Source organism: Carassius carassius, chromosome 41 (assembly GCF_963082965.1).
Source record: "Carassius carassius chromosome 41, fCarCar2.1, whole genome shotgun sequence".
Lineage (NCBI taxonomy): Eukaryota > Metazoa > Chordata > Actinopteri > Cypriniformes > Cyprinidae > Carassius > Carassius carassius.
In genome coordinates this window covers 4,769,221-4,880,262 of record NC_081795.1, presented here as the reverse complement: position 1 = coordinate 4,880,262, position 111,042 = coordinate 4,769,221, and the positions used below count along the sequence as shown (strand labels likewise).

Below are 111,042 nucleotides of genomic sequence, written 5' to 3'. Positions count from 1 at the left end.
GAAACCTTGATTCTTGAATCAGGGCCCGGTGCTGGGAGCTCCTTGTCACCGTGTAACACTAGCGACAGACTCATTCCTCACCGGCTGGGGTGCTGTCAAGAGTGGCCACCCTGCCCGCGATCTGTGGTCTAGTGATGCTAGCTGTGTATCGAACATTCACATATTTCCTCCCAGTCCTGAGAGGTCACCATGTGTTGGTGCGCACTGACAACATATCGTTGGTCTCTTATATCAATATATAAGAGATATATGGTCTCTTATATCCCAGGGAGGTCTGCGTTCATGCCCCTTGTACAAGCTGGCATACCAGATCCTTCTGTGGTCCCAGGACAAACTCCTCTTGCTCAGAGCAGTGTATATTCCTGGAAGGTTGAATGTAGAAGCAGACATACTGTTGAGACAGGGGCCGAAGCCCAGGAAATGGAGGCTTCACCACTAGGTGGTGAAACAGATATGGAGACTTTTTGGACCTCTTTGCAACTCAAGAGACATTGCAATGTTCCCTCTGGTTCCCTCTAGTTCATCCAGCTCTGATCTCTGTAAATGAAGATGGGGGCCGGTGCGCAAGGTGTGTTTGGAGCTCTGATAGCAGTATCAGTCTATACTGTGTTTTTAAGCAGTTTTGGTTACAGTTTTAAAAATTCAAAACAGGGCTTCGAATATGATGCCTTTATGCACCTAAAAATCGAGCGTTTAGACAAAGATTGTCATCTGTCAGTAAATGCTGACAATCTTTGTGGATACGACAGTGTTGCCTTGATCACCTGGCAGGCAAAAGCCGCTTTTAAAGCAAGTTCCAGAGGAACCCAGCGACCCGATGCCTTCGGCAAAACATTATCAATTTGCCTACTGCTTTCGGGAGATATCCATCAGTGTCCGGGCCCTTTTAACTTTGAAAATGCGGATTACAGGCAAAATAAGTTTTCCATCAATTGCTGCCCTAACTGCGGAAAGGTGGTAAGAGCAAACGCCAAAGCAGTTGCCTGTGACTTGTGTGACATTTTTGTTCATATAAAATGCGGGAATATTTCTCCACAATTGTATGACCGGGCAGTAAGAACTAAGTTGGATATCCCGTTGGTTTGTAACCGGTGTTGTGTGCGGGAAATGTGCGGCGTAAATGTCTTTGATGACACAAAGGAATTGCGAACTTATGATGACGACAGTATGGATGACAGACACTATGATTCACTCTGTCCTTTAAATCAGAAAGGGACACATTTTATCCATGTTAATGCAAGGAGTCTGTTACCCAAACTGGATGAAATCGGCCACCTTGCGTTTATATCTAAGGCTGCTGTGATCGCTGTATCGGAGACCTGGCTAGACTGTTCTATTCAAGATTGTGAAGTTGGGCTTACAGGTTATTCTATCTACCGACGCGATCGAAACAGACATGGAGGAGGAGTGTGCCTTTTTATAAGGTCTGATATAACTTTCAATCCCCGCCACGATCTGCAGGTGGATGGCTTGGAGGCAGCTTGGGTGGAGTTAATTCTTCCTAAAACCAAGCCCATCATTGTTGGTGTATGTTACCGTCCTCCTAAGCAAACTGACTTTTATGAACTCCTTGAATCTGTCTGTTGTAAAAGCAATGTATGCCTAGAGAAAGAATGCATCATTATGGGTGATTTTAATACAAATCTATTATTGCCACGGAGTAGCTTGAAAAAATATCTCTCATGTCTTTGTAGGGTGTCTGGTTTACAGCAATTAATTACAGAGCCTACTAGGTTGTCTATAAATAGCCAGTCCCTTCTTGATTTAATTTTGGTATCTGACCATGAAATGATAAGTCGATCAGGTATGTGGGATGTGGCTTTCAGTGATCATAATGCAGTTTTTTGCACCCGCAAAAAAATGAAATCTCAACCAATAAATGAGCACTGTTCTATCAAATACAGATGTACCAAACAGTACTCTGCTGATGTGTTCAATCAAAGGCTGTCGGAGAGAGGCTGGTCTGATGTGTTTGAATGTAATGATGTTGATAAGGCTTGGAATTTGTTTAAACAGCGTTTTATTGCAGCTCTTGATCAAGTCGCTCCTATGAGGGAAACTAGAATTAAGCATAGAAGTGCATGTTGAATGACATCTGAAATTATTGACATGATCAGACAACATAATAGATGTTTCAGAAAGTTTAAGAAGTCTAAACTCCCAGCGGACTATAATTCTTATGCTTATCTTAGAAATCAAGTTAATTGCAAGGTACAACGAGCTAAGTCTAAATATTATACTAATTCCATTGCTGCAAATGTAAAACAGCCTGAAAAACTGTGGAAAATTCTCAATGATATGGGATCAACAGCAAAGGCAAAATCTAAGTCTGGAAAAGCGGGGCTTATTATTAAGAAGGAGATGTGTTTTGATAAAAGGCTGATTGCCTGCCATTTTAACCACTATTTTACAACCATTGCTGCCAGTTTGGTCAGTAAATTGCCTGGTGTTTCTGACAAATTTGGCATAAATTTTGTTAACTCTTTTTATAAAAGTAAAAATATCTATGTGGGTGCATTTGCAATTAGCCCGGTCACAGAGGATAAAGTAAGAGCGATCCTCTCCACCCTGTCAGTGAATAAGGCCTCTGGCTTGGATCTTATCCCCTCCAGGTTTCATAGGGATAGTGCAGGGGTTATATATATAGTATTCTTACCCATATTATAAATTTGTCCTTAAGTCAGGGTGTTTTTTTCCAAGCGATATGAAAAATGCCAGAGTGGTTCCTTTCTCTTTTTAAGAAAAGTAGCAGAGCTGATGTTGAAAATTATAGGCCAGTATCAATCCTGTCAGCTGTTTCAAAGATTTTTGAGCGTCTTGTGTATGAACAGGTGGAGGAGTATTTCATCAGGCATGATTTATTATATGAGCTCCAGTCTGGCTTTAGAGCTGCATATTCTACCGACACCTGTCTCATTCACCTTTTTGATTATGTGCGACAGAATTTTGATCGAGGGAATTATGTTGGCATGCTATTACTTGACCTGCAAAAAGCATTTGACACTGTGAACCATAAGATTTTGATTTCTAAATTACAGTGCATGGGTTTTAGTGACTCTGCACTCATATGGTTCACTTCTTTCTTAACAGACAGGACCCAGGTCTGTGATGTTGAGGGGACCCTCTCTGACACACAGAGCATAACATGCGGGGTGCCGCAAGGTTCGATCCTGGGGCCCCTGTTATTTTTAGTATATATAAATGACTTATCAGCTGCGGTACGGTGCAAGTTGCTATTATATGCTGATGATTCGGTTTTACTTGTCCCAGGGTGTAATGTTAAAGACATTGAAAATACTCTTGGCATAGAGCTTGAGTCTGTCAGCCAGTGGCTGGTAGACAATAAGCTTTCTATGCATCTGGGCAAGACTGAATCAATTTTGTTTGGAACAAAAAGGAAACTAGCAAAATCAAATACTTTAAAGGTGATGTGTAATGGGTTTGAAATTGTATCCAAATCAAGTGTTACATATTTGGGTCTAACATTGGATCAATCACTTAAAGGTGAAGCCATTGCAGCAAAGGTTTTAGCCAAATGTGCCTGTAAGTTAAAGTTTTTATATCGCAAGAAAAGGCTTTTTGATTCCTCTGTAAAGAAATTATTGACATCAACACTGATTCAATGCCATGTAGATTTTGCTTGCTCTGCATGGTTTTCTGAGTTAACTGCGAAATTTAAAAACAAATTCCAAGTCCTACAAAACAATGTTATTCGGTACCTATTAAAAGTACCCTCCCGTACTCATATAGGTAGGGAGGAGTTTACAAGAGCTGGTCTACTACCTGTACATCTAAGAGTAGAACAACTTAAGTTAAATCATATGTTCAACATTGTTAAATGTCATGCCCCAAAATATTTATGCTCTAATGTAAACATGGTCTATACGCAGCATGGCTATAATACTAGGGCCAGCATCCGCTCTTGCATAGTTCCTAGAGCTACAAATGCAATTAAAAATTATTTTTTTTATACTGGTATCATGGCATGGAATAGTTTGCCTACTGTTACAAAACCCCTATCATCAAGAGGAATTTTTAAATCACAGGTCAAAAAACATTTATGGGACAGGGTAAATTAGTTATTGATAATTTGCAGAGTCTTCACAGTGTTTTTATTTTGTTTTAGTTAGTTTTTATGTGATATTTTTTACCCTCTTCCTCATATTGTATGGGTTTGTTTTTGTTTGTTTTTTTATTTCTTGTCTATTGTGTTTTCTGTCTATTGTTTAGCTGTGTGTAACACCAAGGACCATGCTGGAAATAAGTATTTTTACTTTTGCATGTTATCCTTTTGGATTACTGTTTCTTTCTTTTTGTACCGGTTTGATCCATAAATAAAATCAATCAATCAATCAATCAGCTCCTCTCAGATTGGACGTTATGGTACAGATTTGGCCGAGGCTTTGTCTATATGTTTTTCGCCAATAGCTCTGCTCCCGGGAGTTCTCCCCCCTACTAACACGTTTCCTCCATGGTGCGCTGAGGCTGAGGCCTCCAGTATGGTCCCGTGCCCCCCCCCCCCCAGGACTTGTTTGTGGTGTTTGAGGCTCTGTAAATCTCCATTCGAGCCGATCCAAGATATATCAGATAGACATCTGATCCGTTGGTTATTACCTCTCTGAGGAGAGATGGAGATCTTCAGGCCCTCTCAGTGACCCCTACTCATTTCACTTTGCGACCGGCATGGCCAAAGCACTTCTATACCCTCGAGTGGGTTGTGTTCCTAAAGTTCCCTCTGTCACACCACAACCAATAGTACTGCAGGCCTTATGCCCTCCTCCCTTCCATAAATCCGACCAGAAGAAGCTAATTGTATGTATCAAGCTCGAGAGCTGGACACATACGTCCACAGTGTCACGTCTGGTGATACAAGAAACACGGAGAGATCCAAGTGCAGGTATGTGACTTTATTAAAGGGCAAATCCAAAGGGTAAACAGTCCAGGCATGAGTCGAAACCAAAAACATCCATCCAAACATAAACCAAACAAGAAGACAAGGCAAGGGCAAGAACTGACGGACATTAATTAACATTAACATTAAACAAGGACTCCGTAACACAGACTCAGACAGACCGGGTATAAATACACAGAAGGATAAAGGGGAAACAGGAGACAGGTGGGGCGCAATCAATTAACTAAACAAGGAGGAAGGTGACCAAATAAGGGAACAGGAAGTGATAAGGTGACAGACACCGTGAGAAAGGAGGACATCTAGTGGAAACCCAGGGACACAACCCAGACACTGTGACAGAACCCCCCCTCTACGGAGCTGCTCCCAGACGCTCCACGACAGACACAAAACAGACCAGGAGGGAGGCGGACAGGTGGAGGCTCAGGGGGAGGGACGGAGGGCCAGAAAAGAAAAACATGGGGAACAGGCACCAGAATGTAACACAACACAGAAAGACCAGGAGGGAGGAGGACCGGAGGAGGTTCAGGGGGAGGGACGGAGGGCCAGACTTTGTGGTCAAGGCCAGAGTCCTCCAGGGCGGAGGGGAAGACCACCACAACCGTGTAGTCAGGGCAAGCGCCCCCCAGGGCGGAGCAGAAGTCCACCACGTCCGTGTGGTCAGAGCGGAAAGCCCCCAGGGCGGAGCAGAGGACCACCACGTCCGCGTGGTCAGAGCGGAAGCCCCCCAGGGCGGAGCAGAGGACCACCACATCCTCGTGGTCGACATCGGAGTCCCCCAGGGCGGAGCAGATGACCACCACGCCCCTGTGGTCGATGCCGGAGTCCAACAGGGTGGAGCAGAAGGCCACCTAGTGACTTGACCTGACTCTGAAAGGTCCACAATGACTAGCCTTGTCTCTGGAAAGTCCATGGTACGTAGCCCTGGCTCTGGAAGGTCATCAGTGACTGGCCCTGACTCTGGATGGTCATTGGTGACTAGTCCTGACTCTGGAAGGTCATCGGTGACTAGCCCTAACTCTGGAAGGTCAACGGTGACTAACCCTGAATCTGGAGGGTCCACAAGCACCTGACTAGCCTCTGGAAGGTCAACCGGAACCTCACTCAACTCTGAAAATTCAACAGTCACCTGACTCGACTCTGGAAGGTCAACAGGAACTTGACTCGACTCTGGAGAGTCAATGGGCACCTGACTTTGCTTAGGACTGCCTGTGGAGACGTGAGACGCCTCGGCTTCAAGCACCACCTCTGGAACGGCCTCGGGCAACGCCTCGGTAACGGCCTCGGGAGCGGTCTTGGGCACCGCATCGGGAGCGGCCTCGGGCACCGCATCGGGAACAGCCTCGGGCACCGCCTCGGCCTCCGGAACGGCAACGGACACTGCCTCGGCATCGGACACCACCTTGGCCTCCGGAACAGCATCGGGCACCGCCTCGGCCTCCGGAACAGCATCGGGCACCGCCTCGGCATCGGGCACCACCTCAGCCTCCGGAACGGCCTCGGGCACCGCCTCTGCCTCGGGATCAGCATCGGGCACCGCCTCAAATCCGTTCCTCTCCCGCTCTGTGGCTGGGGAGGAGACATACGCAGACATACCGCTGGATCTTCGCTTTGACGGAGTCCTTCTGTCACGTCTGGTGATACAAGAAACACGGAGAGATCCAAGTGCAGGTATGTGACTTTATTAAAGGGCAAATCCAAAGGGTAAACAGTCCAGGCATAAGTCGAAACCAAAAACATCCATCCAAACATAAACCAAACAAGAAGACAAGGCAAGGGCAAGAACTGACGGACATGAATTAACATTAACATTAAACAAGGACTCCGTAACACAGACTCAGACAGACCGGGTATAAATACACAGAAGGATAAAGGGGAAACAGGAGACAGGTGGGGAACAATCAATTAACTAAACAAGGAGGAAGGTGACCAAATAAGGGAACAGGAAGTGATTAGGTGACAGACACAGTGAGAAAGGAGGACATCTAGTGGAAACCCAGGGACACAACCCAGACACTGTGACACACAGAGCTGCTCTGTGGAGAAAGATGGACCAACTGCTGGTGTGCTATGGTCCCCCCAATTGGGATTTTTCCTGCAATGAAGCAGAAACTTAGTCGTTGGATAGTTGAGGCTATCAATGTTACATATGCATCTCTGGTCTCCCCTCGCTGATGGGAGTCAAGGCTCACCCCACACGGGGTATGGTGGCCTCTGAGGGCTTCTTAGCAGGTTCGTCCATGCTGGACATCTGCAATGCAGCGGTTTGGTCATCGACCTTTACATTTGCAAGCTTTTATGGCCTAGATTTGCAAGTTAATCCAAGCGCTTCAGTTCTCTCGACCTAAGCTGTGCTCTTCGGATACACACTAGGCAGGGATTTGGTAGTCTGTCATAGTGTTTCTCAACGCAGCCTGAGGTCCTGAAGAGGAACATCTCTAGGTTACGCATGTAACCTTAGTGAATGAGATGCTGTGTCTCAATGCCATACCCCAGGCACCCCTGCCGGTCCTTGCTGGTACTCGAGGCTGACGCCAGCTGTGCGGCACATCCTTTACATGTTCTCACAGTGACACAATGCACAGCATGTATTCAGCTCCTGCGGGAGCTAAACACGCTCCGCCCACTTGCTAGATTATCACAGATATCAAGCGTGAGCAAAAACTGCTGCCACATATGCATTGCTATTCCAGCGAGAGGCGAATGCACTCATGCAAATGTTGCTACAAACTCTGGTAAATAGTGAAATACTGACATCCCCTCTGAGTCTCACGAATGCATCACAATGAGTGCAGCATAGTGCGTCCAACTCCCTCGAGAGCTGAACGCTTGTACTTGCTCTTCACCACACACACACCACAGTATGTGAGGCGTGTGAACTGCAAATATCAGAGCAAACCCTATTGCGAGAAACATGCACTCCAATATGCTGTAACAAAACAGTCAATGAAGACGAAGAAGAGGATGATGTGTTCTCCCGGTGTCTATTTATAGTCGCACCGATAGTGAGGTCCTGGGCTGTCGCAGGCCAACTTGTTGGTGTTTTTTAAATGTATGCTTTAGACATGGGTAACGACGGGGCGTTCCCCCCATAGCGACCCCTAGAGGATGCAGTTCAAAGTTCCCTTGAAAGGGAACTTCACGATCAATATATTCATTGACAAACAGAAGGCAGACTGCGTATGTTAAATTGGGCATCTCTACAATGATTTCCAATTAACTGCATTTTAGTTAATTATGTCTCTTCCTTGTTTCTTTCCAGTTCAGAGAAGCAGAACTGGTAACATTACATTCTCGCCCAGTCTGAGACAATGACAAGCTACTGACCAGACAAACTAGTGAACTCAAGAACAGGGACTGTCCAGGAGCTTTTTAGAGACTAATTTGAACATCACTGTTGTGAATTATCACTGAACATCCTGCAGTATTTTAGATGAAAATTATACCAGGCTTTAGTAATATAAACTTAGCCATAAAGACATCATGCACAATTAAACTGTGTACAGTATTTTAATTACTATAATTATGCTTTTGAAAAAAATAATGCCATAAATGCATGCAACATTGCTGAGGAGAGCAGTTCAAGTAAAATAGCTAAATAAATATGTTGAGAGAAAATGGTTGACTATATGCCATCTCTTTTCAGTGGCTATGATAACATGTCCTATAAGAACTATTTTGCTTGTTTTATCTAAACTGCTATTATGAACTAATATTAGAACTTTTATTTTCACTTCAGTGAAGTTCTCATAAGTGACGATTTCAGTCTCTTCCTGTTCAGCAACACTGACTTAGTGACTTAAACATCACATCAGACAACAACAAAACTGTTTCCCAACAAATCATTTCATAACATACAATTACAGAAGTATGATGCTTCTCAAGGAAATAGAAAAGCTACGAACACCTTCTCAAGGTAAAAGAATTCACCCTCTTCACACGAAAGAGATCATCTATGGGCAATGAAGATGTAGATCATCACCAGCGATAACAGATCTAAACATTCCTCAGCTATGAGCTCATTGGAGCTGATGGGATGGACCTCCTTCTTGGCCCTGGCAGGTCTCTCTTCAGGTAACTCATCTGTTTTTCAAAGAAACATTTTTCTGCTTTGCTTTTTTTTTGTCTGTCTTTTAAACATTGACTTATTTTTTATCCTTTTAGGGTTGGCTATCACCGCGTCATTCTTGGAGAACATGATCGTGGCTCAAGTGTTGAACCCATTCAGGTCAAATTAGTTTCCAAGGTAACAATGTTTATTGATCTCAGTGGATCAGAGACGAAATCAAAATGAGTGATCAACCAATGCTTTATGACTCCTACTATATTGACTGTTTATATTGTTTTAAAAGCAAACATTTTTCTTACCCAAAATCCTTGAAATACCCAAATCATTCTAAAATTTAAACAAAATGTATTATTATTATTATTATTATTATTATTATTGTCAATAATAATAATAATAATAATAATAATAATAATAATTTCTTGTCATTTATACAAAGGAGTGATCTAAATGCAAAATTTATTCAATATATTTGACTAACTGTTACACAATGGCTTATGTATTGATAGTTATATAGTTGTGTTTTTTATTTGCTTACCTGATTTTAAAGCACTGAAAAATAAAAAAGTGAGAATCACAAAAAAGTTATGAATATTTTATTATAATTTTCAAAATAGATGCTCTGAGGTCATTTACACTCTAGTAAGCTCCTAAAAGTCGCCAAAATTAACTTTTAGCACGCACTTAAAATTCTCAGTACATACAGTATGTATTTGAAAAAAGGTTAAAAACAGAAGGGTTAAAATAACAGAAAGAAAGTCATCTTATATCTTAGTCCACCATTCATAAAAGCAGCTTTCAGCATTGATCCCCCTTTTCTGTATGTTCAGGTCATCACCCATCCGCTCTACAGCAGGACGACTATCAACAATGACATTGCTCTGCTGAAACTGTCGTCTCCAGTCACACTGACTCCCCGTATCTCTCCTGTATGTCTGGCTCCATCAAGCCTCAGCATCCTGCCTGGAACCCGCTGCTTCACCACTGGCTGGGGTAGAACTGCCACCACAAGTAAGTCATCTGTAAAACAAAAATATACTGAGAGAATAACAACACATCTGTTAACTGTGCAAGACAATTTGTCACGTTTTCTTCTCTTTTTAGCGAGCCCACTGATCCTACAGCAGACAGGTGTACCCATCATAAGTCCTGCTGTGTGCAAACAGATCTGGGGTCAGAACACTATCACTGATGCTATGATCTGTGCTGGAGCCTCTGGTTCCTCATCTTGCCAGGTATATGAAGACAGATCAAGAAACACATTACCATCTCAGTGTTGCTGCTGTTCAAATCAAATGTGTGTTTTTTCTCAGGGTGATTCTGGTGGTCCTCTGGTGTGTGAGTGTTCAGGGGTCTGGTCTCTGGTGGGCTCGGTCTCCTGGGGAACAAGCACTTGTGACACCCGTTTCCCTGTAGTCTACGCCCGCATCTCCCAACTGCGCTCCTGGATCGACAGGACTATCGCTTCTAACTAAAGCACCATTCTGAGAATTTATGAAGAAAATGAAGTCTTAAGTCATTAATATGTAATAAGCTGATCTCTGTTGGTTGTGTTTTTTGTCTTTCTGTGGTTCCAGTGATCTGGCTGTTACTTCATGTTAGTGTTTTCTTGTTCCAGCTGTACAAATATTTCAATAAAAGTTAAATAAAAAAATTAAGTGTACCGAAGAGTCAAAGTAATGATCTGAATATTTAAAAATGTACTGTAAATGTAATCATAAATTGCCATTATCAGCATAGTAATGTAGCTAAATGATATATACATTACATTTTCTTCAAAACTTTAAAGATATATATTACTTTAATTTGCATTTTAAAAATGTTCCACATTCAAAGTAACAGATGACAGACAAACGTGATGCAAGTGCAGAGAAAGCTACAAGATACTAACTTTCAAGCAAATCAAATGATGAGACCCCTACAGTGGTGGCTCAAGACCAAGGGATTTTCCCAGAGAGGGGACCCACTTCAAAATATCAAGGTCACCCGGCGGTGCCTCTGTGCCTTAGACACATGGAAGAAACCTTGATTCTTGAATCAGGGCCCGGTGCTGGGAGCTCCTTGTCACCGTGTAACACTAGCGACAGACTCATTCCTCACCGGCTGGGGTGCTGTCAAGAGTGGCCACCCTGCCCGCGATCTGTGGTCTAGTGATGCTAGCTGTGTATCGAACATTAAAATATTTCCTCCCAGTCCTGAGAGGTCACCATGTGTTGGTGCGCACTGACAACATATCGTTGGTCTCTTATATCAATATATAAGAGATATATGGTCTCTTATATACCCCAGGGAGGTCTGCGTTCATGCCCCTTGTACAAGCTGGCATACCAGATCCTTCTGTGGTCCCAGGACAAACTCCTCTTGCTCAGAGCAGTGTATATTCCTGGAAGGTTGAATGTAGAAGCAGACATACTGTTGAGACAGGGGCCGAAGCCCAGGAAATGGAGGCTTCACCACTAGGTGGTGAAACAGATATGGAGACTTTTTGGACCTCTTTGCAACTCAAGAGACATTGCAATGTTCCCTCTGGTTCTCTCTAGTTCATCCAGCTCTGATCTCTGTAAATGAAGATGGGGGCCGGTGCGCAAGGTGTGTTTGGAGCTCTGATAGCAGTATCAGTCTATACTGTGTTTTTAAGCAGTTTTGGTTACAGTTTTAAAAATTCAAAACAGGGCTTCGAATATGATGCCTTTATGCACCTAAAAATCGAGCGTTTAGACAAAGATTGTCATCTGTCAGTAAATGCTGACAATCTTTGTGGATACGACAGTGTTGCCTTGATCACCTGGCAGGCAAAAGCCGCTTTTAAAGCAAGTTCCAAAGGAACCCAGCGACCCGATGCCTTCGGCAAAACATTATCAATTTGCCTACTGCTTTCGGGAGATATCCATCAGTGTCCGGGCCCTTTTAACTTTGAAAATGCGGATTACAGGCAAAATAAGTTTTCCATCAATTGCTGCCCTAACTGCGGAAAGGTGGTAAGAGCAAACGCCAAAGCAGTTGCCTGTGACTTGTGTGACATTTTTGTTCATATAAAATGCGGGAATATTTCTCCACAATTGTATGACCGGGCAGTAAGAACTAAGTTGGATATCCCGTTGGTTTGTAACCGGTGTTGTGTGCGGGAAATGTGCGGCGTAAATGTCTTTGATGACACAAAGGAATTGCGAACTTATGATGACGACAGTATGGATGACAGACACTATGATTCACTCTGTCCTTTAAATCAGAAAGGGACACATTTTATCCATGTTAATGCAAGGAGTCTGTTACCCAAACTGGATGAAATCGGCCACCTTGCGTTTATATCTCAGGCTGCTGTGATCGCTGTATCGGAGACCTGGCTAGACTGTTCTATTCAAGATTGTGAAGTTGGGCTTACAGGTTATTCTATCTACCGATGCGATCGAAACAGACATGGAGGAGGAGTGTGCCTTTTTATAAGGTCTGAAATAACTTTCAATCCCCGCCACGATCTGCAGGTGGATGGCTTGGAGGCAGCTTGGGTGGAGTTAATTCTTCCTAAAACCAAGCCCATCATTGTTGGTGTATGTTACCGTCCTCCTAAGCAAACTGACTTTTATGAACTCATTGAATCTGTCTGTTGTAAAAGCAATGTATGCCTAGAGAAAGAATGCATCATTATGGGTGATTTTAATACAAATCTATTATTGCCACGGAGTAGCTTGAAAAAATCTCTCTCATGTCTTTGTAGGGTGTCTGGTTTACAGCAATTAATTACAGAGCCTACTAGGTTGTCTATAAATAGCCAGTCCCTTCTTGATTTAATTTTGGTATCTGACCATGAAATGATAAGTTAATCAGGTGTGTGGGATGTGGCTTTCAGTGATCATAATGCAGTTTTTTGCACCCGCAAAAAAATGAAATCTCAACCAATAAATGAGCACTGTTCTATCAAATACAGATGTACCAAACAGTACTCTGCTGAGGTGTTCAATCAAAGGCTGTTGGAGAGAGGCTGGTCTGATGTGTTTGAATGTAATGATGTTGATAAGGCTTGAAATTTGTTTAAACAGCGTTTTATTGCAGCTCTTGATCAAGTCGCTCCTATGAGGGAAACTAGAATTAAGCATAGAAGTGCATGTTGGATGACATCTGAAATTATTGACATGATCAGACAACATAATAGATGTTTCAGAAAGTTTAAGAAGTCTAAACTCCCAGCGGACTATAATTCTTATGCTTATCTTAGAAATCAAGTTAATTGCAAGGTACAACGAGCTAAGTCTAAATTTTATACTAATTCCATTGCTGCAAATGTAAAACAGCCTAAAAAACTGTGGAAAATTCTCAATGATATGGGATCAACAGCAAAGGCAAAATCTAAGTCTGGAAAAGCGGGGCTTATTATTAAGAAGGAGATGTGTTTTGATAAGCGGCTGATTGCCTGCCATTTTAACCACTATTTTACAACCATTGCTGCCAGTTTGGTCAGTAAATTGCCTGGTGTTTCTGACAAATTTGGCATAAATTTTGTTAACTCTTTTTATAAAAGTAAAAATATCTATGTGGGTGCATTTGCAATTAGCCCGGTCACAGAGGATAAAGTAAGAGCGATCCTCTCCACCCTGTCAGTGAATAAGGCCTCTGGCTTGGATCTTATCCCCTCCAGGTTTCATAGGGATAGTGCAGGGGTTATATATATAGTATTCTTACCCATATTATAAATTTGTCCTTAAGTCAGGGTGTTTTTTTCCAAGCGATATGAAAAATGCCAGAGTGGTTCCTTTCTCTTTTTAAGAAAAGTAGCAGAGCTTATGTTGGAAATTATAGGCCAGTATCAATCCTGTCAGCTGTTTCAAAGATTTTTGAGCGTCTTGTGTATGAACAGGTGGAGGAGTATTTCATCAGGCATGATTTATTATATGAGCTCCAGTCTGGCTTTAGAGCTGCATATTCTACCGACACCTGTCTCATTCACCTTTTTGATTATGTGCGACAGAATTTTGATCGAGGGAATTATGTTGGCATGCTATTACTTGACCTGCAAAAAGCATTTGACACTGTGAACCATAAGATTTTGATTTCTAAATTACAGTGCATGGGTTTTAGTGACTCTGCACTCATATGGTTCACTTCTTTCTTAACAGACAGGACCCAGGTCTGTGATGTTGAGGGGACCCTCTCTGACACACAGAGCATAACATGCGGGGTGCCGCAAGGTTCGATCCTGGGGCCCCTGTTATTTTTAGTATATATAAATGACTTATCAGCTGCGGTACGGTGCAAGTTGCTATTATATGCTGATGATTCGGTTTTACTTGTCCCAGGGTGTAATGTTAAAGACATTGAAAATACTCTTGGCATAGAGCTTGAGTCTGTCAGCCAGTGGCTGGTAGACAATAAGCTTTCTATGCATCTGGGCTATGCAAGACTGAATCAATTTTGTTTGGAACAAAAAGGAAACTTGTCACAGTGTCTGGGTTGTGTTCCCTGGGTTTCCACTAGGTGTCCTCAGTTCCCACTGTGTTTATCATTTATCACTTCCTGTCTCCTTATTTGGTCACCTTCCTCCTTGTTTAGTTAATTGATTGTTCCCCACCTGTCTCCTGTTTCCCCATCATCCTTTTGTGTATTTATACCTGGTCTGTCTGAGTCTTAGTCACGGAGTCCTTGTTTAATGTTGATGTTAATTCATGTCCGTCATCTTGCCTTGCCTTGCCTTGTCTTCGTGTTTTGTTTATGTTTGGATGTGTTGGATATCGACCCCTGCCTGGACTGTTTATTCTTTGGATTGCCCCTTTAATAAATACATACCCGCAATTGGTTCTCTCTCCTGTGTGTTCTGTAACACCGATCGTGACAGAAGGACTCCGTCACTGCAAGAGCCAGCGGTATGTCAGCTTATGTCTCCTCCCCAGCCACAGTGCGGGAGAGGAGTGGATTTGAAGGAACTCGCCTGGTGGTTTTCCGGGGAACCAGAGGAGGTCGCCGAGGAGGGAGTGGTCGAGAGGATAATCAGCACCGCTCTCAACCAGGGCCGCCCTTCGACCCGGGGCTCGTGTGGGATGGATTAGAGCCACCGTCTCACCATGGCGGACGGAGAGGAGAGAGGAAACGCACGTCCGCCACAGTGGCGTCACTGCCCATGATGGCCGCTAGTCCAGCGCCACGAGGCAGGATGGACGCCAACACAGCACCACAACCCAAGGCGATCACGAGTCCAGCGCCACGGTCCAAGATGGCCGCCAACTCAGCGCCAACGCCCAAGAGGGCCGCTGACTCATTCTTGGACTATTTCGCTACGCTGTCCAAGATCCTAGAGATTCCCAAGACGGTTGACGTCATGGCTGCTGAGCCAGTGCCACAGCACAAGATGGCCGCCAGCCCAGGGCCACAGCACAAGATGGCCGCCAGCCCAGAGCCACAGCACAAGATGGCCGCCAGCCCAGAGCCACAGCACAAGATGGCCGCCAGCCCAGCGCCACAGCACAAGATGGCCGCCAGCCCAGCGCCACAGCACAAGATGGCCGCCAGCCCAGCACCACAGCACAAGATGGCCGCCAGCCCAGCGCCACAGCACAAGATGGCCGCCAGCCCAGCGCCACAGCACAAGATGGCCGCCAGCTTGCAACCACAGCACAATATGGCCGACTCAACGCCTGAGTCTCCAGACAAGGTGTCACCGACTCGCCAAAATAGAGGGCGGAGGAGGAGGAGACAGGCGTCTACCGTTCCTCAAAGCCCAGAGGACGTTCCCGAGGCGGTGCCCGATGCTGTTCCGGAGACCGAGGCGGTGCCCGATGCGGTTCCGGAGGCCGAGGCGGTGCCCGATGCGGTTCCGGAGGCCGAGGCGGTGCCCGATGCTGTTCCGGAGGCCGAGGCGGTGCACGATGCTGTTCCGGAGGCCGAGGCGGTGCCCGATGCTGTTCCGGATGCCGAGGCGGTGCCCGATGCGGTTCCGGATGCCGAGGCGGTGCCCGATGCTGTTCCGGAGGCCGAGGCGGTGCCCGATGCGGTGGCCGAGGCGGTGCCCAATGCCGAGGCGGTGCCCGATGCTGTTCCGGAGGCCGAGGCGGTGCCCGATGCCGAGGTAGAGGCCATTCCCGATGCGGTGTCCGAGGCCGCTCCCGATGCGGTGCCCGAGGCCGTGACCGAGGCAGTGCCCGAGTCCGTTCCAGAGGCGGTGCCCGAAGCCGAGGCGTCTCAAGTCTCCACAGGCAGTCCAGAGTCGAGTCAGGTTCCAGTTGACCCTCCAGAGGCGAGTCAGGGGCCAGTGAACTCTCCAGAGTCGAGTCAGGTGCCAGTGACCTCTCCAGAGTCAGGGCCAGTCACCGTTGAACTCTCAGAGTTAAGTCAAGTCACTGGGTGGTCTGCTGCTCCGCCCTGTGGGACTCCGGCATCGACCACAGGGGCGTGGTGGTCATCTGCTCCACCCTGGAGGACTCTGGCCTTGACCACAAGGGTGTGGTGGTCTTCCGCTCCGCCCTGGGGGCCTTCCGCTCTGACCACACGGACGTGGTGGTCTTCCGTTCCGCCCTGGGGGGCGTTTGCCCTGACTACACGGTTGTGGTGGTCTTCCGCTCCGCCCTGGAGGACTCTGGCCTTGACCACAAGAGTGTGGTGGTCTTCTGCTCCGCCCTGGGGGGCTTCATGTTGTTGTTTTTTTTTTTGTTTTTTTTCTCCTTTTGTTTTTGTGTTAATGTCGGTCCCTGTTCCTTTCTGTTAGTCTGGCCCTCCGTCCCTCCCCCTGAGCCTCCACCTGTCCGCCTCCCTCCTGGTCTCTGTTTTGTGTCTGTCTTGGAGCGTCTGGGAGCCGCTCCTTAGTAAGGGGGTACTGTCACAGTGTCTGGGTTGTGTTCCCTGGGTTTCCACTAGGTGTCCTCAGTTCCCACTGTGTTTATCATTTATCACTTCCTGTCTCCTTATTTGGTCACCTTCCTCCTTGTTTAGTTAATTGATTGTTCCCCACCTGTCTCCTGTTTCCCCATCATCCTTTTGTGTATTTATACCTGGTCTGTCTGAGTCTTAGTCACGGAGTCCTTGTTTAATGTTGATGTTAATTCATGTCCGTCATCTTGCCTTGCCTTGCCTTGTCTTCGTGTTTTGTTTATGTTTGGATGTGTTGGATATCGACCCCTGCCTGGACTGTTTATTCTTTGGATTGCCCCTTTAATAAATACATACCCGCAATTGGTTCTCTCTCCTGTGTGTTCTGTAACACCGATCGTGACAAAACTAGCAAAATCAAATACTTTAAAGGTGATGTGTAATGGGTTTGAAATTGTATCCAAATCAAGTGTTACATATTTGGGTCTAACATTGGATCAATCACTTAAAGGTGAAGCCATTGCAGCAAAGGTTTTAGCCAAATGTGCCTGTAAGTTAAAGTTTTTATATCGCAAGAAAAGGCTTTTTGATTCCTCTGTGAAGAAATTATTGACATCAACACTGATTCAATGCCATGTAGATTTTGCTTGCTCTGCATGGTTGTCTGAGTTAACTGCGAAATTTAAAAACAAATTCCAAGTCCTACAAAACAATGTTATTCGGTACCTATTAAAAGTACCCTCCCGTACTCATATAGGTAGGGAGGAGTTTACAAGAGCTGGTCTACTACCTGTACATCTAAGAGTAGAACAACTTAAGTTAAATCATATGTTCAACATTGTTAAATGTCATGCCCCAAAATATTTATGCTCTAATGTAAACATGGTCTATACGCAGCATGGCTATAATACTAGGGCCAGCATCCGCTCTTGCATAGTTCCTAGAGCTACAAATGCAATTAAAAATTATTTTTTTATACTGGTATCATGGCATGGAATAGTTTGCCTACTGTTACAAAACCCCTATCATCAAGAGGAATTTTTAAATCACAGGTCAAAAAACATTTATGGGACAGGGTAAATTAGTTATTGATAATTTGCAGAGTCTTTATAGTGTTTTTATTTTGTTTTAGTTTAGTTATTTTGTTTCCTCATATTGTATGGGTTTGTTTTTGTTTGTTTTTTCTATTTCTTGTCTATTGTGTTTTCTGTCTATTGTTTAGCTGTGTGTAACACCAAGGACCATGCTGGAAATAAGTATTTTTACTTTTGCATGTTGTCCTTTTGGATTACTGTTTCTTTCTTTTTGTACCGGTTTGATCCATAAATAAAATCAATCAATCAATCAATCAGCTCCTCTCAGATTGGACGTTATGGTATAGATTTGGCCGAGGCTTTGTCTATATGTTTTTCGCCAATAGATCTGCTCCCGGGAGTTCTCCCCCCTACTAACACGTTTCCTCCATGGTGCGCTGAGGCTGAGGCCTCCAGTACGGTCCCGTGTCCCCCCCACCTAGGACTTGTTTGTGGTGTTTGAGGCTCTGTAAATCTCCATTCGAGCCGATCCAAGATATATCAGATAGACATCTGATCCGTTGGTTATTACCTCTCTGAGGAGAGATGGAGATCTTCAGGCCCTCTCAGTGACCCCTACTCATTTCACTTTGCGACCGGCATGGCCAAAGCACTTCTATACCCTCGAGTGGGTTGTGTTCCTAAAGTTCCCTCTGTCACACCACAACCAATAGTACTGCAGGCCTTATGCCCTCCTCCCTTCCATAAGTCCGACCAGAAGAAGCTAATTGTATGTATCAAGCTCGAGAGCTGGACACATATGTCCACAGTGTCACGTCTGGTGATACAAGAAACACGGAGAGATCCAAGTGCAGGTATGTGACTTTATTAAAGGGCAAATCCAAAGGGTAAACAGTCCAGGCATGAGTCGAAACCAAAAACATCCATCCAAACATAAACCAAACAAGAAGACAAGGCAAGGCAAGGCAAGGGCAAGAACTGACGGACATGAATTAACATTAACATTAAACAAGGCCTCCATAACACAGACTCAGACAGACCGGGTATAAATACACAGAAGGATAAAGGGGAAACAGGAGACAGGTGGGGAACAATCAATTAACTAAACAAGGAGGAAGGTGACCAAGTAAGGGAACAGGAAGTGATAAGGTGACAGACACCGTGAGACAGGAGGACATCTAGTGGAAACCCAGGGACACAACCCAGACACTGTGACAGAACCCCCCCTCTACGGAGCTGCTCCCAGACGCTCCACGACAGACACAAAACAGACCAGGAGGGAGGCGGACAGGTGGAGGCTCAGGGGGAGGGACGGAGGGCCAGATATGAAAAACATGGGGAACAGGCACCAGAATGTAACACAACACAGAAAGACCAGGAGGGAGGAGGACCGGAGGAGGTTCAGGGGGAGGGACGGAGGGCCAGACTTTGTGGTCAAGGCCAGAGTCCTCCAGGGAGGAGCGGAAGACCACCACAACCGTGTAGTCAGGGCAAGCGCCCCCCAGGGCGGAGCAGAAGTCCACCACGTCCGTGTGGTCAGAGCGGAAACCCCCCAGGGCGGAGCAGAGGACCACCACATCCGCGTGGTCAGAGCAGAAGCCCCCCAGGGCGGAGCAGAGGACCACCACGTCCTCGTGGTCGACGCCAGAGTCCCCCAGGGCGGAGCGGAAGACCACCACAACCGTGTAGTCAGGGCCAGCGCCCCCCAGGGCGGAGCAGAAGACCACCATGTCCGTGTGGTCAGAGCGGAAGCCCCCCAGGGCAGAGTAGATGACCACCACGTCCTCGTGGTTGACATCGGAGTCCCCCAGGGCGGAGCAGATGACCACCACGCCCCTGTGGTCGATGCCGGAGTCCAACAGGGCGGAGCAGAAGGCCACCCAGTGACTTGACCTGACTCTGAAAGGTCCACAATGACTAGCCTTGTCTCTGGAAAGTCCATGGTACGTAGCCCTGGCTCTGGAAGGTCATCAGTGACTGGCCCTGACTCTGGATGGTCATCGGTGACTAGTCCTGACTCTGGAAGGTCAACGGTGACTAACCCTGAATCTGGAGGGTCCACAAGCACCTGACTAGCCTCTGGAAGGTCAACCGGAACCTCACTCAACTCTGAAAATTCAACAGTCACCTGACTCGACTCTGGAAGGTCAACAGGAACTTGACTCAACTCTGGAGAGTCAATGGGCACCTGACTTGGCTTAGGACTGCCTGTGGAGACGTGAGACGCCTCGGCCTCAGGCACCGCCTCTGGAACGGCCTCGGGCACTGCCTCGGTAACGGCCTCGGGAGCGGTCTTGGGCACCACATCGGAAGCGGCCTCAGGCACCGCATCGGGAACAGCCTCGGGCACCGCCTCAGCCTCCGGAACGGCAACGGACACTGCCTCGGCATCGGACACCACCTCGGCCTCCGGAACAGCATCGGGCACCGCCTCGGCCTCCGGAACAGCATCGGGCACCGCCTCAGCATCGGGCACCACCTCGGCCTCCAGAACGGCCTCGGGCACCGCCTCGGCCTCGGGATCAGCATCGGGCACCGCCTCGGCCTCCGGAACAGCATCGGGCACCGCATCGGCCTCCGGAACAGCATCGGGCACCGCCTCGGCCTCCGGAACAGCATCGGGCACCGCATCGGCCTCCGGAACAGCATCGGGCACCGCATCGGCCTCCGGAACGGCATCGGGCACCGCCTCTGCCTCCGGAACAGCATCGGGCACCGCCTCGGCCTCCGGAACAGCATCGGGCACCGCCTTGACATCGATAACCACCACAGCCTCCGGAACAGCATCGGGCACCGCCTCGGCCTCCGGAAAAGCATCGGGCACCACCTCGGGAACGTCCTCCAAGCTTTGAGGAATGGAAGACACCTGTCTCCTCCTCCTCCGCCCTCTATGATGGCGAGTCGGTGACACCTTGTCTGGAGACTCAGGCGTTGAGTCGGCCATCTTGTGCTGTGGCTCCAAGCTGGCGGCCATCTTGTGCTGTGGAGCTGGGCTGGCGGCCATCTTGTGCTGTGGCTCTGGGCTGGCAGCCATCTTGTGCTGTGGCGCTGGGCTGGAAGCCATCTTGTGCGGTGGCGCTGGACTGGCGGCCATCTTGTGCTGAGGCGATGGCTCAGCAGCCATGACGTTAACCGTCTTGGGAATCTCTATGATCTTGGACAGCGTAGTGAAATAATCCAAGAATGAGTCAGCGGCCTTCTTGGGCGTTGGCGCTGAGCTGGCGGCCATTTTGCACCGTGGAGCTGGACTCGCGGCAATCATGGGCAGTGGCGCCACCGTGGCGGACGTGCGCTTCCTCTCCCCTCTCCGTCCACCATGGTGAGACGGTGGCTCTGATCCATCCCACACGAGCCCCGGGTCGAAGGGAGGCCATGGTTGAGAGCGGTGCTGAATCTCCTCTCGACCACTCCCTCCTCGGCGACCTCCCCTGGTCCCCCGGAAAACCACCAGGCGAGTTCCCTCAAATCCGTTCCTCTCCCGCTCTGTGGCTGGGGAGGAGACATAAGCAGACATACCGCTGGATCTTCGCTTTGACGGAGTCCTTCTGTCACGTCTGGTGATACAAGAAACACGGAGAGATCCAAGTGCAGGTATGTGACTTTATTAAAGGGCAAATCCAAAGGGTAAACAGTCCAGGCATGAGTCGAAACCAAAAACATCCATCCAAACATAAACCAAACAAGAAGACAAGGCAAGGGCAAGAACTGACGGACATGAATTAACATTAACATTAAACAAGGACTCCGTAACACAGACTCAGACAGACCGGGTATAAATACACAGAAGGATAAAGGGGAAACAGGAGACAGGTGGGGAACAATCAATTAACTAAACAAGGAGGAAGGTGACCAAATAAGGGAACAGGAAGTGATAAGGTGACAGACACAGTAAGAAAGGAGGACATCTAGTGGAAACCCAGGGACACAACCCAGACACTGTGACACACAGAGCTGCTCTGTGGAGAAAGATGGACCAACTGCTGGTGTGCTATGGTCCCCCCAATTGGGATTTTTCCTGCAATGAAGCAGAAACTTAGTCGTTGGATAGTTGAGGCTATCAATGTTACATATGCATCTCTGGTCTCCCCTCGCTGATGGGAGTCAAGGCTCACCCCACACGGGGTATGGTGGCCTCTGAGGGCTTCTAAGCAGGTTCGTCCATGCTGGACATCTGCAATGCAGCGGTGTGGTCATCGACCTTTACATTTGCAAGCTTTTATGGCCTAGATATGCAAGTTAATCCAGGCGCTTTAGTTCTCTCGTCCTAAGCTGTGCTCTTCGGATACACACTAGGCAGGGATTTGGTAGTCTGTCATAGTGTTTCTCAACGCAGCTTGAGGTCCTGAAGAGGAACATCTCTAGGTTACGCATGTAACCATGGTTCCTCTTAGTGAATGAGATGCTGTGTCTCAATGCCATACCCCAGGCACCCCTGCCGGTGCTTGCTGGTACTCGAGGCTGACGCCAGCTGTGCGGCACATCCTTTACATGTTCTCACAGTGACACAATGCACAGCATGTATTCAGCTCCTGCGGGAGCTAAACACGCTCCGCCCACTTGCTAGATTATCACAGATATCAAGCGCGAGCAAAAACTGCTGCCACGTATGCATTGCTACTCCAGCGAGAGGCGAATGCACTCATGCAAATGTTGCTACAAACTCTGGTAAATAGTGAAATACTGACATCCCCTCTGAGTCTCACGAATGCATCACAATGAGTGCAGCATAGTGCGTCCAACTCCCTCGAGAGCTGAACGCTTGTACTTGCTCTTCACCACACACACACCACAGTATGTGAGGCGTGTGAACTGCAAATATCAGAGCAAACCCTATTGCGAGAAACATGCACTCCAATATGCTGTAACAAAACAGTCAATGAAGACGAAGAAGAGGATGATGTGTTCTCCCCGTGTCTATTTATAGTCGCACCGATAGTGACGTCCTGGGCTGTCGCCTGCCAACTTGTTGGTGTTTTTTAAATGTATGCTTTAGACATGGGTAACGACGGGGTGTTCCCCCCATAGCGACCCCTAGAGGATGCAGTTCAAAGTTCCCTTGAAAGGGAACTTCACGATCAATATATTCATTGACAAACAGAAGGCAGACTGCGTATGTTAAATTGGGCATCTCTACAATGATTTCCAATGAACTGCATTTTAGTTAATTATGTCTCTTCCTTGTTTCTTTCCAGTCCAGAGAAGCAGAACTGGTAACATTACATTCTCGCCCAGTCTGAGACAATGGCAAGCTACTGACCAGACAAACTAGTGAACTCAAGAACAGGGACTATCCAGGAGCTTATTAGAGACTAATTTGAACATCACTATTGTGAATTATCACTAAACATCCTGCAGTATTTTAGATGAAAATTATACCAGGCATTAGTAATATAAACTTAGCCATAAAGACATCATGCACAATTAAACTGTGTACAGTATTTTAATTACTATAATTATGCTTTTGAAAAAAAATAATGCCATAAATGCATGCAACATTGCTGAGGAGAGCAGTTCAAGTAAAATAGCTAAATAAATATGTTGAGAGAAAATGGTTGACTAGATGCCATCTCTTTTCAGTGGCTATGATAACATGTCCATAATAACTATTTTGCTTGTTTTATCTAAACTGCTATTATAAACTAATATTAGAACTTTTATTTTCACTTCAGTGAAGTTCTCATAAGTGACGATTTCAGTCTCTTCCTGTTCAGCAACACTGATTTAGTGACTTAAACATCACATCAGACAACAACAAAACTGTTTCCCAACGAAATCATTTCATAACATACAATTACAGAAGTATGATGCTTCTCAAGGAAATAGAAAAGCTACGAACACCTCAAGGTAAAAGAACTCACCCTCTTGACACGAAAGAGATCATCTATGGGCAATGAAGATGTAGATCATCACCAGCGATAACAGATCTAAACATTCCTCAGCTATTAGCTCATTGGAGCTGATGGGATGGACCTCCATCACGTCTCAGATTTATCAGCTGCTGTAAATGATATAAAATCAAGAGAGACAACCTACATGTAGCAGAATGGCCACGGTCAGGTGGCAAAATTACCAAATTAGAGAAATGAGTGATCAACCAATGCTTTATGACTCCTACTATACTGACTGTTTATGTTGTTTTAAAAGCAAAAGGTTTTTTTACATAATAATACCAAAATTATCCTTTAACTTAAAATATATTAATAATAATAATAATAATAAAAATTATTATTATTATTATTATTATTATTTCTTGTCATTTATACAAATGAGTGATCTAAATTATTACAAATGTATTTTCATTTTTTATTTTTTTTTACTTTGAGTTACTGTTACACATTTCACCATATGGATAAAAAAAAAAAAAAATCCCCTCTGATTACACGATCATTTCGAAAACCTTAATTGGCATCCATTTTTGTATGCTGTCTCACTGTGACCTGATGTAATGTGGTCAGAGTAAGGTAACAAAAACACATATCAATTTGATGACAATATAAAAAAGAATTGCAGAGATACAGCCTTGGATTGAATTTAGTATCATGCTCTCAAATTGGTTGACGCGGTATACAAAAACAGTTTTGTCTATCGACACAAAATCCATAACATTTTGCCAGCATGGTCTGTAGATTATTTGGGTCAAATTAGGTAGAAACTGGACCAATAGTCCATGAGGAGTTTGAAAATGTAGGTGTTCAACATAGTAAATCAAAATGGCACACAGCAAGTTCAGCTGATTATTGTACAATTGGTTATGATGTTCTTAATCCAAGCAAAATCCAAGCAATCAATCAAGACCAACAACATGAAAAGAGGCAAAAAAGTATAAGCTATTAGCATTTTATTTTGAATTCAATTATTAAAGGTTAATGGTTTCATATTAATGGTTTATAGTGGTTTGACCAATAGGTGGTGCTGTTACCAAAATGATGAGGTGTGGTCGGTGAAGTGACAATGAAACACTTTAAGTTTGGTGCCAATATGACAAAGCTTTGCAGGGATACAGCCTTGGATACAGTTTGGCATCATTCAAGCTAATTTGTTGATGTTTTAAATAATGACCATTTCATATATCGACACAAAATCAATAATGTTTTTGTCAGCATGGTCTGAAGATGATCTGAGTCAAATTTGGTGAAAAACAGACAAACGGTCTAGGGTGAGTTTGAAAAAGTACATTTATTCAACATAAATCAAAATCGTGGTCAGGAAGTTTGGCCTTCTGTGGAGGATCGCTGATCAACCAGAACTGGGTTCTCACTGCTGGCCACTGTGTGTTGTGTAAGAGTCTTAAATCTGACAAACATTCAGTAGTGGTTAATAGATGCTTTTTCAGCTTTCTGTCTGTCTTTAACCATTCTTTTTTTATTGCACTGGTAAAAAAAAAAAAAAAAGTTTAAGTGTTCAGTTAAAAAATTGTCAAACTGATTATCATTCTCAAAATTGAAGCACTGAGGTCATCTATATCCCCTAGTGTACTTTTAGTACGCATTTAAATCCCCCAGAAAAAGGGTTAAAACTGAAATAAAGAAAGCTTATGTCTAAGTTCACCATTTATAATGGCAGCTTTCAGCATTGACATAAGCAGATCATTAATTTTTACTGCAGCCGATCCCTATTTTTGTCTATTCATTGAGTTTTGGTCTGTGGACAGTCTGTGGTTCCTGTGTTCTTCATGTTACTGTTTTGATTTTAGTTCATGTTAGAATTTTTACAATGGAAACTAAGATTTTAAAGTAACAAGCAACAACCATGGTTTGGTTAATTATTATTGTACATCTGAACTACAAAATGTTAATTTAATTAAATTCACGTTTATTTGTATAGCGCTTTTCACAATGCAAATCGTTGCAAAACAGCTTTACAGAAAATTAAAGTTTATACATAATATTCAGTAATAGCTTATCAGTGGTGACTATCTCAAGTTGATGTCCATATGGCAGTAATGCATGGGAAAATGACATGTACAGTATTGAGATCTAATCAAACAGATGGTGAACACTCTTAAGAGCAATGATTATATGTTAAGATTATGATTAAATGTATAGCAAAATTTGGTAGGTTTGTCTTGTGTGAGGCTTGGCATCATCTGAGGTCTTCTGAGGGGTTGGCATAATCTCTTGGACAAGTGCATGTCCAATAATTATAATGAAGTGTGTAATCAAAATCAAAATTAAGACACTGAAATTTAATAATAGCCTACTTCTTTGAAAGTTTACTGAACTAGGGCAAGTTGCATAAACACAGCCTCTATGTTAAAATCAGTGGTGGACAGTAACGAAGTAGCTTTACTTCGTTACTGTACTTAAGTAAATTTTTCAAGTATCTGTACTTTACTGTAGTTTTATTTTGAGTAACTTTTACTTTTACTTCACTACATTCCAAAGCATAAAATTGTACTTTTAACTTCACTACATTTCATAAAACATATCATTACTCTCTATAATATATCACGTGCTCCGACACGCAGAAGTGGTGTTTGTATAGAGTGAGAATCATGCCAAAACCTCACACACACACACAAAACTTGTTTTATTCACACCCAACGATTCACAAACAAACTCAGTGTGGTTTGCAAATACAAAACATCACTCACAAACTAATGCATTTTGTTCTGCAAATAAAAAACCTAGCTATCAAACAAATACAGTACGTTTTACATATACAAAGAAACGTATTCTTCAATGACAAAAATATCCTCCAAGTACAAACTAAAATCTTTCAAGTACAAAAAAAAATCGTTCAATTAAAAAAAAAATCCTTCAAGTACAAAACAAAATTCTACAAGTACGAAAAACTGTCACGTGACTTTTGGCACTAATTTTTCGCCTTGCTGATCCACACGCAAATGCCTTCAGATCCACACACATGCTAGTAAACTGTCATGTAATTCGCACTCCACAACAGCAGGTGGCACACGCAAATGCCTTCAGATCCACACACATGCTAGTAAACTGTCATGTAATTCGCATTCCACAACAGCAGGTGGCGCTGTTAGCGACTTGCTTGGTGCCGCCACCGACATGGAAACAGAAGACAAGAAGAAACGCTAGCGTGAGGGACGTTTTGAACACGATGAGCGGCCAACAGGTGAGTTTGCAGTCATTGCTGGTGAAAAATCAGCCTGAAGGGTGTAGTGTTTATTGATCAAACACTCTGAACAAATAAATTGTTTGAACTGGCGTGTAGCCTCTTTATTATCAGAACATACAATTCTAACCTGAGCTTAGCTCTCTGTCACTTCTTTTGTGACCCTTTTAGGTAATTGTTCACTCTATTAGGTATTACTGCCATCTAGAGGACGATCATAGGAAACACACCTAATCACCACATCCCCTTTTCTTTAGAAGAAAAATATAAACTAAAATACATGAAACAATAGAAATAATATAACACAATTATCCATTTGACACTAAACAGAAATTTCAAAACAACACATTTGTTTATCACATTTCAAAGGTCACTGAGCAGAGTTATTTACAAATTAAGTCGATCAGGTTTCTTTATTATGCGTGATGATCTTCTTATTATAGGAGGGTCATTTGTTTTTGCAGAATGACCATTTTCCAGGGGAATGGAAGAAGATGAAGAAGACTGCATGCTGGGTGGTGTTACATCTTCAGGTGAGACCAGAACTTCTTCTCCTTTAATGTCAGTCAGTGTCTGGCTCGTTTCTTGCGTCTTAAGAAGACTTCTGCGATTTCTCCGAAGGACCTGCCCATTCTCTGTTCTGACAACATATGATCTCGGATTCACCTCTTCCAAAACAACAGCTTTCTTGTCCCAGCAGTTGGTATCTTCCACTCTCACAATGTCATTCTTTGATAACACTTTCAGCATTTTGGTTTGCTTGTCATAGTTTGTTTTTTGTCTCTTTTGAAGAGCCTTCTGTTTCTGCTTTATTGCTGCACTGTTCATCATGTCTTGTTTTGTGTCAATCCGGCAGGGAAGTGTCGTTCTTATCTTGCGATTCATTAAGAGCTCTGCAGGAGATGCACCATGTTCCAGAGGGGTTGCTCGATAGCTCAGAAGAGCTAGATATGGATCTGACCTTCCTTCAGATGCTTTCTTCAACAATTGCTTTACTATATGCACTCCTTTTTCTGCCTTCCCATTAGACTGAGCATGATGGGGACTTGAGGTCACGTGTCTGAAATCATAGTGAGCAGCAAAGTCCTGAAATTCCTTTGAGTTGTAACATGGGCCGTTGTCACTCACTACAACCAGAGGAATGCCATGCCTGGCAAAAATCGACTTCATCTGCTGTATCACACATGCACTTGAGGAGCTAGACAGCAGGGCTATTTCTGGAAAATTTGAAAAATAATCCACTACCAGCAAATACTCTTTACCATGGAAATGAAACAGATCAGTACCTACTTTCTGCCAAGGATGCTGAGGTAGGTCTGTTGTGATCATTGGTTCTCTTGCTTGCTTGTTTTGATGCTTCAGACAAACTTCACAAGTACTGACCATTTTTTCAATGTCAGAATTTATTCCAGGCCAATAAACTGAATCCCTGGATCTCCTCTTGCACTTTTCCATCCCAAGATGTCCCTCGTGTATCCTGGAAAGCATCTCTTTTCTCAGCGCTAGTGGAACAACTATTCTGTCCCGTCTCAGAAGAATGCCATCTGCCACACTGAGCTCATCTCTAACATTGTAGAATTGCGAGCAGGAACTTTTGACCCAGACATTGTTCAGATTTTCAATTACAGCCTGGAGAACTGGATCTTTTGCTGTCTCCTCAGCTATTTGCTTGAGCTTCTGATCAGACACGGGAAGAGATTCAACAACAAGATTCACATGTGTGTTCACATCATCTTCTGTGGAACTCGCATCTGAGGATGTGCATGTTAATGGTGCACGGGACAGCGCATCAGCTAGGACTATGTATTTCCCTGGTGTGTAGACTAATTCGAAATCATAACGTTGCAGTCTCATCATTAGACGCTGAATACGTGGAGACATCTGATTCAGATTCTTTCTGATGATTGCAATTAAAGGCTTGTGGTCCGTCTCTGCTGTGAATGACGATAAGCCATAGACGTATTCGTGAAATTTCTCAAATCCAAAAACAAGTCCAAGACATTCCTTTTCGATCTGAGCATATCTGCACTCAGATTGTGTCATTGTTCTAGAGGCATAGGCTATCGGTTTCCAGCCATCAACATCTGCTTGGAGCAAGACTGCACCTAGACCATCTTTTGATGCGTCCGTGGATATTTTGATACACTTAGAGGAATCAAAGTAGGTTAGCACTGGTGCATTTGTCAAGGTTGACTTGAGCATTTTCCATTCTTGCTCATGCTTACTTGTCCACTTGAACTCAGCTTTATGATTCAACAGTTCCCTGAGGTTCGCAGTTTTTGCGGAGAGGTTTGGTATGAATTTGCCAATGAAATTTACCATTCCCATTATCCTCAGCACACCTTTTTTGTCCACAGGACTCGGCATGTCCAGAATCGCCTGAATTTTGCTTTTGTCAGGTTCAACACCACATCCAGACAACTTGTCACCTAGAAAGGTCATTTCAGTGACACCGAACAGACATTTAGCTCTGTTTAACTTGAGGCCATATTTCCGAACTCTCTGAAGTAGCTGGAAAAGTCTCTGATTGTGTTCCTGCAAAGAGGATCCCCAAACGACTATGTCGTCGACATATGCACGAACTCCCTCCAGTCCTTCTATGATATGCTCCATGGCACGATGAAAGATTTCTGAGGCTGAAATTATGCCAAAGGGTAGACGAAGAAATGAATACCGTCCAAATGGAGTATTGAACGTACAGTACTTGGTACTGTCTTCATGAAGCTTCAATTGCCAGAATCCCTGTGAAGCGTCCAACTTGCTGAAATACTGTGCACCAGTCATTTCACTCGTGATCTCCTCACGTTTGGGAATCTGGTAGTGCTCCCTTTTTATGCTCGCATTCAAGTCTTGAGGATCCATGCATACTCTCAGATCACCATTTTTCTTTTTCACACAGACCATCGAGTTCACCCAGTCTGTGGGTTCCTCCACTTTCTTAATTACTCCTAGAGCTGTCATCTTATCCAGCTCCTTTTTTAGTTTCTCTTTCAGTGGCGCAGAAACCCTTCTCGGAGCGTGAACTACAGGGTGAGCATCTTCTTTGAGATGAATTTTGTAAATGAATGGTAGAGCTCCCAGTCCCTTGAAAACATCATCAAATCTGCGAACAATGTCATCTGTAGTTTCCTGCTGTGTTGCTGTTACACCATGACTATTGATACAGTACACTCTTTTTACCAGTCCTAATTCCTCACAGGCTTTGTCACCAAGGAGAGACTGATGATTATCTGGAACTACAACAAAGAGCAGGTGATGAATTTTGTTCTTGACACATACTCGGAGTCTGCACACACCTTGAGTCTTTATTTCCTGTCCATTGTAGGTTTTGAGCGACACGGTGTTTCTTTTTATCTGAGGCTTGATTTTCATTTCCTTTATGTCACTTATGCTTATGAGATTGGCCTTTGCTCCTGTATCAAGTTTAAGAGGCACAATGGTTCCATTGACTTGTAGTGACACAATCCATTTGTCATCAGATACACAGTTCACATCGGAGTCATTTTTTTTATTTTCTTCTTGTTTTTGCTGAATATTTTCTGTGTCTCCACTGACCATGCCCACAAAGAAAGTGTCAGACAACTCTGTCTCATCCACAACATGAACAAATGACGATTGCTTTGTTTTATTCTTCGAAAAACACTGCTTAGCGAAGTGGTTCATGCCTTTGCATTTTGCACATTGCTTTCCATATGCTGGGCATTGTTTAGGCTGATGCTTTGAGCCACATCTTTTACAGCAAAATGAATCTGTGCCAGCCTTAGGTACTGCTTTTTGACTCTGCCTTTTCATTTTGTGGGTAACAGCACCAACTACTGGACAGTCAGCACCTGTAATGCCTTCTTTACCGGTGAAAGTCCTAGAATGCAACAGAGCGAGCTCACTCGCATGACAAATCTTAATAGCACTTTCTAATGTCAGCTCTGTTTCTCTGAGCAGTCTTTCTCTTATTTTCTTGTCATCGATTCCGAAAACAATTTGATCTCTGATCATTGATTCAGCTAAGACTCCAAAGTTGCATGTTTTTGCCTTTAGCTTCAAGTCCGTCAAGAATGAGTCAAAACTTTCTCCCTGAGATTGAATGCGTGAACGAAACACATACCTTTCGTATGTTTCATTTTTCTTGGGTGAGCAGTGCTCGTCAAATTTCTTTATGACCTCATCATATTTTTCTCCGTCCGCAGCGTCCGCGAACGTAAAAGTATTGTATACTTCAATCGCCTGAGGTCCAGCAACAGTCAAGAGCAACGCTATTTTCCGTGAATCCGCCTTACCATCCAGACCAACAGCCTGCATATATAGCGTGAATTGCTGCTTGAATGTCCGCCAGCTGCTATCAACACTCCCGGTGAGTTTCAGCGATTGCGGGGGTTTGACAGCATCCATCTCTGTTGTATCACAGGACACCCCACTCCTGGTACCATGTAGTGTTTATTGATCAAACACTCTGAACAAATAAATTGTTTGAACTGGCGTGTAGCCTCTTTATTATCAGAACATACAATTCTAACCTGAGCTTAGCTCTCTGTCACTTCTTTTGTGACCCTTTTAGGTAATTGTTCACTCTATTAGGTATTACTGCCATCTAGAGGACGATCATAGGAAACACACCTAATCACCACAAAGGGGTTGTTATTCGCTATAACAACCGCCTCGCTATACATGATCTAGTGATGGCAAAAGTCGAGGCCTCGTGAACCAATGAAACAGTTGAACCAAATGTGCCATATTGTTTCGAGGCTTCGAATCAATCCGACACCCGTCTCAACGGTGACACCTAGTGGTCACTTGCAGGTGTTGATCTGAAACAACCTTGACGAGCCATTAAAAAAATGTGTTGTTTTTTTATTATTATAATGTTCTAATATGTGAAGCTTGTAACCTATAGGCTCCTCACTGTGCATAATGTTATTTTGGTCATGAAAAATGAATATTAATAAAAGAAATCAAGCCACAATGTCTCACTTTTTTAGAGATTTTTATTCAAAAATATTAATTTATCTGCTGTGGAAGGACTTAGCCTACTTCTTTTTTTTACAGATAATTTCTCCAGCCTTTGAAAAAATCCTCTCACAAGGGACACTTGTTGCTGGCATACAAAGATATTTTTTTGCAAGGACATACAAATGAGGAAAGATTACTGCTCTCTCTTTCCAGTAAGTTAGTGGATCATGAGTTCTGGGCAAATACGCATCGTTGATGTATTTTTTCACTTCCACTGTGGCATCAGCTGTAGCATTGTGTATCATCTTGGTTTGATGGATGCGAGTATCAAAAAGTTCCCATAAACTGTCCTGTGTTTCTACTGGTGTTGATGTTGATGGTGATGATGATGATGATGGGTGTGATGTTGACATTTCTGGGTCTGAATAAAAATGAAAACAGCAATTAGTAACAAATCCTAAACTGACGGCATATATGAAGGATATATTATATTACATGATTCAGATTACATAACATAACACAGACTGAAACTGCTCACCAGGATTTGTGTTTGAACGCATCAGTGAAGCACACTCCAGTGTGATATGCTTTTCAGCTTCCTGGGCTTTGGCAGCATTTCCAAATGCCACATTTTTGAACCTTGGGTCCAGCAGTGTAGCCAGTGCCAAGGCTCTAAAACTCTCATAACCTCCACATCTGGAGTGCAGATCTTCTTGCAGATGTGAGCCTATGAGCCAAAACAGGAGAAACACATATTTATAATAATGACAATAATATGACAGTTATGGCCAATCACATGGGTAGTATGGTCATTGTGGCCTACCTAATTGAACAGTTGATTCCTGCGTTGCATTTCCTTTTTTCTGTGCAAGCTTGTGCTGCAACATCCTGTACAGTGGTATAAGCTTTGAAGCAGACACTCTCTTTTCCTCTGACATCTCTGTTGTTGCGAGTTTGAATGGTTGCAGTATTGACAATGATTGTTCAATAATGTCATAATCAATACTTGTCAGGGGAGCAGTATCATTGTTTAAGTTGGAAAGTGCAGCAGCCACTGGTTCACGTTGGTCATACAAGCGCTGTAGCATGTCAAATGTGCTGTTCCATCTCGTGTCAACCTCCTGTATCAGTTTCAGAGTTGGTCTTCCCATCAAGCTCTGCATCTCCACAAGCTTGTCCTTTGCTTTGCAGCTGGATCTGAACAACCCCACTATCTTTCTGGCCTTCTGTCGTATTTCATTGATGACTGGGGTTTGATCTAGTGCCTTTTTCACAATCAAATTTAAAGTATGAGCAAAACATGGGACATGGCGAAGGTGGAGTAGCTGGGCACTTAGGATCATGTTAGATGCATTGTCAGTCACCATGCACTGAACTTTGGAGGTTATTCCCCACTCAGCCATTAGCAAGGCTTTAGCCTCCATGAGATGCTGGGCTGTGTGGGTTTGGTAAAACCTCCTTACACCCAGTACAACAGTTGCCATTTTTGCCTCTGGTGTTATGTAATGGCAAGTCACACCAAGATATCCATCCATATTAATGGAGGACCACATGTCAGCTGTAAGGCTAACAAATTCGGCCTTTTGTAGGTCCTCCATTGTCTTCTCCTTGGCTTTGTTGTACTTTTCGCTGACCATTATTTTAAGCACCTTCCGGGATGGGAGGACATAGCTTGGATCAAGCTTGTTCACAAATGCCCTGAATCCCTCATCGTCCACGATGGTGAAGGGCTGCAGATCCTTCACCACCATGTTTATAAGAGCCTCATCCAATTCCCTCTGTCTGACTTTTAAAAGAGAAGACAAAACATACTTTCAGACAAATACATTGGAAAAATACAGCTTCAATTAGTGCACATCTATTAAAAGTATAGCCTACTGGTTCATTATTTGGAAACCTTCCAGTGTTTATAATCAGTGCTTTATATAACTTATAAACTTTATAAACAGTGTCCCAAAAGGTTGTAATTATATTTCAATTATAATTATATCCCAAACAATGCATACCTTGCTTAGATGGCCCAGCAGTGTCAGTAGCAGGCCTAGGTACAGGGGGAATGCCATCCTCTGCACCCTGCAAAATGGCAGGATGAGTGCTCCTCAAATGGCGCATCATGGATGATGTATTGTTGCAGTAGGCTAGCTGCCGATCACAATACACACATCTCACTTTATTTGGGGTTTCTAAATGGAAATGCTCCCACACCACAGATGTACGGCATCTCTTCTGGGGAGCTTCCATTTTATCTATCTATCCAAATCTATCTATCTATATATGAATCGATCTATGTATCTAGATATGTATCTATAATCTATGTATCTATATATGTATCTATCTATAATATATGTATTTATATATGTATCTATAATCTATCTATATATGTATCTATCTATAATATATGTATTTATATATGTATCTGTAATCTATCTATATATGTATCTATCTATTAATCTAGCTGTCTATATATATTTATATCTATGTATCTATTAATGTGTCACTATATGTATACTGTCTGTCTCTAGCCTCTCAGTCAATGTGTTGTGTAAATTTAAATGTAAGTCTAAATTGCCTGTAACTAATCAAATCGCTATATCACTATATCACCAAAAATCCGCTATCTCAAAGTCAAACTCCTCTCACAAAAACCCACGAGGTCAAAATGCGTTTATTTCACTTTTATACAGATGTGCGATTGTGTGGTCTGTTCCCGACCGTTCCAATCAAACGCTGATTCGGCGGACCACACCTGATGAAACAATTAGTGAAACACTTCGAGGCTTCGTTTGGTCATAGTCACGTGACATGGGTGTTTCGACACATCTGCGCTTCGGGATCTCGCAAAGCTTCGGAACGACTGTTTCGCTTCAGCCATCCTTAACATGATCCCGCTTATTACATTGCACAAAATATTGATTTAAAAATGAGTTTATTGATTTTAAAAACGATTGTATTGCTTCCGCTAAAGAAAATAGTCCGTTCCGCGTCCATAGCAAAGGTCTGTTTTTCATGGCAAGGGTGTGTTTGGACCTCCAAATCGACCCTGGTCTACTCCTGCTAGTGTCTAATAGAATATATGGGCTTCATTCCATGTCAAATCAGTCGGAATCCAGGAAAGTGGTTGCAGCAACATCTCAGATGAAGAGTTTTTCTATATTATATTTAGGTCCCAAAACCAAGGCCCGTAAAAATATTCATATTTTTGTCAGTCCTTGAGATTGTCATTCTTATAGCATCAAAACACTATCAGAGAACCATGTTTGGGCATTGATATCTTAAAGTGTTATTCATAGCCTCACCAAACTTTCCAGGATGTAAGACAAACATGTTCTTAGTATAACTGGACCAAAGTTTGTACTGCATGCCTATTGGGATTCTACAAGGCCCTAGATTTGTGTAAATGACTAAACCCCTGATACTGAGGGTATTATAAACTCATTTTCTGCATCCATATCACAGCAGCAGGCTGTCACTATACATGGGTGTTGCATTTTTTAAAGCTGAAAATTAGGACATAACCTGCTTGTTTTACCCTTGCTAAAAAGAACTATACGCATGAAGTATGTCCAAAGATTTTATTTGAATTAAAGTATATTCAATCAGTTTTAAGAATAAACTTGGCAATGGGTTTGGCAGTGGTCCTTGAGGGAGGTTCAAGGGGGGGTATATATAAATACACACACACACAACTTTTTAATTCTGACTTTTTCTAGAAATTGGCTATTTTTCCACAAATGTCTTTATAAATTTCACCAAAAATGCATCCCATTGACATTAATTTGCACATACATTGACAAAGAAAGTAATGTTATTCATTCTCAGAATGAATATTGTGTATTTCTGGAGTCTGTTACAAAATGTTATCAAATGTGGTCTGGGTCCTTGATGTAAACATGTTTGAGAACAACTGCCCTACATAAACACTTTGCATGTCTTTTCAGGGATTGTACCTACCACATTTGGAGTGGGAGGACAGTGGCCTGCCTGATGAGCCACACCATTGGTGTCACTGTTCCTGAGATGGGCGATGTACTGAGTGATGAACAAATGGCAGCACTAAGGGCAGCCATAAATCCCCTGGGACACTCACAATCACATGGCTCAGACATGTACCTACTTACTGTGCAGTATGTCCATCACTTACTAGGCTTACAGTAAAATGTACTCAGCAAAGGACCTGATTCAATGCGATTGTAGCACAAATACAAAAAGAACACTTATTTACAGAACAGTGCCCCTGCTAATAACTGGTTTGTAAGATTTTACAGTTACACAAATATTTCTGAATCAGTGAGGTGGTCTAATGTTTGATTTTTCTCTGTTTAATCAAATCAGACCAGCAGACATACCCCGTGTTAGGACTGCAAAGCATTGCTTTCCTCAAGCAGTGCTAGCAGCGGACTTTAAGACTTTCAGCTCTCTTAATGTCGTAATGAATGTTCAAACCAAACACATGTAGATTGTATTATTTTTTTATTGTAGTGTGAATAAAATCTTAAAACATCTGGGGGGCTGGAACAACCAAAAAAATACAACATCTTTCTCTTTTTTTTTTTTACTATGGGGACCTGGTTTTCTCTTTCTTAACCAACTTGTGCAGCTCTGTGAGTGCATCTAAAATGCCTTTTGGGATGAGAACCTGGTTAGAGGCAGCACTAAAAAGAACAGCCTCCTGAAAACACACAAATTCAAGGTAATCCAGATCAAGGGGTTGCTGACTGACAATATGCTGGAGCTTTGTGTGGATTCTCTCTAACATTGTTTGTGCAAGCAGTTCCTAGAGAGAGGGGAAAAGAGGAAAAATGTATGAGGTCAAAAATACTGGTGTAACTGAACAGGACCAGTAAAATGACCAAAAACTACACTTTTGCTTTATTCTTAATATCTTCATGACCATTAGTGATAGAGACCTCAAATATTGACACACGATTAAAACAAGATTGTGCTTAAAGAAAATGTAATGATTGATATCATACGGATGCAGAAAATGAGTTTATAATCCCATAAGTATCAGGGGTTTAGCCATTTTCCCAAATCTAGGGCCTTGTAGAATCTCAATAGGCAGTACAAACTTTGGTTCAGTTATACTAAGAACATGTTTGTCTTACATCCTGGAAAGTTTGGTGAGGCTATGAATAAGATATTAATGCCCAAACATGGTTCTCTGATAGTGTTTTGATGCTATAAGAATGACAATCTCAAGGACTGACAAAAATATGAATATTTTTACAGGCCTTAGTTTTGGGACCCAAACATAATATAGAAAAACTCTTCATCTGAGATGTTGCTGCAACCACTTTTCTTGATTCTGACTGATTTGACATGAAATGAAGCCCCTATATTCTATTAGATACTAGCAGGAGAAGACCAGGGTTGATTTGGAGGTCCAAACACACCCTTGCCATGAAAAACAGACCGTTGCTATGGACGCGGAACGGACTACTTTCTTTAGCGGAAGCAATACAATCGTTTTTAAAATCAATAAACTAATTTTTAAATCAATATTTTGTGTCAAATTATTTATTTTGTAGGTAGCAATGTAATAAGTGGGATTATGTATAGCAGTGGTTCCCAACCTTTTTCAGCTGGCGGCCCACACAACCACAGACATATGTTTGCGCGGCCCACTTCAAAAAAATTAACTGACTCCGCTATTGTTGGGTTAACTAAATACTCAGAAGCTAGATTGTTAACTGTATTTATTGAATGAACTAGGGCTATGGGGAAAAAAACCTATCGCTATTTCTTTGATCAATTTTGCGATTGTGACACACAGCGATATGCTTTTACAGTCATAAATGCATTCAGGATTAATTTGAAACATATTTCCAAAAGAAAACCAATTAGAGCTTTATCAAAAAGTTGTAACGTCTCTAGAACAGACAAAGGCAGAGCTCGGCAGCGGGTAGATAGTCACTAGAGCAAGCAGTCAGGAGAAAACACAACAGCCATTTATTCATGTTTGAATTTGTTGTTCTGTTGCATATGCAGCAAAAATATCTAAGATAAATTGATGGTTTATTCTTAAACCAATCAGGGAGCTCGAATAGTGGAAGCATAGTAAGAGTTTAATATTTCTTTTTTGTTATTTAATTATATATATGAAATGATGTTATGTTATGACTTAGACACTTTTACATATATTAACAATATCATTTCTTTTAATAGTAATTGGCGGCCCACCTGCAATACCACCGCGACCCACTAGGGGGCCGCGGACCACAGGTTGAAAACCACTGATGTATAGCGAGGAAGCTGATTTTTCACCAGAAATGACTGCAAACTCACCTGTTGGCTGCTCATCATGTTCAAAACCATAGTTCAAAACAACGTCCCTCACGCTAGCGTTTCTTCTTCTCTTCTGTTTCCATGTCGGTGGCGGCGCCAAGCAAGTCGCTAACAGCGCCACCTGCAGTTGTGGAGTGCGAATTAGTTTACTAGCATGTGTGTGGATCATTTAGAAGGCCACGTCCTCCGGAGGTCGCATTCTCGAGGTCGGACATCCGGGACTTTTACTCCCATAATGCACTGCGCGCGCATAGCAACCGCGGCAAAGGGTAAAACAAACAAGCGCTGGCCATTAAGCAACACGAAGCGGAAGAAGAACGAGCGCAGAGCTGTCGAGAAAACTGCCGAGAATCATGCCTAAAAACTGTTGTGTTGTTAGTTGCACAAACAACAGCGTAAAGAGGAGTTACCTCTCATTTTATATGATGCCTAGCAACACTGTACAAGCTGAGCCACTGACAGACTGAGCTCATTACAGCCATTGTGTAACACAGTGCTTTTGAATAAACATCTTTTTTTTCTTTTCTAAATGAACATAGTTAATGTAATCGATGCTTGATGGGTATTTAAACATGACTGCAAGTGTAGTACACATGGTGTTCATACCAGGGGATTTGATGAGGTAATTGTATATGTCTGGATACTCGAGCCTGGGCCATGCCTTTGGGTTGTTCTCCCAGGACTCAGCTGGATGTCGATAGGGACAAGATTGTAACGTTAAACCTACAAGCGACAGCTTTCTGTGGTACCTGGTCAATGCAGGCGCAAGTAGACTTTCTATATATTGATAGGACATTCTGTAATAGAAGACAGAAGATCTGTATTTGTATAGCTGCTAGCGCCTTTCACATACATGTAACGTTAGCTAACGTTAGTCACAAAGCGCTTTACATGAGTGTTTTATTACATTCACTTCACTTCTCACCACCGACATACATTCGCATACACAGATATCATTCATCATTAATACAAAGTAGTCCGTTAGTATCCATAACTGACATAAGGCCTAAAAAAAAAATTTGTTTGGTTCCGGTTTCCGACCGACCCTGTCAATTTATGTGCGACCCAAATTTATTTTATGAGACTGGGGAAGAACGGTCTTTCACACATCGTTAATTAAGTTACAGTTTCCTTTAAATGCTGTTTTACACTTAAGTAATCCGTTAAAAACCATTAAGTATTGCATCAAAACCCTTTAACTGTCAATTCCTAAAGTGAGCTATAACTTAAGGTTTGGAAATCGTAACATTAAGAGAAACACGGGGGGGGGGGGGGGGGAGTCAACAATATATCGAGGAACAGAGAGGGCACTGACAACATGCTGACAGACAGGACATTAACATTACCAGCTTACTTTTAATATGAAACAAAGTCTCTTTTGGTTATTTCACCTTTCAAATGTGGTCATTTTTTAAAGAAATGTAAACAATAAATACCGTTTTGTGGCTCTTGAATGTGTCGAACAGATCGCTGTAAGTTAGATCATCAGTTAAAACTAACTGATCGTCTCTTGCTTCTAGTTAATTTATAGCATCAAAATCAAATAAACCACATAAATGAACATAACAAAGAATGTTGTTTGACTACAAAAAGATGTCTGTACACTCCGTTTTTCAAGTTCAAATCCTCCATGTTAATCTACCATGAGATCGCCTGTCAAACTCCCGCGAAGGCTTTTTGTGTGTGTGTGTGTGTGTGTGTGCGTTTTGCGTGTCTATGGCAACAACAGACTTTAAACGGGAATACAGAATCACTGTCGTAAAAGTACCGGTACACACATTTAAAATCAGCGCGCGTGTGTGTGTGCGTGTGTGTGTAAAACTGCCACTGGAGAAAAAAAAAAAAAAAATTAAAAAAAAATTAAATCCCTACCGACCAATGACCTCAACTGACAACCAACCGGAACCAAACTTTTTTTTTTTTTAGGCCTAATCCACAACAAAACTTCTGTGAATAGATACCTTTTTGATTTTCCTCGGGCTTTGCCTTGATTGCCTTCGGTTTGTTTTACCCTTCAAACACGGCGGCGGCTTGTTGCTATGCAGGTCACATGATTTGTGACGTAACGCCAACCAAGAGAATCCTCTCTAGGATGCGTATACGGAGTGTCCTTAACCCTGGGATTAAACGAGACGGCTTTCGTAGGATAGAAGGAAAAGGATACAGGAAGTATCACGTTGCTATGCCAACACATAGCGTCTAGTTGCGCTCTCACATTTGTTAAAGAAAAAAATATTAGGAATATAATTTCTAAATTTGGAAAGTAATTAGAAAAAAAAAGTTTTTACTTGTTTTATTTTATTCAATGTTTGAGGAGCTAAACACTTGTAATCATGTCGACCACACTTGTAATTCAATTTTTAAAAAATGAAGAACTTTAAAATACTTACATTTAAACACCACATCTCCGCTTGTGTGTAGATCTGCCGCCGCCATTTTTTCAAATAAACAACGGTTATTTATGGCGACGCAAAGAATTGTGGGTTATCTGTAGCAGCGAAGGATACACCTCATGTATCCTTCGAATTCCTGTGAAAAAAGGTTGCATTCGAAGGTCTCATTCGGAGTGTGCTACTTGCTTTTCTGAAATGAGACAACCTCGATGACGTATGCAGCCTTCGAATGCAACCATCGGAGGGCGATTATAATCTCACCGATATAAAGGAAAAGGATAAATCTTTCCTCATGGATGCCCCTGTGTCTAAGGACGGTTTATTTGGAGAGGCGGTCACTTCAGTGGTGGAGAAGTTCAGAGCAGCGAAACAGCAATCAGCCGCTTTCCGCCAGCTGATTCCCCGCAGACCCAGAGAGGTTGAACGCCGTCAGGCGCCCGCGCGTTCTCGCTCAACCTCCTCTCACCGCCAGCGAGTGCCCTCTCGGGAAGAGCCTTCACCTATGGCGCCCCCTCGCAAGGACTGGGGCCCTAGGGTTGTTCCACCGGCTCAACAACGCCAGCGAAAAAGGTTGAACCTGAGTTCGACGGCCAATGCCTCTCGTTCTCGGGCACCTAACAGCAGCTCCTGATTTTTTCGCTGCCTGCCAGGGACTGTGCCCTCCGCTAGAGAGCGCTGTTGGACCGCTTTCGCGCATCCAACACTCTCATTGCAGTCCCCACGCTCAAACCCTGACTGTTTCGCCGCAAACAGCGCCTCGAACAGCATTGGAGCGAACTGTAACACCAATCGCTTCCTCAGACACTATGCACGATCCAGTTTTCAGAGCTCGAGGAGCGCTTCAAAGGGTCGTCATCGAACGGCCCGTCATGACGGCTCGCACAGCCGCCGCTGTTTCGCTAGCGGCAGAACCCGATGCTAAATCAGTTGGCCTAATTCCTGCCGTGGACACGTTTCAGGATTACGTACAACGAGATGCAACGCCTGCTATGCATATACTTCCCCTGTGCACGAACACTGTGAGTCTTTCGTGCCCGGACATTTCTATGTGTGCAACAGCGTTGCAGGAAACGAACATGTTGAAACCGCTAATATTGTTTAGGGCCGCGTGGGAACGCTTGCCCGGCATTTCTCAATGGGTGTTACGCACAATTTGTCACGGATACACCATTCAGTTTCGGAAAGGCCCGCCCCCTTTCCGCGGAATTCTCTCCACGGTGATGAAACCGATGGACATGGCGGTGCTGAGACAGGAAATGTTAGCTCTACTGAGCAAAGGGGCTATAGAAGAAGTACACCCCTCTCAGATGGAGTCAGGGTTTTACAGCCGTTATTTTGTGGTACCAAAAAAGGACGGCGGATTACGACCCATTCTGGATTTACGCCATCTAAATCTTGCACTCAGGTCAAGCAAATTCAAGATGTTGACGGTAAAATCTATTTGGTCTCAGATTCAACCAAACGACTGGTTTGTCACGATCGATCTGAAGGATGCTTATTTTCATATTCAGATCATCGAGAGACACCGGAAGTTCCTCAGATTCGCTTTGGAGGGCAAAGCGTATCAGTACCGCGTTCTTCCCTTTGGCTTAGCGCTAGCTCCCCGTACATTCTCAAAATGCATGGACGCAGCTCTGGCCCCGTTGCGGCTCCGGGGCGTCCGTGTTTTAAACTATCTGGACGACTGGCTGGTGTTAGCGCAATCTCAGACTCAAGCACACTCTCATCGAGATATTGTGCTAAATCATTTACACAGCCTGGGTTTACGCACAAACTTCCAGAAAAGTGTATTAATCCCCTCTCAACGGATTACCTTTCTGGGAATAGAATTGGACTCTCGCGCGATGACAGCAAAGCTTTCTGTCCCGCGCGCTCAGTCGATTACGTCATGCGTTCAGCACTTCAGGGCGGGTCACACAGTGACAGTGAGACTGTGCCTCAGGCTACTAGGTCTAATGGCGGCGGCGCTTCCCGTGATTCATCTGGGTTTGCTTTACATGCGCCCGTTTCAGTGGTGGACGAAACGACAGAATATTTCACCCCGTTGTTCTCCGCATCGAACGATCTCGGTGACGCGGAGGTGTGTGATGTCGTTAAAACAATGGACATCAGCCGAATTTCTCCTCACCGGGGTTCGGCTGGGAATTTGTGCTTCCCGAGAGACTGTCACGACAGATGCGTCTTTGACCGGGTGGGGAGCTGTTTGTCAGGGGCGCCCAGCCCACGGAGTGTGGACAGCGGCACAACGCAGCTGGCACATAAACAAATTGGAATTACTGGCGGTTTTTCTGGCTCTCCAGTATTTTTCGAGTCTACTAACCGGCCGTCATGTGCTTCTCAGAACGGACAACACTGCGGTCGTGGCTTATCTGAACCATCAGGGAGGATTACGTTCTCGCCCTCTGTGCAGACTGGCGAGGCGTATTCTTCTTTGGTCTCACGACAGATTTCTGTCGATCCGGGCTGTTCACATCCCCGGACGACTGAACTTCGGAGCGGATTTACTATCCATGCAGGCTCTGGAACAAGGGGAATGGAGATTACACCCCCAAACAGTGAATCACCTATGGCATATTTTCGGGGAAGCGAAAGTGGATTTATTCGCGTCGAGCACGACTACGCATTGCCCGCTATGGTTCTCCCTATGCCCTCCATCACCCCTGGGTCTGGATGCGCTAGCTCACAGCTGGCCCAGGACCAGTTTGTATGCGTTTCCTCAGATTCGGCTGGTCCCAGCGGTATTATGCAGAATACGGCGGGACAGAGTGGGACAGCTGTTGCTGGTGGCTCCGCGATGGCACACACAGCCGTGGTTTGCGGATCTCATCAATCTGTTAGCGGGCTCTCCGGTGGAGATTCCCCTCAGACGGGATTTATTATCGCAAGCACAGGGACGGATCTGGCATCCGAGGCCAGATCTGTGGAACCTGTGGGCGTGGCCTCTGAGCGGAGTGAGTTGATATGTCCCGGTCTTTCTGCTGAAACTACCGAGACTATACTGAACTCTAGAGCAGTTTCTACGAGACGCTTATATGCTTTCAAGTGGAAACTGTTTATGACATGGTGTGAAACTCATGATGTGGATCCAGTTTACTGCCCTGTGGCTTCAGTACTGGAGTTTCTTCAAGACCGTTTTTCGGAGGGATTGACACCAGCCACCCTGAAGGTTTATGTGGCAGCTATCTCAGCTCACCATGAGCATATAGGTGGTGTTTCAGTGGGTCGTCATCCACTGGTTTCTCGCTTTATACAGGTTGCGCGACGGTTGAGACCTTTCCGCCCTGTGCGAGTTCCTTCATGGGATTTATCCATTGTGTTACTGGGTTTGTCAGGGCATCCGTTTGAGCCCCTGGAAACTGTATCGGATAAGCTCCTGACTCTGAAGACACTTCTTCTCATGGCTTTATCCTCCCTCAAGAGAGTTGGGGATTTACAGGCTCTCTCTGTCTCACCCTCGTGCATGGAGTTTGCACCAGGCTCTGTGAAAGTGTTGTTGCGACCTAGGCCTAATTATGTTCCTAAGGTCGCGTCTAATCCTTTTCATTTTCAGCAGGTGGTCCTGGAGGCTTTTTCTCCTGCTGCGACAGAGTCTGGAGATCTAAGTCTTTGCCCTGTGAGGGTGTTGAAGACTTATGTTGATCGCACTGCCCCATGGCGTGAGTCTGACCAGCTGTTTGTCTGTTTTGGACATAAGAATAAGGGCCATGCAGTTACGAAACAGCGCATGTCCCATTGGCTGGTGGAGGCTATTTCCTTGGCCTATGAGGCGCGCGGGCTCGCTTCGCCCTTAGGAGTAAAAGGTCATTCCACAAGAGCAGTGGCTTCTTCTCAAGCCTTTCTCAGTGGATCTTCTTTGAATGATATCTGTGCTGCGGCAGGCTGGTCCTCACCGAGCACTTTTATCAGATCTTACAGTCTGGATGTGAGGATGGCTCCTGGCTCCCGGGTTCTCTCCGCTTGAGCAGATGCTTCCTTGGATCCAAGCTATCAGGTACGTCAGGCGTGATGGTATAGCGTTCCCATACGTGGTGACGTCACCGCAGCATCGAAGTGACCTATGAAAGGGAACATCTCGGTTACGTATGTAACCTTGGTTCCCTGAATAGGGAACGAGATGCTGCGGTTCTGGCCGTGCCATACCTTGATAGCTTTCTTCTCTTCTTCGTCATGAAATCTGAGGTAAATGGCGCGCGGCACCAGGTATATATATGCCTACGCATGCTGGGCGGTGCCACGCGCTATTTGGCCAATAGGATTGGCGGGATGGTATAGGGCTTCAGACATTCGTCACACCGAAGGTGTTCCCATACGTGGTGACGTCACCGCAGCATCTCGTTCCCTATTCAGGGAACCAAGGTTACATACGTAACCGAGATGTTTTACAATTAATAGGGTGTTCGTTACTAACTTTACTCAGCTACAATCCTAGCCTAATCTGTTAGTTATCTGATAACATCCCTTAAATCTACTCATTTAATGAGTAATAATCTACTAGAAGGTTTTAACTTACAGTTTATTGTTATTAAGATGTACTAATAATTTACAATCGTATTATTTAAACGTCTTAACTTTTAAAAGTGCGCCGCAAACGGTTTGTTCTGCTGCATCTACGGCGCGGCATCGGTTTGCTGCTACTTCCGGGAACTATTTAGAGGCTCCACGAGCCGCCATCGCTGTAAAAAAAGCGTTCCATTGGAGTCAACGGAGTTGTCGCAACTCTCTCTTCTTCTTCTTCTTCTTCTTCTTCTTCCTTGGGTTTTTAAGGCAGTTGGTATCCAATATGTTACATTACTGCCATCTGTTGTCTATTACCATGTCACTTTTTTATTATATTCTTTTTTCCAGTCCAGTCCTCTTTAAAAAATAAAACAAATATTTCTTTCCTTGCTCACTCTTTCCACATCCTAATATACTTTTTAAATTGTACTGTCCTATACCAATTTCTTGTAAGCTATATTTCAACTCTTGTCTTTCTTTTATAAATTTCCTGCACGACATAAAAATGTGACTAACTGTTTCTTCCTCTTGGCATTCATCGCATTGGCCTGTGGGATGTTTTCCTAACATATGAAGAGTTCCACTTAACTTACAATGCCCAATCCTAAGTCTTGTTATTACCACTTGTTCTGTCCTTCTATTTGACATCTCTCTTATACTGCCTACTTTATTTTGAATCATGTATAGTTGTCTTCCTTTACTTTCATGATCCCATTGATGTTGCCATATTTCCATTATCTTTTTCCACACTAGACTCTTCCCTTCTGATTTTGACAATTTAATTTCCATGTCAACATGTTCTTTTTTTGTTGCCTTTTTTGCCAATTTATCAACTTTCTCATTTCCCTGTATGCCCACATGTGCTGGTATCCACATATATGTTATATTTTTCCCTTGTCTACATACCCTTGAATTTAAAAACAAGATTTCATATAATATTTCTTGATGACTACTAGCTTTTCCAGTCTTCATACTCATAAGAGCTGATACTGAGTCACTGCATACTAGAATGTTAATATCCCTGCATTGTTCAATCCATTCTAATGCAACAAGTATAGCACATAATTCAACTGCATAAACATTTATGCTGTCAGATGTTCTTTTGCTAATTCCTATCTCATATTTAGGGATGTATACCGCAGACCCTGTCGCATCTGTTTGTAGGTCCTTTGACCCATCTGTATAAATCTCCGTATTGTCCTTATACTTGTTCTTATATTTAAAATATTCATTGATTATATCTATATTTCTGTTACAACCTTTAATTACTAAAAGCTCTAGATCAACCTTCGGAATTTCCAATGTCCAAAATGGCTTAACAGGCCATAACACAGTATTAGCAAATCTTTTATTATACACTTCCATTTCTTTTGCAATTAAATCAGCTGTCCAGCCGAAACTTTCTTTCTTTCTTCTCTCCTTTTCCCAACACTTTTGTAATACCTTTTTTGTTGGATGACTATCCTCATGCCCTCGAAGATTTATCCAATAGTTTGCAGTCAGTTGTTTCCGTCGAAGCCACAATGGCATTTCACCTCCCTCCACCTGAAGTGCACATACTGGAGAAGTTTTAATTGCCCCTAAACATATTCTTAAGGCACACGCTTGCACAATATCCAATTCAGCTAATGTTGTCTTTGCTGCTGACCCATACGCAATACTCCCATAGTCTAATTTAGATCTTATTAAAGCAATGTATATATATTTTAAAGCTGAAACACTTGCACCCCACTCCAACCCAGCAAGACATCTCATCACATTTAGCACTTTCTTACATTTATTAACTGTATACTTTATATGTTCTCTCCACGTTAGTTTTGTGTCAAAGTATATTCCCAAGAAACGAAAACATTCTACTTTCTCTAACATACTTCCATACATTTTCAGCTTAATTTCCTTATTCTTCTTTTTATTTGTAAAAACCATTACTTTTGATTTTTCCACTGAAAACTTAAATCCCCATTTTAATCCCCAATTTTCAACTTGATCAATTCCTTCCTGCATCTTCTTTAAAATATACTCAACATTTCTACCTTTCTTCCATATAGCACCATCATCTGCGAATAAAGACCTCCCTATATCCCCTGGAAGATTTAAATAAATATCATTAATCATAATGGAGAATAAAGTTGGACTAACCACACTTCCCTGTGGTGTTCCATTTTCTACAACATATTGCTTTGATAAATCTACCCCAATTTTCACCTGTATATTCCTTCTATTTAAGAAATCCATAATCCAATTAAACATTTTCCCTCCAACTCCCATTAAATGTAATTTGATTAAAAGACCCTCTTTCCACAGCATATCGTATGCTTTCTCCACATCAAAGAATACTGCTACTACAGTTTCTTTATTCACTTGTGCCTTCCTTATTTCCTCCTCCAAAATGATCACAGGATCCATTGTATTTCTTCCTTTTCTAAAACCACTTTGACATCTAGCCATTTTATTTCTACTCTCTAAAAGATATATTAGTCTTTCATTTATCATACGTTCCATTATCTTACATATATGCGATGTTAATGCAATTGGTCTGTAACTACCAGGATTACTTGGATCCTTTCCAGGCTTCCTTATTGGAATAATTATTGCCTCTTTCCAGCTTTGTGGAAGTCTCCCTTCCTCCCACACCTTGTTGTATAAATTTAATAATTTCCCCAAACCCTCTATACTTAAATGTTTTAACATACTGTAGCACACTTCATCTTTCCCTGGAGCCGTTTTCCCTGACCTATCCAGCGCTCTCTGCAACTCTCCCATGCTAAAAGGAGCATCTTGCTCCTCATCCCCATTATCTTTCCTGCATATCACATCCTTATACTGCGCTTTTGTTCTTTCTATTGCTACTCTTCCTTCCTCTGACAAGTTATTAGAACTGTTTATACTAACAAAACGTTTTGCCATCATCTCTACCTTTTCTTTATTTGTTATCGCCTTCTCATTTCCTTCAGTCAGAACTGGATAATTCCATTCTCTTTTATCCCCCCCCATCTTTTTAATCATTCCCCATATTTCACCTATTTGAGTTGTATTTCCTATTGTGTCACAATAAGATTTCCAGAATGTTCTTTTTGTCTGTCTGATTATCCTCCTAACTATTGCCTGTGCTTGTTTATACTGAATCAAATGATCATAATTATGTGTTCTTTTAACTAATCTAAATGCTTTGTTTCTATTTTTCACTGCTTCTTTACATTTTCCATCCCACCATGGCACTACTTTCTTTTTACATCTTCCTTTACTCTTGGGAATGGATTCTGCTGCTGCTGATATTATACCTTGCTTAATTTGATTATCTAATATTTCAACACTAACTTCATCTTTAGTTTGCCTAAACAACCTATCACTTTCCTCCTGGAATTTTCCCCAATCAGCTTTCTCAAAAATCCATTTTCCACTTGCTTCCCCAATACTACCTCTATATTTATTTTACACCACACCGGATAATGATCACTGCCTATTGTGCCATCCTTATGCACTGTCCAATCACATCTTGCTGCAATTTTATTTGAAACTAATGTGAGATCTAATACTGATTCTTTTCCAGTGTTAACATCAATTCTTGTACCTACACCATTATTTAAGCACACTAAATTCTTCTCATCTATCATTTCTTCTATTATTTGACCATTGTAATCACTTTTTTTTACTCCCCCACAAAGTATTATGTCCATTAAAATCCCCACACCATATAATATTATTACAATTTTGTCCCTCTATCTTTTCTAGCTTAGTTTTCTCTAGTCTTTTACAAGGATTATAATAATTACAAATCACCAACTCTCTCTTTCCTGCCCATACTTTCACTACTACATATTCTTGTTCATTTCCCACTCCTAAGATTTTATACGGTATTCCTTGCTTTATAAATGTAACACACCCTCCTCCTCCCCCCTCCCTTCTATCATACCTTACCGCCACATAATCATATAAAACAAAATCCAATTGAGGTCTTAACCAAGTTTCTTGAATGCACACTATCTCTGGTTTTTCTACCCTACTACCAACAAATTGCTTAAAATCCTGCCCATTAGCTAAGAGACTTCTCGCATTCCATTGTAAAATCAGCATTATTAGGATTAAAAACCTAATCATGATGCCTCCTGACTTGCTTGCATCCTGAGTTCATCATTTATTTCCTCCCACTTCAGCCCTATCATGTCCAAATGGTGTTCTGCCGCTTTCACAATTACTTGAATTCTTTCTGTTTTTGACTTAATCTCATGTGTTGCATTAATTACTCCTGCAATGAATGTGACCAGTTTCTTTTTTTCTATCCATGCTTTCCTCATCCCTTGCTGATCATCCATTTCCTCTTGTCCTTTATTCACTCTTCCCTCTATATTCTGATTCCTCTGTCCATTCATCTTAACTGCTTCAGCATATGACACCTTCTCTTTTAGTCTTATCTTCTGTACCTCCACCTCTTTTTTAAGTGCTTCACATCCCCAGTATGCTACACTATGATTTCCTCCGCAGTTACAACACTTAGGTTTTGTTCCCTCACCACACATCCCATATTCATGTTCACCTCCACATCTAGCACACCTTCTTTTCCCCTTACACATTTTAGCAGTGTGCCCAAACTCCTGACAGTTGTAGCATCTCATTGGTTTCTGTACATATTCTCTCACATTATATCTTACATATCCAAAGTATACCTCTTTAGGTAACTCTTTCTCCTCAAATTCAATCAGTATTGACTCAGTGTCCTTTTTCTCTATTCCTTTGGTCAATCTTTTGACACTTTTCACTGTGAATTTATTCACTCTCATGTTTTCCAGTATTTCTTTATTATTGATATTAATGGGAATCCCATAAATCACTCCTTTACCTCCGTTATCTCTCTTTTCTCCAACTTTTACAACCCTCTGAACCTTAACTTTACCAATATATGTCATCCTTTTAGCTTTGTCTAACTGGGTCCCATTTTCACATCCAATTAGCAAATTCCCATCTCCTAAAATCCTTGCATATTTCACTTCCCCAATCTGATTCTTGATGATTTTTGTTAATTTAATCGGGTCAATTTTCTTAACTCCGCCTTCTTCTTCAAATCTGACAACAACATTCAATATTCCTTCCTTTACTGTTTTTTCCCCTTTTCCACTTTCATCACTTTCTGATTCTCCAATGCTAGATGCATGCTTTTTCTTTCTTTTCCGACTCTCTCCCTTCTTTCCCTTACCAGCACTTTCCCATTCATTTAGCTTCCTCTCATCTTCCTCACTACAAGCCATGTTATTACTCTCACTGTCAGAGTCATTTCCTACCATCTCCTACGGATTGCAAGGAACTCCGTGAGACCACCGTTCCGGACCTATACAGGCCGTCGGTCGATAATCCCACTGCAAATTCCTCACACAACCCTTTTCCCTTCTTTTTATTTATTTATTTAAACTGTATTTATATTACCTTTACTTCTCAGTCCTAGTCTTTCCTCCTAGTTATTTGTCACAATGTTTGCCTCCGTGTCAGTCAAAATACTTCCGCTACCCGAATCTCAATCACGTATCGCGAGACGCGTGCCGTTCTGTCGTCAGCACAGCAGAACAGAACTCCGCATGCAACTCTCTCTCTCTATGGCTCTGGACTGTATAAGGTGTGGATCTGAAGGCATTTGCGTGTGGATCAGCAAGGCGAAAAATTAGTGCCAAAAGTCACGTGACAGTTTTTCGTACTTGTAGAATTTTGTTTTGTACTTGAAGGATTTTGTTTTGTACTTGAAGGATTTTTTTTTAATTGAAGGATTTTTTTTTGTACTTGAAAGATTTTAGTTTGTACTTAAGAAAAGTACAAGTACTAAGAAATACGTTTCTTTATATATGTAAAACGTACTGTATTTGTTTGATAGCTACGTTTTTTATTTGCAGAACAAAATGCATTAGTTTGTTAGTGATGTTTTGTATTTGCAAACCACACTGAGTTTGTTTGTGAATCGTTGGGTGTGAATAAAACAAGTTTTGTGTGTGTGTGTGAGGTTTTGGCATGATTCTCAGGATTCTCAATCTATATGTTTGATTCATCATGAACGAACTGAGTCTTTTTAAAATAAACTTAAATCGGATCGCAAATCGCACCAAACGATTCGTTTACGAATTAGAATGATCCGATTGCAGAGTACTGTCTATGGATTGCAGCTGTTCTGGAGTCGACCACTCACTGATTCAAATGAACCGTTTAGTGCGAGTCTACAGAAGTAAGAACCGGGAGATCTTGTGAGCGCGCGTGCGTCTGATGTTGCTAAAAGTAAGTTACTAATGTCGAAATTTTGGATTAATTATTGTAACTGAAAATCATATTTAGGTCAAAATTGTCAGTTGTTTGGGAACTAAATCCGCTGTAAAGAGTGATCTATTAAAGCCCACTGAAATGCTCGAGTGCAGACGATGCAGACACATCAATTTTAGGAAGAAAAAACAACAACAAAATAAATATAAAAACAAACATTAAAATTACACAGATTAAATACAATAACTCATCCACGTTCAAATTCCCCGCTGCCGTAAAGTTAACAGTTTTATTAAAATGCTACCATCCCTATGTGACGTCTGTTTTTATATTGTTTATCAACAGTAACGTTTGGATTAACTAGACGAGTAGACAGACATGAATGTTTATTCATAACCGTACTGCAAATAAGTAAATATTGTTAGCTGATGCTAACTGTCTAGCTAACAAGCTTGCTGGTGCTAAGTTGAGGTAATTTTTATAAATAATGTCCAAATATTTTTATTCAACCACCTCTATATATATATATATATATATATATATATATATATATATATATATATATATATATATATATATAGATTACATCTGGGGAGAAAAGAAAGGATGTGCTGTTCAGAACATGGTAACTACAGTAGTTATCAAAGTGGGAAGAGATGCACCCTGTTTGGCCAGGGGTGTTTTTACACCACAGACAAGGTTTGAGAAGGAAAAAATCCAGGGGCGTAGCCATCTTTTCAGAAGTGAGGGGGACAGAAATTATATATATATATATATATATATATATATATATATATATATATATATATATATATATATATATATATATATATATATATATATATATATATATATATATATATGTATAGGCTATATATGTAGGCTATATAACATTTCTTTAACTTATATAGCTTACCAATCAACAGTTTTTGAACAGTAATATTTTTTATGTTTTTAAAGAAGTATCTTCTGCTCACCAAGCCTGCATTTATTTGATCCAAAGTACAGCAAAAAACAGTAATATTGTGAAATATTTTTATATTTAAAATAACTTTTTTCCCTATTTGAATGTAATTTAAATTGTAATTTATTCCTGTGATCAAAGCTGTATTTTCAGCATCATTACTTCAGTCTTTAGTGTCACATCCTTCAGAAATCATTCTAATATGCTGATTTGCTGATTATCAATATTTAAAACATGAGTATTTTTTTTCAGTATTCTTTGATGAATATAAGGATCCAAAAATTAGCATTTATGTGAAATAAAAAGCTTTTGCAACATTGTACACTATATATCATTCAAAAGCTTACAGTCAATATAATTTTTGTTTTTTGGAAAATAAATTATAGAAATGAGCACTTCTACTTAGCAAGGACTCTTTTGTGGGTTCGAGTCTCAGGCCAGCAACACCATGACTAAGGTTCTCTTGAGCAAGACACCGAACCCCCAACTGCTCCCCAGGCGCCGCAGCATAAATGATGCCCACTGCTCCGGGTGTGTGTTCACTGCTGTGTGTGTGCACTTTGGATGGGTTAAATACAGAGCACGAATTCTGAGTATGAGTCACCATACTTGGTTGTATGTCACGTCACGTCACTTCACTTTAAATTGATCAAAAGTGATGATAAAGACATAATTTTCTATTTCAAAATAAATGCTGTTCTTCTGAACTTTCTATTCATCAAAGAAACCTTATTTTTTTTAATTATTTCTGAAGGATTGTCTGACTGGAGTTTTGATGCTTAAAATTCAGCTTTGAAATTTCAACAAATTACTTTTTGAAATATATCCAAATAAAAAACAGTTAATATAAATAGGTTAGTAAAAATATTTCACAATTTTTCTGTTTTGCTGTACTTTGGATCAAATAAATGCAGACTTGGTGAACAGAAGAGACTTCTTTAAAAAATACTGTTCAAAAACTGTTGACTGGTAGTGGATACAAAAGGCAACTTAAATTTTTCTCAAATTTCTAACTTTTAATTGGCTTATAAATCTATAACTGCTGGACAATAACAAATAATAATGATTTGTTTATATACTACAAAATGTTTTTGTCAATTAGCACTGCATTGTTCATACTTTATTTATCACCTGCTGAAGATGACTTGAAAAACCATATATTGTTGCAATCGTATGTTTAATGTCTTCGTGTTTCCAAAAGTTTCTGGCCTTTTTTTTCTGTGTAAAAACTGCTTTCATACAGCGATAGCTGGGCGCTTTTGCCCATATTAGGAATTTCCTGATATGACTTTCTGCAGGAGAAAATATGAAAATATAATTATATTTTCCTTTAAAATGTTCTTCCTAACTTCAGGCCTTATTATCATGTCATATATAGTCCTAACTGTGATGTTCTGTAAAACAACAAACTTTAAAATACTTTGTTCTTACTGGTGAAAATCAGATGGTCATCTCTGTTTTCTCTCAGGTAGATCACAGTGTAAGCTTCACAGTGAACATTACTCTCATCAGGGTAGTACATATCAACAACAAAAAAATATCTTGACTCCATATAGTGGTTATTTTGGATAAAAATCCCAGGTATTTTGAGCAGTAGGATTATTAAAAATATGTGCGAATATAAAATTTAATTAAGTAGCTTATATATAAAATTTCAGTACTTTTTTACTTAAGTACATAAAAAATCGAGTACTTTTGTACTTTCACTTGAGTAAAATTGAAAAAGGAGTACTTTTACTCTTACTGGAGTAATATTTTATTATATGTATCAGTATGTACTTGATTTGTGTACTTCTTCCACCACTGGTTAAAATTGTGCACTACACTGACCCCATACGTCATCCACCACAAGCTACATTAAAGTGATTATTACGTTTTTAATATTTATTTATTTTTTTTACAAAATGCATCTATTTGCTACAGGAGGACTTTGTTCAACCTCCGTAGCCGTGTCAGGCATATTTTTTTTTTTTTTTTTTTTTTTTTTATGGATGGGCGCTTTTTATTTAATCTCTTTTGGACTGATGCATGCAACACCTGCTTAGTGGCATTGAACAGCTTGAAAGATCAAATTAAATTTGTATTATCTCCGAATGGATTTCTTTTGAAAGAAGAAAGTCCTATACACCAAGTGACTTGAGGGTGTGTCATTTATGGCCTATTTTTCATTTTTGGGTGAACTAACACTTCAAGAGCTTCGAGAATATTCGTTTGACCTCTGATTTGCTTGGAAGTGGGACTGAATCAAACAATGAAAGTGGGGTTTTTCCACAGTTCTATTTAGTGGTAATGTGAATTAATTAATATTGTATTGTCTTGTTGTCAGAGGAAGTCTGAGGAAAAAAAAAAACCTTTCTGAATTGCGAAAAATGTAACCCATTGCTTTATATTGTAGACATACTGTAACAAACGTGTGTGGTAGCGGGAAGAAGAAGGCTAACATTTAAATAAAAACTTAAACACAAAAGAGAAACAGAAAATAAAATAAAATCCAGGCCTGGTCCTCTCTCGTCTTTCACTGTCGTCACTCCACATTTTATCCTTCCGGAGATCTTCCGTAGGACTGGCGCGGTGAATGGTGCAGGTGTCACGCATTAACATTTACTCCACCGGCCTCGCTCCATTCCCACGACTCTCGGCCCTACTCCTCCTGTAAAACATACCCTGTAACATGATTAAAAAACACTGAACAAAATTATAAACACTTGTTTTTGCCCCCATTTTTCATGAGTGAACTCAAAGATCTAAGACTTTTTCTATGTACACAAAAGGCCTATTTCTCTCAAATATTGTTCACAAATCTGACTAAATCTGTGTCAGTGAGCACTTCTCCTTTGTAGAGATAATCTATCCACCTCACAGGTGTGGCAAATCAAGATGCTGATTAGACAGCATGATTGTTGCACAAGTGTGCCTTAGGCTGGCCACAATAAAAGGCCACTCTAAAATGTCCAGTTTTACTGTATTGGGGGGTCCAAAAACCAGTGATTATCTGGTGTGTCCACCATTTGCCTTACGCAGTGCAACACATGTCCTTCGCATAGAGTTGATCAGGTTGTTGATTGTGGCCTGTGGAATGGTGGTCCACTCCTCTTCAATGGCTGTGTGAAGTTGTTGGATATTGGCAGGAACTGGAACACTCTGTCGTATACGCCGATCCAGAGCATTCCAAACATGCTCAATGGGTGATATGTCCGGTGAGTATGTGCCACTGCTGGTAAAACCATCGTCTCTGTTGATCACTATGTGAGTGGAGTTTTGTGTGTCTCCCATCTGCACTGATCATTTCATGTGGGAATCTCTGTTAATTATTCATCAGCCACAGCTGCCAATCATTATTGCATTGTCAAAACTGCATTGTTTTGAACTCTCTCACAACAGACACGGAAGAGAAGACAATGATGAATAAAGTCGTAGTATTTGCTATTTTTGGACCAAAATGTATTTTCGATGCTTCAAAATATTCTAACGGACCCTCTGATGTCACATGGACTACTTTGATGATGTTTTTCTTACCTTTCTGGACATGGACAGTATACCTTACACACAGTTTCAATGGAGGGACAGAGAGCTCTCGGACTAAATCTAAAATATCTTAAACAGTGTTCCAAAGATAAACGGAGGTCTCACAGGTTTGGAATGACATGAGGGTGAGTTATTAATAACATAATTTTGATTTTTCAATGAACTAACCCTTTAGGTAACGTCACAGAATAGCACACCATTGCGTAACTCACTCTTGTTGCTGAGATGTCTTTAAAGAACTTGTTTGGCCAGTTTATTGTCCTTAATTTTGTTAACTAAAGTGGTGTTAAAAAAACTGATAGTATTAAGTTTTACTTTAGCCCATATCTCAACTGAAATTATAGCAATAATTTATAGACATAATCCCACATATTTATAGACATAATCCCACAAATGTATTCCCTTCCTCTTCAGTATCATTGTCTTGAACAGCTTGCCAAGGTTAAACACTGGATAAGTTAACGTCACAGTCTTATTGGGAAAGCAGCTCTTTTACTGCAAGTATAGTGGACACACTTAAGGAAGCACTTTACATGATTTATTGAATTCAATTTCGACACAACAGCAACAAAAACAACTTCTAATCCAAAACACTTTATAACATTCATTGAGAGAAGTGACTCATGATAATTCTCAAGGAAATAAACAGAAGTCTTAAACCCCTTCATGAGGTCAAACAATGGAGAATTCATCCTCTTTGCACGCAAGACATAAGCTATGGACAATGAAGATGCAGAATTTCTCCAGCATAACAGATCTAAACATTCCTCAGCTATGAGCTCATTGGGGCTGATGGGATGGACCTCCATAACATCTCAAATATTTCAGCTGCTGTAAATGATATAAAAAGCAAGAGTGGCGACCTACGAATATATCAGTGATATACAGTCCATCACACACTCATCTACATCATGACCTTCACCATCTTCTCCATCACCTGCTTTGCTCTGGTGGCTTCTGCTCTGGGTAAGTGTCTCCTTTAGTTTGCAAGAATAAGGATGGGCAAATATGGAAAATGGAAAACCAAAATTAAGAGCTTCCTGTCTCAATTTGTCTCATGAACAATGTGTTATGTTTTGTAATAACAGGTTGTGGAGTGCCTGCGATTAAGCCACAGACGATCGGCAGCAGGATTGTGAACGGACAGAATGCCATCTCTGGTTCTTGGCCCTGGCAGGTCTCTCTTCAGGTAACTCATTTGTTTTTCAAACACACATTTGTCTGCTTTGCTTAAAGAGTAAGTTTTACATTTTCAGTGCTTTTACCTTTGAAACAGCTGCCCAGTGGTGTCCACTTCTGTGGAGGATCCCTGATCAACCAGAACTGGGTTCTCACTGCTGCCCACTGCGCTGTCGTGTAAGAGTCTTCAATCTGACAAACATCACATTCAGTAGTGGTTAAAATATGCTCTTTCAGCTCTCTATCTGTCGTTTTACAATTAGTTTTGTCTTTATCTTTCACTTTTTAGGGTCAGCTTTCACCGTGTCATTCTTGGAGAACATGATCGTGGCTCCAATGTTGAACCCATCCAGGTCAAATTAGTTTCCAAGGTAATAATGTTTTATGATCTCAGTGGATTAGAAACATTGAAATAGAAAATTGAAAAAAGAGACCAATTGACATTGCTTTTAGTCAATTACAATACAGAATATAGATAGAAGTAATTTTTAATTATTGTCTTATTACTGTTTTTTTTTAAAACACATTAATAACCAAGTCATCATTACAACTACAAAAACATAACATATATTATAAATATGTTTGTAGTAGTATTAGTATTTCCTGTAATTTCTGCAAAGGTGTGATCTAAAAGGATGCAAATTTATTTTTGGACTTTGTTTTTATTGAACTCACATATTTCTCATCGTGATTGAATGGCCATCATTTAAAAGGTATAACTGGTGTTTTTAGATTGGTGACCACAATATTCCGGAATTACAAAAGTCGAAAAGTGTGCACAGTGGTAAAACAAAATCAGTGAACGTGTCGCTTTCTAATCAAAGTTTTGAGTTCTATAATGTAGACTACTGTATTCCTAAAACCCACCAAAATAAACATACACATTTTTTACAAATACAAAATTAAGTACAGGGAAGAAAACATCCAAACCACATTCTAAATACACAGGGTATTAGAAAATGCTTTGTTTTGTTTAATCTTTGTTTACCTTCTAGTAAGTCAGCTATCACTACTAACTGTTCATCCCTCTTTTCTGTATGTTCAGGTCATCACCCATCCACTCTACAGCAGGGCGACCTTCAACAATGACATTGCTCTGCTGAAACTGTCGTCTCCAGTCACACTGACTCCCCGTATCTCTCCTGTATGTCTGGCTCCATCAACCCTCAGCATCCTGCCTGGAACCCGCTGCTTCACCACTGGCTGGGGTAGAACTGCTACCACAAGTAAGTCATCTGTAAAACAAAAATATACTGAGAGAATAACAACACATCTGTTAACTGTGCAAGACAATATGTCATATTTTCTTCTTTTTTAGCGAGCCCACTGATCCTACAGCAGACAGGTGTACCCATCATAAGTCCTGCTGTGTGCAAGCAGATCTGGGGTCAAAGCAGAATCACTGATACCATGATCTGTGCTGGAGCCTCTGGTTCCTCATCTTGCCAGGTATATGAAGACAGATCAAGAAGAAACACATTAACATCTCAGTGTTGCTGCTGCTCAAATCAAATGTGTGTTTTTTCTCAGGGTGATTCTGGTGGTCCTCTGGTGTGTGAGCGTTCAGGGGTCTGGTCTCTGGTGGGCGTTGTGTCCTGGGGAAGAACAACTTGTGACACCTTTTTACCTGCAGTCTACGCCCGCATCTCCCAACTGCGCTCCTGGATCAACACGACTATTGCTTCCAACTAAAGCACCAGTCTGACAATGTATTTGCCTAATTTAATTCCCTGTTGGTGGTCATTTTGTTTAAGGTTTTGGAATTTGGGTCAGTCAGTGACTTCATGCTGAAGTCTGTGACTTCAAACTGTTTTCCTGTTTCACCTGTACACTAAAGATAATGACAATGTTTCAATAAATGATATGAGCACAAAAAAAGCAAAGAAGAATGTTCTAGAGTGTAATTAATCACAATAATTTGAAATGTAATAGGGATATGTTGCCATAATCCACATAAAATAATGCAGAAAAATGACAAAATGATGTATCAGAAAGATCCAAGATAACATGAATATTTACATCGATCCTCTATCCATGGTGCTGAAACCTGTGGCATGTACGTGCAGTTTTGTACTTGTACATAACCTTTACAAACTGATACTGCTTATAAAGCAATTTAATGATACATAAAGTCACATCATGTTGAAAACATTCCCAAGAATCTAGTAAAGATTGTTGCTCAATCTGCGTAGTCATTACATTTTTGCAGTAAAATAACCCAGCTACATATTCGCAGAGTATGCAGTTTGAGTAGGGCAACATCCTCGCAGCCGCTCGCACCTCATGTTTCCGACTGAATGCAAATTATAATTGATGGACAACTATGCCCATGAAAAGACATCAGCAATCCTGTGCCAAGAGAAGAAAAAAAAAGTGAAAACGCAGTCCGTGCATGTCCATAGCCAGCTTTTAGGTAAATTGTTCTCTGACCGACTAATTTGCTGTTAAACTCCTGATATGAATGTCTGCAAGACATGTATAATTCAGTTTAGACAGTTTGCAAGAATGTTTAGCGTCCGGGGTATAAAAAGTTTCGCTGCGAGAGGCTGGCGGAGTGAACGAGGGAGAGAGCTGTGAGGGTGCGGGCGCAGATCCAGCTATTTTAAGCCTTTTTGGACTTTTAGAGAGTTAATAAAGTGGAAAGTTTAGGGTCAGGGATATCTTTATGTTATCTTTTTTGCTAAATAATGTAGGCCTACTTTTTTTTAAGTTTTTTTCTTTTTGTTTTGTTTATTTGTTTTTTGTTTATTTTAATAGAAATATCTGGCAATACTTCATCGCAAACACTTAAACTGACAGTATGAAAAAGTCCCATAGATACAAAATTCGGTTAGGGAAACTAAATAAATAAAAATTAATAACAATAATAAATAAATAAATATTACAGTACATGTTATAAACGTTATCAACACTGTCAAAAACAGTAGCATTTAAACCATATTAAAAATAAAAAAATATAAAATTTAAATGAACCGAGTTAGCTATTTAGTATGATAGCAAAAAAAAAAAATTTAGAAACATATATATATATATATGAAAAAATATATATATGAAATAAAAAAACATGCAAATACTAAAACAAACTTGATAAATGTAAATTTAAAACAAAGGCTTTTTCAAAATATTAAAAATATACCAATAAAAATAAATGAACACTGTTGCACGTAAACGTGCACTAAAAATAAGACACTTATATATATATATATATATATTGTATTTTCCAGCAGCAATATATATTTTGTTATATCAAGAAAGAGGCAACTAAGTAATAATACGTTCCATTGTCTGTAAAAGTCCACACACTGAATCTGATAATAGAAAACTTCCTTCTGCCCCAAAACAATAGCATTAACAAGAAGGAAATGTCAACCATAAAATGCACTCAGCCTGTGAAAAATGACCTGTTGCCTGTTCTTGGTATTCAGGATTATGATTTACTTACATTGCAACAGTCTGGCAGATCCAGTTCTAGGCAAGTTGTGTAGACCTTTGTCCATTTTTGGTAATGCATGTTTTGGTGATTCATGACCTTGCTGTGAAATCTGCAAAAGAATGACTAAAATATAAAAGTCTACAAAAATAATGTTTTGAGTGTACACTGACGTGAACTGAAATAAATCTTCTTCACACTCTGCTCCTGACCAACCACTAGAGGTCGGAAAATAATCTGAACCTTGAATCTGGCAGGTGTGAAGCCAGAATTTTCTACAAAGTATATATACTGCCAAATTAAACAGAATAATTACTTAAATACTAAATACAGTTCAACATTAATATTTACACAAACACACTTTTGACACATGACACAAAAATGAAAAACTACCATATTCACATAGCTAAAAATATGAGATAATGTTCTTGTTAATGTTTACTAATGAACTTACTAAACTACCTAATGATTAACATACCATTATTTAATGTAATTTGAAATGCTTAAAAAAATGTCAGTAAACTTTTAGTTCAAATGATCTTCATTTGTTGGTCTTTGTTTGTTTGCAGTACCCAATCTAAAGTAGAAACTCCCCATCATTTGTAAATGTTAATAAACGTTTACTATTAACAACTTTATTAGCAGTCATCTTGATGTCAAAAAGTGTCCCCGAAAGACATGAATTTATCCTATTCACTCATCTTAACTAATCATTTATTAATCATTTGTTCATGATTTTGCAGTGCTCAATCTAAAATTTAAAGTATTCATCATTTGTAAATATTTATAAATGATTAATGAACGTTTAGTATCTGTATTGGACTTTTAGCTAATGGAACAAGGTTTGTGTAAAGGGTGGCTGGTTAAGTTTAGCTAAACGCTTGCTAAAGATAAACATATTGTAATTTTGGTGCAAAGAAAATGTATTTCCTCAACACTCAAATTAGTATACTCTTCAGTACATCATTAAACAGGATATTCCTTAAATTATAAACAAACAGGGGAAACAAATCTTTTTTTATCTTTTTTTTTTAAGAAAACACTCGTTTATAAACAGATCATGGAGTCATTTTATTCATCCACAATCAAACAATTCTATATCTCACACCCCTGATAATCTAATTAAAATGACCACAGATGATCATAGTTGAAAGTCAAATGGATGTGTGTGTCATTGAGAATGTTCAGACAAACCAATACATCATTGGATTATGTCATCAATTTGCAATTACTTTTTACATGAAACACCTTGCCTATTCCTCCCCTTTTTTAAATGAAAGATACTTACTTTTCAAATATGATTTGACTACAAGTTATAAAGGTCTTTAACCCCTTTGTTTGTTTATTTGTCTTGTTTATGGTATTTTAATATTTACATGTTTACGTAAGTTAAACAAATACAAATGTATAGTTTATAACCAAGACAAAACCACACCTCAGACAAAATAACTTAATTAGAGCAACTCCTGCACAATAGAACTGATAGACATGCCACATTATAAGATTGTGTTAGCAGAGTTGTGTGTGGGCTAAACGGGGGTTTCACCTGACACCTCACCCTCACCCAGGTTCACTTACAGTTAGTTGATCTTCATACTCCCAGACCTTACATTACCATCACATACTCAAAGGGTGTTATCACTTTTTATATCTAAAGTGATACATAAAATATGTATAACATAAAATGTGACTGTCTAATGCAGTTGTATCCTGTACATCTTAGTACCCTGTTACATAATGATATGCAGAATAGTCCAAAAAGGTTGATAATTTTCTATATATGCATATAGATTTGTTAGAGTAGACCTAAGGTATGTAAACCTAGTCGTCTATGTGCATATGTCTAAAATAACTGTGGTAAATGTTGTGATTTTGTGTTTACATAATGTACATTTTGGGTGAACACACAGGGAAATACCGGTAGTCAAACCACAACTCTGGGAGCCACTGTTGTACCTCCAGTGAGCGCATCTTCTGAAGCCGGTTAGGTTTTGTGATGCTGGCGTTTCTGAGGAACAAGAAACTTAACACTAAAGCCATGGAGTAGGTGTAATGGGGGTGTTTCATGCCAAAAAAAAGAGTCTGAGTCTCTGAAGAGCTGAGATGAAAGGTGAGAATGAGGATGTTTTTCTGGAGAAAACAGATCTTAATATATATATATATATATATATATATATATATATATATATATATATATATATATATATATATATATATATATATATATTAAGATCATTCTCACCTTTCATCTCAGCTCTTCAGAGCTGTATAGACAGCTGTATTGTTTCACATAATTTAGTGTCAGACCTCAAAGATGGGCAGTAAATGTCATGACACAATGGAACTGTTTTTGAGACGTTGTGCTTTTCACCTCACTAAAAGTTATATGTAGATATGATGTGTGTGGTCAGTGACAAAATATGTCAGTGGACAGCATTACTCACCCAATGGGCTACTCATCCCACTTGTGTACATCGGGGCAGCCCCCCTAAAACCATACAGACAAAGACAGCCTACTATTGGATTATGGTAGAGTATTGTTTAAGACAATATTAAGGAAGGTTTAGTCATGGGCCAAATGACCTGAACATTTGACTCTAAAGAGATGATAATTATCATGCTGCGTCCGATAACCTATATATATATATATATATATATATATATATATATATATATATATATATATATATATATATATATATATATAAACCAATCTCTTATTGATTTATCATTAATTATTTATTTAATCTAATTAAATAAAAACACAGAGAAATAATAATAACATAAACAGTTTTAAATGGTAAGTGGCAATGCAATGCATTTTTAAACACTTCAATAATTCGTGTTTTTAAAGATATTTTAAAGTGTTTCTTTATTTTTATTTTTATTAATCTTGCCAATAGTTAATGGAGACATTTGATTCTGGTTACTGTTGATGTAATAAAAGCTATAGGGCAACAACCGCAAATAGTGATTGAAATAAAAAATAACAACTGGATTTTTCAAAAATCAACCTTCAGGCTTCATGTGCTAGTCCAAAAATCTTTTTTGCAAGCATGAAACATCCACTTTTTTATGTTCCAGTCAACTCTTAATGAATAAAATCAAGTTATACCCTACATTTGTCTCATTGAATATCATGTTTCTCTCAAAATAAGTCATATTTCAGAAATAAAATATATTGCTAAGGCTGTTTCATGCTGATATTAGCCTACAGTCATCCCATTGAAGCAATACGTTTTTTTTTATGTGTGGGGTTTATAAAGGCTGTTTCAATAATGACTTAACTTTTCTTCTATGTTTTTTTTTTTTTTTTTTTTTTTACTTTCCATGATACAAACTGTCATGTGTTTGTGCTGAATATAAAGCGCACACCTCTGGAAAGTCCAAAAAAGTATTTTAATAATAACATAAAAATCCACAGGGAACAAACAAAAGAGATCGTAGGGGTAGATGTGGCACAAGCATAACCGGTTAAACCGTAACATAACGAAGCAACGAGAATACTTTTTGTTTTCTTTCAAATTCAAAGTGTTAATACACGTAGAAAACATATTCGTCGGGGCGCATGGTCTAAACAGGTTGTCCCTATTATTTTAATGAGTAATGGGTGTTTTTTTGGGCATAAAGCGCAATAAACCAATCAGAGTCTCAGCTTCCATTCCCTTTAAGAACCAGCTGCGCTCGTACCATGACGGATTTGCTATTTACATATATATAATTATATATAAATATATATTTAATTAGCCTACACAAATTCTTATGCATTGCAATCCTTTAATTTTTTTTATTTGGCATGTTTGTGGGCTGCTGTGCGTCCCTGTGTTTAACAAGCAGTGTGTTTTAGACCAGCACGCCCATGGACGCTGGTTTGCTAATTAAACGAAGTGATTCTGGACGGGAAAATGCTAACGGCGCCGGACTGAAACTAGCAAACACACTTGCGCTGCGCCTTGCATCGCATTGCGTCGGGTGTATTATAGGGCCCATTATTTTTGTTTTCTTTGCATACAAAAAGCTACGCTTCATAATGTTACGGTTGAACCAATGATGTGAGATGGACTATTCTGACGATAGCTATCTTTCATACTTTTCTGGACCTTGTCAGTGTAATTTACTTGGTAGTCTATGGGACAGTCAGAAGCCTCTAGGGTGACCAGATGAGATTGGTTGTAATTCGGGACGGGGGGGGGGGGGTAATAAAGATAATGAATTTCAAACGAAAGTGACTGAACCAATCATGTTTTTATTAATATAAGTACATACATATAATTTGATATAATATAGAAGTAACGTTAGGCTATTTTTATACTTCAAACTGAAGTTAATGAACCAATCATATTTTTATTAACAAGTACATATGCATATAAATTGATAGCCTAATACGTAGCAGGCTATAGAAGTATTATTTTGAACACGGTGCCTCGCCCTCGACCGGTCTGACTTCTTCACGCGACTTCTGCCTGCACTTTCCTAACGGCTGCTGCAACTTGCGCTCTCTTCATCTACTCTATAAAGCAAAAAGGGGACAAAATGGTCGTATTGTCTTTGTGCATATAGCCTAGATGAATTAGATAAATTAATAGAAACAATATAACTTTAATTCACACTTGAGCTATATAGCCTACCGAGGTTGTGGAGGCTCGACATCAGCATATTTTGCAGAGCTTTTCACTGCTGCCAGCACTCCCGTCTTTCCCAGGATGTATTTATGGAACTCTGCACAAGTCATCATTAAATTCATTTTTACTTTGATTTCGCTGCGGACCAGGTTAAATGAGCACCTGTTTCTCACATCGGTCCAGGCACCTTTCATTATTGAAAACACTCGTTCCGAGTAAGCATTGCTCACGGGGATGCTCAAAATGAAAGACAGTAGCTTGGCATACTGTGGGAACGCAGACGTGCTCCTGAGTGCTTGGGCCCAAAGCGCACCTACAGGGTGACTGTGTATTTCCAGATGAGGCAATATCTCTTTCAGAACACAGCTCTCGTTGTAGAGCTCATCCAGGTCGAGTTCATCATCCATCTGAAGGGCCGATACAGCGGCCGTTAATTCCCTATAGCTGATTTCTTGCTTTTCCTTAAGATTGAAACACTGGATGTTGAACAGGTGCCCAGATTCTGAGAAGTTGAACCATTTCTCAAGGTATTGCTCCGCGATATCATAAAAATTTGTGAATTCTCTCTTGAGCCTGTCAACCCTAAGATTAACGGAGGAGAGGAGGACGCGGTCAACTTTTGCTCCGAAAAAAGCATCTTTTTTGCGCTGCTGGAGTTTGGTTCGGAGGCCGTTCATAAGTGTATATACTTCAACTGAGGTGAGACTGTCACTCTCAAGACTCAGCACAGCACCAGTGAAAAGCTTTAAAGTGTTTTGCAAGAAGAAGAGTGTGACCTCCAGCTCGCTGCATTCATCTTCCTCTCCATGCTCGTTACCCTGGAGCGCATCCCAGAGGACACGGGGGCACTCCTCCTGTCCCAGTGACAAGAAGTAGCTGCGCACCGCTGGCCAGGTGTTGACAAGTCTGTCAATTGCAGGGTGCAGGCTCAACCAGCGTGTCGGGACGTGACGCAACAGTGTTTGGTACTCCATGTCAGCAAATTCAAACATTTCTTTGAGGGTGGAAACTCTCTTCGCAGAACAGCTGAAATGGTTGAATGATTTTATGACGATAGTCTCCACATCTATTTGCAGTGCATTGCTGGCACGTTTTACTGCATTGTGTATTATGTGAGCTGGGCAGTTTGCGGGAAGGATCTTGCTGTTGATTTTTTTTAGATTTTGGTAAATGGAGTGTTTTCTGCCGAAATTCACTGCCGCATTGTCAGCCGAGTAAGCCGAGATATTATTGATGCTGAGTTTGTGTTCCTTTAATTTATTCAGTAAAGTGTCAGTGACGGCATCTGCGGTCTCGGCTGCTTGTTCAAAGAAATCAAGAACTCTGTTCTGGATGCCCTGCTCAGGAGTCCAGAATCTCACAGAGATCGGGAATGTTTTCACATTGCCTTTATTAGAGGCATCGGTTGAAATGGAAAAGAACATATCTTTTGACTCGAGGCATTGGGAGAAGTCAGATGCGAGGGGTGCCAGGACGTTTGTGACCAGTGCTTCAGCTTTTGTGCGACCGCAGCTAACGAGTTTAGCTATGCCCGAATCCGAGTACAGTTTTGGTGTTAACTTCATCGCACAATCAAGCGATCTGTATGATTGTTGGTGGGCCACACAGTGGAACACGGAGGTCAGCTCAGCAGCAGCTATTTTATTATACATGGAATCATCCTGCTTCTTAAAGAAGGACGAGACCAACGTGTTGGTCTGTACTGTCGCGGTGTTGGTACAGTGTAATTTGCTGCTAGCATGCAGCCTAACATCTGCCTCCCCCCCGTGAGAGACACCAAACTCTTTCCTACACACTTTGCAGAACGCTTTACTTTCATCATGTAGGGCTTTTGCAATCCATGGATACCTGCCCACCCACTCCTCCCGGTACCTGCAGAGACGTTTTAGCTTTTTTACAGCGTGTTGGGGTTCCGGTACACCAGCCATGTCAATTTCATGAATGAAAATTAGCTTATCAGTGCTTATCTTAATGCGCGCCTACGGTATATCTAAAAAAAAAAAAAAAAACAAGATGCTGCAGCCAATGAGCAGCCGGCGGGGGCTGGTTGCCAGGCTGCAGGATGACTCAACCTCGCTCCACGGACAGTTTTTTATGTTTTATCAGACAATAACTATTTAAGATTTTGCTTCAGTATAATTTTCGGTGGGATTTGGGATTAAGATTTTGCTTCAGTATAATTTTCGGGACAATTAGAGCGGGATTCGGGATTCGGGACAGCAGCTTAGATTTCGGGACTGTCCCGAATTTTTCGGGACGTCTGGTCACCCTAGAAGCCTCCCAAGTTTTCATCCAAAATATCTTAAATTGTGTTCCAAAGACGAACAAAGCTTTTACAGGTTTGGAACAGCATGGGGGTAAGTGATTAACGGCAAAGTTTTCATTTAGGGGTGGAGTATCCCTTTAAACTCGGCAGGAACTGCATGTACTGCTCATCACACGCTTTGAACTGAAGATGAGGCCACACCACATAAAACCTCCAAATACAGTGTGTATAAAGAAAGATTCAATTCAGTGTAATATGGAAAATCGCATTTTAGTCGTCACAGTTCCCGTACACTGGTATCACTGACAAGCAACCAAGCAGGCCTCCATTGGCTTCTTCATCTCGTTGCGGCAAACCCACAAGTTACAGCGAATTTCATGATAAACCACGACTGGAGAGTTCCCCCGTTCAAGATTCATTCATAACACATTCAATGCTCACTATCTGTTTCTTGTTTTCTCCTTCTCTCTCTCTCACTCTACGTTTCTCTAAACCACAACTCTTGACATTCGTTGCTCTTCTGACTAGCCTGTGTTTATGGAGATCAATCTGGTGTCAGGTTGTGGTAACTGGGAACTACTTGTCATTCATGCCTTTTGTGTAAATCCTAGTCATTTTGATAGTTACTCTTGTTCAAAGTAAGCCATTATAGACTTTAATTCAGTTTTACCCCAGTGATACTAACCTGCCTAATTAAGACTACATTTGTATATATTGTGCAAATAAAACAACACATACTCTGACCATGCTTGAAATTCAAATAAAAATAAATAAGGCCAAGAATAATTTTAAGGTCATTCACTGCTGCATTTGTAAGCAGCATTTCTTTACATATTTGCGCAGGAAACATATCACACTAAAAGGGGGTGTATGTAATGGTTTCTGAGAACTGATGACCCACGGAAGACTTGCTCTAGTTAGGTTTCACTAGGACCCCTGCAAGGGTGGTCTTCATTTTAAACACATGTATGTGTTGGAAATGACTCAAACTTAGAAGATGACAATTTGATTGGTTCCTTTAAGTATTCCTTATATGGTTCTTACAAACTGCAATGTTTTAAAGTTTTGATACTGTTGAGTCAAAATGGACCCTTAACTGTTTACACCCTGCAGCTTCCGAGCATTTTAAACAGTGTCCCACTTAGTTTAACTTTTGAGGTAGAGATGTCCTGCTAATGTGGTCTCCCCTTAAGGTCTTACAGCTAACTGCAAAAACCAAATTGCTAAATGTATGAGGTTTGCACTGGTTTGTTAATTTCTTGCACAATTAAACTTTGTACTGTATATATAAACTTTCAAAAACAATATTCTGATATTTGGGTGTGGGGGAGAGAGGTTCTCATTAGCAAGGGCATAGGTTTGCTACTGACATTGGTGGGGACATAAACCCCATAACCCTAAATTGCTAAATTAGGCACGGTCACTTTAAGAGACAATGCATCCAATACAATGTTACACATCTGATTTCTTTCTTCCCTGTTTACTTTCATTTAAGACATAACCTACAATTTTTTGGAACACACTTTCCAAGAAGGGGATTTTGACAGTTTTATATGTATTTGTTGGTACAAGAGCAAGAAGAGGCTAATTTGTTGTTCAAGCGCTTCGAGACTCACCTCACTGTGTGTGCCCATTTAAACAACAGAGCACCACTTGCATGGGTGTTGAATTGGGATTTTTCAAATCCTTTCAGTTTGTTTAGACTGTGATTTGTATTTGTTCATTCAGGTCCAGGAGGACGCGAAGGAGTGCTGGGCTCAGTGTTGCTGTCCGTGAGATGCGGCTCTCTACGTGCGCACCGAACACAGCATGTGAGTAGGCCTACTGAGTTGAGATTTTCTGTGTCTTGTATTTGAATGTTTTAAAGCCATTTGAATGTTTAAATTGGCAAGGCTTAAAAACGTGCAAATGATAAGCTTTCGTGACGAGACGCAGCAGTGTACTGTCCTGTAATTTAGCTTGAATGTAATTGTAGTTACTGCAGGGGGGAAAACATGAGTGGTTATTGTCCATGAAAAACTCACTTTTAGAGAGTAGTGTATTGTTGCCAGTGTGCTTCTATGTATTTGCTTATAAGGTGTTCTGAGTTTCTGATTTTAGATCCTAGAGATTTTGTTGCCGAAATAGTCAAAGTAGTGCGATATTATTCTCCTTAGGTATGACTGAAATTCATCTTTTCTTCTGTATTGTGACATACATTCAAATGTTTGCAATCAGAAATCAATGTTTGCTTGCAGTCAATAGCAAATTAAAGTTTTGGGGTCCAGCATACATCACCAGAGAAAGTCTGTCATTTTACTGAAAGATCAAGCATTTTGATTATGAGTTATTATGATAAAAATTATGAGTTCAAAGGAATAAAATGTAAAACATACATGGATGTATCATTTACAGTAAAATCTATAACACACACGTAAAAATAGATGGGGTGAGTTTTAATTTCAAGTCAAAGGATAGAGGATACAATAATTGCTGCAGCTCTGAGCTTTTTTCTGTGAATCTTAGTATAGGCATATTTCTTTTGTTTTGTTTTCTTTTTCTTCCTTAAAAACTATCTTTCTTTAATGTATGGGAACATGGATGTGACTTTGCAATGGGAGAATCATTCGGCTGCGGCTCCATTGTTTACACACGGGAACAGCTGTTAGCACTGAGGCACACTAGGATATCTTCTACTGAAAGACAGGAGATCCCTGAGGATTTATTTAAAAGAAGAAGAAGGGGATGCAGAGATGGAGTTAAACGTCGAGAAAGGAAAAGACGGTACAAACCATGCATCCCATCTGTTATTATGGGGAATGTGAGATCTCTCCCCAATAAGATGGAAGAGCAAACGGCCCTAACCCGGCTGCAGAGGGAATACAGGGAGTGCAGTGTCATGTGCTTCACGGAGACGTGGCTGAATGAACTCTTTACGGACTCACTGGTTACACTGGATGGCTTTCAACTTGTGAGAGCGGACAGGAGAGCAAAGGAGAGCAGTAAGAGGAGGGGTGGGGGAATTGCGATGTTTGTGAACAATAGATGGTGTAACCCTGGGCACATCTGTGTTAAGGAACAGCTCTGCACTAAAGACATTGAGTTGCTAGCGGTTAGCATGCGGCCATATTACATTCCGAGGGAGTTTTCACACATTATTGCGATAACTGTCTACATCCCACCCTCGGCTGATGCTTCAGCTGCATGTGAGCTACTTCACTTACTTGTGTCGCAACTGCAGACATCAAACCCACAGTCCTTCTTCCTCATCTCCGGAGACTTTAATCATGCTCTCTTGTCTTCAACACTTCCTACCTTTACCCAGTATGTTAAATGCCACACAAGGGAAAATAAAACTTTGGATCTGCTGTATGCCAATATTAAAGAGGCATATAACTCTTTACCCCTCCCCCCGCTGGGCCGCTCAGATCATAACCTGGTCCATCTTCTGTCTAATTACATACCTTTGGTGAGTAAACAACCTCCCACCACTAAGTATGTGAGGAAATGGTCTGAGGAGGCCAGTGAAGCACTGAGAGACTGCTTTGAGACCACAGACTGGGAAATGTTCTGTGATTCTCATGGGGAGGACATTGACACTCTTACTCATTGTGTTACTGACTACTTAAATTTCTGTGTGGAGAACACCATACCTAAGAAGAAGGTTCGGTGTTTCTCCAACAACAAACCTTGGGTGACTTCAGAACTCAAAGCCCTGCTGAATGAAAAGAAAAGACTTTTTAAATCTGGGGGAAAAGAAGAGTTGAAGACGGTCCAAAAACAACTAAGATGGGAGATTAGGAAAGGAAAAGACAGTTACAGGAAGAAGTTGGAGTCATGCCTCCAACAAAACAACATAAGGGAGGTTTGGAGGGGTCTGAAAACCATCTCTGGTCAGAACAAAGTCAGTGGCAGAGGCTTTGTTTCTGGTGACTGTGACAGGGCAAATGAATTAAATCTTTTTTTCAATAGATTTGATTCTAGCCCCTCTCCTCCCACCTCCAACCGGACTTCAGACTTGTCGGGAGCTTCTATACCTCCGTCTAGCAGCCTCTCTCTGACAGTCAATCAGGTGAGGATGGAGCTAAAAAAGATCAAGGCAAGAAAGGCACCGGGCCCGGATGGAATCTGCCCCAGAATGCTTAAAGATTGTGCAGATCAGCTCAGCGAAGTCATCCTGCACATCTTCAACTTGAGCCTGAGTCTGGAGCGAGTTCCAGTTCTTTGGAAGACTTCGTGTGTTGTTCCAGTTCCAAAAACTGCACATCCCAGGGAGCCCAATCACTTCAGACCAGTTGCCTTAACTTCACACCTGATGAAGACCTTGGAGAGGATTGTACTACGACATCTGAGAACCGTGGTGAGTTCAGAACTGGATCCCCTACAGTTCGCTTACCAACCAGGCATAGGGGTGGAGGATGCCATCATCTATCTTTCACACAGAGCACTGTCACATCTGGAGAGCACTGGGAGCACTGTGAGGGTCATGTTTTTTGATTTTTCCAGTGCTTTCAATACAATTCAACCATCACTGCTCTAGGAGAAGCTATTGGGGGCTGGTGTTGACCAACACCTGTCTGCATGGACCATCAGTTACCTCACGGACAGACCACAGTATGTGAGGCTCCAGGACTGTGTGTCTGATGTGGTGATGAGCAGCACAGGAGCACCACAGGGGACAGTGCTTGCTCCTTTTCTCTACACCCTGTATACAGCAGACTTCAGGTATAACACAAGCAGCTGTCACATGCAGAAGTTCTCAGATGATACTGCCATTGTTGGGAGGGTTGCAGAGGAGAATGACCAGGAGTACCGGGAGGTCATCGGGGACTTTGTCAACTGGTGTGAGTTAAACCACCTTCACATCAACGCCAGTAAGACTAAGGAGATGGTAGTTGACTTTCGCCGGAGGCCACCTGGTGCTACACCGGTGAACATCCAGGGTGTTGACATTGAGATGGTGGAGACATACAAATACCTGGGTGTTCACCTTAACAAGAAACTAGACTGGTCCACAAACACAGATGTCCTGTACAAGAAGGGCCAAAGCCGTCTCCATCTGCTGAGGAGGCTGAGTTCTTTCGGTGTGTGCAGGTCTCTGTTAAAAACTTTTTATGACTCTGTGGTGGCATCTGCATTATTTTATGCAGTAGTATGCTGGGGAGCTGGGAGTACAGAAAGGGACAGGAAAAAGCTTAATAAACTGGTGAAGAAGGCTAGCTCTGTTCTGGTCTGCCCTCTGGACACCATAGAGGAGGTGGGGGAGAGGAGGATGTTAGCCAGGTTGACATCTATTATAGGCAACACTTCTCACCCCCTGCATGAGACTGTGAGCTCCTTGAGCAGCTCCTTCAGTAGCAGACTGCTGCACCCTCAGTGTAAGAAGGAGCGCTTCCGCAGGTCCTTCATTCCAGCAGCAGTCAGACTTTTTAATGCAACATCATAATGCAGCACTACAAGCTGCTTCTGAACTTTAAGTAGCACCGGACAATTATTCTGCATTATGTGTATTTCTTTATCTTTTTATTACGTGTGTCTCCTACAATTGTGCAATATGTAACCTTCGTTTATTTACATTATACTTATTTGTATAATTGTATATTTGTATTTATATACTGTCTGTTTACATAAGGTTGGTTATTGTGTGAATACAGTTGTTCTCTAATTATCATTATTACTGTTATTGTAACCACTCTTATTCTATTCTATTATATTATATTTTTTATTTTTGAGCTGCTGTAACACAGAAATTTCCCCAATGTGGGATTAATAAAGTCTATCAATCAATCAATCAATCAACATTAAGTCTAAAGGAAAATTAATACTAGCCAAGCACCAAATGCAAGTAAAATAAAACTATTTGCCACTTTGCCTACTTGTTCTCTCAAATTACATACACACTTTTCACATATGCACATTCAAAGATGATGCAGGCTATTTCCAAGTGACTCATCATGCGGGGTCGAGGTCAAAATCGCAAGTGTGTAGGTATCAATATGTACGTGTTGATGTCCTTGTGTGGTATCCAAACTGTGGCTTTTGATATTAATGTCATGCTCACTTTACAGGTGGTCTCTGCTTTCTGACTGTAGTCATAATGACATTTAAACACATTATTCACTCATAAACATTTGCTCAATGCATCTATGCATCCCTGTTCCTATATAGGAAACACATCAGCACAGCAAAACTGTGCTTGTGAATCCAGAGTTCTTTTATAACCGCTAGTGATGGATGACAGATCTTCAACCATTTCACCTTGAACTGTCCATTGTAAATGAAGCCAAAGAGACATAGGTAGACCCCAAGTGCAAACACATCTAATGTTTAACCTTAGTGGTGGGGATACCCTTATTTAAAAAAAAAAAAACACACATCAGAGGAGGATAGGAGCAGAGGGTGATTTGGGTTCCCTGAGGGGTTTCAGTCGTTGTAGTACAGTTTCACTGTGCATCACCATGTTCATGTGGCTGTGGGAACCGTTGAGTACAGTATGCAAAACTTGACATTTCTTTCAAAAGGTGGGGGGGGGGGCTGTCTGGAAATTACTGGAGCATTAAAGCTGTAACTGTTAAACGGTCTAACAGCAAAGCCCCCCCGACAAATACTAACCAAACGGTTGGCAGTGTGCACTTAAAAATGAAATTTGTAGATTTAACTTACAAAACCTAGCCTAAACACATTCACAAAGTATATAATGTTTGTGAAAAGTTCTACGCCTGTTGTTGGCTTAAATGCTGCTTCTCTCAGATGTGGTTTTGTCAAGTAAGTGTTTCCAGAACCTGAGAGAAACTAGAGGTAAACTGAAAGTGGAGGTCTATTTCAGTGTTAATTCATTAATAATTGTGTTACTTGTCAAAATTAACGTTTACAACTTTCCAAATAACTCAAAATACAGTTAACCCAAAAAGCTATCCAATACAAGTGCTTAAAAACCTCAATTCAATGGTGAACAACCAGTATTCGGGTGTTCTCACTTGTGTAGAAGGAGTGGGTGGAGACTAAAGAGAAATTCACACCAAGAACTACAACTACGATAACTATATTATTACATATATTAGTGTTCAAGAGAAAGAACACTAATGTTAATGTTATAATAAGTGTGAGATTAAGTTATGTTGCCTGCCACTTTATAAACTCAACCCGGGTGGATTCAGATTGGCTGTTTTTTTGTTTTGTTTTTGTTTTTTTGGTGGGGGGGGGCATTTTGGAAGGGATTTTAACAATGTTGTTCTTCTGTGTCGTTATAGATGTGATGTAAACTTCCCTATTCTCACATAAGATCCATTGTTACAACTTTATCACAATAGTTATTGTTGTTGGTGTGAGAGAAAAGAAAGAAAGAAAAAAAAAACAGTCAAAGCTGGTCGGCTGGTCTTAGCTGTTTTAAAATGAAAGCAGCTGGTTTTAGCTCGTCTCCTGATTAGCTAAAGAAGTGGTCAAACCCCACTAAAACCAGTCTCCAAACCAGCAAACCAGGCTGGAAGACCATAATCTGATGCTCTGTTTATATTTACAAATAAGTCCTTAAGAAAGAAATGTAACTATTTCATTTCCACTAATGAAAACAATTTAACACAAAAGCTGCTGTAAATTAAATAAATCAAGTACATTGAGCATAAGAGCATATTTGTGGTTACTCTCAATGTTAATTCGCGGTACCGGTGATTCAAATATGGCGCGCACGGAAGCCTCGCGAAAAGGTTCTCGTGTCATGTGATCGGTCGCGACGTGGTGCGCTTAAAAATGCAATTTATTATTTTTGTGAGAGCAAAAGCACATACAAAGATTATCAGTCAATATCAACAAAAAATTTAGCAATTATTTTTTATATATACTGTATATATATTGGCCTTTTCAGGTTCTGCAGATATCATTATTCTGACTGTGTCCCCATAACACCATTGGAAAAACGGAGAAGCTCAACGATTACGAGAGAACAGGTCTTTAATTATGTTGATTTAAAGGAAGTGCTACGTTCCATGATACTTTCCATGACAGTTTCCATGACAGTTTGAAGTATCACACATAATAATTTGATAAAGATCTCCAGCCTCCACTGCAGTGAGTGATAAGGTGATTTTAAATAACAATTTGCACACCTTCGCTTTCATTTTCTTCATGGAATTTTTGTTATCTGGTGGGTCGAGTTGCTTATGAACCAGTCCTTTCAATTTACAAAATTTGATTATATCATCAGTATGGGTACAGAGAAATGCATGTGGGAATGGATGTTTGTTCAGAGAGATGAGGAGATGACTCTACAATGTTTTATTTATTTTTGGAGAGGGAGTTTCATTTGAGGCCAGAGTGACAGTTTTACTGGCTGTTTTCCATAACATGATATTTTTGTGAATTTTTATTCTTTTTTATGCAAGTGTGGGCAGTTGCATAAAAAAATGGCACAAAAAAACCATTTGTGCCTTTTAAGGCAAAGGTAGTCTATTAGCAAATAGGAGGAAAGAGTGTTTCCACTATACTGTTCTAGATAAGTTTCGGAGAAGCTTGTTTATCTTGTACTTTTCAATAACACCAATACGTATAAGTGGTTGCTTACTTCACTCCCATGACAAATCTATGTATCTTTACCACTTTAAAGAATTAGATGGGCAACCGAACTTTACACTGAAAAAAAAAAGGTTTGTAGGTTAGGTCTCAGACATTGCTTGAAAATTGTACTTGTAGTTTAATATTACTTGCAGTACATCTTCATTTCCCTGTCATAAATGTCTTAGTATATCAAATCAAATATTAAATGCACAATTTAGGATAATTCAAATTATATTTATTTTGTTTTATCACGGTTTCACTTATGAGTGAACATGTACTGTCATTTTTGTCATGTTCTCAGGTGCTATTTCTAACGTGAGAAACGTATATTATATTCAAGGTTCTCTTATCAAAATGTTTCAAACAAAATTAGTTTTCTTGGAAATCTCTTAATTAATCAACTTTCTGAGCTTTACCAGGTCATGGTTCTGCATCTAGGTATGAGGTTTCAAAGCACAAATAAGTCAACAGCACAGATGCACTTGACTTCTAGAAAAAAATTGTGAAAGAAAGACATCAAAAAAGCAAAAGAAGACCAATCACAGATGTCTGTGGTGCAAAGGGGAGTGGCTGGTTTAAGTTTTGAGGTGGCCTTGCTAGATCTCACCCACATGTAGGCTTCCACTGGTCGATGACACCTCTGGTTGAGGTCGCGATGCATGTTAATGTGTCTCTGTTGAGTCGTTCGCGGCAGGACACAGCCTACACCTTGATCGCATAGGTACGTCTTTGAAGGTTTCTGTCAGTCAGGCTTCTTTTCCATCTTCTAGTGTCATCTTGCTATTTCCTATCTTGTCTGCTGTCTGCCTGCATCTTCTCCTCCCCCATCACCAATTGCAGTGCTTTCTATATCTGGAAAATCATCCTTTGATTACAAAAGCATCGGTGCAAGTGTCTGATTGTGTGTGTTGAGGTCTTTTCTGATTGCAGGCCCGGAGAGGATGTGTCACTGAAGACAGGTTTTCCCCTGTTACTCATGGGCCTCTTTCTCTCGCCGTGTTTCTTTATGTGGGCCTGACCGTTACACTTTTGCAGTTTTCTGAAGTTATCACCTGCATTTGAGTATCTGTTATACAGTCTATAGGTGCCTTCTTCTCTAGTGGATGAGATTTATGTTAATAGCGCTTTTTAGATTGTTGTGAGCAGGGCTAATGGAGGGCTTTTGTTGGGCAGTAGTTTTTACATCTGATGTGCTTTAGTTTTGTACAATGAAGGAAAGGATTCAGTTTGGTTATGGGACAGAGTATAACCTGCGTTTCATATATAGACATTCACAGACCTGCATGGCAGGTAAGTCAATAGCTCATTGCACTATTGCCGAATCTACAGTCATTTTAGTCAAAACTGCATCGCAATTACAACACTTCTTCCTCAGTTTCATTCTTCTTATAGTCATGCTCAAATGAGACTTCAACTGCACCAGGACTTTAAAAGAAGAAGAAGAAAAAAAAGTTATGACTTGGTGAGATATCGTTTGCTGTAATGCTCTTCGTTTGGCGTACTTTAAAACTTTTTCATTTGCATTTAATTTAGCATTGTTAATTGCACTGTTGTCATATGATATTTCTCAATATGATATTAAGGTTTGCATGTATCGCATGTTTTGCAAGGACTAATAATAGCGTATTATTTTCTAAGCATCATTTTCAGTGTAGGCTAGAAGTACAGTAATATGACTCACTTTTATTTATGCCACAATAGACTATTAATATTATAGTATAACACATGACTCATCTAGCTTTTTCAGAAAAAAAAAGGTACACACACACAAGCTAATGCTACAAACAAATGTGCAAAGGAGAAGTAATTTGTTCTGTTGGCAGCCGAGTATATTCAGTTTTAAAGGGACCGTACACCTAAAAATTTATAAATAAAAAAATATATATATGTAGTCATATACTTACACACTCATGTCATTCCAAACAAAATGTCTTATACATTGCACACTCGCACAATGAAAACCAATGTAGTTCAGTATGTTTGGACACCACACACCTGTTTTGTTAAATGCCATTCAATATTAACATTTGAGTTGTTTCAGTTGTTTTGTTCATGCTTTGCGGGGTGTGTGTGTGTGCGATGCGTGTGTGTGTCTCACTTTTAAGCAGTTCAGCATCAATTCTAGTAATTAGAACATTGAGCATCGTCATCTCAGTAAAGTGTGTTCCGTCACCATTGCGTCCACGCTGAGGGGGAGTGATCGTGTCAGCATAGTGTTTTGCAGGCATTCGATGATCTTCGACTTTCTTGTTCACGCATTTGTCAGATCGACAATATAGCGTTGAGTGAGATATGTGCGTCTCAAATCTTTTACATCTCATTACTGTCCAAAGACGGCCATCTCTTATTCCAGGATGGTCATGTTTCTTATATAAAGTGTCATTATGTGCATGCATTACAAGATCGAGTATCAAAACCATCCCCCGTTGCCCCAGTCCGCACCCCACACACTGTCTGCATCGCTTTCTGCGCAATTGTGAGGAATTAGAATGCAGCTGACATGTACTGTAATCAAATGCTTCACCAGACACCACATCACACTGCTACTACAGTAGATGCGTATCTAAACCGACCTACTGTATGTCTTTGATACTATTGTTGTTGATCAAACAAACTTGAACTCTTACGAGTCTCAGCATACCGGCATTAGTCAGAGTTTCACATTCTGAAGAGGTCTGTGGCTTCATCACAAAAGCTTAACAACTAAATTTCAAAGGTGATGCAAAATGTGAAAGGTCCTTTGACAATGCCAGACATGTCCGCCTCCGTGTTGTGCCATACATAAAAAATGCAATTCCAGTTCATGGTTGAATGTTTTGTGAGATAGAAATGATTAAACATTGCTTAGAGTTTCATTTTGTGAATTAGATTGTCTGTCTGATGTATGAAAGTAGGTTAGAGGTGTTGTGACGCTGATGATTTCAGGAAAAAACCCTATTTGGTTCTTCTGAATATGTCTTTCGCAATCTCTGAAATTAAGTCAAATGGCCTATATTGCTAAGTGTATTTACGTCTTCAGGCTTATCTATGTTTCACTCTTTTTTTCAGTATTTCCGTCTGAAAGCCATTATGCTCTTTTTAAAACAGCTGAATGATGAAATGTTCGATCAGTCCTCAGATGCAAGTATAAAAAATAGAAGTCTGCTTTAGATTGATCATCTTATTCATGACTGTTGGATACCTCAACATATGTGCCATCTAATGAGCGGACAAGAATAGTTTGAGTTTGGGAACTTTATTTGGACTATTAATGATCTTTTTTTTTTTTTTAGATACCCAAACAATATCCAGATACATACAGAAATTGAAGAATTAATAAACAAGTGCCAATTAACCTGTCAATAAATAAGTAAATAAAAAATCATTCATTAATCAGAGAGGGGTATTATAGTTAAAAAAAAAAAAATAACATTAATTTGGCAGTATATATTAGTGTTTTTTCAGTATATATTGAGTATATAATATATAATATTCAATAGTATAACATTACCGTTGGGCGGGGGTGTATGTGATACATGTGTGATATATATTAGTGTTTTGATTTTTTTTATAACAAAGCATATTACACAAAAATGTGTCATTTACATAATCCAGTTATTTTCATATTTTATAATTTCCTGGGAGATTACTTTAAGATTCTTAGATCAGAGTAGTTTATATCTCTCTCCATTTTCTTTCAGATCAACTATTATTCCTCACTGTCCAATGACAAACTTACCCTCTGTTTTTTTCCCCGTCTAAAGGCTGACATGAGATTTCTCATCTCGACATCAAACCCGATCATCTCACTTCAGCTGCACCTTTCGCTCTTTGAAGATGATCCGCATTCATAACCCTCACCACGTGCCATTTCTGCATCAGACGGAGCAGCTCCGTCAGGCAGGAACCCTCTGTGACACACTTGTCATTGTGGAGAGCCTTACATTTAAAGCCCATGCTCTGATACTAGTGTTGGCAAGCAAATGGCTGAAGCGTCAGTTAACAAACCAGCACGGCTCAGGTCAAAAGTACTGCTGCATCATAGACAGAGTCTCTTCTCACACCTTCAAGCAAATCCTGGACTATGTGTACAGCGAATCGCTGGAGGTGCCCGAAGATGATCTCGAGGAGCTGCTGAGGGGTGCCAGGTACCTTGAGGTGGAGTCTTTGGTAGAACAATGTCAAGCACATCTTAGAGATCCAGATTCAACTAGGACATACACAAAAGTAGCAAATACACTCCGAGATGACGAAGCACAGAAGGACACCGAGCTGTCTAAAAGAAGCCACAATTCGGATGAAGACCACCTTGATTGTTCTTCAGAAGAAGAACGTTCTTCCACCAAGAGGTCGGTGCACGATGCACATAAGAAGAGCTGTTCTCCCGTGTCTCCTCTGCCTCCCATGTTCTCCAGAGAGACCATCATCTCCTCCAGAGCTCAGTCTCCCACCCCTCGCCTCTGCTGGCCGCCGGTCAGCTCGTCTAGAGGCATGATGTTAAACTGTAGAGAAATAATGGCCTTTCACTCCCTTCGAGGGTATCCCTACCCCACACCCATGTACCCCATCCTCCACCACTCGCTCCAGCCACAGGTCTCCTCCTCACTTATGGGTTACACAGGGTTGCTTCAGCCCTATCACCCTCTCATACACCCTCCTCCGTTGACTCCAGACAATCCCTTCATTCCTGGTCTGAAAGGAAAGACCACCTCTATCAGCACAGCTTTAACAGGGTCCATGTCAGATGATCAAGAGAGGTAAGAAATGACACACAGATGACACTTTCAATGTATGAATGTTATTGGATTAGATCATTTATCAAACAATGTGGAGTTGCTTACAAAGACAGACAGCACAAGCAGAATTTATAAGGATTTTTCTAAATGTTTTTTGGAATTTAAATTATAAAATGTTCAAAGCACCTCACATCTAATGTAATGATATTCATACTTATCATTACTATCATACTTATCATCTTATAAAGAGATAGTTCACCCAAAAATAAAAATGATCTTATTTTTGTTTTAAACTTGCATTTATGTTTATTTATTTTTAATAATTATATATATTTTTTGGTGGAACATTTTGAGAAATGTCTCCTTGTATCTTTTTTTTTTTTTGTATGTTCATAAAATAGAAATAAGTTGTAACCAAAACTGTTTAGTGAATATCCTTCAAAATATCTTCTGCAGAAGAAAGAAAGTAATTCAGGTTTGTAACAACATGAAGGTGAATAAATAATAATTTTAAAAAAGAAAGTTAAAGCCATTTAAGTGTTCAAATACTTGTTCAGCCCTCGGAATTAACTTTAAACAATGAATGTTCAATAACGAAATTATATATTTTTTAAACATAGAGCTTCAGAAGCCACCTGAGTGTTGCCAGCATGATGAAAGATTTTTTATTTTTTTTTATATTTTCAACAGGAAACCACATTATAGTCAGCTAATTTCAGTGGAACACCATTAGCCTGTTACACTTGTTTTTCACCAATCCAACAACACATTTACAGTCTTAACCTAGAGCAAACACCGCAAAATCTGACCTTACTTTCATTTTTTTCTGCCTTTGCATCAGTTAACATCACCTCTCATTAAATATTAACATATTTAATATTTTAAATATTTCAATATTTAAAATAGCCAAAAAAGGAATAGCTACTACTAAAGAAGTGAGTAAGTTTTTGTTTTATTTATTAGATTTAAAAAAAACTTTTTCCAACTTTTGGTGTTGTCTGTACAGACCAATATAGTGTGGCTTGATTTATTTTAATTATTTGTGACGCTGCACCACAAAGCCAGTCATAAGGGTCAATTTTTCGACATTTTTCTATATTTGAATATCTGGAATCTGAAGGTTCAAAAAAAGAAAAATCTAAATAATGAGAAAATTGCCTTTAAAGATGTCCAAATGAAGTTCTTAGCCATGTATATTACTAATCAAAAATTAAGTTTTGATATATTTACAGAATGAAATATACTAAATATCTGGTAGCACTTTATTTTACAGTCCTGTTCCTCATGTGTAGGCCTATACTACTCATACTCATGTGCGTACTTATTATAGTTATTACAATAATGTATTATGTAATAAGTTACTAACCCCAAACCTACTCCCAAACCTAACCCTACATGTACAGTAATTACCTTGTATTACCAGAGCTTTCTTAGATAAATACACTGTAAGTACACTATAAGTACATGTAAGTACACGTACTGAAAATAATAAAGTGCAACCAAATATCTTCATGAAACATGATCTTTACTTAATATCCTAATGATTTTTGGCATTAAAATAAAAATCTTTAATTTTGCCCAATACAATGTATATTTCGCTATTGCTACAAATATAGCCCAGCAACTTAAGACAAAAAAAAAAAACCTTGCGATTGCTTGAAATTGACTTTTATCCGGATTTTAATTAAAAAATATATATATATTTTCCCTAAAAATATTTGACTCCAATAAACTATTTTTTGTGTTTACACTGTAGTGCCAAGCAAGTACGCAAGATACTCATTCTTAATTTTTTTTTATTTCACCATTATTTTACTTTCCATTATTTAAATAGTAGTAAATTCTCAAAAGCTTTTTAAACAGTATTGAAGTTCACATGTGCACTGAAAAATCAGACAATTTTTCCTTCACTATCCGCTCCAACTCATCCAAAGTAATTAAACAAAGTAAATTAAATACACAAGCATTATATTTATCTACAACACTATTTTATAACATGTTGTTTTTAAGTTGAGAAGCAAATTCAGTCAAGTGTGTCAAACTTTTGATGGGTAGCATATATGCTTGCATATGTATTCATAAGTGTGTGTGTGTGTGTCTATGAATGTAAATTAGCTAATACCCTTCTTATTCTGTACTTTCCAACAGACACATTTTCCCCAACCAGCCCCCTTTTCCACCTACAACAGTTATCTTTCTACAGGCTCCATTAAAACCAGGGAAACTAATAACAGCCTGTGGTTCCATTGCAGTGGAATAACAGTATTTACGCAATGAAGACGAATATGTTAGAGTTGCAATGGGTTAAGAATAATAAATATTTTAATTTAAGTGTAATTTTAAATGTATCATTTATATAGATGTGCTTTGGCTCACAAAGAACCGTAAGTTACTCATTTAAGTCATTCGAGTGTTTGTTTTTTGGTGCTTTAATTTTAAGTGTTTGAGCCAGTCTAAAGGCACAGAAGCACCATGTTAAATATATACTGGATATGTTGGTGGAGTGTTTTGGAACATAACACTTACTATCAAGCCTGAAACTGAGGGGAGCTCCCCATTTGTCCCCAACTTTACAAACAGTAAATATGAAAGTCAGTCATCTCCACCCTCGGAGCAGGATGTTCTATTTCGGTCTCATTTTTAGCCAAAGTCTGTTCCACTCCCTAATTTGCCACACACACAAACAGGTGCCCCATTCAGACAGAGATCTTGATGCTCCTTTTGCTCAATGTATGGTGAAATGAAACATCTGAGAGCAGATGCAGTATTTCTGAAGCTAAGCACGCATAGGGAAACAGTACAAGCCACACACACACCATTTTAGACTCAAATATATCATACTTTGTGGTTAAACATCCCAAATAATGTAAAATGTATAAAAGCCCATCAGAGTAATGTAATACATTTGGGAGAACATATTATTTCTATTTTGATTCTAAATACTTGAATCGCATAAAATCGGATGAGCTTTCCTGCACACTGTAGATGCGCTGCAGGTTGCTTGACTCCGGCAGAGGAAACCATTGTCTGCTTGCTTTGTTTCCTGCTACCTGAGAACAAAACCTTTGTTCCTACTGTTTTTAGTCATAAAACGAAGTGATGGAAGTCTAATTTTTATTTTTTTTATGATTTGCTAAAATAGATTTGACCAGTTCGAATGGCAGTTTGTCGCCTCATGTCTACATGCGTTGGGCTACGGAGCGTGTGCGCTGTATGTCGATGTTTGTCCGTATATTTTTTCTTCACACACCTAACACCTACTTATTTCTCAGTATTTTTTCATTCTGAAACATCAGGTACATCCTGGGATCCTTTTTAAAGCTTTTAAGAAGTTCATACAGACATCTGTAGAATGCTTTTCCTTCACAACAGTCCAAAAATAGATTAAAAAGATAATTTTGTGTAGAAAGTCATATCTAGGGATGTGTGCATTCATCTACATACATCTGATCTACTAGTTTAAATAATGTAAGCTGAAGCGTGTGTGTGTGTGTGTGTGTGTGTGTGTGTGTGTGTGTATATATATATACAAGTGTCAAGTGTCAAGTGTCTTTTACAAAACTTAAATGATAGCGTCCTTTCTTCTAAATAAAGCCGCAAATATGATAACACATTGGTGGTAATCAGCAGTAAGACCTGAAAGCATCAGGTTTCTCACTTCACATTGACCTTTACCTGCTTTTCTGAATTAGCTGTGGTCTAGCAAACACACTAGAGTGTGGAAATGCAGCTCTTGAAGTGCAACTGAACCTGCAGGTGTTAACTGACCAGATCAACAAGTGGTTTAAAAAAAACAGTAGCGGAAAAGGCAGTGACTAAGTTTGAAGATATTTGTCGATGATGAATAAAGTCCTAAAAGCAATCGTCTATGCTAGATACACATTGGAAAATATGGACATCTTTGAATGAGCATTAATGTGACGACATTTTCCACAGGAAGCCAAAGGTTCAAGAGGAGAGGGAGATATGCTGCAGACACTGCGGTAAACCAGCTCTGGAAAACCCCTGGAGGCCAACGCCTGGGTCATCAACCTCAGGTAATATGTTGTACAAATACACAAAAATGAGTCTAGACACTCTTTATCTGCCCAGAATGAAGAAGGCATATAGTCATACAGAAGCTTGCAGAAACAAACGAAATCCACGGCAGTAAGCTGCAGATTTTGTCCGGGATGCATCTACTTTTTACGTAGATCAGAGGAATGGATGCACACAACAGGATGTAAATGCTGTGTATCTCTCAAAGAGCTGAAAGATGGTGGCTGTGGCCTCTCTTCCGCTTGCAGTAGTAAAAGAAAGGATAGTAGACAGTGAAAAGTAGCTAGATTTATTCATGCATCTGTAAAATTGAAGTATCATATGAGTTTGATTCTTTTGAAATCTTTCCGAAACAATACCAAGCCAGAATTTCCCATTAAAATGTTTTTTGTACATTTATTTTTACACAGTACACTTATATATTTAGCAGATGCCTTTATCTAAAATGACTTACAATAGAGTAAAAAAAGCAATTGTTTCCAAAGCTAATGATATTAATTTACAACTCCATGTTTACCAGGAAACTAGCCTAGGCCAGACTGACTAAATTCTTTAAATTAATTCATTTAAATTATTTTTAAATCACTTTCTTGATTTTTATTTTTAAGTTTTATTCTTATTTAAATTTTTTAATGCAATTCTTTTTTTTTATCCACATTTTGACTCCCATGGAATGCATGACTTTTTAAAATATATACTTTCAGTGCAGTTTAAAGTTGCTTTTAAATAATTCATAAATAAATGCTAGCACCTTAATGACTAAAATGTGAATGTCATTGCCACTTCTGATAATGTTTTTAATTCAAATGCACTGATTTGCATGGCACTACAGGCTCACTTTTCAAACTGATGTAGTTTTCAGCATTAAACATATTCAGATCTTCCTGATTGTCAAACATTAATGCAATGAACTATATAACTGTGGATATTCTTCTAGCGCATCCGTGTGAACCTGAAGGAAATGACTTCATACTTCAGATTAAAAAAAACACACACTGACACCCGTTAACGAAAGTAAAGTTAGTTCTGAGAAATGCTCCTGCAGCACAGATGCCGACTAACAAAAACATTTGCGTACTGTAAGTTCCTTGACTGTCCAAAAACACTTTAGGGGTTACTGTGTAGTTCAAATGGTGGTTGTGCTTTGTCCTGGTTTGCATATAGTTCTCAGGACACAAAGGCAGAAGCAATTGACCCCTTACCTTCTAAACTGGGGTGTAAAGCTGTGTGCAAGAGAGTGCTGTGTGGCTTTTGAATCGTGGTGCATCAGCACAGTCCTGCGGTCGATCAGCTCTGTGCTTCATGGTGGTTTGTATACAGTACCAAAAGAGAAGTGTTGGCTTGTTCCTCTTTCATCCAAATTGGAGCACTTTTTATGTGTGCTCGAGCTTATACACTCCTGAACATACTGGGGTGAGAATGATAGTAACACATTTTTATGAGATGTTTATCTTTAAGAGACTATGTAACTTACACTATATGTGGTATATTACATGTGTGGGTAGTTTTAGTTTAAAATAAATATAAATGTATCTTTTTGCAATTAGAGGAATACATCACGCAAAGATTGGCTTTGCGTGAAAATTGGGTGAAAATACTGAAAGTACTCACCCTCAGGCCATCCCAGATGCAGATGAGTTTGTTTCTTCATCGGAACAGCCTGAGAAATTTTGCATTACTTCACTTGCTCACCAACAGATCCTCTGCAGTGAATGGGTGCCGTCAGAATGAAAGTCCAAACAGCTGAGAAAAACATCACAATCCACAAGTAATCCACGTCTCCAGTCCATCAATAAATGTCTTGTGACGCCAAAAGCTGTTCATTTGTATGAAACAAATCCATCAAGCATTTTTAACTTTAAAGCCATTGCTAAAATACAAATTCTTTATCATAATAAATATCATAATATAAACGTCAGAATCAGGAGAGAGATATGCACAGATCAAGCACCGTTAATAAGTGAAAACAGTCCAAAACAGTTTTAAACAAACATTTAATTTTTTTGCTTTGATGTGAAAGGATAACAGGGAATGGGCTGTTTGGACTTTCATTCTGACGGCACCCTTTTTTTTTTTTTTAAGTATGCATATTTCATTTAGTCTCCAGTGTCGTATGATGTAGTTTTAGAAGTATAGCATGCCAACAATATTAGATTAAATTAAGATTCAATTCTGAAAAATAAGATGTATATTTTCTTCGTCTTTAATGAAAATGTTTGTCACAATCTAAAAATGTGGCGGCATATGACTCATTCAACCTGACAACATTAGGTTGCACCAACTAAAGTCACTTTTTGCAGGTTAACATGAACAGTTTTCACTTTTTACAGATAGTCCAGATAGATTTTGGATTTATAAAAATGCATCTAACAACATGAACCCTCAGTTTTAAGAATGCTCAATGTCATCTTTTCGAACAGCAATGTTGTGCTGTAAAGGTGCAGGTTTCTGCAGCAGTTTTATGTTACTGTGCTGCATCCTGAGTTAGTGTGAGTGAGAGCGAGAGCGAGAGAGAGAGAGAGAGAGAGAGAGAGAGAGAGCGAGCGAGAGCGAGAGAGAGAGTGAGAGCGAGAGCGAGAGAGAGAGAGAGAGAGAGAGATTGTGTGTGTGGGTGGTATATGGGAGTTTATATATGTGTGAATACACACTTGGGCACATATGTTTGCTTTGGTTTCACATGACTTTCACATTTGCTTTTGTTTCAGCGAGCTCTGAAGTATAAGCTTACACAACCGTGCAAGTGTCCATATGATTATCACAAGATCTGTCTTCACGAATATATAGGCAGAAAGTGCTAACCATGCTTTTTCTTCACATTTAAGCTGTACAGGAGAGGATGTGGTGTGTATGTATGAGTGTGTGTGTGTGTGTGGACAGGGAGAGCTATAAACTAGGCTGCACACCAAGAGAGAGTTGCCACAGGATGTGTTTATCTAAAATTGGGCCCCTCGGTTGCGCACTACCAAAGCTCAGATGTCACTTTATTTTGGACCATAAATCACTTTTAATCCCCCTTTACAGATGACTGAAAAATAAACATTTGATTGCTTTATTTTAACAGAACTGGATATTTACCAGCAAACAACAATGGTTTTATGATGTGAATGAAAAACAAAAATTCATGAAATGTACAAAAGCCCTAAAAGTCCATATATATATATATATATATATATATATATATATATATTAGGGCTGAAACGATTCCTCGAGTAGCTCGATTACAAAAAATGATCGAGGCAATTTCCTCTGCCTTGAAACCTCTTTTAATTTATTTAAAATCTCACGTCAGGTTCTTTCGCAATGATTTCTTTTAATGTGACTACGTGTTTACGTCACCCACAAAGCGGAAGAAGACACAAGCGCTGCGTCCGACATCGAGGAGTCAGCAGTGTTTTCATCTGAGGGTGCGGGCAAGCGTAAAGAGAACGTCGTGGCATGTGTCCTTGCAAGATAGAGCTGGCATACCACAACTAGGGCCCTATGATTTCCGCGATGCAGAAAACGCGGAGGGAATCGCGGAATCCAGTCATAAAAACAGAATTTACAGTTTAACGCGGAATAGCACGGAATTTGCCAAATTTTGAATGAATTAATCAAAAATAGGTCATTGCACTTACATCAAATCACGATATGGACTAATATCTGTAAATATTAAGCCGGAACAGTCTATTTAAATATAAATCCTGCATGTTCTGCGTGTCTCTGTTAATGAATGGAGCAGAAGCGCGTCTTCCTTTCTCACACACTGAAGCATGCGTGACGCTCCGGTGATTTCAGCGTCTGCTGTCTCACTAAATAAGGACATAAACACAAGAACAACATCTCCAGAACTGCTCTGAGAGTCACTTCATGAGCATTTGACCATTTGATTTGAGTAAAACTAGCGTCACATCACATACATAGAACTAAAATAAAATCAAAATAAAAGTCCGGTTAAAGACTATTGTTCAGCAGAATGTATAGAGCCTACTACTACTAAAATCAAAAATTATTTTTTTTAAGGTTTAATCACACAACATTTCTTCCATGTTTTATTTTTAATATTAAATCCCCTTTGTTTACCAAAAAGTTAAGTTAATTTTCAATAATTAAAAGATAAATTAAATTAATGTTTTATGTGTTTTGTTTAATGTGCTTCTCAGAAAATGCTTTATTTAAAACCCCAACTGAATAGCACTTAAATTCACTTAATTCTTCTGTCAACTTTATTGTCATTGTTCACAGTACAGACAGAGAAACAATGGTTAATAATTAAATGTTTATTTTTGATGTATGCATTGCGTTCTATGCATTTAAAAAATATAAATATTTTTTTTTCTAAAAAAGGAAACTTAACTGTTAATTTTAAGAGACACATGACTCTTATTTTCTCTTGCATAATATTGCACTTTAATTAAGCAAAAAGACATTTTATCTGATTACTCGATTAATCGATGGAATTTTTGGTAGAATACTCGATTACTAAAATATTCGATAGCTACAGCCCTAATATATATATAATTTCAACTTTAGCTTTATTTTTGCAAATAAATGCACAGACACTATTTAACTGAACAGAGATGACATAACTGAATTCAATGATGAACTGCCTTTAACTATCATTTTGCATTATTGACACACTGTTTTCCTAATGAATGTTGATCAGTTGCTTTGACGCAATGTATTTTGTTTAAAGCGCTATATAAATAAAGGTGACTTTGACTTTGACTTTTGGGGGTTTTTTACTGTAAGAGAGTTGTGCAAAACTTCTAATGCCAGATGCAAACCATTTAATCAGTGCATCATGCGTCATGCACTCCTCCACACTGGCTGAAAACGACCACGATATGTTTAGATATGTCTTCAATGATAAAGATGTGGTCTCCTTCCCAAGTCAGTTGAGAGTGGTCAAAATGAAAATTAATTTTGTATAAAAAAAGAAAAAAGGATAAAATTCAGATTTCATTGCATTCATTGAAACACAAGTTATAGCAATTATAGAAATTATAGCAAAATTAAGTAAACAATAATTAAATATTGTATTAAATAAAAAATGCTAAATATATGCCCCTTTAGTGCTATCAGACTTTGGTTTTATATATTCTAATATAAAAAAAAAATCTTCAGTGCATTTTTGTGGTTTCTGTAATAAGCTAAATTATATTGATCCTGTTATTTAACACATTAACTGACATTAATAATGAGCAATACATAACTATTAATCTTTGTTAATGTAAGTTAATATTAAAACTGTTCATTGTAAGTCTACGGTTCACTATATATAAATAGATACTTTTGATTTAATGTATTAGTAAATGTTCAAATTAAGTATTTTTCATTGTTAGTTCTTGTTAATTAATGAAGTTAACTTATGTTAACAAATGGACCCATATTGAAAAGAGGTATCCTTAATTTTAATATTAATAATTAGATAACACCATAAGTCTCCTTTCACTTTCACACGTGGTTAACTGGTGTTTTAACGAATGGAACAATTGTCACCAGCAGCGCGTTAGACAACACTCAGACAAATTTAAACACATTTGAGTAGACATGAGGGGCCAAAGAGCTGACCAGTATCACACCTAAAATAACCCTGCGTTCTTGTGAAGCGCTGCTTCTGTTTAGGACTGAGGCTCGGTAACCATAATGATGTGTTGAGAGTTTTAGTTGAAAGGTCACTATTTCTGTCACTGGTTCATTGCATGAGATACCATTCAAGGTTATTTGAGATGCTCAAAAAGCATGCATAACTCTGAATTGGAAACGTAGGTAAGTGCTAAGATGATTTGAAAAATTAATCTGTAAATTTTTTAACAAAAATGAATAGTGCTCCAAAAAAAATTGAAATTTCCTCACCCTCAGGTCATCCAAGACATAGATGAGTTTGTTTCTTCATCTGAACAGATTTGGAGAAATTTAACATCACATCACTTGCTCACCAAAGGATGCTCTGCAGTGAATGGGTGCCGTCAGAATGAGAGCCAAACAGCTGATAAAAATAAATAAATAAAATCACAATAATCCACAAAGACTTCAGTCCATTTCGTGAAGCGAAAAGCTGCATTTTTATGATAAACAAATTCTTCATAAAGACGACATAAAATACACATCCTCTATAAATATATTGCTAATAAAGGTGTCTCGTCTGAAGTGCAAACAGTCCTAAATTAACCAATAAGATAGAGATTTTTGATGTGAGAGGACAAATCGGAATTGACTTTTTCACTGAAGTTTTCCCATTTTTCCGTTTTGGGGGAACTATTCCTTTTAAGGAGGAAGTAAAAAGATAAATAGACTCTGAAAATTATATTTATAGTGAGCCACATTTGGCTGTATGAGGTTTTATTTTGAAATGAAACTGCATTAGAAAGATCCAGTGATAACAGAGAACGGTTCTGTTTATAGTCCACCAGTTTTTCACTTACTGTTCTCTCATCATCTGTTGGCAGGTTCGAGAGAGATGGCGCTCAGGTGTAAGTTCTGCGGCCGAGGTGGACGGGATAGGCGATCTCTGCGCTCACTCAGGAGGGGTGTCGGAGGAGAGAAGCCTTACCAGTGCAAACAGTGTAGCAAGAGGTTCAGCCTTAAACACCAGCTGGACACACATTACCGGGTCCACACAGGTACAACTGGCCTTTAAACCTAAGGGTCACTTTCCTCCAGTGTTCAGGCCTGGAAGTTTCTAGTGATCATGAAGACCTGTGTTTAATCATTGCTGGTACTGAACTCTGCTGAAAAGTGGCTCTAAAGGAGCAGGATCAGATAACATTCATTTAAATAAAGATTTCACTTTCTGAGAAACTGAACGTGGCATTTCACTGTATCAAGATTAGATCTGTAATCTAAATTAGTGGTATTTTAGTATCACTGACATACTATTGCACTTATTTATTTTTTTATTAGTTTTTATTAAGCTTTAATTTTGCTTTTCAAATTGTGGTTGCAGTTATAGAATTTTTTTTCATTTAATTACTAATTGTTTTTTTATGTTATAGCTTGTATATACTTTTTTATAGATGATTTAGTACATTAAATTGATAATAAACTAAATAATAATGACAAGTGTTGCTTCGGCAACTAGCTGAAATAAAATGATTTTTTTATGTTTTTTTTTTTAAGTTTTAGTTTAAAACAAGTCCATCACATATAACATCAAGTCTATATTTTATTAAACGTGATCTCAGTGACTTAAAAATATCAACATAGTGCTTTAGCTGCCAAGGAAACATTTCTCATTTTTTAAAGTTTCTTTTGTTTAATATTTATATTTTATTTCATCTGTATTCCCATTTCCAATTTTTAATAGTTTTAGTTAACAATAACAACACTGACTACAAAACTGATTAGGGATTCTGGGAAATCATGTTAAAATCTTCAGCTCAGTTCTCTCTCCTCGTCTCTCTTCCAGGTGAAAAACCATTCGAGTGTCGGCTGTGTGGCCAGCGTTCACGTGACTATTCGGCGATGATCAAGCACCTGCGTACTCACGGTGGTGCCACTCCCTACCAGTGCACCCTGTGTCTGGAGTTCTGTAGCAGCCTGGCAGCCATGCAGAAACACCTGAAGAACCACCCCACGCAGGACTTCCCTCCAGACTGGAGCCTGAGCAGCACGTACCTGTACAACTGCCACACCTGAGGCCTGGGGGATAAAACATGTAGATATGGAAGGTTCAATACGGTTTTGTTATTTTTAATACATTAATGAATTATTTTGAAGCCATTATGCAAATATGATAATATATTTGATATACATACAAAGGTCATTTATGCCAGCTGATTTTGGTTTTCTTTGAAGAACGACTAGATGGGTGAACATTTCACTCAGTACTTAAGATGGAGTAGATTGTAATTTGCCAATGCTTATAATTTTCTTTTGAAATATCATCACAACAGCATGCAAAATATGTGTTTGTTTTTATTTATTGAGCTGGTCAAATCTGTACCATTTATCTAAGCACACTCACTATGTGATCTATTTACGCACTGTATACAATCTTTTAATAAAAGCATTATAATTAAAACAGTAAGAGTTTGTCGGTGGCTGTTTTAATGCAGAAGAAGAGCAGCATACAGAACAGCAAGCAGCTTCAGGTCTGGAAGTATGTGTCAGTATATACTGAATAAATTGATTAATTAATTGTTTTAGCTTTAAGCACTTAAGACCATTTGTGTACAGTGATAAACTAGACGCAAATAAAATATTTCTGTCTTCATTTACAACAATCACGACAGAAGTTACTATGTAGCGTAAAGTAACAATAAGACAGAATAGACATATTTTGAATGGCCATCAATGGTGAAAGGGGCCTAATGGTGTAGTCTCTGCATCTACCAGCAGGAGATGCCAAGCAGGTCAAATAACACATGAAAAAAAAAGTCATCGTCGTTAGTTTTCTCAAATCTGGCAAAACCTGGTCGTGTGGTTGCAGTTATGATTTGGGAAGGATATACCCTGCGGTTGAATGTGTGACGCAACCAGATGCTTCTTAGCTTACTGCAACTCTAGGCTACATCAAGAATACCCAAACATTTCGCTTTAGAGTGCACAGACAACTTAAACGTGTGCAATAATACTTCAACAATTTGGAATCCTTTTTTTCAAGAATACAATGAACTGTAACAAATGTTTTTTCGTGTAAAATAGATTTATGGTTTCGACATGAAATTGCTATAATAATAATAATAAGTATTTCGTACTTTTTGTGCAAACTACTGGTCTCTTCCACGCCATTATCATATACATTTTTATAAATGTACAACTTAACTTAGGTTATATGGTCCATAAGAATGATTATTAAATAAAGTAATTCCTTTAACTGGAATTAGCTAAGTGTTTAAATGCTATGATTCCTACTTCCTTCTATTAAATATGTATGCCAGTTTGAGCTGATTGTACATTAAATTGTTTTGATGTGTCGGTCACGGTCATGCCTCTCTCCTAACAACACGGTTTGGTGTATCTTATTTAATGTGTGTTTTCGTTTAGTGCATGATGTTCTGTTTTTCTCTGTAACCACAAAGTTGGCAAATGTACGATGCCTTGTGTTTAAAAACCTGTTCCGACTCTAAATGTTGCGTATTCCGTCCAAAAGACGGCGTTCCCACAGAAACATAAGAGAGGGGAAGAAAACAACCTCTGCAGTGATCGCGACGCACACTCGCACACACTCAAAAAGTAGGTTAAATGACATAACCGATCCAGTCTTTATATTCAGAATTATTCAGGCTACTAAAGATTTCTGGACATGCCTACAGCGAAAACATATGAGGACAATACCGGACCCTGAACCGCTGAGAAAGGGAACCGTCAGCATCGCACTCACAACAACTTAAGAGATTCGAATTCGTTGACTTCTGACACTCGCTCCTCCTGGATGTTGTGGATAGTGAAAGTACATGCTCCTGGTGGTTTTATAATGTCGTCTTCTTGGTCGTTTCCCCCCAGTTTCCAGTTAGCACTGTCTTTGAGAGACTGCTGGAGCTCCAGTCCCACTCGGAGGGTCTGCAGGAGATGATGCTGTTCCTGCGCGCTGCACGGCGGAAGAGGCGCGGGATACGTGCTGTGGAAGCGTCTCAGGTCCACTCGAAACGACCCTTTCTCCAGTGTCATGCACGGCTCAAAACGGGCTCCCCACTCGATCTCCGTCTCGATGTAGGAAGTCTTCGCTTGGCACATCATTCCTGTCAAAATAAAGTTGCCAAACGATCTCAGAAGGAAACACTACGTCCACTAGATGGCGCCATGCTGTAACAAATTGCATTGGTTTTAATGCAAAACTGGCGCGGTTTTTCCATTTCTGTATTTAATTTAATTTAATTTAATTTAATTTAATTTAATTTAATTTAATTTAATTTAATTTAATTTAATTTAATTTAATTTAATTTAATTTAATTCTTTTTGCTAAGTTTATTTTTCCCATTGTTTCACATCACTCTCATGATAATTCAGCACATATCTGCCCAAATTCTCATTACTTTTGACTTTTAGTCATTTCATTAGATAGTTTTCACTGCTGTTGTAAGTGTTGTTGAATAAAACTAAACATTTAAATGATGTAACTGAAATCAATCTGAAATAAAAATATAAATATTAGATTAAATTAGAAATGATGCCTTGGAAACTAAAATAAATTGACATAAAACTAACAATTCAATCTTAATTAAAATTAACACAAAACACTAAAATAACAATATGTCCATGTATACTGCTATTAAAAAAAACTAAACTAAATAAGTTCTTGACAGGTTTTTCACTGATGAAAATTATTATTATTATTATTATTTTTCAATTGAACTTCTTTTATGCTTTGTTTGGTTTTAAACTCCCCATTTCTCAACAGCCCAGTGAGGAAGTGAATAAAATATACCAACTAATACGATTTTTCTTGTTTTCTTGCATTCATAGTTCTTTAGCATGCCATATTGGTTTGTCATGGCAAGACATTTGGGTAATTTGGTAAACAGGTAAAGTGGGCTATGATTGGGAACACACCTGTTGCTTCCACAATTCCCTCCAACATGACAATAATCTCAAACTGTTGCTTCCGCAGCTCCTCCGGCCCAAGCTCCCAGAAAGGCCTGCTGGAATCGATGGTGTGTTGAATGACCTGCGGCTCCACCAGGAACAGACGGTTAGAGTCACTCTCGTAGCCCAGGTCGATCTCAGACTGCTCCAGCGGGAGAAATTCCCCCTCTGACATCTGCCGAGACTTGATGAGTTTAGCGCGTACTTTGGCATCCACCATGTGGCTCTCACGCAGATCGCCAAGACGGAACATAAGGCAAAGACGATCATCACGGTTGGCCACAACACAAGTCCGGCTGAAAAGAAGCGTTTCTGCACGCTTCTTCGGACGTGAGATTTTGACGAACATGCAGCCCACCATAAGGGCATCAATCATAGAGCCCACAATGCACTGCGCCATGACCAAAAGCACACCTTCGTAGCAGCGTGATGAGACCGTCCGAGCACCATAGCCAATAGTTCTCTGTGTTTCTACTGAGAAAAGCAATGCTGACACAAAGCCATCTATATTGGGGTAGCAAACATCAGCGTCACCAGGAACTTCGAGATCTCCACGCAAGAATGCATTTAGCGAATAAAGCCCAACGAAAATAAACCAGGTGACTGCGTAGCACATCATAAACATGAAAAGAAACCATCTATACTGAAGATCTACAAAAGACGTGAAGATGTCAGCCAGGAATCGTTCTCTCTCAGCCATGTGTGCATAAGTCTACCCTACACTTCCCATCTTTGGAGATGTAACAGCACTGTTCGCGAAGCTCCGGTGGACAAGTTGGAGTCTGTGCATTCTCACTTTCTATTAGCTTGTTGCATGCTTTAGGACTGCACTCTATGTCCCGTACAGGTGTGTAGAGAGCACTGCGGGACGGGGTGCTGCATAGAGGGCTTGTGCTTGGACATGTCATGTTGGGAACACTAAGAGCATGGCACCAACATGGACGAATGTTTGGCTCACGTAAAGAGCAGCGCCTCATAAGCGCCAGCTCTGCCTCGGCAGGGGGACAGATACTTGGTCTCTGGCCACGCATGTACCCACGCTGAGGGCTGTAGGGCAAATCCGTGGTGGTCCTCTGGCGCCGAATGGACACGCTTGGTTTGGAAGTCTGGTTTGGCATTATGTCAGGCAAAGGAAGGGTGTTGCCTCCTGTTGAATAGGTGCGAATGTTGCTTTGAGGGAGAATCTGGAAAAGAACATAGAGATGACGACATAAATCGATTTTTTGCATTTCTTGCGAAAGTCGCTATAGTGATAGCTGTGGTGTCGATATTCTCATGCAATTAGTATGATTATTAAAACTCTATAGTTTTCATCCTTACTGTGAACAGGACTATACAGTGATTATCAGTTGTTACGGTCTTAAATTTCATTACACAAAATTATTGTATCACTTCAGAAGAAGATGTCATATGGACTCCTTTATATTTTATATAAACAGTTTATATTTCTCTAAGTGCTCAACAAAAGACTGAAAACTGGTTTTGAATGACATGAAGGGAAACCAAAAATAAAACCTCTATCCTCATTTACATTCTAAACCTATGTGACTTAATTTTAAAGTGAAAACAGTTTGAAAAAAAAAGGATCCTAATGATTCACTGTTTGGATGATAAACATTTTACTGAGAATGTAAACATTTCTGTGAAATAGTGTTTCATGGATGAAGTCATGCTGGTTTGGAACTACATGATGGTAAATGATGATAGAATATCTTCTAAAGAATGAGTAAAAATGATGAAAAAAAAAATAGTCATGTTTCAACATTGGTGTGTGTTGATGAAATCCACCCACTGTAGGAATATACAACTGATGGCGCACTCCATCTCCAGGTTTACACAACGCGACCCAGCTGGATTTGGGATTTAGATTGATGATTGTGGTAGGTCTGGTCCTGGCATCATCTTGCGTCTGCCCTGAGGTGCCTCTGCCTTCTTCAACAGGAACACTTCTGACTACACTCAGCAAGACTGAAAAAATGGCACTACTTTACGCTAGTGTGGTGAAGCTGGATCCAAAACCTTCTAAAGAAAAGAGAACGTCATATATTTCTCTGTAGTATTAAATAATGAAACTACTTGTAAAACATCACTGTTTAAGAGTAATTAGAAGCACTTCAATGTACAAAAGGCTATTTCTTTATTTTTTTAATCGATGAAGATATATGAACTGTGTGAGAGCAAGGAAGGATGGGCTTAAAGAAAGCAGTCAGACAGTCTGCTCTAAGATTCATTATCCGCTGGTTCAGCAGGATTGAGCCTTTTCCTTCCCCATCAGGAAACAGACATTAATATGCTTACATGAGCCTCCATTAAACTTTACTTTGATGACTAAGGCATTAAAAAGGTTTAACTCATGATTGCTTATAGGCCAATTGTTTATCAGGACATTGAACTGATAAATGCATCCAATGCATTTTAAGATATCTTTTAGATAATGCCATTGCTAAAAGGCCCCTACATCAATGAGCCAAAATTGCAATGCAAAGGTAGCAGAGAATCTCTTCTGAAATAGAACTAAAGATGTCTTTACACAGTCGAGGTAAGGCTGCTCTGAGCCTGCTCAAAATTCAGTTTAAAGGCGCATAAATACCAGACTAAATTATACCTGCTCAGCCCCACTTCAGCCCCTAGTATAAAAGTATACAATTGTAATAGCTGTCTAAATGCATTAATGCCACCTCTGAACAACATTAAACAGTCTGTGTAAAGACACTTAAATGCCACTTTAGAAGTGCTTCTATGCCACCGTTGAGTTTACAACTGTTATCAGATGTCTTTACACACACTGTTTAATGCTGCTCAGATGTGGCATAAATGCATTTATACAGATGTGATAACCATATAGCTTGGTACTAGTCTCTGGCCAGGTGGGCTGGCATTATTTAATCAGGCATTACATCTTTACCCAGAATTTTGAGCAGGCAAAGAGCAGCCTTAACTCTGTGTAAAGATGCATTATGTGTCCTCACAGACTGTTATATATATATATATATATATAGTAACGTTATCAATAAATAAATAAGAGAGCACAGAGCACTTTAAAATGAAATAAAAATAAAATCAAGTCAAGATTTCTAGCTATTTCTAGTTAAGGCTCTTAAAATAGAGCATTTTTATCACTTTTTCTTGTTCCCCAAAGCATGAAAAGTTAAAAAAAAAGCAGTCAGTCTTACCTAGGTAGTGTGATTCCAGCAACAGCACTGGGCAGCCGGTCTCACAAGCAAGTACTGAGAACAATATGGATGTCTCGACTGGACATCAAAGTTAATCATGATCAGTTTATAGTAATCCAGGTGTCTCAACAGACTACAGCAGAAAGGACAGATCAGTAATGTCATATCGCCCTTGGCATCCAAATAATTGAAAATGATTAGCTCTGTCAGATTACACCGTTTTGAGGTAGGGGAGACTAAAAAAATAAGACAAAAAGATGAAAATGTCAAAAGCATGAACTTGACTTAGAGAAAAATACCTTGTTTAAACCTAAAATATCAGACTTTCATTATAGTCATTGTTTACACATTCTCTGGGAATTATTCTAATCACTGTGTCTAAAATGGAGGGTTTAAAACGTAGCCTATAATACAGAATCATTTCATATATGCATCAAAGAAGCGTTCCGAATGAAAGCCACACGGAATACAGCTTGTCCTGTATTTAAGGCATATGCCGTATGAACTAGATCATATGAATAACAGACTCTAAAGTGAGAATTAATAATTCTTCTTTGGACAAGTGTTACAAGTAAAATACAAGAGAAAACATGGGAATTCAAAAAGAAAGTGAGCATGACGTTCTCCCTTCGAAGGGCAGTGCCCTTGAAGTTTGTCATTTGAAGGGTGTCGCATTTGGAACTCCCTTGGCAAAGGAAATAACTGACCAAGTGTAACCTTGACAACGCTGCGAGTGCGGTGTGGGTGTAGCATTCAGCACTCAATAAGTACAGCAAATTAGAACATTTGTAAAATCCAATTCACTAAATTAATTACAAATAAATTTTCACTGCTACGATAGTGTGTAAACAATTGGTTAGCTTTTTTCATTTGAGTCCACTTTGTCGAGTTGTTCAAACATATCTCAAAAGATTTAATGACGGCTTTTATTTCAGTTGGTTTCATCTGAGCTGTGGCTGAAGTCAGTTGTAGTTCTTGTGTTTCTCTTTCATTGAGTAATTTTGTTAGTTAACAGCAGCTGTTCATCTCTAAACCACAAACATCACTTAATGCAGAACTTTTGCAGAAGAGAGATCTGTTAGTAGTTAGTAGGTTAAGAGCATGTGCTTCAATCACACTGCATGAGGTTCTGCTGCTTTATTGACAGTAAAGATGTCTTTGTTAAGTACTTCAGCACATACAGTAAATGTGGAGTTCATGCAGTAAAGATGACTTTGTTAAGAATTTCAGCACACTTGTGTGTGTTATTGCTGATGATGAACTGCAGTGATTTGAGTTAAAATCATGTCTGAACTTTACTATTATACATTAAGTAAGTGTTTGCAGTTTTATACTAAGAAATATTCCTTCTCAGTGGACTCAAATGAAATGAGTTAACCAAATGTTTACACACTATCACAGCAGTGCAAAATTTAATTTAGCGAATTGAATTAAATGATGTTATTTACTGTAAAATGTATGTATAGTATTACAAGTTCACAGTTGCTCTTGTAATTTCACTCATTTTTATAAACGCTTCTACTGTCATTTTAATTATAAGTTTGCTGCATTTTACAGTATAATTCACAGAAAAATCTGTGCATTAAAAAAAAATTGTAGTGGAGAGCGGGGTCGAAAGTAACGTGGGAAGAAATGAACAAAGCGATTTTCTCAGAGCCTCTTACTGCATTTGCATCCCAAGCTATGACAGCATGTTCAACCCTTGACGGAAATGTCGCGTAATTTCGTCATTGTTTTTTAATACAAAAAGTAAATTATTGAAGCAGTAATTTTTTTCAAATAAGTTGTGTTGTTTTTTCTTGTTTTATGTGTCACAGTAATGATCAATCTACAGGTTATTTTCATTTTCAGAGTTTTTCAGTATAAAAGTTAATCGGGTTTAAATGTCAGGAATTTCTGTCAGAACGAAAGTAACAATTGTTACTTTTGTCCCGCTACAGTGACAAGAAGTATGTTCTGTGTCTTACATCAATTATTAAAAATGTTTATGTCATATTATACGAAAAGAATATGTCTAGAGTGAGGGTCAGACAGACAGTACTGTTACATTATGTTTAGAATTTATATTATGCTAATGTAGTTCAATCTTTATAATGTTCATTCTGTTGAAAACAAAAGGTTTATAAAAATACATTGAAATTGCAATTTAAGTGTACACAGTTGGGTTTTGAGAAATTTAATGAAACTTAAATTTAAAATAAAAGTATTTAAATGTAATTTAATATACATATAATTTATTTATTTATTTACAAAAATAAAAGGACAAAATTTGTTTGCAGTTATATATTAACAAGGTCATAGTCAGGTATACTTAATAAAAATAAGAGTAACAGAAAAAAAACTCTTTTGACCCACCTGTGTGTTACTTTTGTCCCAACCAACAGGGTCGAAAATAACAATGTGCAACTATGTTCATAGTGAAATTGTACTGAAGTCTTTCTACATTTCTTCAAAATACCACCTGGTACTGATAGACCACACTTCTGAGTTACTGGCCACAGCAGAAATATATCTATGTCTACAAGATTATCTTTTAAAATTATGTTTTTCTGTAAAATTATACTTTCGCCCCTGCTCTCCCATAGGCTATATAGGCTACACATGGTCCTCTTTAGACAAACAAAACTTTTCAAAACACAAATTGTGAAGATGATTTTATTCTTCAACACGTGTGTGTCTTATTGTTTTATGAAAAAAAAAAAAAAAAAAAAAAAAAAAAAAAACCTATAGTCCCTTATTTTCATTTTCGTGGCAGACCCGTGTCGTCATTGCTTTAAGATTAAAACCCACTCAACTCCTTCAATTCAACTCACAGCAGCTCAGCTTCACACAGTCGATCACGTCAGGGAGAAACAGGATCAGCCTCGATGACTTCAGATAGGTGTTTAGAAGGGAAATTCTGGAATCGTTCTCGGTACAAATGTGAGCCATGTGAGACTATACATCGAATCATAAAAGGTAAGTTTTAAATTGTGTGTTCGATAAATCGCCTCTTAGTCCATTATGTACATGTAACTTAAATGCGAATTACTGATAGGGTGAATTCAAATAAATTGGGACAGTTTTGCCATTGAGATGACCTGGAAAATGTCCAAAAATTAATTGTAAAGGTATAATTTCTCTTCGCGCAAAATGTTGTCGACAGCACAGTCATTAATAGTCAATTACCCAAAAGACTTTCTTACAAAACATACAGATTTTATATTTGTGATTTACAAATTCATAATAAAGTGATACATCGATCTATTAAGGCGGGCGTACACGGTGCGAATTCGGATGGTGGTCGGAAGATCGTATGTCCACGCACACGGCACGAGTAAGTTTATCTGAAAATCGTACGGACGAGATGATATACGACACGATTTTACAACCTGCGAATTCCAGAAGCAATCGCACGAAGTTGATAGACGCGTTCGACTTGAAGCACCGCTGCACGCACAGAAGGATCACTGTATGACATTAAAGTACCGCGAGAGCGATAAGAGAGCACACATATACAATGCATTCTGTGCAGCGCTGCTTCAAGTCGAACGCGCCTAATATAACTGCTCTCCCTCTCTCATAACTGCATAATATTGATACGAGCCGTGACTGTTTCCTAAACGTAACTTACAGGTTATTTTTCAGCGATAGGAAACCGGGACGTTTGGTCACCCTGTGTGTGTGTTCTTGTATATGGTTTATAAATATCTGAAATAGGCTACGTATTACAATGTAAACATGGTTTGTGAGGACAATTCCTGTGCCCTCGTAAACCAAATGGCTTTAACAAATACTATACGGTGTTTAATAGAAATTTTAAACATGCATTTAACGTGATGGATTGAGGTAGTGTATGGGGATATAAAGTAGCTATAGAATACCGTTACGTATGGAATGATATTGCGGACATTATTCAAAAGGCATTGCAAATTGTATTTGCAATTGCGTTTTCAATTTGTGGACGCATAAAATGTGACATAATCCAAATGCAAATCGCGCATTACGGTTTTCATTTTCGATTAAGTGAACGCACAGTGTCTGCCAAATTTAAAATGGAAATGCAAAGTCCGTTTGCAATTGTGTTTTCCATATCTTACGAGCTATGAGCCTGTCATATTTAAATAGCAATATTAATTACCACATTTGCCTTTTCACTCTCTCTGCACTGTGCATGTAAACTGCCAAAACTCAAATGGAATCGCAATACCTTTTGCATTTGAATTTCCAACGTCTACACCGAAACCTGTCAATCAAGTGACAGGGGTGGGGCCATTTTATTGGGCGTGTTTGCATTGGGAAGTGAAGATCGTACTAAAATGTACCATGTTTTTACTAGGGTAAATATAAGTTAACGATAGTGTTTATAATTAAGCCACAGTAGCCACAAATGTACAGTTGTCTGAGACGTTATGAAATGTTCTTTAATATCATGAACCATAAAATGTAGTCAGTGCTCTGCTATTGTTTATTTTCATAATAAGTAAACACAGGCCACACCTTAAGATGGTCACAGATCTGGTGCTGATTCAATGTAGCTTTGTAGTTCAGTGGTTAGTGACTGTCATCTCCAACGGCATACCATCTTTTAGCGTGTTCGAAACCCGGGCCAACACAGATGTTCTTTATTTACGTCTATGGAGAGTCCCTGTAAACTACATATGCGTATGTGAGAGAGAGAGAGCGAGAGAGAGAGAGAGAGAGAGAGAGAGAGAGAGAGAGAACTAAAAAGGCATTGGAACACATTGCTAGAAACATCACACAGCGCTCGCTGTTCCTGTCAGACTTCAGCGAGTTTATCCTCCTGGTCAATAGTCCACAATCGCCGTGGCGCTGCCGTCTTCACCTTTCTTCTTCTGTGGTTTTCCTAGTTCGTGATTGGTGAACTTCAAATAAATCAACAAATCGGCTCATTCAACCGCACCAGTGTTGCCAGACGTACGATAATTATCGTATTTGTATGATAATTTTTACCTCTGTACGATGTATGATCAATAAGGAAAAAAATCCTGTAATGTACGATAATTTCAGAATTTTATGAAAATTTAAATGATGGTAGTTGCAGCCATAGGGCTTCTTTACTCATACACGAAATCGGCTCATTACAGACACTCTAAATGCGTTCGTGTGCACCTCAGAGTGTGTTAAGAATGCAGGAGGGTGCCCTGAACTAGTTGCGGTCCATGACAGCAAGAACCCCTTCAACATCTGGCAACACGCAGTCTTCCAATGACAGCGGCTCAGATGTGGAGTTAACTGCACCACGCAGAAACAGCTAAATTCCTTCTTCACTGGATGCGACGAAGCAAGTGTTAAAAATCATTTTAATATGCGCTGCGACGCAGACAGTCACTGAAAATAATGGGATAGTATTTTGTCTCACTGCTTCCGTCCAACAATACGCCTTGTTATCTATTGTGTTAATTTGCAGGTCGTGTCAAAACGTTGTTGGTTTAGAATAGATAAATAACTCTTTTGACTCGTGTACGATAATTTTCTTCCAAATACGATAATTTTGAACTTCTGGTACGATACTTGGGCATTTCCAATCTGGCAACACTGAACCGCACACATGTCACGAATTCAAACCGATAGCTCACGAACTTTTTAGACATGTTTAAAAATGATCGGGAGGTCGGGAAGTGCTCGTAAGGCGCTCTGCTCGGCTCGTAATTCATCGCAAATGATACGAGCCGCGGCCATACGAGCATACGCGATTTCCACACGATTGAAAAAAATCGCTTGCGAACTCGTACGACAGCAAAAATCGCACTGTGTATGCCTGCCTTTAGACATGATCGAGAACACTGATCGCATCTTTAAGTGAACGTGTCTGTAAAGAAGTCTGTTGTGCGAAAAACAGCCTACAGAGTAATTTACAAGAAAAAATGCTCGTTTACTCATCGTCGTTCTGTTTTGAGGACAGGTTACGAATTTACTGAAAACTGTGGGTGGTCCGACGAGCAACAACAGATCAAGTCACCTTACAAACCATGCAGATATGGGACATTTAATGATGGATCTCAAGTCAAATGCCAAAATTGTCGTTCTTGCCCAACGCCACTGTTTACAGCGTCTGAATGCAGCACAACATCGGATGCAATCTGCTGTAGACAAGGGTAAGTTTTAGGCTACTTTCATTTTTTTTACTACTATTAATTTGTTTGTTGGTACCTGCAATAAGAAATTCAGTCTAATCTGGATGGATATATTGCTAAAGTTAGTTATAGCTAGTCCACGATAATGGTTTGCGTTTATTCATTTTTGATTAGAGCATTACCTCTATCTACACAAACAAGTTAGCTTGCTTTTCTCTTTTATTCCGATATGCAGTGATAATATTGCAAATGTAACTTTTTTATTTTTATTTTTTTGCAGGGAGCAGGTTTTTAATGGAAAATGCATCCCTCAACTGCCACAGACCACAAAGACAACAGTAGTAATAACCATTGTTCCAGTTACTTTTCAGCTCTCTCTAATGCTTCTTCATCGAAAACAGAGATATTAGCATAAACCAAAAGAGAACAAATACAACTGAAATGCAATAGAGCTTGATATAGGCTGTTTTTTCTTTTTAGACTGCAAGTACGCCTGTCTTCATATCTAGCCCTGTCGCCAGCTCAAGCCTTTCTCCGAGCACTCAAAATGTCTTTACAGAGCCCTCTGCAGTCACTGAAAACTTTACTCCAAGCACTCAAAGCTCTATGCCAAACACTTCTTCAAGTCCCACTGAAATGTCATCATTTAATCAATTCATAGGTATTGTTTTGAATCTCTTTAGCATATAGCCTACATAGGCTACAGTCCGGTTCAAAAGTTTGAGGACTGTATGATTTTGTATGTTTCTGTAAGAATTATCTTAGGCTGTAGAAAAAAAATAGTTAAAACAATACTGTAAAAAATTATTTAATTGCATTTGAATATTTTTTTAAATGTAATTTATTCATGTGATGGCAATGCCACATGATCTATTAGAAATCATTTAAATGTGCTGTTTTGGTGCACAAGGAACATCTATTATAATCAATTGTGAAAACTGCTTAATATGTCTTATATCTTTTTAAAAGGATTCCTTAATGTATAAAAAGAGGCAGCATTTTTTAAAACAAGTTTGTAAAAATGTAAAACATTTATTTTTTTTTCCTGCTGAATTCAAACATACATTTTACTGATCCCCAAACTTTTGAATTGGTATTGTACACATTTACAATATATCACCAACCGAAAATGTGTTCAGTACTTTTTGTTGATCTGTATCTAGATTGCTTATTAAAATTGAGACTATTCAGTTTGTACATAAAATTTGAGAATGTGAAGGTGTTGGCATTGATGCTGATGAAAAGCAGATTTGATGGTTTGTTTTCTCATGCATTTTTGTAGGGATCTATGTATGTTTTGGGATTTTATCAACTCTCATTCTGGTGTGTATCTTCCTTTTCATCAAGAGGAGGTCTAAGCCTTTCAATGGAGGTCAGTTTAAAATATGAAGGAAATCCTGCAGGTGTTATACATACTAATATTTCCTGTTATGACAGACTAATGCTGATCCAACATATTTTAAAATCAACTCCTTAAAGACTTTCATCTTGAATTTCTCTTGTATTTACCAGAATTTAAAAAATGCTGTAATGGAGCTAGTCATAAAAGCCTGTCCAAAAAGAGCATTGGCAGATATGAGGAGGCCATCTCATACAACGTAATCAAAGAGAGTAGTAACAATGATCACGTAACTGGATTGTCGCATCTGTTAGGTGGGTATTCAAAGAACAAATTAGTTTCACGTGACCCTAGATAACTCCTGATTACTGCTTAAGTGAGAAATTTTCTGTAAATCTATTCACAGCACCTGAGGTCCAGGATGCACCTCTCAAAACCGTGCTGAACAACCTGGATGTTCTTGAGGAGCTTGTGTTGGTATTAGACCCAGACATCTGTGGTGCCAAGAACACACGTCACCTTGCCGCCCATTGCTCCTTTTCCTTTGCCTGGATCAATTATGCATATTCCATGAAGGACCACAAAAGCCCCTTCGTCGCCGTTTTGGAGGGTGTCGTCACCAAAAACCCAGACTGGACCGTCAGCCACCTCGCTGAGCTGCTAACTTCCATCGGTCGCAATGATGCAGTGGAGATTTTGGCGAAGCTTACTGCAGGTGTTTAAGAAAAATTCATGTGATATTTTAAGAACACAAAACGTACTCCGTTACTTAACGTAACCTCGGTTCCCTGAGATAGGGGAACGATTTCTGAGTCTTGCGAGACGCATATGGAAAAAGCCTTTTTTATACTGAGCTGAAGCCTTTTTTATTCATGCAGTGAAACTGCACAGCCAGTGGTTCATGCAGTTTATTAAAAAAACTATTGATGCACCGAAATGAAAATTCTGCGCCGAAACTGAAAATTTAGGATGCACTTGGCCGAAACTGAAGCCGAAAATGGCTTCTTTTAAAAACGTATATATATATTGCTTGGATTTAATGGATCTGAATTGAAAAATCACAATATAATAATCAAACTTTTATTAACAGTTACATAACAAAACATAAAATATTTTTTACAATAAATATAAATAATAATTATTCTTCAAGTTTTATGTTCCATCAAATAAAATAGTTTTTTAAAAATTGTGCAAAAAAATCAACAATTTTGGAGATTTTTGCAGAACAAATGTTACATATTGCAACTTTGGTGTCCTCTCGTATAGGGCTGTCACTTTTGTGAAAAAAAAATCCTGTTCGATTTTTGAGACATAGGCAAAGTGTTCATTGAATCGTTAGTAAATTGCCTATATTTGGCGTTGATCCGTTTTTCAACGCCAAATATAGGCAAATCCACCGACAACTAAACAGGCATTAGGGCGAACGTAAAGAGGGCGCTTGAGACGCGCACAAGTCAGCAATGTGGACTGCCATAACATCAATGAAAAACATTACTGAAGGCTACATTGATATTATGCACTAATAGGCTCTGTGTGTGTGTGTGAGTGTGTGTCAGAACCTGCAGTTGCTGTGTGACGCGCGTTCGCTGCGAGCGTATAGTGACGAGCTGGACGCGCTCCGAGAGAAGGCCGTTAAAATCGATTCCCTGTTTTCGTTTTCGAAACTTGTGTTGGTTGGTCCGATCGATTGTGCAGCTTTTGTGACAAGGTTTTTTTGATTGTGACAGCCCTTTGACATGCTTAATCTTTGATAGGCAGACGCGTGATAACAGCTCGACCGTGAGTGAAACCTAAGCGCTTGCTCACGGATGGGAGGGGCGGGTGACATTCATTTTCGGTTTACGTTTTCGGCTGTTTTTTTTATTTCGGCCCGAAACCGATAATGCCATTTCGGCCGAAAATTTTCGGCGGCCGAAATTTCGGTGCACCCCTAAAAAAAACTAGTGATGCACCGAAATGAAAATTCTGCGCCGAAACCGAAAATTTAGGATGCACTTGGCCGAAAACCGAAACTGAAGCCGAAAATGGCTTCTTTTAAAAACGTATATATATATTGCTTGGATTTAATGGATCTGAATTGAAAAATCACAATATAATAATCAAACTTTTATTAACAGTTACATAACAAAACATAAAATATTTTTTACAATAAATATAAATAATAATTATTCTTCAAGTTTTATGTTCCATCAAATAAAATAGTTTTTTAAAAATTGTGCAAAAAAATCAACAATTTTGGAGATTTTTGCAGAACAAATGTTACATATTGCAACTTTGGTGTCCTCTCGTATAGGGCTGTCACTTTTGTGAAAAAAAAATCCTGTTCGATTTTTGAGACATAGGCAAAGTGTTCATTGAATCGTTAGTAAATTGCCTATATTTGGCGTTGATCCGTTTTTCAACGCCAAATATAGGCAAATCCACCGACAACTAAACAGGCATTAGGGCGAACGTAAAGAGGGCGCTTGAGACGAGCACAAGTCAGCAATGTGGACTGCCATAACATCAATGAAAAACATTACTGAAGGCTACATTGATATTATGCACTAATAGGCTCTGTGTGTGTGTGTGTGTGTGTGTGTGAGTGTGTGTGAGTGTGTGTCAGAACCTGCAGTTGCTGTGTGACGTGCGTTCGCTGCGAGCGTATAGTGACGAGCTGGACGCGCTCCGAGAGAAGGCCGTTAAAATCGATTCCCTGTTTTCGTTTTCGAAACTTGTGTTGGTTGGTCCGATCGATTGTGCAGCTTTTGTGACAAGCTTTTTTTGATTGTGACAGCCCTTTGACATGCTTAATCTTTGATAGGCAGACGTGTGATAACAGCTCGACCGTGAGTGAAACCTAAGCGCTTGCTCACGGATGGGAGGGGCGGGTGACATTCATTTTCGGTTTACGTTTTCGGCTGTTTTTTTTATTTCGGCCCGAAACCGATAATGCCATTTCGGCCGAAAATTTTCTACGGGCGAAATTTCGGTGCACCCCTAAAAAAAACTAACCAATGGCTAGGGAGCGGAGCTACACTAGACTATGGCGATGAAGCCTGCCAAAGCCCGCCAGAATGGGCAGGATGTTCAGGCTACATAAGTGGGTGTTTGCCACAGGACTACTTCGACTGAAGCTATGACTGAGCCGTGCAGCTATATAGCATGGTTAGCAATGCAGTACTCATTCCAGTATTTCAGGGAACTGATGTTCGATAAGTAACTGACTAAAGGTTTTTTTTAAAGTGAAGTGACATTCAGCCAAGTATGGTGACCCATACTCAGAATTTGTTACTTTTCGATATTACACTTGTACTGCGTATTGCTAGACGCATATGGGAACAGTACAATCACCTCGTGGTAATGTAGTGCAATGACTAAGATATCAAACTTTCATAAGCAATCCATTGCCATGGAAAAGTTAACAATAATCCAAGGCTAAGACAGGTTAAGCTCTTTGAGGTCCAACCCGGCCTGGTTAAATGTTCCAAAGTACTCCTGTCACATCAACACCCACGGGCCAAGAGGTGACAGGTAAACTGAAAAGAGCTTGAGCATGATACGGTCAAGGGTTTACGCAGAGCGTTTCACTTAAGTGGAAAGGACCCTGGATTGAATGGCCAGGACTTTCAGGTTATAAAACCTTGCAAATGTGGATGGCGAGGCCCAGCCGGCCGCCTCACAAATATCTGCAATGGACACACCACTGGACCATGCCCAAGAAGAGGCAATGCCCCTAGTCAAGTGGGCCTGTACTCCAATAGCCGCATTTCCACTGTCAGGCCAGTGCAAGCCAGGGCTTAAAGCGGGCCGGGCGGGGCTAATAGCCTCGGGCCAGTAGCACCGAGGCCAGAATAGTGCAGGGTTTCAACAGTCAGGGCCTGAAGCTCTGCTGTGCGTCACTAAAACACGCCCTTTACACGCCTCTCAGAACAACGTCATGCAACCCCATCATTTCACCAACAAAGAGAAGTTATCAGAAAACTAAGAAATAAGTCACTGGAACATGCGTGATCACACAGAAACATGTTAAAAGCGGCCGTTTGTTTGCATACTTTGTTAAATATTCAAATTCAAAAGCATCGATGTTTTAACTATAGAATAAGTGATACATTGATCATAGTGATTTAATTTATCAGGACTCAAAATTAATCACACATAAATACACTTATTTCTATTTTATTTATTTATTTTTAACGCTTATGAAAATAACCTGCTTATTCAGTCGAGCCTGTTTCTGTTTATTTGTAGCCACAGTAGCCGTCACATTTAGAATGAATGATAATATCTCTATTTTTATAAAAGCTCCTGAACAAAAACATTATTATATTTTTTATGATAGGCAACATGAGCTAAACTCTCGAGATGAGGCTTGTGACAGATAATATAAGTTACTAAATAATTACACGATTGTGATAGAGAATAAGAAGCTGATGTCTGATTTCTTCAAGTGGTCATATTTACATTGTCTTTTACATTGCTTAAAATATTTCTGCCTTGTTTAGGTGATTATAATCCACATCGGATCAAGTTATTTCAAACACTCGCTGCTGACTGAAAGTGAGTTTTGAGCTCAACTTATTTTAAAGTGTTTAATGCTGGGGTTATAGCTGTTAGCTTTCTGAAATGATCCGCAGCGCAGACGCTCTCTATTTCTATAAAAGCTCCCGAACAAAAATCATTTTTATATTTTGATGATGCTACGTGGAGCTAAACTTTTGAGACGAGACTTATGAAAAATAAAATATGTTAAATAAATACACAATTGTGATAGAGAATAAGAAGCTGACGTCCGATCTCTCCTGGCTGCATTTACTATGGTAACGTTATTAATGTTTAGCGTGCATAATCTTTTACATCGCTTATAAAGATTTCTGCCTTGTTTAGTGATTATAATCTACATCGGATCAAGTTATTTAAAACACTCGCTGCTGAGTAAGAGTGATTTTTGAACTCAACTGATTTTAAAAAGTCCTTAATGCTGGTGTTAAAGCTGTTATTTTTCTGAAATGATCCGCGGCTGACGCTCTCCAGACACGTAGTAACCCCTCCTCTAGCCCCAGCTGTCCCGCTTTGGCCCAAGGTTTTCGTCGGGCCAAAAAACCCTGGCCGTTGGCCCCGAGGAAGCCCCGGCGAGGCACGATCAAGCCCCAGAAGTGACAGTGGAAACACGACTGGCCCTGGCACGCACTAGCACGCCCGGTTTAAGCTCGATAGTGGAAATACGGCTAATGTGCCATTGAAGACCCCCGTGTGCGCTGCCTCAGCATGGGCGTGGCCCAGACAGTGTTGGGAAAGTTCACTTTCTACATGAACTAGTTCAAAGTTCAATTTACAAATTTTAAAATGAACTAGTTCAGTTCATAGTTCAAACTACAAAATTTGAACTAAAGTTCACAGTTCCAAAAATGAACTAGTTCATAGTTCTTTTTTTCCATACGTTGCTGCGAGCTATTA

At 39.9% G+C, this 111,042-nt stretch overlaps 4 protein-coding genes and 1 pseudogene across 4 annotated transcripts; 4 read left to right on the top strand and 1 right to left on the bottom strand.

Moving 5' to 3' along the window:
- Positions 1-7,113: 7,113 nt before the first annotated feature.
- Positions 7,114-10,450, top strand: LOC132123020 (chymotrypsin A-like). The gene is made up of 6 exons (XM_059533552.1): positions 7,114-7,178; positions 8,172-8,189; positions 9,074-9,155; positions 9,806-9,986; positions 10,080-10,210; positions 10,289-10,450. The coding sequence occupies exons 1-6, from the start codon at positions 7,114-7,116 to the stop codon at positions 10,448-10,450; spliced, it is 639 nt and encodes a 212-aa protein (XP_059389535.1).
- A 46,190-nt stretch (positions 10,451-56,640) lies between these two features.
- Positions 56,641-58,772, top strand: LOC132123019 (chymotrypsin-like protease CTRL-1). The gene is made up of 7 exons (XM_059533551.1): positions 56,641-56,695; positions 56,818-56,918; positions 57,006-57,085; positions 57,198-57,279; positions 57,954-58,134; positions 58,227-58,357; positions 58,439-58,772. The coding sequence occupies exons 1-7, from the start codon at positions 56,641-56,643 to the stop codon at positions 58,598-58,600; spliced, it is 792 nt and encodes a 263-aa protein (XP_059389534.1). The 3' UTR covers positions 58,601-58,772.
- A 17,585-nt stretch (positions 58,773-76,357) lies between these two features.
- Positions 76,358-92,519, top strand: LOC132123177 (zinc finger and BTB domain-containing protein 16-like). The gene is made up of 5 exons (XM_059533738.1): positions 76,358-76,476; positions 79,499-80,491; positions 84,407-84,507; positions 90,940-91,113; positions 91,899-92,519. The coding sequence occupies exons 2-5, from the start codon at positions 79,572-79,574 to the stop codon at positions 92,126-92,128; spliced, it is 1,425 nt and encodes a 474-aa protein (XP_059389721.1). The 5' UTR covers positions 76,358-76,476; positions 79,499-79,571; the 3' UTR covers positions 92,129-92,519.
- A 1,137-nt stretch (positions 92,520-93,656) lies between these two features.
- Positions 93,657-98,786, bottom strand: LOC132123478 (G protein-activated inward rectifier potassium channel 3-like; annotated as a pseudogene).
- A 2,213-nt stretch (positions 98,787-100,999) lies between these two features.
- LOC132123176 (IGF-like family receptor 1) lies at positions 101,000-106,448 on the top strand. Its single transcript, XM_059533737.1, has 7 exons — positions 101,000-101,148; positions 104,096-104,288; positions 104,548-104,605; positions 104,748-104,928; positions 105,550-105,639; positions 105,780-105,920; positions 106,013-106,448. The coding sequence occupies exons 1-7, from the start codon at positions 101,058-101,060 to the stop codon at positions 106,327-106,329; spliced, it is 1,071 nt and encodes a 356-aa protein (XP_059389720.1). The 5' UTR covers positions 101,000-101,057; the 3' UTR covers positions 106,330-106,448.
- Positions 106,449-111,042: the final 4,594 nt, after the last annotated feature.

Excerpts from the sequence above, each read along its gene's own strand:
- LOC132123020 (XM_059533552.1), top strand. The coding sequence starts at position 7,114 with ATGGTGGCCTCTGAGGGCTTCTTAGCAGGTTCGTCCATGCTGGACATC. Across the intron at positions 9,987-10,079 it reads GGGTAGAACTGCCACCACAA|CGAGCCCACTGATCCTACAG; the intron begins GTAAGTCATCTG and ends TTCTCTTTTTAG. Across the intron at positions 10,211-10,288 it reads CTGGTTCCTCATCTTGCCAG|GGTGATTCTGGTGGTCCTCT; the intron begins GTATATGAAGAC and ends GTTTTTTCTCAG.
- LOC132123019 (XM_059533551.1), top strand. The coding sequence starts at position 56,641 with ATGACCTTCACCATCTTCTCCATCACCTGCTTTGCTCTGGTGGCTTCT. Across the intron at positions 56,696-56,817 it reads TCTGGTGGCTTCTGCTCTGG|GTTGTGGAGTGCCTGCGATT; the intron begins GTAAGTGTCTCC and ends TTGTAATAACAG. Across the intron at positions 56,919-57,005 it reads CCTGGCAGGTCTCTCTTCAG|CTGCCCAGTGGTGTCCACTT; the intron begins GTAACTCATTTG and ends CCTTTGAAACAG.
- LOC132123177 (XM_059533738.1), top strand. The coding sequence starts at position 79,572 with ATGATCCGCATTCATAACCCTCACCACGTGCCATTTCTGCATCAGACG. Across the intron at positions 80,492-84,406 it reads ATGTCAGATGATCAAGAGAG|GAAGCCAAAGGTTCAAGAGG; the intron begins GTAAGAAATGAC and ends CATTTTCCACAG. Across the intron at positions 84,508-90,939 it reads GCCTGGGTCATCAACCTCAG|GTTCGAGAGAGATGGCGCTC; the intron begins GTAATATGTTGT and ends ATCTGTTGGCAG.
- LOC132123176 (XM_059533737.1), top strand. The coding sequence starts at position 101,058 with ATGACTTCAGATAGGTGTTTAGAAGGGAAATTCTGGAATCGTTCTCGG. Across the intron at positions 104,289-104,547 it reads GCAATCTGCTGTAGACAAGG|GGAGCAGGTTTTTAATGGAA; the intron begins GTAAGTTTTAGG and ends ATTTTTTTGCAG. Across the intron at positions 104,929-105,549 it reads ATCATTTAATCAATTCATAG|GGATCTATGTATGTTTTGGG; the intron begins GTATTGTTTTGA and ends GCATTTTTGTAG.